At 38.9% G+C, this 144,179-nt stretch overlaps 1 protein-coding gene across 1 annotated transcript; it reads right to left on the reverse strand.

Annotated features, from left to right (window-relative positions):
- Window positions 1–360: 360 nt before the first annotated feature.
- On the reverse strand, window positions 361–106,653 carry Agps (alkylglycerone phosphate synthase). Its single transcript, XM_027420134.2, has 20 exons — window positions 106,328–106,653; window positions 78,555–78,644; window positions 77,401–77,491; window positions 75,181–75,301; window positions 74,971–75,045; window positions 72,593–72,664; window positions 71,055–71,134; window positions 69,091–69,171; window positions 64,186–64,311; window positions 62,116–62,224; window positions 52,009–52,136; window positions 40,042–40,093; window positions 34,705–34,781; window positions 33,440–33,552; window positions 28,506–28,575; window positions 25,764–25,825; window positions 23,796–23,885; window positions 18,918–19,017; window positions 16,898–16,955; window positions 361–4,147 (listed from the first exon to the last, which is right to left on the reverse strand). The coding sequence occupies exons 1-20, from the start codon at window positions 106,621–106,623 to the stop codon at window positions 4,026–4,028; spliced, it is 2,013 nt and encodes a 670-aa protein (XP_027275935.1). The 5' UTR covers window positions 106,624–106,653; the 3' UTR covers window positions 361–4,025.
- Between the last annotated feature and the right edge of the window lie 37,526 nt (window positions 106,654–144,179).

A 144,179-nucleotide genomic window follows, 5' to 3' on the forward strand; every position in this document is an offset into this window, starting at 1 on the left:
TCTTTCCTGTTTCCCTGCTCTCAGGAAGTAAATCCCTAGTTTAAAAAAAAAAAATTGTTGAAACAATGTATTACCTATTCCTTCTTTAAAAATAAAACAATATCCTTTGGGAACAACATCAAAAGGGTCTTTTCATGTTCACAGAATAGAAGTAACTCTGTGAGGGTTCTTTGGCTCGAGTGTGGTCTACATCAGTGATCTTCACTCCCTCTTTTAAGGTACTGACTGTACTCATTTACAGAGTGTGAGAACACTCACTGTGACCGTCCAGGTTTGAAAGGGAATGCTTCAAAGTCACAAAGACTCAACACCACCTAAAAGTTTAATCTTGATTTTAAAATAACTGGAGACACAGATACATTCAGCTATAAAGTCAAAGGGATTTAGTCATAGTTAAGTTTGTCTTGATTATGCTACATTAGCAGACTTATATGCAAACAGAAGAAAAAACAGCTTCACACCTCCTTTTGATTTAAAAAAATCATAGGCCATGTCCATTTTATTAATAATGTTTCTATAATCTGTTAACATTATACAAGCAGTTTTTACAGTTAAGTTTCACACTGAAGACAAACACTATTTGGCTTAAGAACAGAAAGCTGGGTTACATCCTTCATGTCAGACACACACTTCAACAGTTGAAGAAAACTTTTATACTTTCTAGATTTCCCTCTCGTTGTAGAAGTGATTTTCTTTTTTTCAGCAAAGAGAAAGAATTAAATGAATCTGCAGGCAGATGGCTCCTACTGGAGTATAAAGCCCTGAGCCAAGTTAAGCCTCCACAAAGGACAAAGCCAAAGGCAGAAACTCAGACTCTCCAGTCCTAGCCTGCTCCTGTATGCTCCCTGCTGTGCTCCCTGCCACAAGTGGAGCCCAGTTAAAATCAAAATCACTGAAGAAGTGAGGGGGAAAATACCCCTCAAATTTACTAAAGCTATTCATTGGTGTCTCTCAGAGCTCCTCAAACTGGAGATAAACCTTCCATAGGCAGCATCTGTGGCTGCTCAGGCATTGTCACCCACGGTGTGAAGGGTCCCTCTACATCACTGTGTTCTGACAGTGATACCAAACCCAGCTCCATTTGGAGCAGCACACTTCATGTCAGCACTTCAGAGCTTCTCTGATCAGCTATAGTTAGAAGCTGTTGGTACGAAAGAATATGACAAAGGAAAATCTCTGGGACTAACATGCAGAAAGGCTTTTTCAAATATGCAAACTAGTACTTGGTTACAATATTCTGGAGGGGGAAAAAGGGAGGGTTCTTGCATGTGTTTATATCTAATATAATATACACACTGATGGAAGCTTGTCTTTTATTGAACTTTTGTTTTCCAAAATAAACTAATAACACAAATATGAATACTAGAAGGCTTTCAGATTCATAAATAATGTTAGATCAATATTCCTACAATATGTAAGCAGAATTTAATCCTGTATTCTTTGATGAAATACTGGACACAAGAAATATGTGGCCTCACATTCCAGCTAAATAAGAGGCTCAAGGAACATAGCATGAGACTCAATTCACTTATGCACCACTATACATCACACCACACATTAAGGCAACAGTTTCTCCAAGGTCAATAAAGCCTGTCCATTTGAGTCTTTAGGATTTAAATCTCACTAAAGTCCCAACCTACATGTGACATCACCATACTTAAGCAAAATATCACACATATAACTAATCTAAGGATAGGTCAGTGTTAGGTGCTTCTGAATATCAAACAGGCTTTTAAAGAAACTAACCTATGAGTTAAGATGCTTTGGGTAACAATATTCTCCTAGGTTTAGCTTCATGAAGCCACGTGCAGACACTTCTGAAAGAGGCAAGGTTTAATAAGTGCTTTGTGCATATTCATAAACTCATGTTCCTCCAAAGACACAGTCTACCTGGAGGCACCTCCCAGAAGTGGGTGGCAAGGCTTCCTGATTTACAGCCAGAGTGAAACAGTACTAGTGAATGTTCTTGTGTCTCAAAATGATCCCTGTTGAAAAATGTAGTAACCATTATAGAATCAAGGTTGGTCAGGACTGCATACAGAGGAAAAGAGAAAGACATAAACTGCTAACCTCCATAAAGTTCATGTCAGACAGTGAATCCAACTACTTCAGGTGACAGTTACACTTACAGCACAGATTGCCAAGGCTGTGGAAATCTGAACTCCTTGGAGAAAAGGTTTTAACAATCACATGCAAGGAAATGGATATGCTAATAAATTTGTTTATTAAAAATAATTACTTGGAAACATGTATACACTTCCAGTGAGATGTTGGAATCTTACTAAATGTTACATATCAATCACCAATTAGAGAATCACCTTCATGAAGAGATGCATTTTATAAAGAATCTTATAGTTCTAAAGGCTATTTCCTTGAGTGTCCAGCTATTTCAAACCATCAAAATCTTTAATCAAAGATATGGAAATTTTATAATTGAAAATAAATCATCAATAAAGAGGCAGCTTCCAAAAAATAAACATTGAACTAATGCTTAATATTGATTTTTCCTACAGATTTAAATTTGTTAGTTTGAGGCCAATTTTAATAGTTAAAAATTACTTATCATTTTGAAGTCTTAAAAATATCATTTTGTCAATTTTAAATTTTCACTGTTCTGTTTAAGGCTACTTCAGATATAAAAGGTATCAAACTGCCCCAATATATTTGGAGCTGTGGCTACATAGACAAACAATGTGTCCTTTTAAAGGATCGTTTGCAGTTTGACTTACATTATCTGATTAAATATTTAAAAAAATTATCAAAAGTTAGATATTGCATTAAGAAAAGAACCCATCTCACAATGTGAATCAGAAACCTCAACAATGATTTAAAGCAATTGTTCCACTTATTTCAATATCCAGTTGTGAGTGTAAAAATGTCTGCTAAATGTGATTAATAGTCTCTTTTATTTAAGAAATAGGATATTTCAAACTTGTGATTATGGCATATGCAGTAATACATTTTTAAAATTTAGGTTAAACCAGTAATTCAAAAAGTCATTAAACCATTATTAAGAACTGAATTGAAACTAATTTTCCATGAAAATTTATCAGGCTATTTGTGGCTAATTAGAAAAAAAGATTGTTGTCATTGAAATTATAGAGGCTTTCAAATCTAAGAGTCAACTGACGACTGTTTCTTTAGCCAAATAATTCTTTAAACTGGAGACAGCAGGTTCAGGAGCCTTCCTTTTGTCCATGCTGCAGCTGCCTGTGCAGCTTGGCAACAAGCATGAGACAGCATGACATGCGGACTGGGGGACGGACAATAGCCTTCAATTCATGGTAAACCTGCCCATCGCCTGTGCTAAGGCAGCTTTTCTTACAAAGCATGCTACGGATGGTGTAGGACACAACAACAGGTTACTCACAGTGACACAAATACAACTCACACCTACTAGAAACAGACATGAGGACAAAAATGTGTCTGCTCACAGAGTAATTTGTATGTTGGCAATTTAAGTTTGTAATTGTGTATTCACTTCAAGCAAAGCTTAGGCTGAGCACCTTATACAGATGAAGGCATGCTAGTAACAGACTGCTGGCTCTGGCCTGAGTGTCCTCTCCCTCAATGGCCTACTCCCAGGAAAGGACAATTTTAACAACACACAAATATCTCTCCCCAGCAGAATCTTTGCTAGATATCTGCTTTAGAGAAATGTTTAAGAAAGGACACAACAGAGGAGAGGCTAGATGAGCAGCAGATGACACCATCTGCCTCGGCTCACCTAGAGGAGCACATAAAACAGCTGGCAGCATCTTCTTCAGATAACGGACAGCCTTGTGCTGCCTGACTAAAATCTGAAATGACAACCAGTTAGTTGGCTATAAACGGGTACATCTACAATGAGAGAGACCTAGGAACGCCATCTGTCAATCTATAGATGTAGAAACAAAGCACAGAACAAAAACCAACTTATTTGAAACCAACAAACAAATGTACAGTCCTTGATATATTTGATTACTGGTATAACCATAGCTGATGACTTTAAAAAGGTAACATTTTTCATAATGCTATCCATGGAGTTACAAAAGGTTTCTGTTTCCAAAGATGTTACTGGGGTCCACATATTCCTTGACAGACTTTAGCATCCCAAAGCCGACATCAGAGATGCTCTCCTTTAGCCACTGCTTTCGTAACTTGCCCACTGGAAAACAAAATCAAAAAGGCTTCAGTACACACCTTGAATGCTGGAAACCAATCAATCTTGTGACCATGAGTGAGCAAACACTGTGTGATAAATGCTTTTATTCAAAAATGAGAAATGTTTTGCTTTATTTGATTTATTGAGCCCACCAGACTATCAAGCTCATTAAGCCCAATGCATTCCCAGGGGAAGTGTGTGCCCCACAGTGTCTGTCTCCTTTCTCTGTAAACTATGAAATGGAGATTGAGGGAAGTGTGGACTGAGATCACAGTCTATTTTACAAACCACAAGATGAAAAAGATCATGCTTATCCAAAAGCCTACCCCTTGTTATAACTCCTGGCAAGTCAAAATTTTGTAGAAAATGAAGCTTGCTGAAGAAAAATATAGAAAAATAAATCTGTTGGGTAGAATTGACAAACATGACAGGCTATAGCTCTTTGAAGTATTTTAAGGAGTACACTTGAGAGAAATGAGAAAATGACTCAAAAGATGGGGGGTGGGCAGACCTAGTTATGAATTCTTCCAATCAAAAATTCTTTTCCAAGTGCTTTAAATAAATCCATGTACCTCAAATGACAGTTGACATTCTTGCCATTGTCCAGCCAGATCCAAACATTTTTCTTTTTTTGACATACACAAAAGCCTAATCTGTTTTAAACTTAACTTCCTCTTAACTGTCCACTTTATATTTTTCCTTATGTTTTACAAACTTGAGGCAATGAAGTATCACAACAATTAGCCTAGTTAATTATTTTTAAAGGCACTAAATAAAAAACAGCCTTTTCTACCTAAAACTTTTGTGAGGGACAGGCAAAAAGAAATCTGACTTTAACTTGCTTTGGCACTGAAAGCAATGCAGTGTATTCTCTAACATGACAAAATGTGAGTTTTAATCTATGGTAGGGCTATTCACAGTGAGCACTTCTCAAACATATGCATTATTATAGTAACTGGATTCAAATGGCCACTTTGCACAAATGTTCATTAATGATCCAAAGTCATCAACAGAGATTTAATTGGCCAACAGAAATGGGAAGCCTTTCATTAAAGTATTTGTCCTGCCACTCTAAAGTGCACTCCCATTCATCAGGCTGTAGAAATACATCACAGCAAACGCCTTTTGGAACCTTAAATACCACACCAGCTCAGCTCAAAGCAGCTTTCAGGACCACTTTTCTAGGAAACCATAAAACCACCATCCAAATAACAAATGGCACAATGCTTCAGAAAGCCAGATATTTGTGGGTGGCGCAAGAAACAACAAAGCACTGTAGTGCGACAATACAAGAAGCAAGGTCTAATGGGGGGGAAGATCTAAAGTTCACAGTGAAAGTTCTGTCCAGAGATCTCTGTCTGAAAGCAGACCCCTCTGTCTCTCTCTCTCTCTCTCTCTCTCTCTCTCTCTCTCTCTTCTCTCTCTCTCTCTCTCTCTCTCTCTCTCTCTCACACACACACACACACTCACACACACTCACACACACTCACACACACACACAGACTCCTCAAACAGCCTCCACCTGAAGAACTCTAACAGGACCACTATCACCTCGGCACCATGCTGCAACCTGAGCTTTTTCATCTGCGAATGAATTCACTTATTCAATTGTAGCATCCTAAGCAAGTTAAAAGTCCGAATTTCCAGATTTGCTTCGTGAGGCTGACAAGTAAACAAATAAACAAGCAGCAGCAGCTACTCTGAGTTGTGGAAGGTGCTACTCATGCTGCAGCAGCTCAGGAGAAGGATGAAGAGCAGTCAGAGCCAGTCTCCACGGTTATCTGTAATATAGCTTCACCGAATGTGTCCTGTGGTTATGGATGTAATTGTCCTGAAAAGACGGCAAGCAACTGCTCCAACAAGATGGAGCACATTAGAAGCTCAGCAGGATGCCCAACAGCTAGCTTGTCTGCCTGGTTTTACACCTCTAGTAATAATGCAATTCCACAAGGAACTGAACCATTGTCTAAGAAGCCACCCAACAGCCACTGCATACTTAATGAAGTCACTCACCAAGCACTGGAAAACAGAAGGTGCTTGGAGTGCATCATTAGTTCTGTCAGAAGGATAATTTACACATCTATCTTGTCAAATTGTCTATGGTTTATACTTTGACAATAATCAATCTAACATACATTTGATTAGTGAATTAGCAAGCAGCGGGGGAGAAGGCATAGCTTTGGCCCCTCATAAACATGTTTGATGAAAGAATTTAACCCATTGGTGGTACTGGTCTGTGAGTTGCTTCTGCTACTGGTAACAGAAATAGCAAAGCAAGGGGTTGGAGTCATGGATTACCCAAGTAAAGGGACTAGAAATCTTTGCTTTTGCTTAGCAAATTAAGCCAATTACTCTGTAGAGTAAGTGTGCAAGGAGGAAGCATAGTTTAAATATGAGCATCCCGTGAGACTTACTAACCAGACAGTAACTGGAAAACAGTGCTGAGATTCTGGGGAACTATGTATGGCTGCCTGAGATGCATTAAGAAATTAAAACAGCACAGGCCTATGCCTAGAAAAGGAAGTGGCTTGTAAGTACAAGACCTGTCAGCCCCAGTCACCTAATGGATAAGACACTTGCCTCCCAAACACAAGACTTTCTTTCCAGAGCTGGACCATAATGTCCTTCAGAAAATTCTTAGCTTGCTATATATTCATCAATTAGGGTCCACACTCATCTGTACACATGTTATACATGTGCTAGACACTTACATGGTAGCTCCTTAAACATTTACACAGCTTATTGTCTGCAAAGAAACAGTTCTATTTATGTAGCATGTTACATCATATCAAAAAGAAATGAATGAATAGCTACAAACATTTGCTACAATATTTGCTAATATGACAACTTCTACATACCATGTAGCAGTCAGTACTAAGAAGCATTACATGATAAAACTTAAGCTTTCTTTACCACAATTATCCTAAGTGTGGTGTTAATAGCTATTTGAGAATCTAATGGCCAGGGAAATCCTTTTCTGCTTAAACTAAAAATGGATTTCACATTTTAAGTCTGGTTTCCAGTTGTGTCTGTGTGCATTTAATGAACAGACAGGGTCAAGGGTAGACAGGAATCCCAGGGTTGGCTTTTGAAATCACTTAACACAACTTTGGAGAGATTCAGGGAACAGTGTGTTTTGTAGTATGATATATAGCATTAAAAAAATGAACAGAGGCCAGAGCGATGGCTCAGTGAGTAAAGGTTTTGCTCTACAAAAGCATGAGGACCTGAGTGTGGGTCTTCAGTACCCATATAAAAGGCAGGTGGGGACAATTGTCTGTAAACACAGTGTTATGTGTGGGCAAAGATATGCAGGTCCCCGGGGCTTGCAAATCCCATGTTCAGGAGACCAGTAGTTCACACACGTGCACACACGAGTTGAAGACACACATGCACACAGGTAAGGGTAAAGTTAGTGGTGGAGACTTGATGGGTGGCCTGACCCACAAACATTTGGAACTACTCTATGTGGTTTAGGAGACTGAAGACTTAGCAGAAACTGCTGAATAATTCTATCTTAAAGAACTAAATCTGGGCCAGCTGAACACAAGGGTCTCTTATCTAGATATGTGTAACTTGTTAGTCAGTTTGATTATAAGAGCAGAAAGACTTTTACAGATTTATAAAGGAAGAACAAAATGGGAGGATTGGCACAGTGGTAAAGTGCTTGCCTAGCATGCAGCAAGAGTCTCTAGACTCAACTCCAGTACTTGGTGGAGAAGAGTGGAGTTGAAGAGTGGAGAAGACAAAGAATAAAGTTGACCAGAAAGAGGAGAAAAGAACTAACTATAAAATAGACCATTTACTCAGGAGCTTACGAAAGCTGAAGAACAAAGTAGAATTAGCAAAAGCCTAAAGTAGCAGCCATTATCATTGGTTTTTTTTGTTTGTTTGTTTGGTTGGTTTTTGTTTTTGTTTTTTGGGTTTTGTTGTTGTTGTTGTTGTTTGAGACAGGGTTTCTCTGTGGCTGTAGCAGCCATTATCATAACAACCATGTCTTAAGAACTAAGGTTGCTGGAATGTCCAGCATGCACAGGCCTGACCTTAATCTCCATCATCACAAAAAACAAACAAAACAGCACATTAAACACACAATGTACCTATTCAGCCTTAATCTGAAAGTCAGATTTATAAGGAAAAGTGACTCATTTTTATAGGAGTGCTCTGAGGAGTGACTTTTTAAAATCCTTCCTCTCTCCATCTCTTCTTCCCTCCTTCCTTCCATTAGTGTATGTAAATGCTTCTTGGGATTGTGGAGGCCCAAACAAGATGCTGGGTGTCTTCCTCTATTCCTCTGAGTCAGGGCTTCTCACTGAACCTGGTGCTCACATTTTCTCAGCTACAGTGGCAACTAGCAAGCCCTAATTATCCTTCTGTCTCTGTTCCACTCAGAACTGGGGTTATAGGGGTGTACCAGATGGCCAGTTTGCTTTATGGGAGGTGGGATCTGAACTCTGGTCCTTGTGATGTGCAGAAAGTATTCTTGACCACTGAGCCATCTCTCTAGTCCCCATAAGCGTCTTATTTTTCCATTAATTAGCATGATGAAACTATTGTTAGATTATGTATAGAACTATTACTGGATGAAGTTTGGACATTCTGGTACTTGTTAGGTACTAATGAGAACAAAGAAAACCAATGGGCAATCTGACTCTGAATTACTCAGTGGAGCTAACAATGCTTCTTAAAGGGAGATTTAGAGCGATGAGCGTGGTGGAGCCTTTAATCCTAGCACTTGGGAGGCAGAGGCAGGCAGATCTCTGTGAGTTCGAGGCCAGCCTGGTCTCTAGAGCAAGTGCCAGGATAGGCTCCAAAACTACCCAGAGAAACCCTGTCTTGAAAAAAAAAAAGGGGGGGGATTGGAAAGGGCTCTTACTTACATATCTGCTTGTACCATGACACATACATTGTGGTTGGTTGACTGTGGCAAAGCTGTATAAATGACAGTCAACAGACCTCTACCATGAGAAATGATAACATCTAGCCCTTAAGAGAATCTGAGATGGAACTATGACTCTTCCTGACTTCGCAAAAGAAACTGAATGCTCAAAGCCCACAACACTATATATCTGTGTCATCTGCTAATGAAACTTCTGACATTAAGACAAACCGATGAATACCACAGATTTTACAAAAGCAATCAAGATCCTTATTTCAATTTCTCTTACTGCCGATATTAAAAATGCCTGTTTTCTTTCTGTCTTATTGGTTTTCTTGTCCCTGTGATTGCCATGCCTCAGCTGCCCGAGTACTGGAGTTAACAGTCATGTCCACCATCCACCATGCTGACTAGCAATGCCAGGTTTTTTAATGCTAAAGGTTTGTCTACACAGTTTATCTAATAGCTCTGAATGTTTGAATAGCTCTTTTGAGACTAGAAACTGAAAAGAAATTTCAATAATTAGAGTAAGTAGATCACAAGAACTGGATTCAATCTGTCTTTAGCTCCATCAATTAGTTTGGTACACTTGAAATTTAAACCATAGTAGAACTGAGTGTTTATACAACAGAAACCAAAACAAGTGAACAGGTTAAATAAAATGAGACAGATAAAAATAGAAAAGACCTTTTTGTTACTACACAGTATTCCAGAGCATGGGTTAACAAGATTTATTTAGCCAATCACAGCCTAAAAGATATCTAGGCTGTTCCACCTTCATCTTGTTACAGTTGAGCCCAGTTAACCATTTCTTTCTTTTGTGGATTATGCATTTGGATCCAATCCTAAGAATTCCTTGTCTGGTTCTAGACCTGAAGATTTTCTCCTATGCTATTTTCTAATAGTTACAGAGTTTCATGTTTTGCATTTAAAATCATAGCCTATTTGGGGTTAATTTCTATTTAAGTCAATGTTCTTTTGTATGTACAGCTGCATGTGTGTGTGCTTACAAGTGTACAGCTGTCCCAGAATCATTTCCACTGGAGTGTTCCTGTCAAAATAATTTGAGTCCAGGTATGTGGATGAGTTCAGTGTTCTCTATTGTCTTCCATAGATCTAACACTGCAGTCTTGATTGCTGAAGCTATATAATAAGCCTCAAAATCAGGAAGACTTTTTTCCAAAATTATTTTAGTTATATAGTTCTTTTGTCTTATCATATAAAATTTAGAATACAATTTCCAAGATCCATAAAAATAAAATAAAATAAAACCCTGCTAAAAGCCAGGCAGTAGTGGAGCATGCCTTTAATCCCAGCACTTAGGAGGCAGAGGCAGGCAGATCTCTGTGAATTCAAGGCCAGCCTGGTTACAAAGCAAGTTCCAGGACAGCCAGAGCTATACAGAGAAAACCTGTCTCAAACCACTCCTACCCAAAAATACAAAGCAACAACAACAACAAAACCCTGCTAAAATTCTAATAGAAAATGGGTTTAAATGATAAATCAGTTTGGATAGAATTGATATTTTTATCATGTGGTCTTTCCCACCAATGTATGAATATGACTTCCGTTTATTTACATAGGACTTCTTTGGTTTCTTCCACTGGCATTCTGTAACGTCATAGAATATAAAGTCTATGTATACTTTCTTATTTATTTTTTAGTAGGTGTGAATACTGTTATGTTTTAGATTTTTGGTTTCTACATTTGTTGTTAATTTCTATATGGGGTTTTGTATTCTGTATTCTTGCTGTTTTTGAATATCTTCTTCCCTCCCCTTCTTTCCTTTCTTCCCTCCCTCCCTCCCTCCCTATTTCACACTACACGTTTTTAACAGAAGCTTTTCTAAGCCTCTTCTACTTCAAACATTTCTGATACTACTAGTTTCTGCTCTGACCACCAGGGAGAAGAAAGCTAGTAACAGCTTTGATTTGTTTAGATACCAATATTTCAATCAAGATTGGTAAACTCAATCAGGGTATTTTGCTTTCTGACAAAGGACTTGAAGTTAAGTATGTGGCTGACACAAACTGTGCTGTTTAACCTAACCAGCACATCAGCTGCAGACACAAGAGCTACGGAGAGTAAGTGACGCAGACTCCTTATTTCCTTCAGCCTCAAGTCCCAGACTACATCTGCTTTCTCTGATACACAAAACCAGAGTTAAAATAGCTCCATTTATCACAGCATGATTGTAGGCAGACAAACCAGCCTGTCTGTTTCCAGATAGTGAAAGCAACTGTTATTAATCACAATTACAGGCCAAACCCTCCAAGAGAAATTGCATCAATATTCTCCTAGCCCACAGTTCTGCTACTCTGGTACTAAAAACAAAACAAAACAAACAGTACTGGGACTGTCATGACACTGTCTGAAGGTCAATAATGAACTTGCTACTACTGAAGCCAATTTCAATTTTCAGTTCAGGGAGCAAATGAGGAAAATCTTTTATTAAAAATAGCGTCCTCTCGATGGGCGTTGGTGGCGCACGCCTTTAATCCCAGCACTTAGGAGGCAGAGGCAGGCAGATCTCTGTGAGTTTGAGGCCAGCCTGGTCTCCAGAGCAAGTGCCAGGATAGGCTCCAAAGTTACACAGAGAAACCCTGTCTCGAAAAACCAAAAAAAAAAAAAGAAAAAAAGAAAAAAAAAGTGTCCTCTCAAAAGCATTAACAGGAAGACTAGTAGCACAATTAAACATATTATTTACATTTTAGATTAAAAACACTTCTGCTTTATGAAACTATAATAGCAATGGACATTTGAAAATTTCAGATTAAATTATTAACTTCAGAAAAACTACTACAGAAACAGACATTTTCATTGCCAGAATGTGAAACTTATTTTTCTTTCATGCAGATTTTAAGAGACCTACAGAGTAAGACTTTTAATCAATAAATGAAAATGATAGTGTCAGACCCCTTACATGTACACATGTACACATCAAATAAACTACAATCCACTATTCAGCAGAGATCTACCTGGTAATCTCTTACTACTTAAAAATACACACTATAGTATTTCAGCATCCACATGTAGATGCTATACAGCTGTCACAGCTATGTCCTATAATAAGCCTATGAAGTGGTAAACTCTTAGTCTGCACTTGAGGACAACTGCAGCTCAGAGAACCTGCTTTCCTTTGGCATCACCAGTAAATACAGATTTGATTTCAAAGACTATATCCTTTCCTATTTATAGTGCCCTAAACTTGTATGTGCATGTGGGTATTTATCACTCATATGCTGTAATAATTTTGACCATATATTAGGGTGTGTGCATGTGCACACAAGTGGTACTTGGGAATGAACCTAGGACCTTCTGCATGTGAGGTAAGTGTTCACCATCCAATTATATTCAAAACATTTTAATCTTCATCTTGAGACAGGATCTCAATATAAATTGCCAGAAAAGACTTGAACTCCCTCAAGAATGACTTGAGCTTATAATCTTCCTTGAATGTAGGATAATATTAATTATAGACTCAGTTTATTTACAATTCTATGAAAGTATACTAGCAGAGTCACTTATTCAGCAGAATACAGTAAAATGCTTTTCTCTGCATATTATTACATGCTCCTCATATGTGCAATTCATATTTTGTCTTAAAGCCGATGGGCCTGATAGTGCCCTCCTGTAATCCTTGTGCCTCCGGAAGAGTATGTGGAGCAGACCACTCAGGGTTCTGGGGATTGGAGAACAGAATGCTATCAAAGTCAGGACTGTCACTGAACAGAATTCAAAAGAGGAACAGTAGAAACTATACAAGTGAGCAGAGAACACCTCTAGGAAAGTGACAACTTTATTGGAGACCTATATGACCCAAATGGGCATGGTCAGTGCCACAGATGCAGCTGGGTGGATCTCTCACTACAATTCCCCTTTTAGTCTAAAGAAAAAGATTTAGGCTTGATACAAAACTATATACAAAGGTAGCAAATATCAAGTGTGCTCTAGGAGGAAATGTAAGAACATACACACTTAAAACCTGTTGCAGTGAAGCAACAAGAGCAAAATAAGAAGAGCTACAGGGAACAGTAGAAAATGGGAGAACAACATGAGCCATGAGGAAAAAGGGGTTATGTCTGAGGATTGGCAGGGAAAACTGTATCAGAGACGAGGACAGAGAGAGGGATGCACACACCACTGCATCCCTGAAGGCCTGATAAGGGGTTTGGGTTTTGTTCTAAATGTAAGGAGACAACCTGATTTAAAGAAAAGATTACCAGCAGAAAGAGAAGGGAGGAGGGGATCAGAAAAGTTAAGAGGGGACTGTGGTACACCAGCAGGAAACAGAGTTGAACTAAGGTGGTACCAGAAGAGGTGACATCTTTTTGGTTCCTGGAGTGATCGGCATAAATCTTCAGGATAGTTTTAATTGTGGGGCTGAAACTATCACTAAGGAAGTGAGTGAAGAGGGGTATGAAAGGATGGGTTCTCTCCACTCCAGCAGCTGAGCAAGACTGCACCCCTACTTGAGTGCATGTGAAGCGCACTGTGCACCCCTGCAAGCCTAAGTTCCTTTTCTAAGCACAACACAAAATCAGGTAGTTTGGAATTAGTTTCCATGCAGTCATTGTTTCTGATCACATAGAAAATAAGTATGACAAATGGGACAGAAATTTTAAAATTTGTCCCTCAATGCAGCGGCCTCTAAATTTAATATGGAATCAAACCTTGCCATATTATACTAGAAGTCAATAAATGGAATTTTTCAATATGTGAAGTCTGACAAATAAAGATTTTTAAACCTAAAACCTGAAAATATACACAAATTGTACAAGTAGTTTTACTTTGTGTAGTGATAATGTAAAGAGAATGACCCACATAAGCTCATATATTTGAATACTTGGTCCCCAGCTGTTGTAACTGTTTGGCAAGGATTAAGAGGTATGGCCTTGTTGGAGGAGGTGTGTTACTGGTGGTGGGCTTTGAGGTTTCACAAGCCCATGCCATTCCTAACATCTCTGTCTCCTGATTGTGTTTTAAGATATAAGCTGTCAGCTACCGCCATGTCTGTCTACCTGCAGCCATGCTCACTGCTGTGGTAGTCATGGTCTTTAACTCTCTGAAACTATGAGCCCCAAATAAACTCTTTCTTCTACATGTTGCCTTGATCACGGTGTTATCTACAGCAACAGAAATAATAACTAAGACACTGTAACACGAACTGCCCTGCGCTGTTAGAGTACCTGATACTAAAATGTCATATGCCTATAATAAAGAAGTATCAAATACAAGGAAGTAAATGATTCATGGGAAAGAGCTACTAAGAACAAAAAATATCTATAATGAAGAAAGTAAAACTTTGAGTCCCCTCTGGGATACTTAGATAATGTGGAAATTAAAGAAAAGGAGGACTTAAAGTCTTAAAGGAAAACTAATACATAGGATTTCTTTTCAAAGGCAGTCAATTTCAATCTTCTTGTTTTAAATCATTTCAAGTATTTTAGCTTTCTTGGTGTAAGGACAGGGTATTGAAGAATGAAACACATTAGCAACAGCAGCTTATTTTTGAATTCCGTTTGACATGAATAACAGCTACTCGGCAGCATGGTGACGAGGACTAGAGGAAATTATGTTACACACACCCCAGAAAACACTTAGAGCCGTGTAAGTGGCTAATACTTCCTTTAGCCTCTTTTCCCTTCTCACAATCAGGCATTCAGTGTGTCTGTAGTTGCCTGGACAGCACAGTCTGAAGTGAGGGAGACTAATCTAACAGCAGTGGGCATGGCACAATCACACCAATTTTGTAGTTTCTGTATATAATTCACATTCTCCTGTACTTACTGTGTATCACCCTTCAAGAGAAGGAAGCTGTTTTGAAATTCTGTAGCTTAGCTGACCAGTAATGCTCAAATATAGAAACCACATTCTACAAGACTAAAAGGCATTAAGAATACCACACCCCCACCCCCACTCACCCACCCACCCACACACACACCCACACACACCAATAAGGGCTAGAGAGGTTGCTCAGCTGTAAGGGCTGGGGCTCAGTCTCTATCACAAACAAAATTCACAGGGAATATTTACATACTTTGCTTGAGACCAAGAACTGACAAGTCAATATATTACAGGGTAAGAGTTACACTTTTTCCAACTATTGCTTATTGACTTCACTTGTGGTACTGGGTAAAACATATAATATATGATAATATATAACATATACATAACTTTTCTAACTTTCACAAATAAAACCCATCTCAAGTCTCTGTGCAGGGTTTAGTCTGTGCTCTGCAGTCAGTGCTCTAAAGGTGCACTGAGTCAGTACAGTTGTGCACCTTAGAGACAGCAGCCCTCCACATCTATGAAGTAACTGCACCATGCCTCCCTTTGGGTACTGCACACACAACCATTCCCAGGAAGGCCTGGATATCCTCACAGATGTTAAAGAAACAGCTGCTGACCACAGAAAGGCTACCAGCATGACTCTCCTCTGCACTGCTCCAGGTCACTTGGTCACCTTTAATCTTGACAAATTTCTCATACTACAAAACGTGAGTGACCCCATACCATCATTCCACAATTAAGGAAACAGCCATTTAACAACCAACTCTCCAAATGGCAGTTAGCTTCTATCACCCCTTCTTTATAGCCAGCCATCCTCACTCTCTATTCCTTTTGTCATATTTACTCTAATACGAATCTTACAATCCCTAACTTTTAAAGGTGGAAGGCCCAGAGGAATACCTCAGCTTTTAATTCCACTTGACACTTCTAGTGCCCTTTTCTTCTTTCTTCGTCATTCTAACACTCACTAGCACCTCTGGGAGACCCTGCCTCACTGGATGAGGCAGCCAGCAAGGAAGATTCCCACCCAGCCTCAGGCCTCCATATCCAAGGACTCACACATGCATTCAATACACATGCAAGCACACACACACACTTGCACACGTGCATGTGCACAAATATGAAAAAGAGGAAAAAAGAACGAAGGGAAAGAATATATTTAGGAAAAGGAGGCAAAGGAATTTACCCACTCTGATGTTCATTAGACAACCTACTCAAATTATTCTTCCACTCTCTCTCCACACACACAGAAAAAAAATTGTTGCCCTCCCAAACTCCAAGTTTCCAGCAAGCAAATGCAAATGATTTAAACACATATGCACAGCATTTTAGATAATACAGTTATAAGGAAAATCAAAAGGGACAAGAGGCACATGGAGGGTCTAAGAGTTTGAGTCTAGAGACTAAGACTTTGATTTTTAGGTGATTATTGTCCTCATGCATCTCCCTAAATTTTTCTAAAATTTCTATATTTCTATTTTTTCTAAGCATAAAATTACAGAAATATATTGTACAAGTTTCTGTTATAAAGAATCTGTGGATAACCTCAAAAATTAAAATTCTAATAACAGAATGGCTGTTGTTTAACTTATAAAAGAGTCTTATCTTATAACTGAATTCTACTACTTTCCTAAGCTTATTAAAAATCCTAACAATTAATTTGCTGAGTTTGGCTAGGAACAAATACCTTTCAAGGTGTACAACTGTTATTCATCTATACTCCAATAGTGGCTGCAAGAGACTGTATAGGTTTTGGTTTTCTTTCCTTTCTTTAAAGTTTTTAGCTGTTATGGCCCAATATCTCCCAGGTAAGAATCTGCTTTCTAGTAACATGACATCTCTGAGAATTAGGAAAAGCTGATCCGTTCCATGCCAAGGCAGCCTTATCAAATCAAGTACTCATTTGGCTATAACACAATCTACCTACCTTGATCAGTGTTATTCTAAGACATAAAAAATGTTTCCAGAATCACAAGTGCTCTCAAATTATTCATGTGAGGACTCTCCCCTGGATTTTAATGAGTCAAATATCTTTAAAAGCAGGAATATCAGAAATTCTATTATCCCCCCTTTAAAAATACCTCCATGGTGATGTGACAGGCTCCCTCCATTGGCAAGGATTTCATCTCTAGCAGCTGCCTGTAAATGGAAACAACACAAAATGTTGCTGCTACTTGGATTTCACTTTGGAGTAGTTAACATTTACTGACTTCTCCCCAGATACCCAGGAAGGTACCAAGCAATTTGCTTGAATTCTTCATTTATTTCCACTACACAGCCAGAAGCACTTATGGAAGACATCTCTTAGTTCAAGCATATGGGATATGTTATTTGTAGTTCTACACACATATCTAAGAGGAAAAGGGAGGACAGGGGAAGGAGGGAAAAAGGGAGAGAGGAAAAAACAACTCCAAGTTTCCGTTTTGCCCCCTTGTTTAACCTCCTAACATGTTAAGTCCTAACCATCCTTATGGCAAGCACCTGGGTTGAAAGATAAACACAGAACAAAATATAGACAGTATGTACCATGAAAAGCAATGGAACCTGGAGCTGCCTTAGACCTTTCTGCTTCCCTTTTTCCCTACCTAACCCCTGCATGGCCCACTTTTAACTTTTTTTCTTTTAACTGAAAAAATTTTTCAGTTAGTATAAAAAGTGATGGGTTTCATTATGGATTTTTATGCATGTATTTCATTACATTTTCTATTCTTAATGATTTGCTAATATTTAATAGCCACAAGGTGATTACCTCCTGCACCTTTAGCTCCTCAGACATACTCAAGTCTATAAACCATCAGTGGTGGCTGAGGGAGAAGACTGCCCAGGTGGAACAGATGGACCAGACCTCACTGCAAAGTACTCTGAAGGAACCACAGGACTTGGGAGATGAGGTTTCACAGGTAAGCTAGTCTTTGCTTAAGAGCTTAGCATTTCTACTAAATCACTTCAAATAAAACTGCTCCATGAGATCAGAATTTGGAAAATAGAAATAGTTCAATATGTGAACTCCAAGGAAGGAGGTTTTGTTTGTTTTGTGGTGAGATGAGACTATATAAACCCTGGCTGGCCTGGAACTCACTGCACAAACCAGGCTGACCCTCAAACTTGCTACAGTCCTCTTTCCTCTACCTCCCCTGTGCTTGAAAATACAGGTGTGTACCACCGTACCCAGCTAAGCAAAGACTTTCATAGCCGGGACAGAGAGAGACAAATATAGTGGAACCTCAGGGCAGGTAAGATTCCTCAGTGCATAAAGTCGTTTGCTGCCATCCTGAACACGTTGAGTTTTAGCCCTGGGACCCATATGGTGGAGAGAAACAGTCAATTCCTACCAGGTTATGCTCTAACCTCCCTCCACTTGTGTGGTATTGCATATATGTACCTGTACACACACACACACACACACACACACACACACACACACACACACACACACACACGCTAAAAACAAACAAAAACATAAAGAATATACTTAAACTTCTAAGGATGATAGATATCATTGGCAGAAACATCATCAACTTAAAAAACTAGGGCACCTGTGTGTCTAAGTGACACATCTACTATGGCTTCTTCCAGTTTAGTGGAGGAATTCTATGTTGCTTGTAATAAGGAATATAGCTATCAACACCCAAGTCTATAAAAACCAGCAGCTTAAGGCCACTTAAGAAATTCAAACTGCTAGCAAATGAATCCCAAGGATTTTATACACAGTCATATCATGAAAATTTACAAACATGGGAATATATTACGACACAGATCAAGAATACAGGGGCTGTTGACGTCAAGAACAGCTACCACCTGGAGATGTATGGACTGCCAAAGGGACTCAAAGACCCCTACAGTAATTAAGGTTCCTGTTGTTTTTTAATTGGCTATAATGCACTGAAAGTTAAGAGCCAAAGAGACACAGGCTTCAGAAACACCTAACATTAATTTCAGACTGACAATTTGGAAGTCAGCGGACTTAACATATCTTTCATTTCAATGGCTAGCAGCCAGGCAAACCATGTGTTACTAAGGTAACTCAAACTAAAGTTCCTAAGTTGACACTAAAATTTATTTACCTTAATAAAAGAATATAAAAGCTATATGCAAAATTACCTCGGTTTGTTCAAACACAGTCAGTGGGTCACTAATTCCCCTGTAGTTAAAGGCAAAATAGAAGTAGATACATGCACCTGCATCGTACGTCTGTGTCACCCTAAAAGACAAACGGACAAAATCCCCAAAGGGCTTTAAGTTCAGTGAAAACAGATTTAACAGCTAGAAACTTCAAAGATAAGACCACTGGGCAATCTACCCAAGCCACAATCTCATCCTCTATTCAACCTCCCTTTCCCAGAGAAAAGGGCCTACTGGCTCTCTTTGCAGCTGTTGCAAACAGGTAAAATAAGAATACAGTGGGGAACAAAGGATTTTGCTTTCATTTAAATGTGAGGTCAATCAAAATTGCAAATACATGGCTTAGCTATGGTACTAAAACTACAGGGAAATAAAGCAATAATGTTTATAAAATTCAGTATTTTATGAAAAAAACACCATTCAGTGAGCTTATTGAAATTATCTACAAGTAACAGAGCCTTATTTTAAATAGCATATCTGAAAACATTCAAAATATAGTCAGGTAAGTTTTGGCATAACTGCTTTAACATGCACAGTCAAAATAATCTAGCAAAAATGTGACTTAGAAAGTCCTTATCTTGACAATATAAATAACTTAGCTTATCCTGTTACATCCAACTTATGTACAATCAGTTCTTCTTGAAGGTAATAGAGAGCAATATTTGAAGCACAGTGCCATTATTGTTCAAGTCTATACACATGGATACATTTTATATTGCCACAGTAAACAGACACACTACACAAAGTATCTACCACCCATAAAGGCAACATTAGAAACAAGGAACTTGTTCCTTCATTGGTTCATTACTATTTGGAGCAGAAAAATGAACCATATCATGACATGCAGATACCAAGTACTTAAATTAATTTTCATTATTTAAAGAAACTACATTGATGATAAAACACCAACAAGCTATCACACCTGCAAAATACATAAATGCTCTGAAAACAATAGCATTTGATTGGATTCTTGTGGCTCAAGAAATTCTAGGCAGAAAAAAAGTAAATCATTGAAGTGCTAGAAGAAACTCACAGCTCTCTACAGTCAATACAGGATACTTTGTAGACTACAGCAACAGGAGTGAAGAAAGCTGACAATTTTAAGCTCCAGACTTTAAAAGGGCACTTATCTTAAAACACAATTAGTATCATTTTACTATCATTGTTATACTAGAGACACCGGATGAATATGGAGATAGATAAGTAATATCAATGGCTTTATGCAGCTTAAAAACTAGTCAATCAATAGTAGTAAATGCTGGTTTTTAAATTTTAATAAACATACTATGTAACCATGTTGGATATTGATCCTGGGAAAATGAGTGAGATGGTATCTGAAAATGTGATGGTTACTGCTAATTGTCAATCTGACTGAGTCTAGAGGCATCTATGAGGGGATTACTGTGATTATGTCAACTGATACAAGCAAATTCATCTTAATTCAGACAGGACCATTCCCAGGCAGAGGATCCCAGACTATGTAGAGAGTTAGAAGTGAGCAGCAGCAGCATGCAGTTGTCCTGTTTCCTAATTGTGGATAGGATGTGACCAGCTCCTGGAGGCCCCTGCAGCCTTGACTTGCTCACCATGAAGGACTGTATCTCAAATAGTAAGCTAAAACAAAAATCTCCATTCTCAAGTTGTTTTTATCAGAGTATTTTATCACAGCATCAGGAAGAAAACTAACACAACTATACTATTTTGCAACTTTTTGTAAGTCTAGATTATTATCCCTCCAAAGTTAAAAAAAAATTTAAAACAATGCAAATGCTTTTCTAGTTGACCTGAAATGAACAAAACATCTTATTCAGATGTTACAACAAACAATACTTCCCAAACCGACTTTATGGAATGTGGTGATGAGTTACAAGCCTTCCAAACTTCTTAAAGTTAACAGAAAGAAACATGGCTCAGAAGTGGGGGAAATGTTTAAACACCAAATAGGATCAGACTTAAATACAGCCTCTTCACAATAATTAGAAAGGACTTGAAAAACAAATAAAATGATGACCTCAAACACAGTGGCATGACCTTAAAATACTGTCCATGACTCCATGGGTATGCTATATGTGTCTGTACAAAAGATACCAAGGATGTGAAGTTCTTAAATCATCCACGTAATAAATATCTAGGTTTTCAAAATGCAATTAGGAAGCATGTAAAGGGAGTTTAGACAATCACAATCAAATTTCCAAATGTAAGCTATAGAGATACAACAAAGGATTCAATCTAACAGAAGCAACAAATACTTTTTACTACACAGTTCAAACAGAATCTAATCTAAAACTGTAATGGTCTTTTAGGCCAAATGTTAGGTGCCTCAGAACAGAAGAAATGAACTGTTTAACAATGCTATGTCAATTTGCCAGCTGTGTTCTTCTTCTATTGTTAATTCACACTCATAAAAACGATCCCTTGAACATTTACATTTTAAGTTCCAGATTTACAAGTTTAAGAAAATTGGAGAACTATTTTAACTATGAAGTGCTGTGATTAGTTAAAAAAAGCAAACTGAAGGATAGATAAGTAAAGTGTGCTTATAGCAATTAAGAGTATACACTACTCATGAGGGAGTCATTAACATCAATACATAGAATATGTAACCAAATTTTAATAAAAACATTGCCACTGTGCTGGCTAGTTTTATGTCAATGTGACTCTAGTCATTTACAAAGGACAAACCTCAAAATGTCCCCACAAATTGACCTATCACACATTTTCTTTACTGCTGATTGGCATGGGAGAGCAAGCCTACTGTGGGTGGTATCACCCCTGGGTGGTCCTAGGTGCTCTAAGAAAGGAGGCTGAGCAAGCCAGTGAGAGCCCTCCTGAATCAGTCAGCTCCTGTCCTGACTTCACCCAGCAACAAAGTGTGCCCTCAGATTTGTAAGCTGAAATAAAAGCTGCTTTTCCACAGCAGTAGAAACCCTAAGACAGCCACCTTTCAACAAATTCACAATTAATATATTACAGGTTTAGCGTTTGCACATAAGAACACTATTAAAGTCTATAGCAAATATGATGGGCCTAACAGATCTAACCAAACTTGGCCTACCTCAAAGTTTAAATAATGAAAAACTTGGATTAAAAAATAGAACATGAAAAGATTAAACTATTGCTAAAGAGCAGAACAGTGCCTCCACCCTTCAGATGCATTCTGTCTTATACCAAACCTTTTAAAGTGATCTAAACATTGTCATGGTGACAAGACAGTAGACAGGCCGATTCTGGGGATGGAACAAAACCTCAAGTATACTTCCCAGGTTGAGATTAAATAAGATAAATCAGAGAAACAGGCATTGCAAGCAGAAATACAAACAACTCTGAACTTAATGACAGAGATGTGTAAAAAACTCTCCCTGTGAGGTAAAAATGTTGTGCATTGGATATATCTAGATACCAAACATCACCGCTTAGCAGACCTCAACCATGCTCAGTACACCCGCAGCAGCCAACAGCTGGGAAAAAATCACCAAGATGCGAACCTGTTCCATAGTACAAGCTGAGATGCCATGTGTAGTTACTGCATGTTGTACTGAGTGACAGGGAGACAGGTATCATCAAAACTGGTATCATTGCAAAGTCAAGGCACCATAAGCCAGAGACAGGCTTACACAGGAAATGCTTGGTGCTGAAGTATGCTTGTTCCTTAGGTTACCTGTATTCTATTCATTTTACACTCTGAGTAGTTTGTATCTTTAAGACTGGAGATAATGTACTTGAGGTGCCCTCACAGACATAGATGCACACACACAGTAATAATGTGAGGCAGTTGCACACTGTAGAATGGTGACTGGTAACCCTTTCTGAAGGTTCTCTCCTCATGATCTGTTCTGACTGCCATTTATTCTCCGTTTTAAATTACTGTCATACCTTTCTGGAGAGTCAAATGTTCACCTCTGTCTTGACACATTTAACCTGGTGTTTACATAAAATTAACACTGTAAAACTAAATGTGAAGGGTCCCTTCTCAGAAAAGCTTCCTTTGGGGCTGCTGTTATTTAATAAAAAGGATAAGATCAGTTAACCAATCACTGCTCAATATGGAAGATACTGATTACAGGTGGCTTTTTTTAAACTTAAAATCTTTTTTTAAATTTCACAGAAGCAACATTTCAAAATCTTACTAACTATTGTAGCTTGTGTCTACCAAACTTAACAAAAATACAGAATATTTCTATTACCAAAGAAACATCTATCGGAAAGCAACAAGTTAATTATCACTTGAGTCTTTCACTCCTTTTGCTCTTTATTCCATTCCCATGGATATAATCAATAATGAAAACAGTTACACACCCCCTCCAACACACACACACACACAAAGGAAGACACAGGTACACTGACTGTTCCTATAGTTCATGGTTCTGTGCCTCCACCTGTAGTTTGTAGCTCCAGGGAGCAAGAGAGGCTTCTGTTTCCAGGAGCCTGCACACTTGCTTTTCATGGCCATGAGGTCCTGAGAGAACATAAAGCCCACTCATGAGCCAGCGTTCCTTGTCTCCAGGGCTAAGGACTGAGGCACAGTTATGACAGTGTAGTAAGATGTTCAGGGAAGCTTGCCCCATGGAACAGGCCAAACCTACTTCTCAGCTGGAAAACTGTATTTTACATCTGTTTAAAAACAATACTTTGGGGGCACTGGGAAAACTCTATGGGTAAAAGTACTTGCTATGCAAGCCTGAGCACGTGAGTTCAATACCCAGACTCCAGAGTGGAAGAACAGGCCGACTTCCACGTGCACCGTGGCACACGTGCCCATATTCACACACAGTTCATACACACATATTCACCTTCACAGCACTTAAGTTTAAAACAGTACTTTTCAGAATGAGTTTATAAACAACTATGGAAACTCACCTGCATGTAGAAAGAGGTGCAAACTGAACACCCTTTTCTTTGCATTCCCTTCTTATCCTCTCTTTTACATTTCTACACAGATCTATAACCCTAGAAAAGACAGTTGAATACAATATTACTTTTTCTTAAGCTATTTCTTCATCAGTTCATGTATTTACATATTTATTTAGCTGACTGGCCTCCAGTTAGAAGAATAAAAAGATAACAGACATTAGCAGGTAACAAGGAAATTCCTAATGCTAAAGTGGTAACATTCTATTAATCCATTTTCCCAGTGACAAAAGACTGAAAGCCTAAGGCCACCTCAGAATGCACAGACTGAAATCCACACTTCCACACTACCTGATAGGAGGAGTCAGGGTAATCAGGTCATGAGGGTGGAGTCCTAATGGATGGAAGAGGAGGGTGAGGGAGGGAGAGAGGAAGGGAGGGAGGGAGGGAGGGAGGGGGAGAGAGGCTTGCTTTTAGCCACATAAGGACACACAAGAAGAAGGCCTTCCATAAACCAAGAGGACCTTCACCAGCAACCCCACACACAAAGTTCCCTGACACCACACTTCAAGGTGAGGGGGAAAGATCTCAGTTTAAACCATATAAGCCAGCCAGTTTATTAACAACCCATACTAAGACATCAGTAAGGAACAGTATGATGGACTAAAGTCCTCAATGATAGAACGGACATGAGCTTCCTGCCAAATTACTGCTCCAAAGGGATCAATGATGATCAGCTGTCGATTCTTTTTAGTTTTAAGATTTAGTCCCCATGTTAAAGTAGGGGTGTGGTGGTACATAAATATAATCCAAATAGCAGAGGCTGAGGCAAAAAGATGGCACATTCTCTGTCTGGGCTGCATGGCAGGTTCAAAGACAGCCAGAATCATACAGATTGTTTAAAAAAAAAAAAAAAAAGTATGCACTTTTGGAGGAGAGAATAACATAGTGATCTTATAGAGTGGATTCATCTCAAATAATTCTTGGAATTTGACTACCAGTACACCAAATGTCAGAATCCACAGTAGATTAAGACAATGTAGAAAAGACAGAAAAGACAGGTGCTTTCTAGAGGAAAAAATAAGAAATTAGGAGAAGAGGATATTAAATACTTAATGCCTAAATAGTGGTTGAGAAAGATCTGCTGTAGCCTGGTACTTCATTAGTGACTGAAAAAAGTTCATACGTTTTATAAGAAGGAAGGTGAAATGTAGGCATGTTCAAAGAAAATAAAAAATACTGATGATTCCTTAAGAATTTATTGAAAGTTAACTCAAAAAGTCCATGTTTACAAAAGTATTTCACATTTTACTATTGATTCCCTACACTGTGTGAGCATATGAATGTGTATGTTTCCAGTAGAGAAACCCAAATAATACTTGCCATGAATCCTATCCAGGACATTTTATATTGTATCATGTGTTTTAGTACCAAAATTTTGCTTAAATTTAAAAATAAAAATTATCCGTAATATCTTAAACTGGATTCCTTTCAGAAATTATTTAAATGTAAGGAAAATATTGTTAAATGTACACACACACACACACACACACACACACACACACACACACACACACACCAAAACTAAATGACCCATTACAAAAGAAGGCAAAAAGGTTTTATAATGTGGGGTAGGGAAGGAGGCTTTCAAAATAACATTTAAACATAGAAGTCACCTAAGCTAAGCCAAACTACACAGTAGCATTTTGTGTTTGTTCAGTAAGTCTTCAAAATGTTAGCTTCAATATATTTGTTTGTTGAGTTCCAAGCAAATTGACCTTAATCCAGAAAAGAGGTGGGATAAATGTTGAAAGCAATGGTATTCAGATCACAATACTAATTTAAACAAGAGTACCTTCCTTATTTCAAAGTTTCTTATAAAAATTTTAAACTTTCCATATTCACACACAAATTACATAGCCACATACATGCATCAATTATAAAGTATATCAGAGTAAGTCTTTTTATTAGTTTTACCTGTCCCAAGGAGCAGAAGTCTCAAAAGATTCTCCTACTACATAGTATTCTAAACCCAAATCCTGTAAAGATACACAAAAATCATGAAATTACAACTGACACACTAATTGATAAACCATTAGAATTTCTGGAAGTTGTTAGTAGTGCGCCTCTGGTCTAACCTAACCTGCTGTTTATCTCATAAGAACACTGGAAAGTTCCCACATGTGGTGTGACCTCTCTGAGAGCAGGAGATTTGTGTGTGCTGTTCTCCACAGCCTCTGAGGGCAGGAGCCTTTGTGTGCTGCTCTCCACAGCCTCTGAGGGCAGGAGCCTTGTGTGGGTTGTTCTCCACTCCACAGCCTCAGCAGCAGATAAAGCACCTGGCACAGAAAAGGAAATATTTCTCTAATGCATGGAGTCTCTCCAGGAAAAGCTTATGCACATGTGGAAGAGATAAGAGAACAGCTATTTAGTGGCCAAAATAATAAAATAGCCAATATAAAAGTTGAATATCAAGGTGAAAGGAACAAGAGGTAAGGCAGTGGGGGGAGGGGACTTTTTCACATCAACTTTTATTTAGAAACAAATTTAGAAAATATAGCAAGGTATGGTGGCACACACCTTTAATCCCAGCACTCAGGAGGCAGAGGCAGGTGGGTCTGAGTTCAAGGCCGGCCTGGTCTACAAAACAAGTTCCCAAACAGCCAGGACTACACAAAGAAACCCTGTCTAGAAACAGACAACAGAAACCTGAAAAACCAAACCAAACAAACAAACAAATAAATAAAATATAGTAAAAACAATAACTTCAATACCACTAAGTGTTGGAAGGACAGGCCTCCAAATCTACCAATCTAAAATGTATGGTCAGTGGTATATACCCATTTGTCTAGGAATCATTCCTGTGACATGGGAGTATGCACTAGAAAAGGGTTTTAAAGATCAAAGCAAATAGCACTGGCAAGGCAGCTCAGTAGTAAAGGCAGCTGTCGCCACGCCTGAGGTCCTGATTTGATACCCAGGACCCACAGGTAGAAGACAAGAGCTGACTCCTGCAGACTCTCCTTCATACATGCTGTGACATATGCATCTACACACAGCTACATATTCAAACACAAAATAAAGAAATGTATGGGGAAAATGAAAAGATAAAAGCAAATAAATTTAGGGAGAAAGACCCCTAAACTTGTTTTTGCAATGGCCTCAAAATTAACTGGAACCTTAAAAACAGGATATTTCTCCCAAAGTACATCATGCTGTACTTATTACAGTTGCATTAATTTTTTTAGAATTCTGAATTCAGTGTTGCAGAAAATACACCTATCAGTATATATCCTTCAATATACTCAGAGCAAACATCTAATTTTATAAACATTTCCTCTAGAAAGATCCTGGGATAGTGAAAGTCATCTACGCCCTTGCATGATCTGCACATCTCCTGGTCAGGTTCCTAACACAAGGAACAAGCAGTCAGTCTGCTTTCCTGGTAAGAATCCCTGGGGGTGGGATAACTGACTATTCACTACAATATGAAAACAGACCTTAACTAGGACTAAATCATCACAAAATGAGAACATTTCATGCCTTTGAGAAAACAACAACAACAACAAATTATGTGTATTTTTAATAAATGCTTCTCTCGAAACAATTTCCAACTGGAAAATTAGAAAATTTATCACTTGGGAAAGTCAAATTTTCAGTAAGGCAGCTGATGCATTTTTTTTAGGCAAGATCATTAAAACTAACAATTAACCTTTAAGATAAATAAAATAACTAAATAAAAGTAACTTTAGCCAGAAAACAGAGTCTAGTACAGCCAAAATAGGAAAACAAAGCTAAATGAACAAATGAAAAACTGAAACTTCAAAAGGCTGGTTTTATAGTAGTAACTGTAACAGACTTGAGCCTCTAATAAGCAGAGTGCATGGTAAGAGAGGCTGCAGTGTTCACACACAGTTTCTGACTTCTGCAAAAGCATCATCACTTCAGAAAACCAATGACTACTTGGAATCAAGTTTTAATCTTTAAAGAAAGGAAAAAGATTTATAAATCTTTAAGATGGATTATAAATCAAGTGACGACTATTGCCACATAGAACAGCTTCACTCCAACCCAAGTAATGTTAAGAAAGGCACAAAGCGTTTAGGCAGAGGCTGGCTCCATTTTTTTAAAGGCAGGAAGACATTAAATCATCTGTAAGTTCCTCAAAAGCACACACAAAAGTTTTAAAGGGCCTTCTAAAATGTCATAGTAAATCCAGGCTTTCAAGTAAAATGATGCGCTAAATTACAGTAGCTTTATACAGAAAACAATTTATAAAGCAATTTTATCCATTCTAAGCAAGAAAAACTACTATTCATAATCTAAGTCAATGTGGTGGTTTGAATGAGAATGCCCCCATAGGCTCATATATATTTGAATGTTGGGTCCCCAGTTCACAGGACTATTTAGGAAAGATTAGGAAGTGTGACACTGAGGGCAGGGGAGGGAGGGTGGCCTTTTAGATTTCAAAAGTCTACACTATTCCCAGTTAACTCTCTCTACCTCCTACTGTGGATAAAGAGGTGCGCTCTCAGCTACTGCTCCAGTGCCATGCCTGCCTGCCTGCCTGCCTATCTGCTGCCATGTTCCCTGCCATGATGGTCATGGACTATAATCCTCTGCCCCAGATTAAACAGTTTCTTTTATAAGATGCCTTCCTTCACCATGGTGTTTTATCATAGAAATAGGAAAGTAATTAATGACAGAAATACAACTTACACGCATGTATGCAATGACATAAGTCAGCAAATAACCCCTCTGTCCATTATCTTCTCCAGCTGCCAGACCACTGAAAATAAAGAACAAACTGTCAGTATATTTTAACAGAAGAAATAAAAATAAAAAAGCTAAATTGATAACATCTCAAAATCACAGCTCAACAGATTAACATGTTATATTCATTTTTCTCTTAATTTCACGAATCATTAATATACCAGAGTTATCTTGAGAATGAGTTTCAATAACAAATCTGAAGACACTTTTGCTGCTGCTGCTGCTGCTTCTTTTTTTTTTTTTTTTTTTTTTTTTGAGATAGGGCTCCTCTGTATAACAGAGCCCTAGCTATCCTGGAATTCACTTAAGACTTGGGTAAAACAAAGGATATCATTTTATAAACACAATGCCACAAACCAACATGAAACGGCTCAGGTCAAAACACTCAAAGTGAAAAGTTAGTTCTGGGTTGGATGTGAGGTTGAGGCAGAGAGCCAAATAAAGTTCTAAAACCGCCACAGTGCTGATAAGGCACTTAAGGGAGATGCAGATAGGCACTGGCCTTAAGTAGACACAAAACAAAGTCAGGCTCTGCAGCTAAACAAGAAGAAACAGTACAAAGCTACGAAGGAAAGCAGTTCTTACAGGAGCTGGTAGTAGAAAGGAAAGACCTTGAAGCCAAGTACAGGAAACCACTGAGATACAGTATATATGGTGGGAACAATCCTATGTGCTTCACTGGGTGGGATAAGGTCTACTTTTCCTGTCCCAGGGCAAGCCATTTCCTTTCAATCCTTTGCTACCATCTGGTAATAAGGAATACATTCCACACTGGGGTCTGGTGGGCAAACCCTACAGAAACATGTTTTTTGAAAAAATCTCAAGGGGCTGGAGAAACGGCTCAGCAGGTAAAGAGAGCCTGCTGTACTTGGAGAGGACCAAGTTTGATTGCTAGCACCCACACTGGGTGGCTTATTACAGCTTATTAGCTGTAGCTCCAGACAAACTGACATACACACTGGACACACACACACACACACACACACACACACACACACACACACACACACACACACACACAGTAATAAATCTGAAGCAATGAACAACAGTAAAAACCTGCAAATAGACATCCATCCTATATTCATAAGCCATGAAAGAGAATAAACGGCAATTTGGGCTTACATTTTTTAGTCATAGTTTTCTTGCACATTTAGCTTTTGGATCTTCTTTTTTTTTGTTTCAGAACCATCAATTTAGCCAAAATCAAATTAAGATACAATATGCATGCAATCACAAAAACTCAGAAGTGAACTGTTTCTAAAGCTGTCAATTTTGCAGCCTCTCTCTCTCATATATATGTAGTATGTATGTATGTATACACACACACACATATAATCTATGTGTTATTCTCACAAATTTCACACATCAATTCACGAGGTTCTTAAACATATTTAAAGAAGGAGTAGGTAGTTTAATGGAAAGGAAAGCTAGACTCTCATTTTATGTAAAAGGACCATCTGGCCACACTAATCACTCTCATGCTGAATTTTATCAAACAACTTAAGAACACTGCAACAATGATGGTAAGGTATTGTCTTAAGTTCTATGGAGAATGCCAAAGCATCTGTCATCACTACTGACAGGTGATGTTATTCAGCTCTGGCAAGCATAGATAAACAATCAAAATGATTACTTAACATTTGACTATTATGTCCATTGTGTCATGGGTGTTGAGGCATGTTCACTAGTGCTGGAGTAGGGGTAAAAAGAGGGCAAAATGAGTACAAAAACACATAAAAAATTCTACATGAAGGGAGGACTCCATTAAAAATGGTCAATTTTGGCCAGGCATTGGTGGCACACACCTTTAATCCTAGCACTCGGGAGGCAGAGGCAGGCGGATCTCTGTGAGTTCGAGGCCAGCCTGGTCTCCAGAGCAAGTACCAGGATTGGCTCCAAAGCTAAACCTGTCTCAAAAAACCAAACAAAAAAAAAAAAAAAAAAAAGTCAATTTTAGCTAACAAGGCAATAAGAACACAAAAGAAAGGAACAAAAGGAACTCAGAAGTGAAGTTCCTTTTGTCCAGGACAAAAAAAGAAAGGAAATCAAGGATTGATTAGCAATGCCCTAATTAAAAACAAGCTCCACTAACATATACAAACTTTAGCAGGACTTATGGTGGAGCCTCCTTCTCACTGGGATGCACACAGCCGTGACTGGGGACTCAGAGTTGGTACTGCAGCATTCAAACAAGAAACACTCCCAAGTTTTTTTGGAGCAAAAATTCATGTCTACTGAAAACAGAGAAGTCAGAAAGCCAAAAGACAATGTTTCTTTTCTTTTCTTTTCTTTTTTTTTTTTTGGTGTGTATGTATGTGTATATATATATATGAATTACAAACAAGATTGAATGACATGACGACCCCAGTTCCCTTCTCCCTCCCTTTCTTCTCTACCACCCCCCCCCAACTAAAATCCTACCTGTCATATGTCCTTTCTTTTAATCTACACCTGACACAAAATTTCTGCTTCCTCATGACCTCTGCATCCTTCCTTTTCTTCCCTTCTCACTCTTGTAGCTTCCTCCCCCCTCTTCCCATGTTCTCAATTTGCTCAGGGGATGATGACCCTTTCCCCTTCTCCAGGGGACAAAGTTAAGACAATGTATTTCTAAGGATAAAAAGTAAATAAAATAAAAATAGCCCCAAATCATTTTCCTAATAATCTGGATTGTTCAAAACATGGATTTGTATATTTAACGAAGGAAGCCAGACAAAAGTACTAGAAGAATTTAATTTTAAGCAGGGAACAAACCCAGCAAAAGGAAAACAAGTCTCTCTTTGCTTTAAACTGATCTCATTTACATTTTTAATGGATAAATGTGATACACATTTATTTAAAGCAAGCAAAATTAATACAATTATCCAACATTATCTTAGGAAGGTTGGACCATAAATCTCAGAGATGATTTACTTTTCTTTTTGAGTTACGAGCCACCATGTAGTTGCTAGGAATTGAACTCGGGAACTCTTGGAAGAGCAGCCAGCACTCTTAACAGCTAAACCATCTCCCCAGCCCTATTTTCAAGATGAAAATGAAGGTTCTTGTGGGAAAACAAAACTAACATTAGTAACATTTATGACAGTTGGTAAATCAGATAAAATGACTCTGATAAAGCCCTACAGGTTAAAATACAATTAATGAGGAAGAATAGAGCAGGAAAAAAAAATCAGGGAAAAAACATCCTGAGTGTCAATAACTCATTGAACAAGTTTTTAAATCAAACATACTCATGGAGTATGCCCTAAGAAATGACGTAACACATCAGAAGAGACAGGCTAAACTAAGTGTGAGGTAGAAAGAACAGTCATTTATCATCATTAACCTCCTGCATTACAATAGCAAATGTGACCCACTACTAGCTACTAATCATCTTCTAGCTTCTCTGTGAACTGCAATGAAAAACATTATTTCTACAAAGCTGTGGGGGTGCATGTGTCAAGCAATGAGAGAAAAGGCAGAACTATGCAAAATTTAACCACATATTCCAGCAACTCAAACATTATGGCAAAATGTCTTTTTCATTTCCATCTAAATACATCTAAATTTTAGAAATCCCAATTAAATATTTAAATATGTAAGAATCATTTCCCAGGTGTTTGCTAAGACCAAGTGAAAATATGTAAATAAAAAAATTTAAAGCTTCAGTTTCTATATTTCAGGCTAAAGCAGATACAGGGGGAAAATTAACTTAAATCTCCTTTCTGATTAATAAGCTTTTTTACAGAGAAAGAAAAGTCTTAAAATTGTATTTGTATTCCATATATATCAGAAACCAGAAAAAAAAGAACAAAGTATTTCTTCTGCAGAAGAAAATATGTACAATTCAAAAGCTAAAAAAGGAGAGAGAGACTTGAAATCCACTTAGATATTAAGTGTATCTAACTTAGAATTTCAGTAGTTAAAAAAAAATAGAGAAAAAGCGGAGTGAACTTTATCATCTATTAAGGAAATTCTGCTTGTAATTTCAGAATGAACAAAAAATAAAATAAAAGAGGGACTTATTTTCAATGCTCAAAGATAGTACCAAAAAAAAGTAAAAACTGAGTCTAAAATTAGACTGTTTTCACTCTAAGAAGACAATATTTAATAATAATGCAAACAATCCTAGAAATAAAGAGCTAAGTTAGTTAGCACATGCACAGGTGGAACACTGTACGGCACTTATTTACAACTTAAGGGGGTTTCTGAAGACAAGAAGAAAGGGAGATAAATGTTTATAGAGTTCAGGATAAGCTTAATGTTAAGTATGCCCTAAGCCCTGGACAAATGGGAAAGACTAACACAGAAAGACTGCTGGCTTCGGCACCTGAGAAGCAAGGGGAAACAGCCCTGACAAATGGCATATCCAGTAGAGCTCCCACCCATCAGTTTGCTAATCCATCAAGCAGACAGAAACCACCCCATCATTATTCAATTGGTTATAGATGGGACATGTTTTCTGTTTCTTTATACCAACATAAAACAGTAAGTGACAGGAGTATAGATAATTTATCATATACCACAGACTAAACATAATTTCCTTTTAAAAACACACTAGCAGCATGCTTTATACATGAACTAGAAACTTGACAATTTTGTTTCATTCTTATACAACAAATAACACATCACAAAGTTGTCATTCATGCAAAAATCTAGGAAAAGCAAAATGTTTAACATTATATAACATACATACATTGTATGTGTGTGTAAAATTAGGTCAAAATAACAGATCACTCTTCCTATGAACTTTTGGAATAAAAACAGTATTTTAAGCTTACTTTCACAAATCACAATGAATTTAATAGCCAATCAAAATTAGAACTACTGACACATACAGTCTGTATGAAGCCACCACAACTTCAGCATGCTTCCTCTGTGTTATAAATTCAAAGCCATACCCAAATTTTGCAGCAATGTCATATACTTGTTTTTCATGCTGAAGAACCTTCTCACGGTCCCCCTCGAACAGTAATGTGGCTACACTTAGTTGATTCGGATCAAATCCTTTAAACTACAAAATATAAAATAAAATTGTATTATTACCGGGAAGCCTTAATCTATAAAATAGTAAACTGAAATACATTTTGCCCTTTTCCTTCTGACTTGCCTCAATCACAGCAGCCTGTTAGACAGTGAGCTTTGAAGCTTTTACATGTCAATTACAGGAACACCTAATATCTGTACTGACTCTGGGAGTACAGCTCATAGGTGAGTGCCTGCTGGACCTGCGCGCAGTCCTGGGCTTGACGCCCAGCACTGCAAGAACACACACAAGGACTGAGGTGAAAAGAAATATACCATATTTCAAAGTATACCCATAGTGTTATAATCACCTACTGAAATAGTAATACAACAGGTAACTTGCCAGAATTCTAACTGTAATTTAAACACACACACACACACACACACACACACACACACACACACACACACACACACACACACACACACACACACACAAATTACAAAATGATAGAGCAAGCAGCTGGCTGGAGCTAACAACATCTCTACAAAACAACCACAACACATTATATAATATCAACAAAAAAGATCTTGTGCATGTAAAGAACTAAGACTAATTTTAAAAAGAAATATATAAATTCACTAGGGGAAAATTAACATGGATGCTCCTGAATACATAAATTATTTCAAATATAATAAAAATTCCAGTGATCATTTGAAAAGGTCAAGTCTCCAAAATTTTCTAGAATAATGAACATGTGATGGTGGTAACAAAGAAAATTCTAAATAATAAGAGGTAAAACTAGATTATATCTTTTTAACTTTTCAAAAGCAAAACAGAAACTATTACAAAGAATGAGTGGTGTCTATTCTCAGGTAGTACTGTACGTAGTAAGACGTAGGCATCAATGTAAAAAGAAGCAGGCTTTAGTCACAGTCACACAGACACAAGGGTCAGCACAAAAGAGGAGGAGGTAAAGAGCAATCTAGATCTTCAGCTAACAGCAAAAGACTGAACAACAAAAACTCTCACCACAACAAAACCCTTTAACTGTCAATTAAAACAGGGAAGGGATGTGAGACAGCCTTATATATATATAAAAAAAAAAAAACAGTCTTATGAAAGGTGTGTATAGGGAGAAAGCAAGAAGAAAACTCATGTGCTGTACATGTACAATTTTAGATTTTTCTTTATTCTTACCTTTGTAATATAAAACTTTTTTAATCCATCCAAAAATGATGTAAAAATAGAGGAGACCTGAGGTTTAAGAGCATGACCTAGAAAGAGAAAAAGTTAACAGTCTAATTAATAGCAAATTATGTGTTTCTCAGATCAAAAGATGGCTTTAATTTACAATTCTAAGGAAAGCAAGCTTTTACAGTTGTAATTTATATGGACACTTATATTAAAATCTTTTACCTCTACATTCTTTCAAAGGTGACAGTGCTTTACTTATAAAAGCCATGGTTTGTTTTCTAAGCCAAATTACTACATGTAACTAATACTATACATAATTTCAGTTATCTTCCAATGGTATAGTTTACACACAGTAAACCACCTCATTAATTTTTATTTTATTAAGAACACCCAGTGGTAGCTGGTTTTGCTATCATTTTTTTAATTATATAGAAACCACACAGAACTATAATCAAATATGGAGTCCATGTGAGGTTTAAGGTTGTTTCTTAATTAATTCTTAACTCATCCAGAATTCTCAGCATAAAACTAGCAATTGCTTCCTTAATCACACTCATGGAGTTAAAATTGCCAAAATAACACAAACAGCATCTCAGAGTCTGCTAAATTAACATCACTGCCTGCAGATTACGCTTAATTGAGTGAGAACCTTCTACTGTTTTCTCATCGTTTTCAAAGAGTAGAAACTTCTCAGCACTGGGGATGGTTCTAGTTAAGTCCCACATCTGCCTTAGTGCTATGAGCACAGTTCAAAAAATATGCCATCCTGTTTATGCAGAATTTTCAAAAAGAATCTGCAAGTACTTAGCAAACCTAAAACTGTCTTTAAATAAAGGTTTTTTCTAGTCTTTCTGGGTTGAGGATTCTGAAGTATGTAAGAACTTCCTTTAAAAGAAATGCAAATGGTAAACTAACTGCTCCTAAAACAAGCACTGACAGGCTTCTGTTGCATTCCAATATATAATACTTATTCACTACATTTATCCCCAATTGCAATGACAAAACTAGGTTACATAAAAGACTAAGTAAAATAGGTCTTACACAGAGACTAAGAGAACCCGAGCTACAGCTTCAACAGTGAAAAACTGAGAGACAATCAAGTAGCAAACAAAGAAAATGAACCGTGGGGTGGCTAGAGACCATCTGGATCAAACTTTGATTGTGTAGAAATGTTTTTCTTTCCTATAAGACGTCAGAGGTGTTTCTCCAGCGTTAACTATGCTTTAAAAGATAATTTAAGCATTTATAAACTAGAAATAGCACATCATCATAATGCTCACTTCTTTTACCAAACAGGACATAACACACATTAATAACTAAAATTAAACACATAGATGTGTTGAGCTTTGCCTAGGGGATCAGGGCTGTAATCCCAGGTATTCAAGAGGATGAGGCAGGAGAATTGAAAGTTCAAGGCCCACTTGGACTAAGACCGAGTTCAAGGCCAGGCTAGGCATCTTATTGAGACCCTGCCTCAGAAAGTAAAAAGAGGGCTGGGATATCATATCATTTAGTGGTACAATGCTTCCCTAGCATGTCCAAAACCCAGCTTTTAGGCCTAGTACCACCATAAGACTTGAGTATGTCTTGAGTTCTTGCACAAAAGATTTAAATTATGCTTTATACAAAAGTCTTCAAATTCACTTAGCTTTAAACAATGCATAAAAACTCCAAATGTTACTAATCCAGTGTGAAAAATACTTAAGGATACATGATCACCTTAGTGACTCTGACTAAGGTGGGCATTATTCCCATTACATTGGTAGGAATCAGCCACATTCATCCACAATACTGAATTAAATTAACTATTATAAAAGTGATAATGGGCTGGCTGGGCATTGGCGGTGCACACCTTTAATCCCAGCACTCAGGAGGCAAAGGCAGGCGGATCTCTGTGAGTTCGAGGCCAGCCTGGTCTACAGAGGGAGTTCCAGGACAGCCTCCAAAACAATACAGCGAAACCCAGTCTCGAAAAACAAAAAATAAAAATAAATAAATAAAAAGAAAGTAAAAGTGACACTGACTTTAAGTGGGTTGACCATTACTAATAACCTGAAGACATTGGTATGCTTTTTTCTTTCATCAAGTACTGTTGCCTATCAAAACTATTATATATTACATATATTTTGGTTAGTGTGCCTTATTTTTATAGTAAATTAATTTCTAAATCTTTTAGTCAGAAAATATGATTAGCATCAACTAGCATATAGCATCAATTTCATGCTGTATTATTAATTCATCTAAAGGGATTTGTTAACAATGTATTTCTGAAGTGATTAGACACAGTTAAAGCATGGAGCTTTGAAATTAGACAAAGGTAGAGTTCGATCACAACTCTACCACTCACAACTTGTACACTCATCACCTTGAAGATCAGCTGACAGTTGTTATATGAGAAATTGTGATACTAACAATGTGCGCACCATTGTGCTATAAATTGTCTAGGATTTGTTCACTTTCTTTTGCTAGTTCAATGATTAATTCAACCAACACCTAAATGGTAAGTGAAGGAGATATAAAGAGGAAGAAATATTCCTCAAATTTGGAAGCCTCGTTCATATAGTAAATATGCATATCATGTCAATATACTGAAAATTGTTAACTTCAATATATTGTTTTAAGGGTTGTATCAGAAAAATAAAAATATTAAAAAATAGTGTAATAAATAATAAGCCTTGTACCTCATTAACCAGTATGACACAAAACCCTCATCAATCAGTCACATGGCTGGTGCAGTTCGGGATATCATTTGCTGTGTTAAGAACTACTCTTTTCATTGCTGAATCATGAGCCATGAAACTATGACTACATAGATAGAAATTCAATGGAATCTGAGAAATAAAAAATGTTATAACCTAAGGGGGAAAGGGTGACCCAGAGGGGAGGGGTATGTGCATATGGTCAAATATGATATCACTGAAGGACATTCTCTATACGAATAAAGAAAGCTAACAAGAAGTCACAGCCAATAGAGGCGTGGTATTTCAAAATGATCTCTCTGGTAGCTAAGTGAAAGGGAAATGAAAGAGTCAAGACTAGATTTCACGAGGTCCAACTTTGTATGCAAACTTAAAAACTACTAAGAATTAAAATAACTTCTTAGTCTAGAAATAGCATGGGTTGTGTGGGCACATCTCTAAAGAAAGAGAATGAGGAAGAGGATGATGGCACCGAAGACCTTTCCTGGAATGCGCACTGTAAACTGTTACATCCTGCTCAGAAATAAAATCTGCCCAAATTACAGGTGGTTTTACAAAGATGTGCATTCTTGAGACAATTCACTACCTCAGTAACACCTAAAAGACAACACAGTTGGATATGACTCTCTTAATACCTAGATCTCCAGGAGGAAATGAAGGAGCAGAAATATTGAGTTGGGGGAACAACAGAGGAGAGCAGGATGAGAGATACCATATTAGAGGAAGCCATTATAGGTCCGAGGAGAGATCTGGCACTAGGAAGATTTCCAGAGACCTACAAGGATGACAGGAACTGACAATCCAGGAAATGGTGGAGAGGATAACCTAAACGCTCTTCCCCTATGATGAGACTGATGACTACTTTTTATGTCATCCTAGAGCCCTCATCCAGTGGCTGATGGAAGCAGAGGCACACACTCACAGATATGCACTGAACTGAACTCTGGAACTTAGTTGTAGAGAGGGAGGGATGAAGATCAAAGGGGTCGGGACCAGGCTGGTGAAACGCACAGAAACAGCTAGCCCGAACAAGGGGGAGCACATGGACCCCAGACTGCTGTCTGGGAGGCCAGCACGGGACTGATCCAGACCCCTGAACATGGATGTCAATGAGGAGGCCTCTGCACTCTAGGGGGCCCCTGGTAGTGGATTAGTATTTTTCCCTGGTGTAAGAAGGGACTTTGAGAGCCCATCCCACGGAAAGGGATGCTCTTGGCCTGGACACATGGGGGAGGGCCTAGGCCAAGCCCAGGATGATGTGGTGGACTTTGAGGAGCCACCATCGAGGGCCCTACTCTGCCTGGGGAGTGGAGGGTGGATGGGGGGGGTAGGTCACGGGTGGGGGTGAAGGGGAGGGAGAGGGAGAAGGGATTGACATGTGAAACAAGCTTGTTCCTAATTTGAACTAATAAAAAAGAAAAAAACAAAACAAAAAAACCCTAGATCTCCAATTATAGGTCAAAACTAATTCTTGATCAGTTAAGACTCTGGCAAACTTACTTAGGTTACTATATAATGTAATCATTTTTCCCTCCATTAAAATTAGGATGCCCTAAGGCACATAACCAAAAGCCTGCCTATCTTAGCCTTTGGCATTTGCTACTGAAAAATGACAACAATTTCAGGAACTGTTTCTGAGGTATTTAAATTCTTAAAACTAAATCCCAAAGTAAACTTCAGCACATGAAAGGCAAAGTAGCAACAACAACAACAACAACAACAAAAACAAAACAGAAAAGTTTAACGTTTTAGAAAAATGTTTTTAGACAAAGCTGCTTACTATTCTCTACCCCAATACCCTTATTATACTACATGTTCTTCACAACCCCACTGCCAATCAAGTAGTCGGTGTTTTGCGATGTTCTCAGTCTTTCTCCCTTAGCTTGCCACCTGCCGGTAGCTAATGGCTGTCCTGAAAACTTGCCCTCTGGTCCGCTGCTGCCACTCCACTCAGGGTACTCCAAACTTGCCCCTGCATTGCTCACCACATGCAGCTTCATCTCTAGTCCATTCCCACCTCACTCACCCTGAGCAACACTGCCACAAAGAGCTCTCTAAGGCAAAGATGATTGACGCCCCCTCCAAAAAGAAAGACACTGCAGGCAGAATAATATCTACAAAAATATTTGGAGTACTCTAAAACATGCTATTATGCTTTCACAATCAACAAATCTAGGCAGGTAGAAGACTCAAGCAAACCTCCATTTCCCCTTGAAGATTCAGAGCAAGTACCACCTCTTTTTTTTTTTTTTTTTTCAAGACAGGGTTTCTCTGTGGCTTTGGAGGCTGACCTGGCACTCGCTCTTGTAGACCAGGCTGGTCTCGAACTCACAGAGATCCACCTGCCTCTGCCTCCCAAGTGCTGGGATTAAAGGCGTGCGCCACCACCGCCCGGCCAAGTACCACCTCTTCCCCATCTTCCCTCCTCTACCTTGGGAAAGCCCATGAATGAAGCAGCTTCACCAGCAACCCAGCCACCCTGTTCTCCACAGTCCTCCACCACCACTGCACTCTCTTTCATAAGACTGAGATGCCTGATTGGACCAAGAGCTCCATGAAGGGCAGCGAGACGACAATCTTCATTCTCTGAAAATTCTGGAGGTTAACAGAGCACATTTTAAAATTGCCACTCCTTACTCACCAAACTGAAACTGCTGGTTGTCCATGAGGCGGATAGATGCAGGAGCACATCTCTGTTTTAAAAGGAAGAAGTGGGGAATCAGTGCAATAGACTAAAAGTCAGACAGCAGGATCTGTTACTTTATAATGTAAGATTTCAAGGACTTAGCTCCTAAAGATACATGGAAAGAAATCGCAACTTGTTATATAACTTCATGAAGACCAAACATCAATCGTTTATAAAAATATTTGGAGAAATCTACGTATACAAGCAATTCATAATTACTCAAACCTTTAATCTTAGCAATACAATATACTTACTGCCTGGCAATAACTTGTGAGAACAACTTAAAAGAAATTCCACTCCTCAAAATAGACTATTGTACAACAAAGTAGAACATTTTAAGACTAAATACGTGTTTTAAGAATTGTGCATTTTTAAATATTTCACTAGGTTCTTGCATAGTAATTTTCCCTTTCTCCCCCCATACCACCCGCTGTCTCTGTCTCTCTCTATCTCTCTCTCTCTCTCTGTGTGTGTGTGTGTGTGTGTGTGTGTGTGTGTGTGTGTGTGTGTGTGTGTGTGTCTCAGTGATGGAATCAACACTGTGGCCATGTACCTGCTGAATAAATGCTCTACCATTCAGATACATCACTAACCTCTTGCATACTTTTAAAACAAGGAAAGCATTGGTGGAAACTGTTACATGCCCCCCGCCTCAAAAAAAACTTCTAAAATATATCTACAATGTCTTCAAAGACAATGCTAGGAACCTTCCCTTCTTTTGAACCCTTCCTCAAAATTATTTAAATAGAAAATTCGGAAGACACACGAGTGCTAAGTTCTTTCAGGGTTATATGTAATGCAAATAGCAATGAAACTTTGATGGTTACGAATATATATCTAGCCAGGTGGTGGCAGCACATGCTTTTAATTCCAGCACTTGAGAGGCAGAGGCAGGCATATCTCTGTGAGTTCAAGGCTAGCCTGGTCTACAGAGTGAGTTCCAGGACAGCCAGGGCTACACAGAGAAACCGTGTCTTGAAACACCAAAAGAAAAACAAAAAATACAAAAAAAGAAGATGCATGACAGATAGAAAGATAAAGGTAGATAGAGAGATAAATAGGCTATAGAGATGGCACAGAAGTTAAGAGCACTGACTGCTCTTCCCGAGGATCCAGGTTCAATCCCCAGCACCCACATGGCAGCTCACAACTGTCTGTAACTACAGTTCTAGGTGATCTGACAGCCTCATACAAACACATACACACAGGCAAAACACTGATGCCATAAAAAAAATAATTAAAAAGAGGGTATTAAAAAAAAGAATACATATCTAAAGAATAAGTCTGCCCCGGTTGGTTGGTTGGGTGGGTGGTGGTGGGTGGTGTGTGTGTGTGTGTGTGTGTGTGTGTGTGTGTGTGTGTGTGTGTGTGTGTGTGTAAAATAACTAGGAAGAAGGGAAAACAAGACAAAACACAAAGTGAAGACAGCAGGCACTGGTTGAACAAACTTCACCTGTAAATCTGCAATCTAAAGTGCTCTGAAATTCATTTTTTTCAGCAATAACTTTCCATCACCAAGTTTCAGATCTAGATGCACTTGGATATGCAGACTTCAAGTGCCCAACTAGGAAAGTGTATGGAAGTGTGCAAGAGCTGAGTACCAACACTGATCCTGAGAATTCGGACAAGACATTCACCCTGCACTAGCTTTGTGATAATAAAAACTATAAAATGGTCTGATGCCCAAAGAGGGTTATGTTTCTTACACAAGATTTTAGGGCAGCTAAAGTTCTACCAAGGGCTGTTTTTAGAGCAGATATTTTGAAAAATGCTGTAAACATTTTTTGAGACAGAATATTGCTATGTAGCCCAGACTGCCTTCAAACACACGGCACTCCTTCTGTCTCAGTCTACAAAAACTGCCATAAAACTGTAAACATTTTGTCTTCGAAGTATCATTTATCAGTAAAGCTATAAAATTCCAAAACTCCTTAAAAGCTTAAAATGTGAATTAAGACATTTTTGGTACTACTTGCTTTTACTTGAATAAGTATTAATTCTTATTAAAGCATAAAATTTTACCCAATAAAAGGATAGGTAAGATTCTTATTTTAAAGGGTAAGCAATTTATTTATTCATCTAAATACTAAAGATGAGATAATTCAATTGATTTTCAGAGTCACCGGCAGGTGATCTGAAGGAACAAACAGTGGCAAGTGATCTTATACACACGATGGCAACAACCCACCCTTCACACCGTGCTTTCCAACTCGGCCCTGCTCTTATTTCACATAATCAGCAGCACTGTCCCAGGAGCAGAACCTGCACTAACAACTTCTCAGACAGGCACAGAATGGATAAGGTTAAACTGTTTGTCCAAGGTTAGAAGGCTATGAGATACCAAAGAAGGCACCAAGATGTCCTAATTACTGATGAGCAGTTTCAAGCACGACACACAGTCTTGAGTGAGCGCACACACACACAAACACACAATCAATAAACACACAGTGTTTAGCCTCATATTCAAGTCAAAGATTACATCAAAACTACCACATCTGCCATTTTGTGCCTTATTAAAAGCGTAACAGGGGCTGGAGAGATGGCTCAGAGGTTAAGAGCACTGGTTGCTCTACCAGAGGTCCTGAGTTCAATTCCCAGCAACCACATGGTGGCTCACAACCATCCCCTATGAGATCTGGTGCCCTCTTTTGGCGTGGAGGCAGAATGTTGTATACATAATAAATAAATAAATAAATAAATAAATAAATAAATAAATAAATGTGTAACGGTTTAAAAATTACAAAGGGAGATGGGTGGTGGTGATGCACAACTTTAATCCCAGCACTCTGGAGGCAGAGGCAGGTGGATCTCTGTGAGTTAGAAGCCAGCCTGCTTTACAAAGTGAGTTCCAGTACAGCTAGGGCTACCCAGAGAACCCTGTCAGGAAAATTAAAAAAAAAAAAAAAAAAAAAAAAAACCACAAGGGATAATTTCAAATTTTGGTATAAAGGTATTATAGTTTGGTCAGGGATTCCTAAAAGCACTGTCAGTTTCCAATATACTAAAGGAGGATTAATTTTCTTCACATTTATAATTCCAGATGCCTTTAATAAAATGAGTGTAGTGACTTTTAATAAAACATATGAAACCTGATTAGGGCAAATTTTCTTTCTTCATAAAATAAACAGACTATCTATAGGCATACATGAGATAAAATCTGTAATATACATGTTTGTATGTTCTGGCATAAGCACATTATAAAATACTAAAGAATTCAGAACTCCTTTTCGATGGGGTGTTAAATTCCTGATGAGAACTGTAAATTCTACTTGCTGCCACGAGCCAGATTCTACTGCAATTGCCTCAAGAGCGGGTGCTATTAACAAAAACAAGCAACACATGTGTGTTAAGGAAACGGGAGTCAAAGACACCTCTCTCAGTAAAAGCTTATTGTTGGGGGGAAGCTGGACTACTAGGATGCCTTTTTTCTCTCTTACATGACTTAATTATAGGAATGCACAATTTTCCTAAATAGGTGAATAAGATATTTTTTAAAAAGAAACTGCTGTAATTCCTTAGATATGATAATCATATTGTGATTATAAAGAATGTTGTTCTTGAGCTGGAGAGATGGCACAGGGGTTAAGAGCACTGACTATTCTTCCAGAGGTCCTGAGTTCAATTCCCAGCAACCACATGGTAGTTCACAACCATCTGTAGTGGGATCTGATGCCCTCTTCTGGTGTGCACTGTATACATGATAAATAAATAAATCTTTTAAAAAAAAAAAAAGAATGTTGTTGTCTTATTTTTTAGGAGATGACTGCTAAAGTACTTAGGAGTCAAGTGTTAGGGTGTCTGCAACTTCATTGCTAATAGTCCATATACATAAGCGACAAACAGAAAACAGTGGCTCTATGAAGTGAATATGCAGGTGACAGCTATACTATTTATCCCAATGTTCTAGGTATAAATTTTTCAAAATTAAAAAAAAAAAACTAGAAAAATAGGCAAGAAAGCTTTAGAGTACTTGCTAAATCATGCAGCTACCAATATTCACCAAAATTGAATGTGATTTTAACTTGGTGGCTGAGTTACATAACAAATACTACCCCAAAACAAAGCATGAACACTGACTTTTAGAAATAAATTATCTAATTCAAGTCAACAGATTTAATGTTTCATATTTTTTCCAAAGTCAATAAATAGTTTTTCAGTTGCTGTCTTAAGTAAATTCACAGAAGCAAAGAATGCAAATAAAAAATAGTATCTAGTTAGTATGCTGGCCTCTGGCAACTGATAATTTGAAAATTATTACAGATCATTCTAATATACAAAAAATTTACTTAGAATATGAAACAATTAAAAGTTACTACAGCAACTGATTGAAGAGACGTTCATATAATCAAAATATCAAAATCATGTCTCTGGTGCATGTATAGCTCAGATCAAGTTGTCTCCACTGCTTTCAAAACTAAATGGTGAGGTCAAACTAAAAAACTAACTCAATCCTCTTTCAAGGATGGAGAGTATAAACTCTAAGAGCTGAAAGTTCAAATTCAAACCATCCCATCCCAATAAGCAACACTGAGCCCACTATAACAGATAAGGAGGCAAGGAGCCCTGGCTACAGTGACCCCCTGCTGGTAGGTGTCAGAAGTAATCTGGGAGGGCTGTTTCAGGGCAAATAAAAATTGCTTACTCCAACTAAAATTAATGAAATAACTAAGTGTACTTACTAGAATTTCTTGTGCGTCTGCGTGTACAATCTTCTTATAGTTAGTAGCTAACAAAGACAGTATAAAAACTTACTGTGCACTAATTAAAAACTATCAGTTGTTTTATCTTGATGAATAAATAGATAAGCACACAGAACTCAAATACAAGTACAGATTTGATCAAGTCAAAATTCTAACTATTTATTTCCTTTGAGGGCTTTACAAACCAGAAATTTTCTTGAATCTAACCCTAGAAAGTAAAATTTAGAATTACTATCTATGCTAAATTAAAAAGAAACAGTATCTCAATCCAACTATATCTTAGAGATTTCTGAAGAGTGCTTTCCTTACATTATGCCATGGTTACTGTCAGAGAGAGACAGTGTGCGCTTGAGATGGGGCATATGAGTAGAGCTGTCTCTTACGTAAGTAGCTTTTACTAGAGCTTTTAAGTCCCTCCAAGACTGCTACTATTTCAATTTCTTACAGATAAATGCCAAAGCTAGTGAGCCATCTTTAAACTGTAATGGTTTCTTCCATGGGTAAGCCAAACTTCCTGCCCAAATTCCTGATCCTAAAAACTGTCAGAAATAGTCTAGCCTGGCAGTGGTGGCGCATGCCTTTAATCCCAGCACTTGGGAGGCAGAGGCAGGTGGATCTGTGTCCAAGCCAACCTGGGCTGTTACACAGATAAATCCAGTCTCGAAAAAACAAAAATTAAAGAGAAAGAAAATAAATAGTCTAAATGTTTTATCAGAAACAAGTGCTTCAATATTAAACCCTATATGAAATACAATGCAAAAACTAAACTCAGTGAAGTTAGGATACATTGCGTCTTTAATAATTGCCAAAAGACTGAGAGCTTATCTATTTAATTTGCACAGTACCCATTTCATTATGCAGTATAACATTAGGACCACACTGCTCCTACACAAAAGCCAATGTCTAACAAAAAGCTCAAAGGGGGTTGGAAGGCATGAGTTGAATGAAAATTCTTAGAACTATAAATTTTAAATATAGACAGAACTGATATTATAGGTGAAATATATTTAAGGATAATGGTAATATTCACTGGTTTTATTGGAAATGGCTTGCATGTAACTAGGAGTCTATTGTACACAAGAAATTTTGAGAATTTTTTAAGATTAATTTACTTTATGAGTATGAATGCTCCATCTGCATGTATGTCTGCATGCCATAAGAGGGCACCAAATCTCATTAGAGATGGTTGTGAGCCACCACCACATGGTTGCTAGGAACTGAACTGAGAACCACTGGAAGAGCTGCCAGTGCTCTTAACTGATGAGCCATCTCTCCAGCCCTGAAATATCTTCTTAAAAGACAAGTATTTCTGCTTTTTAAAGCATAAATATACATATTACTGGTAAATACTTCCCTCTGCTTGTAAGAGCCACAAGTTTGTATGACTATCCTAATGATAATTTTACTTTTATTTTCAGTTTAATAAAGGCAAAATAATGACTTCTAAGTAACTTCTGGCAATGTGCCATACAATGATCCTCATTTGTCTGGATCACAGCTATAAAGAAACAAATTAACCAAATCACTGACCAAAGTTATTTTCTTTAAAGAAAAAATGACACATATAAAAATGTTAACTTATAATGACAATTCCATTTAATAAATAGCAAGTATACCCAAGAATTATTGCTGAATATACAAAGGGTTTTTTTTTGTAAAGTCCATGTTAAAAACTAATTATTTTCGACTTATCTGAACTCCTGAAGAATTTGCAGAATTCACAAACTATTTCTTCTCTATTCTGATCTAAACTTAACATAAGGAAATACCTGTCAATTTCAAATCACTTAAAATATTGAAAACAAAAATGAGAGAAAGCAGAAAAGACCACCCTCTGTGATCGGATGGCAAGATAAAGGCTGCCTATTAGCTTATGATTCTAAACACCTACTTCTGACGCTGAAAAGGGCAGCTCTCAAGGAACTAATTTAGTCTAGTCAGTTTTCCTCTAATAGAATAAACACCCCCCAACATAAAGGACAGAATCCTAAATTCTTATTGACACTAACCTAAAGGAAGCGGAGTCTGTACTCCCAGCTTGTTTCAAACTCTGTAAAATCATCAGTGCTGCTTGTGGATTGACAAGAGAATAGTAAAATGCTTTATCTGACATAGCTAGTACATCTTAACTGTCACTGGAAATCTATTTTCTAAGAAAGTCTTACAGAATCACTTACCCATCTACTGAGCAAACGTGGAGACTGCACTGCCCTACCACTTAGGAGATCACCTACAAACTCTTCCTTTCTTGCCCCTCAAAGGACAGGGAAAGAGGACAATTCCTTATATAGACAAGATCACATGAGCCCTGAGGGGAGCATCCCATTGCCAGCCGAGGCTGCTTAATGCTCACCCTCAGTCAGAGCAGTAAAAAAACCTCCAGCACCATGCTGCTACTGTGAACAACCACACAAGCCCCTCTCCAGAAGACACTCATCCACCACATAGTTGCAATTCTGAAGGAGACTAGAGGACACACACTGCAAAACTCAAAGTGTGAAATGAGAGTAAAGAAGTACAAACAGCCAACTCATTAGTCAATCAAGAACATGACACAATCATAAAGCATGAACTATTTTAGTCTAATATCCCTGCTATCAACTGAAATTCCAAATCCAAACTGAGCAAAACATGATTTTCTGAGCTTTTCTCTGTCTGAGAATACTATTACAAAAGGAGAATAGAATACAGTACCTACTGTTGGCATGAGGTTTCTATTCAGTAAAATGATAAGGTCAATATCTTTTAAGCCATTAAAAAAAAACTTTTTTGTGTCCACACCAAGCAATGTCTGTACATTTACATTACAAGGCATGCAATATGTGGGTCTCCAAATAATGTGATACTATCAAATTACATTCTTAGCCATGTTTCACAGTGAGGAGCAATGCTTGAGGAACTATTATCTACCTAGATTTTTATAAGGCAAGCTTTCTATTCTAGTCTACATGATTTGTGTGTAAAAGCTATTTATTACAAACTACACAAAAACTCCAGTCTAGAAAGGTACTTTCTCACTGATCTGCTCTGCAACCACATGGTGGCACTATCAATCATTATTATCTCTTTACTCAGTACAGTGAATCCCACTATAGTATCTAACATTCCTAAAACTGTTTACTCAGGGGAAGTTTTGCTGCTTTATGCAAGGAAGGAAGGAAGGAAGAGGAGTCTACCACTGTTCTTCCACAGCACAAGTGGAGTGCATCAAACCATAAAAAACTGCACCAGACTCTTATCAATGACTCATATTCAAGCTCCACTGTGATAACATTATGAACAGGAGTTTTGTAGATTTACACATCAGTTTTCAATAATGAAGCCAAAGGCATTTTCAAGTCAGTATATGCAATGTGGGAGAAGGGATGGCCATTCAGGAAAGCATAAAGTATTTACACCTGAATTATATTACCATACTTGCTGATGAATTCACTAGCCTGAGGAGAGACTAGGAAATGTAACATTAGCCAACACACCTGAATGTGACTCTTCTGAGATCTTGTGTCAAGAAAATATACAAATCCAAAACACTTTTCAACTTTTATGATTTTTTTTTAATCTGATTTGAGCTGACAAAAGATGCAAAGAAGCACAGCCAATCCTGAGCTCCTAAATCTTTTGGGAGGGAAGAAGCATGCCAGAGGCATTCTTGTCTGCCATCTTCATGGCATAAGCTGAACATACTGAAGTATTCTCATCCACCATTTTAACCTTTGCAGCAAGTGCTTCATCGTTAAGCTAAGCATGCCCCTAAGCCTATGCATCTTCCCTTCTTGAACAACCTTAAACTACAAATGCTCAAAATTGTGCCCACCTCTAAAGAGTGTTCCTCTAAGCATATGCATAGGTCTCTTACAGAAAATTTGTGTGCTTCCTTTGTTGGAGGAGCCACCATTTTGGCAAGAACTTGTTCTCTCTTCCTGCTGTAGCTAACAGAAAACTCTCTACTCTTTTAAACAAGAAAAAAATTACTTTGACATTTATGTTTCTTTTGCTATGTAATATTGATTAACGAGAAATACAAGTTCAAAACATGACCTAAAGAAAATAGGGGCTAAAATCTTTAACAAAGCCTGGGCTACATTCTGAGAGCTTGTGTTTATGTTTTGGTTTTTTTCCTTATTTTTTTAATCAAATTAATATGTATTTTGAAATTTTTTTTTATTTTTTAACTAGTGAACTTACAACTACTTTCTTTAAATAAAAAATAAAAAGCTAGCTCTCCCCATTTTTCTAGTTACTAACTCAAAACTATATGGCTCTGTAAAAGCTTCTTACTTAGTCCATCTCCCTTAGGGCTGTGCATCCTTGATCTTTAAGTGGCAGAAGATTTAACAGCATCCTCAAAACACACTTGAACTTCACTTCCCCATTCTCAGTTACCATTATATTAGAACACATATTTACTCCTAAAAAAGTCCCTTAATTACCGTCATGTCTTCATTTTAGCAAGCATGGCATAATACTCTATACTCTAGTTGTCGGTGACTTGAAGCAAAGTTTGGGTAAAATTTATGTTCCTGTATAAGAACGTCAGCCATGCTGGGCGTTGGTGGCACACGCCTTTAATCCCAGCACTCGGGAGGCAGAACCAGGGGGATCTCTGTGAGTTCGAGACCAGCCTGGTCTACAGAGCAAGTTCCAGGACAGCCTCCAAAGCCAAGTCAGCCATCAGCATTCATCTCTGCTTTGGCACCCATCCACACATCCAAACAAGTTCATGCCAGGACCATACTTCTTGAGGTCAACCACAAAAAAAAGCCTGTGCTAAGTCTAACAAGCTATAACAATTGCTAACAATTATAAAAATTATCCTTACCTATCACTAAATTTGGTGATCATACCTCTTGAAAAAGGAAATACATAGAATGTGTATCTCAGAATGCAAAATTAAGTGAAATAACGAACACAAGAAATTTGTGTTGGGGGGGTGTGAGTGTATAATATTTTCCTCATTTTAAGTTCTTTAAAACATTAGCAATTAAAGGGGTCCATACCAGACTGGTGAAAGCCACAGAAACAGCTGACCTGAACAAGGGAGAACTCTTGGTACCCAGACTGATAGATAGCAGGGAAACCAGCAGGGGACTGATCCAGACCCCCTGAATGTAGAGTGAGGAGACTGGGGCCTCTTGTAGTGGATCAGTACTTATCCCTAGCATAGGAATGGACTTTAGGAGCCCATCCCACACAGAGGGATACTCCCTGAGCCTAGACACAAGGGGGTTGGCCTAGGCCCTATCTCAAAGAATATGGCAGACTTTGAAGAATCCCCCCCATGGAAGGCCTCACCTTCCCTGGGGAGCAGAAAGGGTATGGGATAGGTAGGGTGTTAGTTGGGGGTGGGGGGAGAGAGTCCTGGGATTGACATGTAAAATAATTTTCTAATAAAAAAAAAGGAAAAAAAAAAAACATTAGCAATTGCCGGGGATATAGATTGGTAATAGACTGTTTGCCCAGCATGCTCAATGCCAGGGCTTTAATTCCTAGTACCACACACTTCAAAAAAAGAGGCCAGGACTGAAAGATCAAGCAAGAGGATTAAGAGCTCAAGGCCTGCCTGGTCTACAGTGAGTACAGGCTTCCTCAGCAGTTTAGTGACAGCCCATCTTAAAATAAAAAGGGTTTTTTAAGAGCCAGAGATATAGCTCAATGGTAGAGAGCACTGGCCTAACATGCACAAGGCCCTGGGTATGATCAACCCCTAGTACCACAAAACAAAACAAACACTATAGTGGTTGTCTTAGATTGTGGGAAGGTGAGAGAGTCAGCCACTTTGCCTTTCTCTATCCTATAGTCCAACATGAATATGGATAATTGGCTAGATATTTTCCTTGCCTTTATCAGTCTCCCTCCAGTTTTCTCTGAATACTAAGAAGTTGAGCTATACAGATCATACCAAAAAGTCCCCTTCCAGGACCAGGTGTGATGTCCCAGCCTTTAATCCAGCACTCAGGAGGCTAAGCAGGCAGATCTCTACAGGTTTGAGTCCAGCCTGGTCTACCGAGGGAGCTCCAGGCTTGCCAAAAAGAATCTACTTGTGTATTATAGATTACAGAACTCAATGTGTTTACAGAAAGCAAGAAGAGGTGGAATATATTGCCTTACTGCTGAGAAAGGTTGAAAAAAGGAATGACTCATAAACTATTGCAGTTCAAACCATGAATAAAATGTTTCCATACTAAAACATAGAATGAAATAAAAAGATCTGGCACAAGCTAGTCTTTTTTAAAAAAAAAAAAGGGGGGGGGGAATGATAAATTTCTCTTTTTAGGAGGACAGAAGGCAGGAGTTGTACCTTTTTTTTATTTTTTAAGATTACAAAGAAGAAAAAAATAAAAAAATTAAAAAAGATTACAAAGAAGTACTACATTAACTATATTACTTAAACAATAGATAAAATAATATTATAAAACCAAGTAGCACCTAGCATCACATTCTATGCATTAAAAACATTTATCTACATTTTGAACTTCTAAATTTGGGGGTTACTGATATTCATTCATTACTTCTAATTTCTTCCTTATCTTCCTTTTTTTGGGGGGTGGGGGTGGGGGCATTAAGACAGGGTCTATCTACATCGCCATGGCTGTCCTGGGAGTCTGTGTAGACAAGGTCATGAGCTCACTCACAGAGATCTGTCTGCCTCTGCCTCCTAAATGCTGTGATCAAAGGGGTGTACCATCACACCTGGTTACTTCTAATTTCAATAAATGTTTTATTTAAGATAAGTTAAATATCATTTCAATTCATCACAAAATATATTATTCCAAAATAACTTACAAAATACAGCATTCAACACAAAATTTGCTGTTTTTTGTTTGGTTGGTTTTGGTTTTTCAAGACAGGGTTTCTCTGTATTGCTTTGGAGGTTGTCTGGGAACTCGCTCTGTAGACTGGCCTCAAACTCACAGAGATCCACCTGCCTTGCTAGGATTAAGGGCGTGCGCCACCAACGCCTGGCCAAAGCCAAGAATCTAAGCACCTATCTAAGCACCTACACTGGCCACAAATCATGCGGGTCTCCTGAGACAAGAGATAGGTGTAAAAGCAATGTAACTACTGAATGAAATAAGTGTATTTAAAGGAGTAACTTTCCATGTAAAACTTGGTAAAAAATTGCAAACATAACACAAATAAATATAGAGTACTTGAGACATCACAATTACACAGCAGAATTTTAAAAGTATAATTCATATATACTTCTACTTTTTTTAATTACCTGCTTTGCAATTTCTCTTAAACAGGCTACTCCTTGTTCAAAATTAGGGAAAGCTACCGAGCCATACTTTTGGTATTCAGGGGTTGGTCTGATTTTTATTGTAGCTTCTGTTATTACACCAAGAGTTCCTGAAAAAGAAGGGAACAATCCAATGTATCATATAACAATTTTCTAAAACCATATTTAAATCTATTTAATCAACTGATTTTATTGCTTCATTCTGTTATCCATGTTAAATCTATTTAATTCTTCTATTTGGGGAATAATGGCTAATCAAGTCTTTTTAAATGAACAATTAAGCAAATTTTATAGTTTCAAAAATGATTTTAGACTTTCTTTTTTATGTACAAATATTTTAAAACATTTCAAACTTTTTCCAAGAAAGTCAGTTTTAAATGGTTTTAAAGCATAACTTATTAAAAGAAAAGAATGTACTGGCAAAGGTATATTCTGATGTGTCTATATTTACTATGAAAACATTTACTGGAGCAAAAATAAGCTAACTATCTTAAAACTTTAAGACAATTGAAGGATTCTGAGGAGCTATAGCCTTGCCTTGTCTCCTCAGACTTAATACATATAAAGACAAAGGCATTACTAAGAAGCTCTTGTTCAAGAAACAAAAGTATTCAGAAACAAAATAATTAATCACAGTATGAAGCATGAGAAAACCACCAGTAAGACACCATTTACTGCTTGGAGCAGGGAGAAATTAATCTGAAAGAAAAATAGTAAGTTAAATATAAGCATTTGTACCAAAATATTTAAAGAAATATGACTAAAAAGAAATACATTCACAAAACTAATTTTTTAAACCCGTGGTTTCAGATCTACAAATAGAAATTAATTAACACCATTAGCAAATTTTTCATGATCATTTAAAAAAGTATAAAGCGGGATGTGAATACAAAGAAGACTTAGTTACAACACTGGAAATAAAAGTCCAGGAAATGTTTGGCATCCCTGGAATGACTTAACAAGATATAGCATAGGGTTAAAGACTTGTCTGAATCCATAGACTATAAATCAGATTAATTAGATTATTATATATTCATTAGATTGTTATATATTCATATGTTGTGTCTGGTTTATTTAATTGTGAGTCTCTTATAACTTGCATGGCCACAAAATCTCTGTAAGTTTGCCCAATTAACAATTAATATAAAACAAATACAAAAATTAAAATATAACTAAAGTGACTAAATGTTTTTGTTTCCCTCTATCTTTGGGATATAATTTCAACAATAAAATTCATCCATTTAAAATCCTCAAAGCCCTCAAAACAACTTTATGGCCATTGCCATTCTCTTAGTTATCCACAATAACAAGATGCTAAGACCCCACCGTTGAAGACATAATACTCTGGTTCAAGAAAATACAGAAATCATGTTGGAACTAACTTGGAAGCTTTCTCCTGCTGGCTACCTTTTGTACTACTGGACCCTGAATGCTACAGTACCAACCTGCCAGGCAAGATGTATCCATGGATGCAATTGTGGCATGACCATTAAGGAAGCAAACAACTATTTTCTGGTTGGATCTGAAGCCTGGTCCATGGGAGTGTACTAATGCCTAGTATTGTAATGCTGGTCAAAAGCCTATGGCTGGGGAGAGCATAGACCCTGTAAGTGTGTAGAGGGGTTGGCAGGCCACTACTGTTATTTTCTTAAAGAGATATTGTCAAGCCACCTTCTAACTGTTATGTTTATACCCACAGATCAGTGCAGCTCTCAAGACCAAAAAATTCTTTGGGCATCAGGCTTCAGTCTGTGCAAAACTGGTTACAATGCTGAGAATAACAGAATATTGAGTACTCAGCTCTAAATGGGACATCTGGGTCAACCCACAAAGTTCAGGGAACATTGTGGAAAAGAAAGAGAAAGAACATAAGAACCAGAAGTTGGAGTGGAATGCTGTAACATGCTCTCATCTATCTGGACATGGTGTGGCTGCTGCATTCATGAACTCAGAGCAGCTATGGCTACTTGCACAAGATTAAGTTCATCAATAATTCCAGCATAGATGGTGCAAGTGCTCCTAAGGCTCTACCCCTGGCTGAGGAGCTATTGGTCGTTGATGGCTGATACAGGAGGGGAGTCATTTCTCTTTAGAGATGTAGCCACTGATAGATTGTCCTTAGTGCATCACATGTATGCACAATCATTACTATAAACTAAATTTAGACCATTTTAATCTCCACCCAAACTGTACGAATTAAATAGCCATGCTCCATTTCCATACCCGCACCCTAGTCAACTATTCATAAATATATCCTATCGTTATTCATATGCATATTCTGAATATTTTATATGAAAGAAATCTCATAGTATGTGGTCTTGTGGATTTTTTTCATTTGCTATGGTTTCAAGATTCACAATTTTACATTACCTATCATTATAATCAATGAACTACTGAAAACTCTGGGAGCTGAAACATCTAATAACTGCAATGAAAAGTTCACTTAAAGAACCTGCCCAACAACATATGATCTGGCAAAAACCAGAAGAACAAACTTGAAGACAGACTGACAAAGATTGTGAAACATTGTGTTATAAGAAGAATAGAGAGAAAACAAAGAAATAACTCTCAGAAGAAACATGAAAAACCACTAATTACATTATTAGATAAATAATGAAAGTGCTATGAGGGAAGGGGACAGAGCATAGGGCAGAAAACTTATTAAAAAAAATAGGTGAAAACTTCCTCCTAACAGTATCCTATATATCAAATGAATTCAATAAATTCCAAACAGGTCAACACAAAAATATTCATAAACAGAACATGAAAACAATGCTCAAAGTCAAAGACAGTAAAAAGACTTGAAAACTGTAAATGGGAGCTAATTGGTCTAGATAATAAAAACCTGGAGACATATATAGAGGAAAATGCTTACTTCTTTAGCATCTCAGCAGACAAGAGAGCGATTTCTTGTTTCTCCCTGCTTATATCCTGTTTCTGCCCAGATAACACTTCCCATCTGTCTGTACAGACCGCCACACCTCTATGGTTAGCTAGTGGCACACTCTATTCTCTGACCCTCAGACGGCTTTATTTGAACAAGCAATATATCACCACAGAAAACAACATGAATAGATGAACTACAAAGGAAATTTTACAAAATGTACAACTGACTTATCAACAGAAATGATGGAATCTAGAAAATAATGGAATAACATATCCAAAAAACACAAGGAAAAAAGCCTATCAACCATAAATCATGTATCTCACATTCTCTGATCACAAAAGTCAGCTGGCACTTTTTTGCTATAAGACCAGACACTGAATAAATTCTAAAAGTTCTCCAGTTAAAAGATGATGACCTTAAACACCAGAAATTCAAGTTAATACCAGTAAACAAAACAAATAAATTACAACAGAGTGTACCAGTTAAAGAAGTTATATAACACAAAAGAATAAAGAACAAATCCATAAGGCAACATACTATGAGACTCCTTTTATATTAAATGCCCAAAATATATAAATCAATACAGGCAGAAAATATAGATTAATTATAGAGTGTGGTTATGATCATAAAGCCCTACACAATTATAAAAGACAATGTAGATGTGTAATTCTCTCTTCTTATACACTGTTGAAAGACAATGCTATAAAACAATACCATTATAATATGCTTAATTATATAACATTATAATATGCTTAAACAATACCATTATAATATGCTTAAACCTACAGCAGCACAAAGTTGAGTAGAAACAATGGTCTATGCAGGTGGACATGACCACATATAGTAACTTGAGGCATAGGAACAAACACAGGAGAACCAGAAAGAATAAGCAACAAAAGCTCTAGGTGTACACTTGCTCTCCCTTTTTCCAGCAGCTTCATTACAAGTCATACAATTATATAAAGTGTAACTGTACTGTTGGGTTTATAATAGCTATACAGGTATAACAATAATACCATAAAAGAGAGTTTAAAATTACAGAGTTATATAGGAATGCTACTTCTGTGTTATTACATATTAGAATCAAGTTGATTCTGCTTAAGTAAGATGTAGATTTGAAGCCGTAGAGCAACCACTAAGAAACAATTAAAATAGGTATGCTGGAAATGAAAAAAGAAAATAAAATCAGAGAAAAAGTACTGACCAAAAGCAAAGGCAAGCAAAAATAAAAAATAGATGGCTTGAGTAGATGCACCTGTGGCAATGACATAATGTACTAAGCAACCAAAAGACAAGACTTTCCAAATGATTAAAATGTATTGTCACTGCCAGAGACACATTTTAAATTAAGAAATACACCTAAACTCAAGTATAACAAAGGTGTACCATGTGAGCTCAGTACTAATACCAGACAAAACAAACTTTAAATAGAATGTTACTACACAGAGAGGAACATTTTGTAATGACAAATCATTGGGAAGACACACAATTATAAAAAGATGGCACTAATAACAGGACAGGAAAATATATGAAGGAAAATTGATACAAGTGAAATGGATATGAGTACTGGAGAACTCAATACCCCACTGAGCAAAGAGAAGACTGAATAACACTTAAGTGAATTTGACCTAATAGACTAGAACATACAATTCAATAACAGTAGAATGTAAATTCATTTCAGGTACACACAAAACATTCTCCAGGATACACCACAAACTAGGCCATAAAACAAACTTAAACAGATTTCTAAAGACTGAAATAATATAAAATATGTCCCTATTATAGCTGGACATAAACTATCCCCCATGGGCTCATGTATTTGAACACCTGGTCTCTACCTGTGGAGGTGCTATTTTAGAAGGGTATGGAACCTCTAGGAGGAAGGTCCTCACTGAAAGACATGTGTCCCTGGGAGACTGGCAGTGAGAGTTATAGAATGATCCTATTCCTGCCCAAGCCTTCTACTTCTTGGTCAGTAGAGGTATCATTAAGAAGCCTCATGTCATAGCCCCAGGAATGTAAGCCAGTCCAATCATCATACCTTCCCATCTGTGGTCAATACAAATCATTCCTCACTCAAGTGGCTTTGTGCCTAGTAGTCAAACCACTAGAATAGTACCTAAGACACGAATGGGGTCTTTGCTATAAGACACTTGACCATGTAGTTCTTAGGCTTTTGGAACTGGTTTGTGAGAAGAATATAGAAGAGTCTGAAGTGGTAGTTGAAAGAAATCCTAGAATGCCATAAACAGAGATGATGGATGATTCTGGTATGAGTTTGGAAAACCATAATGCTGATAAAAATGTGGACAGTAAAGGCTGGGCTCAGGACATTTCAAAAAGAAGTAACTTCTACTAGCCTCTCTAAGTTAAGATACACTCTTCGTCAATGACTCTTTCCTAGATCCTGGCTTCCAGAGACTTCATTCTTAGAATTGCAAGGAACTGTGAATAGTCAAAAACATTTTTCTTTTTATTTAAAAAAATTATTTTTCATTTTACATACCAACCCCAGTTCCCCCTCCCTCTCCTTCTCCCATCCTCCCCACTTCCCCTCTTCCTACCCCTTCCCTGGGGAGTCAACAAAGTCTGGCATACCAAGTTAAGGAAAGACCAAGCCCCTCACCCCTGTATCAAGGATGAGCAAGATATCCCATGACAGGGAATGGGCTCAAAAAAGCTAGTTCATGTACCTGGGATAGGTCCTGGTTCCAGCCCCCATCCCAACAGATCAAGCCATATAACTGTCACCCTCTTTCAGAGTATCTAGTTTGTTCCCATGCAGGTTCCCCATAGTCCATGAGCTCCCACTAGCTCGGGTCAGCTGTCTCTGTGTTTTTTTTTTTTTTTTTCCCATCAAGCTCTTGACACCCCCTCCCCCCCCCCCCCCGCTTGTTCATATGATCCCTCCTCCCTCTCTTCAATTGAACTCCAGGAACTCAGCCCAGTGCTTGGCTGTGGATCACTGCATTTGCTTCCATCAGTTTCTGGATGTAGGTTCTATGATGATAATTAGGGTAATCACTAATCTGATTAAAGAGGAAACCAGTTCAGACACTCTACAATTGCTAGTAGCTGAGGTCATCCTTGTAGATTGTTAGGAATTTCTTTAGCATCAGGTTTCTCCCTAACCCCATAATGGCTCCCTCTATCAAGATATCTCTTTCATTGTACTTTCCCTCCTCTCTCCCCCAATTTGGACTTCTTGATCCCTCATGTTCCATTCCCCATCCCCCTCCCTTCTACCCGTCCCTCCCAGTTTACCAGGATAGCTTAACTATTTTCCCTTCCTGGGGCCCTCCATGTGTGTCTCTGGTAGGGACCCCTTTTTACCTAGCTTCTGTGGGGTTGTAGATTATGATGGAGAAGATGTGGAGTAAGGGGAGCATTCCTCCACTGCTAGTGGGAGTGCAAACTTGTACAGCCACTCTGAAAATCAGTATGGCCATTTCTCAGAAAACTGGGAACCAATCTACCTCAAGACCCATCAATACCACTCTTGAGCATATACCCAAAGGATGCACATTCATACAACAAGGACATCTGCTCAACTATGTTTGTAACAGCATTATTTGTAATAGCAAGGACCTAGAAACAACTAGATACCCCTCAATGAAAGAACGGATAAAGAAAATGTGTTACATTTACACAATGGAGCAACACTCAGTGGTAAAAAACAATGGCATCTTGAAATTTGCAGGGAAATGGATGGAACTCACTAATAAGTGGATATTAGACATAAAGCAAAGGATAACCAGTTAAAAATATATTTTTAAAAAAGAGAACTCACATCTTAATCTTTAATATACATTTTAACTAAAAATGAGAGTGAGTGTGTATGTGTGTGTGTGTGTGTGTGTGTGTGTGTGTGTGTGATATACAACTTAAGATAATGATTCTCTCTCTCCCAGAATCTATTAATATTCATTAGTTCAGAAGCAAGGGATAGAACACCATGGGTCCCCCCACTCCTGCCAATCATTACTTGATTGTTGACAGGGCCAGTCTTGTACAAGTCCAGTGCTACTAAGTTCATGACTGCAATAACTATGTCATGCCTAGAAGATGGCATTTCACAGCACTTCTTCCTATCTTATGACTCCTACATTATCTTTTATTAAGTTTGTTTTTTGACAATTTCATAAATATATGTAATGTATACAATGCAGTGATTATTCTGACCCTCTCTCTTATCTGATTTTTAAAAAGTGGTACTTAGAAAAATGGAGATTTAAAAAGAAAATCTAAGAGACAGGTGGCTTCATTGTTGAAAACTAGCAAATACTTAAGGGAGTCACACCAATTTTTCACAAATTCTCAAACAGTGACTCACTTTTAGAAGTGACTATTACACTAAGACCATCAAACTAACAAAACAAACTAAATATGAAGTAATGCAGGGTCTTCATCACAAGGAAAAATGATAGGTATGAAAATATGTCTATGAAAACAATCACTTTTATAATCCAAGCTGACTTCACTATAGAAATTAACATTGCATAATTTATGTGGGGTTGTTGGTCACAGAAAACCCAAATATCTCCAGACTAATAGTTCTTTACAGCCCTGATATTTGCTCACTAGAACTAGAAGATAAGAATCTACTGCTAAAGATGACACATACCTTGGAGGATGACCTGCAGGATGTTGGTGGTGCACGCCTTTAATCCCAGCACTCGAGAGGCAGAGGCAGAGGCAGTCAGATCTCTGTGAGTTCAAGGCCAACCTGGTCTACAGAGTGAGTTCCAGGACAGCCAGGGCTGTTACACAGACAAACCCTGTCTCTAAAAAAAAACCCAAAAACAAAACAAACAGAAACCCAAAAATACAACAAAAATCAATGCAACCTTCAAATTACCTCTAAGCAAAGATAAAAAGAAAAGAATTCCCTTAGCCCTCCCATAGTTCCCAAATGCTACATGTTTATAAGTGTGAAAAGGAGTGAAGGGATGCTTAAGCAATCTATCCACGAGAAAGAATTGAGGGTAGCAGGCACAGTGGTTAACACCTCTAATCCCAAGGGAAACTGAGTCAGGAGGACTGCAAGTTTAAGATGAGTCAGAACCATATAGTAAGTGCCAAGCAAGCCTAGCCTAAAGAGTAAGACCCTGCCAAAAAAATCAGGGGGGTGGGGGGAAGAGTGGAGGGAGAAGAGAAAAAAACAGAGTAATTAGGGACTAAAGAAAGTACACACAAAATGATGCCCAGAAGACCTTCATTTAACAGTAATGCCAAAATACTATCTATATAAAGATATACTATCTTTATAGCCATAGTCCTGGCTATATAGAAGTTTGAAAAATGCTAAGAACCAAGCTGGGCATGGTCATACATGCCTTCAATCCCAGCACATAGGAGACAGAGGCAGGTGTATCTCTGTGAGTCTGAGGCCAGCCTGGTCTACATAGCAAGTTCCAAGGCAGTCAGAGCTACAAAATAAAGAGACTTTGTCTCCCCCCCCAAAAAAAAAAGAATCAAGAACAGCAGTTCTGAAAAATCAAGAAGAGTGTACAAACACACACACACACACACACACACACACACACACACACACACACACACACACACAGCTACCACCACCACCATCACAAATAACCAAGCTATCATCATACTTGATATGATCTCTACCCTTTCATTAGGAAACATAGTTATTTGTTCCTTCTTTGCTGTCACTATCAAAGATCAGAACTTGTGCTTGAATAACTAAGTACTTGTTCTTTTGAAGGGACAAGCAAAAGCACCCTGTCCTAAGTGCTGCCAATTTGACTTCAGACTCTATTTTACCTTTAGGGTGAAACAAAGTTCAGGTTCCCAAGCCCTAGGGGAGCTGGGAACTTTCCAATGGCTGACCAACCTCCTTATTAGACAATAGAATCAGTCTGTTACGCCCCTTAATTCTCTAAAACATTATGGTTGTTCCTAAGAACAGAAAGAACAAATGAGTCTGATTGGCTGGAGTAAAAAGGCTACATTCTGTGTTGGTTGCAATGGTGAAACATACAGGGAAAGTCCCTAATCTTTTGACTTCTGATTGGTGAGAATTGTAACTATAACTTGGCAACAAATGTTTATGGTTTTGTGCTTATAAACCCTGCTTCTATTCCTGACCTGGGCTGTCAGGAAAAGAACGCTCCTGAGTCCTTGTCCAGCAGCCCAGTCAATCAACAACTCCACTTATGTGTAATTTATTAAAGTCTATGGAACCCTTAAGTTTTGTCGCTTTCCCTCATGGCAAACAACAGATTTGATAAGACATTTTCATTCTTGAATATAGCTAAATGTTTCCAAACTCTATCTTTTGAAGTAAGCAATGAGTCCCTCAGCCAATTTGGAAACACTCTGCTTTAGTTTATCGTATTTCTCTGAATTTGAGGAACGTCCCTTTCCCATTCCAAAATCTGTAAAACAGGCCCAAGCTTACTTTTCTCACACCATTTACCATTGTGTTTACTCAACAGCTTGCAAAACAGAAGAACTACATATTTTAAAGGATCTGAAAAATGGCATTCTAGTCTATCCAACAGTAAGCAAGCAAGCAATAGATACTACTTGCAAAAAAAAAAAAAAACTTAAATGACAAACAGAAGTTTAAAAGATATTATGAATAAAACCATTTTTTTAAAATATCCATACTAAGTAATAAAACACATGCTTACAGAAAAATAAGATAGAAAAAGAACAATTCATCAGTCCTTTTATCTGGTAACTGTGACAAGATTAAACAGTAACATACAGAATTGAAATATTTAAGCCCTAACTGCTCTTTCCTAAGATTCACTAAAAATTTTGAAGAAACAAAGAACAAGAAGACCACACTCTCTTTAGAAATATAAAGAGTAAAGTGTAGAAGGAAGTTTAGTACAATGTTCTCATTATAAAAAGCTTTATGGAGTAAGCTGGGCTTGGTCGCACATGCCTTTAATCCCAGCACTCAAGGCAGAGGCAGATGATCTCTGTGAGTTTGAGGACAGCCTGGTCTATAGAGTGAGTTTCAGGACAGTCAAGCTATACAGGGAAACCCTGTTTCAAAAACAAAAACAAAAGTATGAATTAAAAAAACAGTACATCATAAAAACTTACTATTCTTTAAAATTACAAAGCTTGACTTTCTTTCAAAGACCTGATATCACAGTACCACAGATTTTCCCAAAATGAAGTCATTAACCTACATATTTTCCTAACAACTTTGCAAATATACCAACCTTCAGATCCCATGATGAAGTGATGGATATCAGGGCCTGTTGACATACGAGGTCCTTGGGAGCTTTTCTCTATTACTCCTCTAGGTGTTACCATTTTCATATGAACCACCTGTTTAATACAATACAGTATAAACTCCAGGCAAATGTTAAATCTGTGTCTGCACTTGCATTTACCTTTTTAATAAAATACCAACCATTAAATAGTTGTAATACCCTTCAGAATTCTCACAACTTTTACTGATTTGTACTCTAAAGATGAATATAATAATTTTCAACATTCTTCCAACAGTTAGACAAGATACTAGTATCACTACTGTATTTTTAAGTCTACACTTTTATTAAAGAATTATCAAGACTTTGAAATGTTTTAAGAGTTCTACTGTAGCCACAAAAACTAAAATACTGGCCTTACTAGAGTTTTCATAAAAGCAATGCAAATTATGAGTTTCAAAAGATACAATATGGCAGGGTGTTGGTGGCGCACACCTTTAATCCCAGCACTCGGGAGGCAGAGGCAGGTGGATCTCTATGAGTTTGAGGCCAGCCTGGTCTCCAGAGCAAGTGCCAGGATAGGCTCCAAAGCTACACAGAGAAACCCTGTCTCGAAAAAAACAAAACAAAACAACAAAAAAAAAAAGATACAATATGTTACAAAGAAATTTAAAAATAAAATATGCTACATAATAACCTAGGTAGTGGGTTAATCATATGCAGAATCTTTTCCCCTTTAAAAAATCTTTAGAAAAAAAGGTTAAACTTATAACAAGTATTTGCCTGACTTATAAAGTTCTTAATAATATAATGGCAACCCAAAATTATTTTTCTCTACAGCTGGATTTAGATTTAATACCAAAAGAAAACTGTAGCTTTTACAGAATAGGAAGCATTTTAAAAAGTGTAAAATACTGGATACTGACTGATAAGAGCTCATGTCTCTCATGAAATGAATCTGATACTCCTTGCAACGGAAGTATTAATAAAAAAAAAACTCTGAGACATTAGGCTTGAAGAACTAAACATAAAGGGTTTATACCCAGCATGGTATTGCCTGTCTGTAACCCTAGCAACTGAAATGGAAATAAGAAAATTTTAAGTTCTAAGCCAGCCTGGACTAAATATAAATAGCAACACAATGTAGGGAAATGTGAAGTTAAATAAATGTTATCAAAATGCTAACACTTTTATGAACCACCTACTATATATGAGACCTGTGAAAATTTCATTTTATGTTTAATTCTAATATAATTATTGCATTTTACAAAAAAGGGACACTGAAGCTGGGAAAGGAAAACCAATTTACACCCAGAACAGTTACAAATGCAACAAATGGTACCCAACACTTAATAAGGCACCCACAATTACAGCACTGTCATGCTCCCAGAAGCCTGGCACACATTAAGACAGCCTATACGACTATTCAATAGAACCATTTCAATGAGGTTCTTCAACTATATACAGAAAAAAGAATTACTTCAGAAAAAGTAAGTGTAAAATCTCCAAAAGCAAGAATAAAATTATATCGCCTAGGGGGAAAAAAAGATGATGATGACTAAACTCTTGGTGGACTTGTAAAATATCTATTTGCATATTTTATAAATTCTATACTATGAAATCACAAATCTTAAATATTAGTCACTTTTAAAAGGACATCCCTAAATATGACAATTGTATCTTTTAATTGCTTCTACTATGCACAATCGGAATTACTATAATCAAAAGGAGTATATTTAGAAAGAATTACCATTTAATCCTTAATATTTATTTATTTATCTATTTATCTATCCAGCCAGCCAGCCAGCCAACCAGCTATATCTATCTATCTATCTATCTATCTATCTATCTATCTATCTATCTATCTATCTAGACAAGGTTTCCCTGTGTAACAGAGCCCTGGCTGTCCTGGAACTCATTTTGTAGACCAGGCTGGCCTTGAACTCAGTGATCCTTCTGCCTCTGCCTCCTGAGTGCTGGCCATCATGCCTGGCCAGATCCTTAATTTTTAAAAGCTTTAAATACTTTATTCTATTTTCTAAATACTAATCATTAGACAGTAACTGGAAATGAATTTACCAGGTCCTCAATATTGCCATAGATATTTTTCTTCATGCCTGATGCTCGAGTCGATATCCATCCTCCCACAGTGCTGAATTCCAGGGAGTCTGGTTCATGACCTGTACAATAACCACTTTCTTTAAGCTGAAAAGCAAAATGTAAAATTTTACTAGCAAAAATTGGTCCCATTTCATACAGCATTCAACACATTACTCCTCCAATTTGTTTCTAGTATTCTTGACACATTAAACCTGTAAAGAAAACTTTTTCCCCCAGTGAAAAACATTCATAAAATTGAAATAGTATAGGTCAAAAAACACTACTCTTCACATTATTTTGTTTTTAAAGCCAGTTGAACATTCCTTGTGCCCCAACCCCTAGAAGAGACACTTTAAATACTTATGGAGATCAGATTATACTCAAATAACTGCCAACTTCACCTAACACTTTCAATAAATAAAGTACTTCATCTTTCTTTCTCTCCTACCCTAATATAATATGCACCAGGCCTCCAGAAAATCTGAGCAAATTGCCTGTACTTAATTCTCTCAAGGAGTCATGTGTTTTAATGTACAGCCATCTGGCTAGGCTTCCCAAATGGAATACCATCATTTACTTGTGATGTGGACCAAGCATTCCTGTACATTAAATAGTCACTTGTTCCTCATTTTTCTATATTAGCTTGGCTTCACCATCTGTACAGCACCTGAGGTTGAATGGATGCCCTTTACGGCAACAACACCAAAGCCATTCCACTGAAATCATTTTAAAGTCTCAGCCATCTCCTGTCAAACGGTACAGACACCACCATCTGTACACTCGCTGCTGCCTGCACTCAAGCCCATCAATCTGTGTTGACCACTTGATAGTCATCCAGTGCAGCAACGGCTTTATTTCTCAAGTAAGTCATGCAGAGATGTAGAGTATGTCAGCCATGTCTGTGGCCATGTATCAAAGTGTAAGTATGGCATGAAAGTTGTAACCCAAACTGTAGAAGCTCACTAGCTTAAAAATAAATTAGGCTTCACATTCCAGCAATGCAAATTATATTTTCTAATTTTGCTTTAGGAAGTCAGAATTGAAAGAACATCACTTGTTACTTTTTTCACTAACTAGTCAATGTCTTTATTTTTAAGAGGTTAATAACCAATCACAAATAAGGTTAAAATGAAAATTATCAGTGCATTAGACTTCCACCATAGCTCCATCTTCAAACCAATCTATATGGACATTATTTTCTCAACTTTATTAAATTAGAAGAAAAAAAATTCATGAATCCCTAAGCAGGGGTTTGTTTTACCACCCTGATAGTGATGATGCTTCAAGGATATCAAGTGTCAAACAGTACATTTTAGATGACTGCAATTTATCCTATGATACCCACACCTCACTGAAACTATTAGAGAAATTAAACAAAAATATATGACTCATAATTCAAAAAGCTTACTGGCTTGCTCTCCATGGCTTGCTCAGCTTGCTCAGCCTGCTTTCATGTAGAACCCTGGACCACCAACCCAAGGATGGTACCACCTACAATGAACTGGCCCTTCCCCATCAATCACTAATTAAGAAAATGACCTGCAGGCTTGCCTACAGCTTGAGCTTACGGAGGCATTTCCTCAATTGAGGCTCTCATCTCTCAAATGACTCTAAGCTGTGACAAGCTGACATAAAAATAGCCAGCACAGGTGGCCAGACACTATTCCTGACAATTTAATGGACATTTAAGTTTATGAAACTTCAGAGTTAAAATTCTCCTCTAATTTGAAAAGATAGGGGTCTAGCCCTATATCATATAACATGGTAGCAGAGTCAGAAAGTAAAGCATGTACAAAAATAATATACAGTATGGCTGAAAATAACAGATTTGCTATTATTTATCACTTATCAATATTCGGTGATGATGAGGGATGTCCTTCTGTGTATATGTCTGCCTTATTGGTTGATATATAAAGTACTGTTGGCCAATAGGGAAGCAAGTTAGGCAGAACTAGGAGTCGAGGAGGATTGTGGGAAATGTAGTAAAGAGAAGTCTTGTGATCCAGGCAGGAAGTGACATAGCAGGCAGACTCAGAATATAAGCAGAGACAAGCAGGAAATCACTCACTTCCTCTTCCTCCTCCTCTCTTCTCTGGAGCCGCCATGTGAGCCCGACAAGACAAGACACATGCAGCCAGTGTTCTCAATCAGATAAGTCTTTATAAAATATATAGATTAATAATTATGGTTGATACTTAAGACAGAGATAGCAGATAAGGATAAGGAATCCTAGTCATTGGCCAGCAGCATTGTACCCAAGTGGGTTACTTGGGACCTTAACATGGCAGCAGGGCTTGGGCGGATTGGCAGAAAAACTTATCATTACATGGTAACATGTAATTAAAGATACCGTGAGGCTGATTCCCCCATAAATTTAGCAGTCATGTTGGAAAGGGAAAGTTTATTAGAAGAATAATTTCCATGCATTGGGCCTTGGATGTAAGTACAAAGTCTGAGGAATGAAATGTGGGGGGTAGTGGGGGAGGCTACAAAAATAAGTAATGTAATATTTGAGAGATGGCTACAAACTTTATCACCACACTTGAGCTTTTATAATGCCAAGTTTGAAATTCCTATTACACAACCAAGGAGAGAGAACAGCCAGGAACTGGATATGTTCATCTACACTTCAAGGCAAAAATTGGCACTGAGGACAAGTTTGGAAATCTTCAGCTATAAAAGGAATAAAGTTCAGTATACCTGAATGATGTAAATAATGTTTGATAAAAATCAATGGAATAAAGTTCTAAATGTGTTACATTATTAACATACTTCATTTTAGTAAAAACTTTGAGAGGTAACATCGCTATTTCATAGATCAAGATTCTGAAGCATAAAGGTGAATAGCTGAGATCGCACATCTAAGATCTACATTTGAGGTTTAAAGGATGCACTGGTAGCTACTTGAAAAAAAAAAACAAGTTATTATGAAATTATTAATGTTATCTCTGGAAACAAAAAACTTAAGCACACATACCCAAGACTATTTGGTAAAATTAAAAAAAAAAAAGTCACCAGAGATTTAGTAAATTCTAAGGAAACCTCATTAAAATCATATTAAAAACCAATGTAATTTGCAAGTTCAAGAAATTAAAATTTGCTATTCAACTTGTGTGTGTACATCATTTTAAACCTTCTCTTAGGAGTGAACAGGACACTTTAAGCTGGTTGTCTCAGCTAAGGTAGGAACTAAGGTACATGGGAATTTAACAAGGAGGGATCTGATGAAGATGGCTACAGGCTCAACTGTGACAGCCACTGCAGGCACAGGAGGGTCTATGTCGCAGTAAGAGAAACAAACTAGCAGGTAAAACCTCAGAAGCACCTACTGGAGAGAAATGTCATTTAAATTTCAAGGAGGTATGCTCCTTGAATTTTAATTTTAACCTTTAAAAAAAAAAGGAAAACTTAGAAATGTTAAAACACTACATCAAATGCTATAATAAAGGATATAAATAAAGGATATAATAAAGGATATAAAACTGGAGGCCTAAAAGGCCATTCTTTGTTGTTAAAGAAAATGGCTGTTGATAATGTCTCTCATTCAAGCAAATGGAGGACTAATCCAGGGCCTTCTAGATGTTTTTCATTGAACATTATCAAAGTTCACTAGAAACTGCAATAATTAATATATCCTTTATCTTTGCTATATAAAGCCTTGGCTTGTTTGAAGATCTCTAACAATATTTCAGACCTTGGAGATAAGCTGCCTCAGCTGGGCAGGTGTTGGTATTTGCTACCTGTTGAATTTCTCCAAATATAATTTCACTATAAACTTTTCATAAGTGAAACTTTTAATACTTCAAAAATCTTTTAGTAACGTAATAAATTTTTCAAGAACTGGTAACAAGTAGACCAAATTTAATCATCTCAAAAAAAGGGGGGGGACAAAATAAAATTAACAACCAGACATTTTCTGTGTCTTATTAAAGGCTCAGGGATAAACTATCATCTAGTCTGAACGAAGTGATTGATGTGTCATCAACAAATCTCAACTCCTAATTTTAATTTAAGAGCTGGGTTACAATCATTTTGACCATATTTGGGCAACTTTAAAGAATTAATTTTTAAATCTGGAGAGGGATCCATTTATTTTTATGTGTGTGGGTGTTTTGTCTGCATATATGCCTGTGTACCACATTCAATGCAATGACCATGTAGACCAGAAAAGGGTGATGGATCCCCTGGCACTGGAGTTGTTGACAGTTGTTAAGCTGCCATGTAGGTGCTGGGAACTGAACCTAGATCCTCTGATGGCAGTCAGTACTATTAAATGCTGAGCCATCTCTCTAGGCCACATGAATCAATTCATTTTAATAATTACCTACTCAGAACCCATAAACAAAAAAATTTTAAATTCATTCAACTACTAAGAGCAGAAAGATTAAGGGTCCTCAAAGAAACGGCTGCCCCTACCACTCCTGCACACACTTCTTTCACAGGGCTGATCTATTCTTCTGGCCTCCTTTCTGCTAACTCTGACTGTTCATTGAGTCTCACTTTATTAATTTTTAAGGTTATCATACCAAGTAATTTCATGATGGCAATTTCCTACATAATTTGTTCTTATTTGTACCCTTCTATTAAGTCTCATTTTAAATGTCAAACCTCTAGGATACATAATTGTCCAATTTCTTCCTACCTAGCACCATTTGACAACACATATTTAGTCTTACTTACCCTGAATCATTCATTGACTATTTCTCCAATCTTCTATCCCAATATAAATCCCCTGAGGGCAGGGGACAGTGTTTCATTTACTACTGTATTCTCAGTTCTAGCTCAACCTACAACAAAAACTGAGCAGATTCACTGAGTGACCAACATATTGTGAAAGGTTCTTCCTTCAGACAGAGAGTATAGCTGTTTGAAGAGATAACATACCTGTCTTTCCAACTCTTGTCCTGTTATCCCAGCCTCTACGTGAGCTGTCAGATTGTTCTCATCAACCCAGAGAATCCGGTTCTGTTATAAAGGAAGAGAGGTCTCATTCCTTTGAGCCATTAACAGTTTCCAAATTCAAAGCTTCAGTGACAAGGTAGTAATCAGGAAGTAAGGAAAGTAAGCCCCCCTTTACTCTACACCATGATGTTGCAACAAGAGCAGTGCGTTTGCAGGAGCTGGAATAGATACACAGGCTCATCTTTGGGCAGACATTAAACTAAATGTGACTGCTGAGCTTAGACAAGCAACTATCTAGTCTTAGTGAGTCCTCAATTGTAAAATGTAGACAGTAGTGATATATTCTAACAGGATTGCCAAAAGAATAAATAGGATAGTTCACATTAAAAAAAAAAAAAAACAGTATATGGGAAACATCTATTTGTGCTGCTGTTAACATAACAATCATATATAAGAATCGGGAAATGGGATGGAAATAACACCTACTAAAATATTTAAATATAATACACAGCATCTCGGCACCTAAAAAAAAATTCTGAGAAAAAAAAAAAACAAGAAACACACATAGGAAACAAAACACATTATTCATGCCTCACGCTCCAAAAAAGGAACCGAGCCAGGACAGTGGTGCATACCTTATTTCCAGAGGTAGACAGAAGGATCAGGAGCTAAAGTCATCTGAAACTACCCAGAAATCTAAGAACATTCTAGAGCCTATTCCAGAATAGGCTATTAAACTAGCTTCAAGAAACTGTCATTTCTTAAACTCCAGAATCAGAAGAAAGGCTGCTGAGAAGTGTTACAATGCAATGAGGTAGTTACTATCAAGTTTAGTCACTATCTCTCCCAATATTATATGATGTTAAAAAGCATACAACAAAGCCATATATGCACTAACTACTGATTTGACCATTACTCAAAGTAAAGTATGTATCAAAATAATCTCAAAGCATGTACATTTATGTGTTAATTTTTAGGTAAAATAACATGTACTTAAAGAATAGATTGCCATTTCTATAAAATAAGTTTTCTGTGAAGGAGGGAGGAATGGAGACAAGAGGAAAGGCGAATGAAATCTAACTACACTAGATTCAGGACCTAAAAGAAAAGTTAAATGACACCAAGGAAGAGAGTAGATGAATTTAAAATGTATCATTCCATACTATAAACAGCCTAGTTTCTTCAAAAGTCAGGAATGTTGGAAAAAGGGAATGTACACTTTCAGATAAAATGATACCTAAAGAAAAACAACCAAAGTTAACAAGGCCCTTTTTAGAGTACCATTAGAACTAATCAACTATCATAAAGACATCTCTAAAAATAGGTGTGAGCTACTGACTTTGACTTGACAAGGGTGATTAAAAAAAAAAAAAAGTAGTTACATGAGAAAAGGGCCTTTTTTAAAGAGACACAACAGACAAAAAAGGAAAGAGCAAATGTAACAATACATTAGTAACTGTTCACTCTGGGCATAGACATTTTGTTCCCTCTACCTTGCTGTTCAAAGAAGATTCAAATTAAAAAGTTCACACAAAGTTGTTACTTAGGACTAATACTGATATATGAAAGTAAAATACAACTTGGATTAAAGCCTTAACACTGTCCAGCTTTCAGACCTTATAAAAACCAGCTCTTCAATTCATTACCAGCAAAGCATTGGGTTAAGTCTGAGAGGCAAGTAAGTATGCATTACTCAAATTACTCATAACTAATAATAGTTTCTTTACAATAACAGACATCAAGTTATCCACTGTCTCAAGCTTCAAAATTATGCCTTATAATGATCAATTTACATGATAATTTGGCAGTACAGTACCAAGATCTGTATCTTAGAACAAGGGAACCTAGTTCTAATTACCCAAACATGAAGCTAAAATACACAGTACTAAGAAAATGATGTTTTAAACAGAAAACAACCCCAAATATTATCTTAGAATATCATATACCATTTGTGAAGTGTCCAAAGAAATTATTGTTCTTGTCTCATCTGCAGGACACATCAAGCCATATGATACACTTGTTCCTCCTGTCAAAACAGGAAACAAAAACTTTATGTTTACATATTTTGCTTCTGCTACATTTCTGGAACAAATCCCTAGTAGTAAGAGAACACAAATGAGCCTGCTAGCACTGACACCTATTTCTATTTTACAAAAGCTAACACCCTGAAAACTAAGCCACCTTTATTTTATGCTAAATGCCAAATGCAGACTACTATGGAACTGAAAGCAATGAGCTATGCCTCCATCCCTGGACATGACACACTCAAGGAAAGTCCTAGCAATTTGTAGGACTCCAAAAACATAATAAGCAAAGATCTAAACTAATAGTCACCAAGGAGAGGTATCTTAAAAGAAAAAAGACAAGTCCTGAACAACTAGAAGCACAATCAACTCCTTACTACCATAACTACATGATTGTCTTTCTGTTAAAATAAGTCTTACACAAAAAGCTTCAATAAATTAAAAGGCTAAATGCCCAGATCATGATATTTAAAAACAAATTTATCATATTCTTTGGTTAAAGTGATGGTAAAATAGGATAAACAATATGTAGAAGTATTTAAACAATGTATTCCTATTTCCTCTTAATATAATTTGTCAAAGGATAAAAGCTTTCTTAACAAAGAATAATACAACATTTTAATTTTTTAACTATATCTGTAACATCCCATATCAAAATAAAATTTTAGTTGATATTTCTATACAGTCTTTGTGGAGAAATCTCTGGAATTCAATTTCCAGAAGAAGTAATATGTACACAGCAGTTTAATTTCACCATGCAAGATTATCAGTCACAAACACATCACCTGTGGTTGGTAACAACCACTTGCTTATAACATCATTTGTAATAAAAGAAAAATTCATAAGTGGCACCATGGTGCCTCTCTGTTCACTAACTAAAGGGACAATATCACCTGTAGAGGGAGTCTGGGGCTCCTAGGGTTGATGAGGTCTGATTTCCATTTGCCAATGCCAATACAGTGAGTGAAGGTCACTTCCTTTGGCTTATTTATTAAAATCATGCAGTCAACAACAATTATAACAAGAACTCAAAGACCAATATATAGTCAGAGGCACTGACTAGCCATCAGTGCACTGATGAACTTTGAATTCCTGGAGTATTCCATGATCACTCTGGTGCTCCAAAGCTGACACTGCACATTTACATTTTGCCTTAGAAAAATATAATGATTCCCCACAGACATACAGGTTAAAAAATAACTAAGCAACATTTTCTTATTTCATATTAAAGTACATCTTCAACTACAATCCATAAAGGAAAAGAACATGAATTACAGGTAAAACCAGCTCAAGCAGTGTAGAGCAGACCTACTTACAACACAAACGATCATTATAAGCCAATTCTTTACAATAACTACATTATAATTATAATGTTCATATTCAAGGGAATACAATTAAAAACAAATATTTTAAATAGAACAAATTTAATCATATTAAAAATAGAAAAACACAATACGTACCACCAATTGGTATGATACAAAGGTTATATTTGCATGCTAGATTCACAATCTTAACTACATCATCATGACACGCTGTTGGAAAAAGAAAGAGGTATTAACTATAGGCACATAAATAAAATCTGCATATTCTTCTTAGCTGGGCAGTAGGAGTGCACACCTTTAACCCCAGCACTTGGCAGATATCAGTGAGTTCGAGGCCAGCCTGGTCTACAGAGTGAGTTTCAGGATGCCAGGACTGTTACACTGAGAAACCCTGTCTTGAAAAACCAAAACATAAATAAAAATTAAAAAATAAAATCTATATATTCTTACAAAACTAAGGGTCAATATATTTACTTATACCATGTTAAATGGCTGTATTAAATGACAGATTCTTTTCAACTGTATTTTTAACAATTTCAGACTTTATAAAATTGTATTAAAAATGTCTTTCATGTCACATTCTCAAACATTAGCATCCCGTACAAGGAAGGTCTATCAAAACCAATCAATTAACATTGACAAAATCAATCTACAGCCCTTCCTCCAATAATCCACTAACATTCCTTTTCGGATCAGGGTCAAACCTAGAATCACATTCTGATTCTAGCTGTGATGTCTTATTAGTCTTCTCTAAATAGACATTTCCTTATCTATCTTTGACTTTCAAGACAATGACACTTCTGAGGAACTTCAGGCAGTTATTTCAAGCAAATCTCTGAGTCTGCATGTTTCCCTAAGATTAAACGGAAATTAAACAGTTGGTGGGCATCTCACAGGAGTGAAGCTATGCCCTTCTCACCATGGTATAACCAAAGACGTGTCTCATTTCTGGTCATCTTAACTTTGATCATTTAGTTAGGTAGGTGCTGTCAGCTGTGTAACCTGACCAGAAGGATGTTTTATTTCCTGTTGAAATCAGTAACTATATTCAGACTATGTAAATAGCGTATTTCTCATATTTTCACCCACTAAATTTAGCACTACTGTTTCTTTATTCCTAAACAAATACTAAAATCTTACACAAAATAGAGTAGCACATTAATTCCTTTCCTTTATATATAACTAAGTTATCTAAATAACAAAAAACTGACATGGGTGACTGTATGCCAAATAAGATGGTACTACTCCAGCTGGAGGGAAGGGGATTTCAAGGCAAAGTGTCTTCTAAGACTGCGACTTATGTAAGAGCCTTCCTCAACTGTGTTGCCCTCGTCCCCCCACCAGCCCTTTCCATGGTACCATTCTTATACTTCTCTCTAACAGGTAGCAACTATAAAAATTGAAGTATATTACATGCTTACTTTCCTCCCTCACCAAATCCACTGCACTTTACTACAGGGATTTTTCTAAGCTCACAATATCGCCAATGACGTGGAACTCCTGATCCTTCTGTCTCTGCCGCCCAAGTGCTGGGATTACAAGTATTTATGATATCTAGCTCAAGTAAGGTTATATTTTTTTTAATTTTCAATTTTATTTCATGTGTATGAGTGTTTTGCCTGTATACATGTCTGTCTATCATGTGTATGCAGCGCCCATAGAGGACAGAGAAGGTGTTTGATCTCCTGAAACTCGGGTTACCAAATGGTTGTGAGCTGCCATATGGATGCTGGGAATAGAGTCTGGGTCCTCTGGAAAAGCAGTCAATGTTTTTAGCAACTGAGCCACCTCTACAGCCTCAATTAAAAAGAAAAATTAATAATTGTTGCTGCTGGTGGTGTTTGTGTGTGTGCATGGTGGGGAGCACGCATGGACAATTAGAGGACAATTCTGTGGAGCTGGTTCTCTCCTTCTACCTTTATGGAGGTTCCAGGGATCAAATACAGGGGATTAAACTTGGGTTGTCATGTTTGTAAGACAAGAACCGTTACCTGCTGAGCCATCTCACTAGCTCCCAAAGTTAATTTTTACTATTGGAAATTTTGGGTTTTACATACATACACACCAGTGGAAACATGGGTTTCAGCAGTGCACTGAAACAAAAGACATCCACACTATTTGATGTTCACAATGGAAAAAGCCCTACCTGAAGGGCCCTTGCTTGATCTCAAATCAGCAAAGTTCCATATAGTATAATTAAGACTCAGATTAAGCAAATTTAAAGACAACTTCAATAGATTTCATAGGTGTGTATGCATGTATGCACATGTATGGAACCCCAAACTACAAAAGGAAACAACTATCTAGACATCTTGGAATAGCCTTAGATTGCCACAACATCTCAAAATGCATCGCTGCAAACTGCAACATTCTCTTAAAACTTGCCCTCATGCAAAGGAAAACTAGGTTTCATTACCAGTAAGAAATTCACATTAAAATTAAATTCCTCAGAGAACTGATAATGTATTTGGAAACAAACTATACCAAAATTATATAAAGAGTTAAAAACAACTTACTTGGCCAAACAACTATATCAGGAATCCGTTCCAACATCCCTTCCCTGAGCAAAAATATCTCATGAAGACAATGACCTGTTTTGTAGTTTAAAAAGAAAAATGCAAAACAATTTAACATACAGGAAGCTTCTAAATAAAGACAGAAACCCAACATGGGCAGCCCCAGTGTGAACAACACCAGTGTGAACAGCCCCAGTGTAAGCAACCTACCGTGAGCTCTGAACACTCGATCATCTGCTTCCTGTGAGTAGGAAATATGCGTTTCTTTAAGTTCCTGAAGGAAATCTTCATTTACAAGAGAAGGAGGTACTTCACTAGGATTTAAGGATGCCTAAAAAATAAAATTGGTTTGACTTATTTCTAAATAATAAACTTTGATTTCCTCACTAGGAGAATGATTGTAAGATGTAGATTTTGGCATTCAATATATGATAAATACATAGGAAAGTATCAGGCAGTAGAGCCCAACTTGGTTACAGCAGCAAAGTACAAATTGGTTAATCATCTCCCATAACATGTGTAACAGGGAGACTATGCTTTCTCTTTGTTTCTATGGCTCCCTTTGTTTCTGACAATGAAGACTGCAATCAACAATAGAGAAGACGGGAAGTCTCAAACCTTCAGCTTAGACTAAATATTATACGAGGTATGTTTTACATCGAAAATTTTCACCTGTAGATAAAAATTTATCACCTCCTGTTCTTCAATGGCCATTTTAAAATGTTGCAGAGAAACTCTTATATTAAGTAATAAAACTATTATTATTGGGCAGTTTAAAAATGCATGACTTGGGCTGTAGAGATGGCTCAGCAGTTAAGAGCAGTTGATTGCTTTTCCAGAGGTCCTGAATTCAGTTCCCGGCAACCACATGGTGGCTCACAACCATCCCTTCAAGAGAAGGGATCAGATTCCTTCTTCTGGTTTGCATGAAGACAAAGCACTCACATACATAAAATGCATGAATTAAAAACACATGACTTAATTATAAAGTTGGTACTCAATTTCAGCTAGTATCTTGAAGCCCAATCTTCAATTGTAAAGTTAAAACCACACTGTGCATGTCATTCAATTTCCATTGTGTCTGTTTCCTCACATGTTAAACAGATTAACAACCAAATGTACACAACTAAACTAAATTTTGTGAAAAGCACCTAAGAGCATGTCAAACATAAAACTGAATATAAACAAAGTTAATACAGTATTTGGAATAAAAAATATATAAGAAAACATAAACAAAAATGTCTGATATTTCTAAGTCTATTAAGGTACTGTGTTTGCTCAGATAAATATTTATTTTTACTACAAAAAGCACTGTGGAAACAGCAATTAAAGTTAATAGGGATGGAGGGATGGGAGGGTATAATCTTGCCTTCATAAAATTTATCCTATAGTTACTAAAAGGAAATAACCAAGAGAATTCCAACAATGCGCTGTCCGGCAGTTTAAATTAATGAAAACAGAAGTGCAGTTACAAACTATTGTGAGTCATCGTATGTGCTCTGGGAACTGAATCCAGGTTCTCTGCGAAAGTATTAAGTGCTCTTAACTACCAAGCCATTGCTCCAACTCCTAGAAGCAATTACATGCTGAACACAGTATAGAAGAAAGTCCATATTTCTGTCCTGAAAAACCAATTGGAGAGATGAGATGACTACTTAATGTCTAGCAAAATAACAATAAGAATAATGACAATATGAAGGAATACCAAATATTTCACTGGTTTCATATGTGTAAAGTTTAAGGGTTTTGGGTTTTTTTTTTTTTTTTTAAGATTGCTTGTTTGGTTTGGTTTTATTCTTTCCTTAAGACAGGACTTCATCATGTAGCTCAGGCTAATCTCAAACTTACAATCCTCCTGCCTCTACCACCCAAGTGTTGGGATTTCAAGCATGGACCACTGACACCATGTCAGTTTAAAAATTTTTAACATCACATTCTGAAAAATGGAACTACAAAAACTAATTAAAATCCTGATTCTTATCTTATTCAAATTTTCACATTTTAGTAATTCTTCAAGTATCCTATTATTCTAAAAATGATATGGAATAATATTAAAATATATTTTCACCTTAAATTAGCACATATTTATCCTAGATTAATATCAGCCTATTATTTTAAAATCAGTCTCTTATGTAAAAATCAACAGCTCTTGAAAAATGAATTAGCTTACATTCACTGCTACCTGTACAAAGTAAACAGTCTTTACACTCATCTTAATTTAGAATCACCCAGGCACAGAAAGGATTAAGTCTGCCTGATAAACCTGTCAAAATCTGAGGTTGGGATCTAGATCTCTAATACTAGAAAACTGAACATGACTAGTATAACAGGCTTCACAAAAAGATAACCGTACCAAACAATGGAACAAGTTATGATAACTAAGTAGGCATTAAAAGCATAACTGAACATTTATAACTATTGTTTACTTACTTTAGAGGTAGTTTTGTGCTCCACACTTACTCCAAGGGTGTTTTGGATCCAGTCTTTCAAAGTCGGTAAAACCAAGCCACTAAGAGGGTACCTAAGGTACAAAGTAGATAAAAAAATGCTGAGAGGTATCTTTATCTAAATGTGAAGTTTATATTCTGCTTCTAGGAATGATCAAGAAGTTTTATTAACAAAACTGCTTGTATACTACATATTTAATTCCAGAGTACCTAGATCCTATTTCCGTGTTTAGGGACTTACTCTTGTATGAGCTTGAGAGAGGGGAAAACTGCCTACCCTTAAAGAGAATATGTCAAGTACCCACCTTCCCCACGCCCACTTTCAAGAGCTTATATAATACACCTTCATTCTTCCTTTCTCTCAACCCATGCTGGTTACAGTGGCAGTAGTGCAATCTTCCAATCTTTAAAACTAGCAGATAAATTTTCGACTGGTGGGTTGCGATCCCTTTAGGAGTTGAACCACCCTTTCACAAGGATTGTCTATCAGACATCCTTCACATCATATATTTATATTATGATTCATAATAGTAGCAAAATTGCAGTTATGAAATAGCAACAAAGATTATTTTATGGCTGGGGTAACCACAACATGAGGAACTATATGAAAGGGTCGTGGCATTAGGAAGGTTAAGAACCAATGCCCAAGATAAAGTCTCTAACAGCACCACCATATCCTCTTTGCTCTTAATTAATGCTGTCCTAATAACCTTAACGGTGTTCTATTTCATTATAATTCAAACACAGATGTAAATTACCATACTTAAATAGAAAGTCACTTCCAATAAATTAAAATCATAGAGGACCAAGGGTGGCATGGGATGTCTCTTTGGATACTGATTCAGAAAACTACCTATAGAAATCATTTATAAGATAACAGGGCAATGAGAATATAGACTAAATAATTAGATATTGTAACAAGCCTTGTTACTTTAGAAGTGTGATAGTATTAATATATGAATTATTATATTAAGACTTATTTTAAAAGATATAAAAGTATAGGTATCATGATGCAAGAATTTAAAATGTAAGATATAAAGGAATTAAAGTAAAATGCTCGTAACTTTTTGCTTAGAGGAGGGGACATCAAATTATCAGGAAAAGAAGGAATAAAATGAACTTTAAAAGCAGGGTTACCTTTTCCCAGTCAGCTCAACCTGGCCCTTCTTATTGAAGAAGAACTTGGAATCATTATAGCCCCATCCATTCCATTTCATAACTTCTTGTCTAATGAAAAGAAAAATATAAACATTTATATATACATACAAGACCTATATTGATGCTAGAGATGGCTCAAAAGTTAAAAGTGTGTGCTGTTCTTACAGAGGATTTGAGTTTGGCAACCAGGATCCACATGTCAGGTAGCTCACAACCACCAGGAGAACAAACACCTGGATTCCACATACATATCACATACCCACATACACCACTCTCATGCACTCTTGCTTTTCTCTCTCTCATATACATATAAATGTATATCTCTCTCTCCTCTATACATAACATCATACTGTCAGCAATCACCACCATTTCCACACTTTAATACTAAGAAAATGTGTGAAATCGCTAAGACAAACCTCAAGATCCACTCACTCACACAGACTTCCACATGCTGACCTCTGAGCACCTCGGCCCTTTTTCTTACTCTCGTATTCTTCCCAAAACACCCAAAGCACCTAATTGGCCTCAACAGGGATCCATGTGCTCACCATTGCTGAAGTAAACTAAAAGACACTGTGAAAGATCGTATTCCCTCTTGTTTCAGTCTTTTCATGTTGAATTTGTCTCTTATAACTAATATAAATATTCTCTCTCACACACACACAAAACTAAAAATAATTTTATCTCTTAAAAAAAATAAACTTTTGCTAAACATTTCAAAACCAAACAATGTATCATTGGCTTTTAATTTTCACAATCATTTAAAAGACCTTATATCCATTACTATTAGTAAAAATAAAAATGAGAACATTAAAATGCCTACATATTAACAATTCTAAATATAAAATCACTGTAATAAGCAGTGGATGCTACCCAATGAGCTACAACCAATAAATTTAATTCATTCAAAGACAGATGAAAAGGAATGTACTTATAAAATAAATGTTTCATTTTGTACACCAAGTTTAATGTATGGGATATAGCCTGACATGCTCAAAATCCTGGGTTAATCCCTAACAGTGTAAGTAAATAAACCATAAGATGGCCTGAATAACTCTGCAGTTAAAACTAGGCACCCACTTGAACAGGAAACAGACTTTTACATCTGTTAGAAAAACATTAGAATTTTTAATTTTCTCCTATGATGAAGACTAATATATATATGGTAGTTCATCTACTAGCAGACATTAATAAAATAAGTTAGATTTAAAATAAAACTGGTACATGTTAGGTCATAAATCAAGGCTTAACATATTAAAAAGAAACTAATCTTTTATATCTTATTAGCTTATAGTGATAACAAGAGAAAACTATAGACACTATACAAACACATAGAGATTGAACAATGTACTCTATGGGTAACTGGAGAAATCAAAGAGGAAATTTAAAAATTCCTAGACTCAAATGAAAAAAAAAAAAAAAAAAAAAAAAAAAAAAAAAAAAAAACCAAACCTTATCGGAACCTCTGGCATAGAGCAAAGACGGTTCCAAGAGCAGTTTAGATGTCTGTGCTTACATCTAAATGGCAGAGCACATTCAGACTTACTGAACTCCTCAGGAAGGAAACAACAGGTCAAGCCTGAAAGCAATAGATGGGAATAATAAGCCTGAAATAATAATAATAAAAGCCTGAAATTAATAAACAGAAACCACAGAACCAAAGTATTGGTACTTTGAAAATACCCAAAGACACAGAGAACTCAGTGTGAGGTTTATAAACTATCTACACTCTTCAGCCTCTACCAATCTAGACCTACAGATAACCACTAATGACTATATCAGCTTTCAATATTTCATTTTACATTTCCAAATGCTAGATCTCATAATTTCAAAGACCACTTTCATCAAAATCAGTAATGTACTTTATACAGGAAATGCACTGGTCTGGGCATGTGCAGAGCCATACTTAAGTATGGTGTCAGTTTTAGTGTTACAAGGGTACCTGGTGTATGTAATCTTTGCTACTGAAATAAATTAGTGGCAAATGTTCCAGCTATGTAGCTTGAAATGAAAATAACTGTAAATGGGGTTCTTAATTGGTTCAGATAAAAAGAAGCAGGAGTCAGATACAAAGGGAAATGCTGAGAGATCAGAGAGAAGGAGCAAGCCACAGCACACTTTACCTCCTTAGCATCTCAGCAGACAAGACAGCAATTTCCTGTTTCTGCCCAGTTAACTAAATGAAAACTGTTTCTATTTAAAAAAGCTATATGCCATATTAATTCAAATAACTTTGCCATTGTACCCAGCTAGAGAACCCACCACTTTGGAAACTATAATGAAAGCAGTAATTCAAAATAAACAAAGATGTTCTTACTAGAAAGTACTCTGCAAATTTTCCATAATTCTCAAGGAAGAAAACAAAAATTGAGAAGTAAAATTTTTAGAGCAATTATTGTCCTAGGCCAAAGGCTTTTCAAACAAATGCAACATAAACATAGTACAATGAATCAGATACAAATAAACAAATATATACAAAACTCTGTAGATGGAAGTTTCTGTCCTGCCCTAGCCTATAGCCCAAATAAACATACAGAGGCTTACATTAATTATAAACTGTTTGGCCGATGGCTTGGGCTTCTTATTGGCTAGCTGTCTCTTAATTATTGGCCCATTTCTAATAAACTGTGTATTTCTACATGGTCTTGACTTACCAGTGATGCCCAAATGGACCTCTTGCTTCCTCAGCAGCTACATGGTATCTCTCTGACTCTGCCTACTACCTTTCTCTATCCCTATCTTGATTTCTGGCTAAATCCTGTCTGTCCATTGGCCAAACAGTTTTATTCATCAACCAATAAGAGAATAATATATTCACAGCATACAGGACATCCCCCATCAAGTCTCAATACATAAAGTTGAGACAAAGAAATTAAGAATTTTCTCTTTGAAATCATGATTTCCTAAAAATAGGGAAGCAGAGGCAAAAGGATCACAAGTTCAAGGCTAGCCTAGGCTACATAGTAAGACCCTATCTCAAAAGGCATAAAAAAAAAAACAGTAAAAATAACAATAAAATCATGGTTTGCTATCAATAAAATACAGTTCCTACAAAAAAAAAAAAAAACTGCTCAAAACATCTCAAAAGCATCAAGCCAAAGACTAGATCTACAAATGGGCCACATTAGTGTCTAATTTTTTTTTTCTATTTTGAAACAGAGTCTCTACATTACCCTGGCTGTCCTGGAACTTGCTATGTAGACCAGGCTAGCCTCAAACTCACAAAGATCTGCCTGTGTTGGGATTAAAGGTGTGGGCCTCACCTGTCTTAAATATTTTCTCCTAACCTACAAGATTTCTACATAATGTAGAAGATGATTTGCCTAGAATTCCTTTACTAAAAAACTTCACAGCTCAGGGCTGGAGAGATGCTCAGCATATAAGAACACTTGATGCATGGGCATGCAGACCTGAGTCCAGAGCCCACAACCACATTAAAAAGCCACCTGGGCCACCCACCTGTAATCCCAGAACTGGGAGGAAGAGGGATTCTAATTGGTTACCAATCTAGCTATGGGTTTAGTGGGAGTCCCCTTCTCAAACAAATAAGGAGATTTGAATGCTAAAGAATATTTGGCCTTACATTTCAAATTAGAAACTATCCTAAAGAATCTCTAAGCTTTTAAATGTAAGCTAACAGGATACTTTCTTTCTCTTTATACTAATCAGGAAATTCTTTTTGCAAAAGTTTGGACTGGAACATTACCCCAAAGCCCTTGTGTTAAAGGCTTAGTCCCCAGGCAATGTGTTATAAAATGATAAAGGTGAGGCCTAGTAGGTGAGTCATTAGGGACATGTCCTAAAAGGGAACTGTGAATCCCTGGTCTGTTTATTATAGCCAAGGCATAGAATGACTAGTCTGTTCTGACACTCGCTGCTTAGTGCAATATGCTGCCTCACCACTGGCCCAAAACAACAGGTATCAGCCACAGAAGGATGCCTCCAAACTGTGAGCCAAAACAGCTTTTATTAAGTGACTGATCCTAATCCTCTTTCTGTGTAGAAGACTGCAAATACCTTGATATCTATTACAGCTTTAACATTTGCAAATGAGAGTAAAATTCCACGTTACAAAATCTAAATCTGATCCTTAGAAACTGCCCTATTCCACCTTTTCCAGATAAAGAAGTTTTACCAAGAGAAGCCATGGTCACAGGGCTGAGTTATGAGTATCCAACTCTGTTTCCCAGTCTTAGACAATATCTGAAACCCACTAAATTATACCCTCTTTTCACCACATGTCCTAACTGTGGTTATTCTGCACTAGGCCTGAAGGAAACATTAAAGAATCAAGGACTGTAGCCATATCAATAAGCCATGTACCTGATACCCTCCCCATCACATAGTAAACTGCTATTTAGAATAACAATCCCAGGGCACCAGGAAAACTGCAATAAAGAATTTTTTAGAACCTCAGCTTTCCCAAATATTCTAATAAAAGAAAGTCATTCACAACTAAACCAGAGGTAAAAGAATATCATCTCCCAATTCCTGGAACTAACTACACCCAATTTGATTTCTTCAAAACCTGACTCTCCCTACTGCCAAAAAGAAGACTGACTTGATTTTACTCTATAAAAAAAAAAAAAAAAAAGTTTTACAAACTTGAGAACCATGTAGTACAAACATGAAAAAGAAAAATTATTTGTTCCAACAAAAGAAAATGAATAGAATTGCATCACATACACACAAGGTGGCAGTATTCTCCTAGGAGAAGTGTGGTTTGCAAACCCCATTTTCCCACTACCCAGGCCTGTTACTGGGTCATTAAGGAAAATGTTTAGACCTAGTACTGTTACTACTAATCCATAGGGAGTTCCTTTATTTAGTCCTAATGGCAGGACTCACTTCTGACTCTGTACCTGAAGACTAATCATCACATCCCCACTCCTCATCAATAGTAAATTACAAGTTTCTGGGTCTAAATGCATGGCTTCTGCCTTTACTTTTTCTAAGCATGGTATTCTCATGCAAAAATTGGGAAAAGAAAAACGTTAGTTAGACTATTTTTACTCTGGGTTAACAACTTTATTTTGTTGTTGTTGTTGTTGTTGTTGTTGTTTTGAGACAGGGTTTCTCTGTGGCTTTGGAGGGTGTCCTGGAACTAGCTCTTGTAGACCAAGCTAGTCTCAAACTCGCAGAGATCCTCCTGCCTCTGCCTCAAGAGTACTGGGACTAAAGTCGTGTGCCACCACTGCCTGGCGTGGGTTAGCAACTTTTTAAAGATCGGTTAGTTAAGAACTTTTAAAGCTTGTCTAATAAAATTCTAATAGAAGATATCTTAATTCTTACTCAGTAAAGATGAAGGTAAACTTTAGTCTATCTGTTCCAGTTTAAAGTGAATAACAGCTTTTGGAAGAGTGAGAAGAGAAGAATGCCAGAAAACTCAGTGCTGGTCAAGCCAACCTCAGTGTCAGTCACTTTCAAACCAATCACACATGCATACATTGTGCAGAAACTCTAACCCTCCTCAAGACTTTCTAGTAAAGATCTTTATTCTCTGTCTTGTGATTAACTGCTTCAAGGCTGGTACAGCCTAAGACAGATCATGGGAAATAAAAAGTGATGAGAGCCAGGCACTCAGGAGGCAGAGGCAGGCAGATTTTGTGAGTTTGAGGTCAGCTTGGTCTTCAGAGTTCCAGGACAGCCAGTGCTACACAGAGAAACCCTGCCTGGGGTGGGGGGTGGGGGGTATGCAAGGAAACAAACAAACAAACAAACAAAAGTGGTGAGAAAGATGGCAACACACACACATACTTCTTGAAAAGATACACTATGAAAAATTGCCATAGACCAAGATAAGGGAGGTGATGGGGAAGGTCCTTCTGTGTATATGATTGTCTTGTTGGTTGATAAATAAAGTACTGTTGGCCAATAGAAAAACAAGATAGGTGGGACTAGGAGTCAAAGAGGATTCTGGGAAAGGTAGGAAAAAGGACAGAGTCACCATGTGAGACCGAGAAGACAGGACACTTCCAATGGCATCTGATAAGTCTTACAAAATATATAGATTTATGATAATTAAGACTGAGCTAGCAGATGAGAAATCCTAGTCATTGGCAAAGCAGCATTGTACCTAATATAAGTCTCTGTGCATTACTTGGGACCTTAATGTGGCAGCACGCAGAACTTGGGCAGCCTGGCAGAAAACGCCCATGTGGCAGCAGGACTCGGGCAGCCTAGCAGAAAGACTTATTGTTACGAGAGTGGGGGCTGTAACTAAGGGAAACCCTACAAATGAAATTCTATTCCTACCAACTTCTTTATTTAAAAAGAAAAATGGAGTCTCACTAGAAATCTAAAGATTGGTAGAGGAGGAAGGTATAATACTATATTCTAAGTTTAACTTTAAAAATATAGGTTTTAGGGCTGGAGAGATGGCTCAGAGGTTAAGAGCCCCAACTGCTCTTTCAGGGGTCCTGAGTTCAATTCCCAGCAACCACATGGTGGCTCACAACCATCCCTTATGAGATCTGGTGCCTTCTTCTAGTGTGCAGATATGCATGGAGGCAGAATGTTGTATACATAATAAATAAATTTAAAAAAATAATATACGTTTTAGCCGGGTAGTGGTGTCCCACGCCTTTAATCCCAGCACTTGGGAGGCAGAGGCAAGTGGATCTCTTCAAGTTTGAGACCAGCCTGGTCTACAAGAGCTAGTTCCAGGACACCCTCCAAAGCCACAGAGAAACCCTGTCTCAAAAAAAAAAAAAAAAAAAAAATAGGTCTTTTGAACTAAATGTAAAGTCATCTTCATATGTAGCCTACCAACCCCACAGTTATTGTCTAAAAACTCAGTAAGAAAGCTTTCAAAAATAATTACAATATACACTGCCTGACAGTGAAACAAATTCTCTTTCAAATAGGGAGTTAATACAAATAGCTTGGTTCTATGTACAATAGTTGGAGTTATTTTAGAGAAAACCTTAACTTAGGTCTATCATGCCTGGTTGTGAGATGTGACATCTGACTTAGGAAATAAACTGAATGTTTTGATCAGCATCTGAATCATATACTATCTCCTGTTGCCTGAAATAAAATTCACCACCCCTACCTTTATCTGATTAGTCTTGTATTTCTACAGAGGGAAGGAACCATGTGAAACAACCTCAAGGTGCAGTACTTTTGCTTTCTGTGCAGTACCAGGGACACTTCTATCTCTGAATATTCCTGAAAACCTTTACTTGTAAAACTATAAGTCTAATTCTAAGTACAAACTGCAGAAAGCATCCAACCAATGAGCTGGGGACACTGGGAGGTGTGGGGCTAACAATTGAACATTACCCAGTACCTGCAGTTTATTCAAGATGGTTGAAAGAATGCAGACACAGTCATCTTTGAAGATTCAGAAAACTTAATGGTTTCACGAAGCCTAAGACTGGCTTCTCCTCCTGCCTTTGTCTTCCAAGTGCTGGGATTACAGACATGTGCCACCATGCCCAAGCAGTTAAGAGTATTTGTTCTTCCAGAGGACCCAGGTTTGATTCCCTGCACCCATATGGAGGCTCATAACCACTGGTAACTCCAGTTTCAAGGGATCTGATCAATACCCTCCTCCAATCTCCGCAGGCATTGCAGGCACATGTTATATAGCCATACACAAAGGCTAAACATCATTTACATGAAATTAAAAAATAAATTTCTTTAAAGGCACACAAAGAGGAACACAAATGTTCCTAGTAATAAACTCTGAAGAAAAATCCTGTGCTAAGTATACACAAGCTATGCCAATTAGAGATCCAACAGTAACTCCTGGACATATGCTACAGACAAAGCCATGCCCTGTTCCACAAGGGAACATGTTTGCTCCATTTCCTGGAAATTTGTTCACTAGAGAATGGAGAAAGTGGAAATGTATTCTGTGAGCTATTACACAATGATCAGAATCATTTAAGTAGATTGGCACACAAACTTTTAGAATAGTGACTTTTTTCTCTATCCAGAATCTAGATTTAAATGAGAGATGAAAGGAAACTATTTGGCAAGAGGAAGAGAGGCCACTGGAGGGTAGGAGGTATATAAAAATATACAATGATATATGTGTGAAAATGTTATGATGAAACCCATTATTTTGTACACTAAAAAATTAATCTAAAAGCAAGAAAAATGAATGAGAAAAAAATAGAAAGATAGTGATGAATACAAAGAAAAAGGAGAAATTAACAGCATTTAAGACAAGAAAAAAACCACTAAGTAACTGTATATTCTACAGAACACATATACAAGAACATCCATGGGTACCCATGGAGAGACAGACAATATATGATCAGGAGTCACACAGAAGAAAATAAAATGAGAAGCTTCTTAGCAAACACCATGAACCAAGTAGTATAATCACAACTCCCTAAACTTGAGGCAAAATGCTCAACCCCTGAACTCCAGTTTCTTTCATTTGCATAAAGGAATTCCATGAGAGTTTGTTACCAGAAAAAAACAAATAAACAAACTGGAGTTTCTAACATCTTTTTAAAGACAGAAGTTTGTTACAATCACAGCTTCAAACATACAACAAACCAAATACAAGTTTAACTCTCTGCAGTCAAAACCTTTTATAGTTTGCAGGGTATTATAGAGAACAATCACTGACCATTCAGGTGGTACAAGAACAGGACACAACAGCTGCTAATCTTCCAAAGACACCAACAGCCCTACCTATAAAAGGGCTGACATAAGAACCTGTATGGGTTGAGTCTTTAACCAAAGAGAAACTGCAGGCTTTAGAAGAGCTGGTTACAGGAGCAACTAAATGCTCAGCATATAGAGGAATCAGCCAGCCCTTGGAATTCTCCTGTATTTGTTATTAAAAAGAAATCAGGAATATGGAAAATGGTAACAGATTTAAGAGCTGTTAATAAGGTGATATAGCCAATGGGCTCTTTACAGTCTAGAATTCCTTTGCCTTCTCTATTGCCTAAAGGATGGCCTCTCATAGTTACTGATTTTAAAGATTGTTTCTTTAATATACCATTACAAGAAAAAGAGAGAGAAAACTTTGTATTCACTGTGCCTACTTATAATAATTCTCAGCCTACTAAGAGATATCAATGGAAGGTTTTCCCACAGGGAATGTTAAATAGCCCCACCCTATGCAAATATTTGTATGGCAGCCATTGGAAATAATATGTAAGCAATTTCCACAATCTATAGTTTAACATTACATGGACAACATTTTACTATCTGATTCAAATGTAGATAATTTAGAAAGAATGTCTGAAAAAGAAGAAAACTTTTCTTTGTTGGGGATTACAAATTGCTCCTGAAAAAAACATAAAGAGGAGATTTATTAATTTTTTTTCAACTTTTTTTATTTGAATTAGAAACAGAATTGTTTTACATGACAATCCCAGTTCCCTTCTCCCACCCGTCCTCTCCTAACCCCCCCCATCTAAAAGCTTATCTGTCACATATCTTTTCTGCTCCCCCTGGAGATTTATTAATTATTTAGGCTATTTAGGTTTACAAAAAAATTAGACCCCAAAAGGTGCAAATTAGGAGAGATAGAGTGCAGACACTTAATGACTTTCAAAGATTGCTAGGAGACATTTCCCATCTATAGCACATTATTGGGATAAAAACTGATGAATTGATTCCTTTAAGCAAAACCTTAGATGGTGACAAGGATTTAAATAGTCCCAAGGAATTAACAGGTAAAGCTGAGAGAGAACTGGCATTGGTGGAAGACAAATTACAGATGACACATTCGGATCATGTGGATTCAAAGCTTAACTACATTCTAGTCATATTACCCTCTAAGCATTCCCCTACATGAATTTTAATGCAGAGGCAAGATATTATTATAGAATGGCTCTTTTATGACATAAACTGAGTAAAAATTAAGAACTTATACAGAAAAGATTTCTGAGTTGGTTCTAAAAGGAAAATTGAGACTTTGTCAATTAGCAGGAATAGATTCAGCAAAAATTGTAGTACCTTTTTACTAATGATGAAATTGACAAAATATGGGTAGAAGGTGAACCCTGGCAAAGAGCTTGTAGTAATTTTTGGGACAGGTCAACAATTACCCCAAAAGAAAGAGATTTCAACTTATAAAGAGAATTGGATCCTTCCTCAAACTGTATGGGAACACCAATAACTGGAGCCCCTAAACTCTATACTGATGCAAATAAATCAGGAAAGGCAGGTTATAAATCAGAAAATTTAAGTAAAGTGTATCTACGTCCTTATAATTCTATCCAAAAGTCAGAATTAGAATTACATGCTATCCTTATGGTGTTGATGGATCATAAAGAACCTCTCAACATAGTTACTGGTTCACAATATTCAGAAAAGAGTTGTTTTACATATTGAAACCACTAAATTTACACCAGATGATATAGAATTGACTTTATTGTTTATTCAGTTACAAGACATAATCAGGGATAGGAATCATCCCATATATATGACACAAATCTGTTCCCATACAGGCCTGCCAGGCCCTTTAGTACAATGTAATGATGAAACTGATCCAACTATTAATAGGAAATGTGCTAAAGGTCTCAGAATTTCATTAAAAACACCATGTCAATAGCAAAGGTTTGAAAAAAGACTTTTCCATACCATGGCAACAAGCCAAGGAAATTATAAAGAAATGTCCTACTTGTTCTTTATACAACCAAACTCCACTACCTGCAGGAAGTAACCCAAAGAGTACTCAAAGGAATAAAATCTGGCAGATGGATGTGCTCCATTTTGTAAAATTTGGAAAATTAAAATATGTACACCACACCACTGATAATTATTCAGGTTTTTAATGGGAAACTGCTTTGAGTTCAGAAAAGGCTGATTTGGTAATTACACATTTACTAGAAGTCATGCCCAGCATGGGTATACCTGTACAAATAAAAACAGACAATGCTCCAGCATATGTCTCTAAGAAAATGAAACAGTTTTTTTGCTTATTATAATATAATATTATATTACAGGTATACCACACAATATCCTACAGGGCAGGCAGTTACAGAAAGGTCAAATCAAACTCTAACAGATATGCTAAATAAACAGAAAGAGATGATAAAGAATCCCAAAAATACATTGCATCGTGCTTTATTAACTTGAGATTTTCTGAATGCTAACAAGAAAGGAACAACAGCTGCAGAGAGACATATAATAGAAAACAACTACAGAATTAAATCAGCCAGTATACTTCAAAGATGTGTTGACCTCCAAATGGAAACCAGGACATGTGTTATGTTGGGAAAGAGGTTTTTCTTTTGTTTCCACAAAGGAAGAAAAGCTATGGATACTATCAAAATTGATAAAGATTTGATTTTAAAAAGACACCTCTTAAGTAGAAGAGATGATAGTTCATCAAGTAGCATGGCTATTAATCTAATCTATAAAACTAACAAATGTTCTTCATTTGATCAAATACAAGTTACCAAAGGATAACCTTCCCAAAATTTAGGGTTGGGGAAGGGTTTTATTTTTGTCTTTTCAGGAGAATATAGTTATCCAGCTAAGGAGTTAGGAAACCAACAGATGATTGAGACATCTGAAGAAAAGGGACAAATAATCCAGAAAATTGTCCCAAGGAAAGGAGTAAACTGACCTATTGGTATATCATATTTCCAACAGGATAGAATTTCATAAATCTTCCCAAGTGTTTCTTTCTGCTTTTCTCTACAAACATAATGCAAATGGTTCTTTTGTAGTCCCAGTCCAACTAAAGATTAAAGTGTGGCTCTCTCCTTCTCTAAACCCAAGCATGCTTATTAAAGAAAACTAAAAGATCTCTGTATCATGTCAGAAGAGCCGCCTGATATGGAACAGAAGAAAAACAAACATTTGAAGTCTATTGTATTGCCACTAACCTCTTAATTCTTTGATTTTATATTGACTTTTAACAAATATTCTTACAGTATGTTTATATAAAAATTTATAAGATTAATATGTATGTATTTTAAAGTTTTTGTCATGATATTAATGATCATATAGAGTACTAAATAACTAGAAAAAGGTTTCATCTACCTCCTGTACATGATTTCAGGTTTGAGTGTCTACCAGTTTTCTACAGTGAACCATGACCACAACTAACAGCAACATTTGAAGTCTCCAAAAAGGAGGATAGGGCCCCACAACAATTTCACCAGGACTATGGTAACACCATTAAGCTTAACAATACCAACTAAAAACCTACTTTGAACTACAAACTGTTCAGAACAATTTTGAGGTGGCCAAGCAGAGATGATCCAGCCTCACAAACACTGCTCAAAACAAATTTGAGGTGGCTAGCCAGAACTTGAGACAAACCCTGTACTTTCCCATTATGCAGACACTGAACAAAACTGCTACAGCTTGACAGTTAATCTAAAATTTTCTTTTCAGGATTCCCTAAAATGCCATGGCTGCCAAACAGCAGGAAGTAATTTTAAGAACATGACGCTCATATTCCCAAGAGGTGGAGTGAGTGGTTTTTGATCACTGATGAGGTTATGAATATTTGCCATTGTTTAGGGGAATTGGTTACAAAATGTTGGTTATGATCAGGAAGAAAGTAGAAGAAAGGGAATTAGATTCAAGGTTTTAGTTTTGGGAAGAAAAGAAGGAATACAGATATGATAGGATAGGATAAAAAGGGTAGATTATTGAATCTACTCTAAAAAGAAAAAAGATACAGATGGCATTTTTAAAAAGGTAGATTACTGAATCTACTCTTAAAAGCAACTACTAGGGTTTTGTTTTTGTTTTTTTTGGTTTTTCAAGACAGGGTTTCTCTGTGTAGCTTTGTACCTATCCTGGCACTAGCTCTGTAGACCAGGCTGGCCTCGGACTCACAGAGACCCACCTGCCTCTGCCTCTCAAGTGCTGGGATTAAAAGTGTGCACCACCAACGCCCAGCCACAACTACTAGTTTTAAATATTTTACATTTGATTGGACTTCTGTATATTGGACAGTCCAGGCAAATATATCAATATACAAATACTGCATATTGATACAAATTTGAAACTCATTGGTTAAAACATACTGTATATACATTTCTAATCTTTTTCAAGGTATTGTACCTATACAGCTCATTTGTCAATGTAATGCAAATTACATTGCATAGTTCTTGAAAATTATTACCAACTATATTAAGATAATAAAGAAATGTACATGAGTAATTAGTCACCTATTACAATCAAACTATAATCACATTAGGTATGTTTTTAAGGTCAAACAGATATATTTTAGATAGACAGGTTGTCTTCAAACACTTTAGAGGTCTACAGAATATGACATTTAAAATGTCTTAATAACATAGGTATTTTTTAATGACAATGAGACGTGTATGCTCCTGGCAGCACCAATATACTTCAGAAAAAGATGATGGGCATCGAAGAAACTCACATGGAATTTACTTTCTTTGTGGCAAAAGTAGCCCCTGGACAAGACAATGCCCTTGCATCAACTGTTGACAGTATGCTGTGCAAAATGGACAAACAGAACACAAATGAGAATGACTGACAACTTTGCCGAGATAAGGCGGTACAGTCCTTCAGAATATCCTGCTTCACAGAAATGTCTGTCAAATATGCTAGTGCTGTGGACCAAAGACAGATGCCCCAACATTGCAGAGGAACCTTGGGTGACAGTCCAGGCAGCCATCTGTTTCTGTCACTTTTCACATTTTTGGAAGTCCCTTGCTTGCACTTCCTGTTTACTCAGTTAATATTATTTCCTTCTCAGGTCTCTGAGGGAGTTGAAGACTAGATATAGTTTTCATTGTTTACCAGATTCAGAAAAGAAATACACTAAAGATATATAAAGTGCAAAAGGCTGAGAGTCATTAAAAGATAATTTGATCATGCATATTAGAATAGAAAGTGAATTAGGTACAAGACTTTGGACTCACCAAGACAGGATAGTTAATGAAGTATTTTCTCTGAATTTGTCAAATGCAAATGGACTAGACATTGTTGATGAACTTATTGCCTGTATATATTGTATACATTTATTGTACTTATTGTATATAGTTTTATAGGGTAGCCTTTTTGTATTAGACAAAAAAAGGAATTGTGATGATATATTATTTATGATTTATTAAAGCTTGCCTGAGGATTCAGAAAGCAAAGCCAGCCTCAAGCCATAGAGCCAGGCAGTGGTGGTGCACACCTTTAATCCCAGGACTCAGGAGAAAGGCAGATGGATCTCTGAGTCCACGATCACCCTGGGCTATGGGAGAGTGAATCAGTACAGGATTTGGGAGGTATAAAAGGTAGAGGAACTCAGTCTGAAAATTAGTCTCAACCACACTGAGGCAAGCATAACAATCTGAGTGGCTCTGAGGAGCAGTGAAGTCGGGAATAGTTTGAGGATCACCCCTTTGGTCTGAGAATAGGTAGAGATAAGAGCTAGTGGCCAGCTGCTTTGGTTTTCTGCTCTTCAGATTGAAGCTTGAATATCAATTTTTCATGCTACAGAGTCATCCATACAAAGTAAACCTACTTTAAGGCATGAGCAGAAGAGTGGAAAGACTCATTATTGAACAAGGAATACAATGAAATCAACTTACTCTCACCAACCTTCTTCTCCAAATCCAGAGATCAGCACTGAAAGAAAAAAAAAAATGAAAGCCCACTGTACTCAGCAGAGAGGTGGGCCTAGGTGGAGTTCAGCAATGAAAGGGGCAACAACAGGGCAGAATGGAGAAGGGAAAGGGTGACAGGGAGTGGAGTGGAGATATGCTTCCCAGACAGGGAGGCTCACAGATCTCTGTCCAAATTTTAAAGGGATTCAGAAAGGCGAATGAGAGCTACCCAAAGGAAATTTTACCTAAATCTTAGTAAATGTTATCTATTATACAACTTTTCCTTGTTTTATACATGTTAGTCTTACAAGCACAAAACTTTAAAAGTTATTTTATCAATTGACACCTCTAACACAAGAGAGTATTTATTCAAAGTCCAATTATGTGTGTTAAACATTACACATGGCAACAATGAGCAATGACTCCTCAGAGCCATCAAGAATTTCTTTTATCACTAGTAAATGTGATGCCCATGATCCTGACAATGGTCTGTGACACAGGAGAAGTGCCAGTGTCTGCTCTTCAGTACTACCCAACCTCCCAGGAGCAGAAGGTGACATCTGTTGGCTGTTTGTTTTCTCTATTGCAAGTATATTGTTGCCACTGAGTATATCTCACTACTTCCTAGCCCAGCACTACTTTCTACCACATTTACTCAATAGTTCCATGGTGTTACACAATACTGTAAAGCTGTGGGTTTACAATCGGGGTCTATTTCCTTCTTACAGTTGTTCTGGAACATAGCTGTCTTTACACCTATTTAATACAAAGGAAGAAGGAAAAAGAAAGAAAGAAAGAAAGAAAGAAAGAAAGAAAGAAAGAAAGAAAGAAAGAAAGAAAGAAAGAGACAAAGAACAGGTCCAGGAATTTTTAGTAACTTGTCCTTCCTTGGTCATTCAAACAGTACCTGATAACACTAGGATCCAGATGTGCCCAACTTGCAGTCCTGGGTCTCATGTCCCCAGGACATCTATGAAAAAGCCCCAACATAAAATGGTAAACTTACTTAAAACATGAGGAGTTTCTTGTTTTAACTCCACTGCACAATTCTCAAACATGAACTTTGTAAGCAAAGTAATCATACGGCAAAGTAAGGAAGTTGGTCACCTGATTCTAGCACTAACTACAGCCATGGGAATACCAACTAATCTAAGGCATTGGACAAGCAGTGCTCCTTTCTAGCTGCAAGTAGATAGATTCACTCTTGGGGCATGCAGACTTCTGTTCTCTGGGAGATGGCAGAGACTGCAGCCACACAGAGGTAGAAAGGCATAGGGATTTCTACCTGACTGAAGCACAAAGCTATGCAGGAAAGGAAAAAAAAGCTACAGGCAACAGCAGAAAACAAGCAGCATCAATGGGAATTCCATCAGGGTAAACAGAATTTTCTATATTTCATGCTGCCAACAAAAGTACAACTCTACATTCTGCTTTTAAACTGTTCACACTTGCCTCTGTGGGCACCCTGCACGTGGTACACAGACATGCATGCAAGCAAAACACCTATACACATAAAATAACTGCTCACTCTCCAGCTATTCCCAGACCCAAAAAACGTTATCACCACTCCTGAGAGTTCATGCCCTTTTATAGCTGCTTATCTGTGTACCTGTTCCATCTCCCTTCTCTGAAATGCCCTCCTCTCCCTAATCCATGGAGCCAGCCCAAGCAAGTATCTCTCCTGAAATGTTTCTCCTGTCTTCCTCAAGGATTTATGACTCCCTCTGTACACAATGATTATAACATTTATTACATCCACGATACCATATCTGTCTAGCTCCTCTAGGCTGCCAAACACTTGTGCAATGTTAGAAGGCAGCACAACACAGCACAGCACAGCATGCAGCACTCAGTTTCCCTGATCAAATACTGGTTTCCTAATGGAATGGAAATCATTTGAAAAAGATATTTTAAAAAATAAAAATCCAGCTACACAGAGACCAATGACAAAGCTCTAGGTTTGACCCCAGCATTGGAAAAATCAAAATTTTATCTGAGTTAGTATCAGTGAAGATAAGCGTCTTGTGAATCACAGCTAAAAAAAATTGTATCTCATCTGTCAGACTGAATAGAGGCTGAGGATGGAGTTCAATGCTGTTAGGAGGCATATTATTGTGTTTAAGCATTCGAATAATAAAAAATGTGAAAAGAAACAGTGGCATTCTGGGAATGGAAACTAATGACCAAACACAGTTCATGTATGGGAGAAATCAACAAGACATTCATTCAGTTAGAATCAGCCAGTAATTATCAATGTTAAAACCTGGAAGCAACCTCAATGTCCCTCAACTGAAGAATGGATTGAGAAAATGTGGTACATTTATACAATGGAGTACTACTCAGCAGGAAAAAAGCAATGGAATCTTGAAATTTGCAGACAAATGGATGGAACTAGAAGAAACCATCCTGAGTGAGGTAACCCAGTCACAAAAAGACAAACATGGTATGTACTCACTCATATATGAATTTTAGACATAGAGCAAAGGATTACCAGCCTAAAATCCTCTTCACCAAAGAAACTAGGAAACATGAAGGACTCTAAGGGATGAATGGTCCCCAGAAATGGAAGTGGCATGAACTCCTGAACTAATTGGGAGCATGAGGGTAGGGTGGGGAGGGAGCTGCTACAATAAGAGCAAGAGAAGAGGAGTAGAGAAGAGAAGAGGAAATGGAGGGGCAGAAATACTGAGTTGGGGGAAGAATAGAGGAGAGAGAGCAGGATGAGAGATACCATATCAGAGGGAGCCACTATAGGTCCGAGAAGAGATCTGGAACCAGGGAGATCTCCAGAGACCTACAAGGATGACACAATCTGACAATCCAGGCAATGGTGGAGAGGATAACCTAAAAGCCCTTCCCCTAAAATGAGATTGATGACTTCTCTTTATGCCATCCTAGAGCCCTCACCCAGTGGCTGATGGAAGCAGAGACAGACATCCATAGATATACACTGAGCTGAAATCGGGAATTTAAGTTGAAGAGAGGGAGGAATGAAGAACAAAGGGTCTGTACCAGGTTGGAGAAACCCACAGGAACAGTTGGCCTGGACAAGGGAGAGCACATCGACCCCAGATGCTGTTGGGGAGGCCAGTACAAGACTGATCCAGACCCCTGAACATGGATGTCAATAAGGAGGCCTCTGCACTCCAGGGAGCCTCTGGTGGTGGATTAGTATTTTTCCCTGGTGCAAGAAGGGACTTTGAGAGCCCATCCCACGTGAAGGGTTACACTCTGGCCCTGGACACATGGGGAAGGGCCCAGGACCAGCACAGGAAGATTTGGTGGACTTTGCAGAGCCCCTGTTGAGGGCCCTACCCTGTCTGAGGAGTGGTGGGGGGATGGGGTGGGGGAGGAGGGATAGGGGTTAGGGGAGGGACAGGGAGAAGGGACTTACATGTGAAACAAGCTTGTTCCCTAACTAGAACTAATAAATAAATTTAAAAAAAAATGTGTCTTGGAAGAAGTATCACCTGAAAATTCCCCTATAAGACTGCTGAAAGCTAATACAGTCTAAGTAGATAAGGTAAAAACAGGATGTGAAGGATGAACTAAGGACTGGGGATATGGTTCAGTGGTGGAGCACTTGTCTAACATGCGTAATATTCTGGCTTCAATTCCCTGTATATGGACTCAAAATATTAAAGACCAATAATTATAAATTCATCTTTTCTGCTTTCATCTAATTCAAATCAATACTTAATCAATACATGTACCTAAACCATAGATTTCCTTTTATTAAGAAGTTACCAGTTATATAAAACCCATGGTGGGCATGACAAAGTAGGTGGTATTTTAATACCCCTGAAGCTGGATTGCAGTAGAGTTCATACCCTGTTAGAAGAAATGCGGATTCTGAGCAGGCACTGTAAAGTCTGGGAATTAGGTAATTCGTATTGCTTTATCCCAAGGTCTTAGAATACATAAACACTGCCTCAGTTGATGGTATGAAGCTTCTAAGGGAGTATTAAAAAAAAGTTGAGAGTTCCAGTAAGAACAGGACTGGTATCCTGATTAACACCCTGATTAGTAAGTTAAAGCATGCTACAAGAACAGTTATCACATGTACTCATCACACAGCAGTTTTCAATGAAGGACAAAATGGTATCTACAGCTCCAAATCTCAACTAGGAAGCAGAACATGCATCAACAATAACTGAGTTACTGGAAAGGTAAGTTTTCCTTAATAAGTAAGCACAATCAACTACTAAAAAGCCAACATTAACTATACAAATGCTTCAGAATCAAAGGAAGATATTAGTGATCTTATTTTAAGAAAACTACACAAAACCTCATCTTTTCTATGCTTATGAAACTTTAAGACTATGACCAATAATGACTTGCTTATAATTCAAGATTAAAATATATAATTGGGAAACAGATTTAGACTTATAATTTTAACTGAAATCTTGTAAGTTCATATATAATACTTAAAACACTGCAAGCATTTTTAAAGTTACTGTTTAAAAAATCAACTCAGCAGTTGACAAGATGGCTCAGAGAGTAAAGACACTTGTCATGCAAGACCTGTGACCTGAGTTCAATCCCTGGACCCAAGTAAATTCAGGAGAGAAATCCACAAAGTTGTCCTCGGGCTTCTACATGTGCATTGTGTCTGGTGCATACACATACACACACACACACACACACACACACACACACACACACACACACACACACACAATACTTTTAAGGTTTCTATGTAATCAGTTTAGAAGAATGATTTAGTGCCTGGTTAAAAGTTATTCTCTAAAATAACAGGCATGGTTAAGGAGACGGCACACACTGCTAAATATACTACATGGTAAACACCACTAAAAACTAAATTCACTAAATGAGACTAATCAGTTTAGCCTCTTCTTTTGCAAATATTATAAAACATTCAATGCTAGAAACTTCCTATTAAAACAAAACTAAAATGAAAAACATTAATTACTCAAATGCTCAAAGTGGACACATGCAATGGAATACTTTTCCACAATCAGGATGAACAAAATAAACAATTACAGGCTGGAGAGTACCCCCATCAATAAAGTGTTTGTTGTGCAAGCATGAGGACCCAAGCGTGGATCCTTGGCACCCATATAAAAAACTAGACACAGTGACATTCGTCTGTGATCCCAACACCAGAAGGATCTCTGGGGCTTCCTGACCTGCCAATCTAGGTAAACCAAGAGAAGCACTGTCTGAAAAAAAATAGAATGTCTGAGGAAGATACTTAATGCTGACCTCTGACCTCTACATCTTTGTACAGCCATATACACATGCACATGTGTATGTAACAGACACACACATACACACAGTCAGTCATAGAGTGGACACCAGGTTGGGGAGACAGTACAGTGGATAAAAGTGCTTGCCATACAAGTGTTAGGATTGGAGTTCAGATCCCAGAACCCACAAAAGAGTTGGGAAAGCAATGATAGTCACCTGTAATCACAGCACTGAGTACACAGAGACAGGGGAACCCAAAACCAAACTGTGTTACGATAAATCTTTCTGCCAAAAGCCGCCAGAGCCCTACTGCCACGTGTGCACTCTATGCCAGCCGCCCGCCTGAGTTAGGGCCCAAATTAATACACAGAAACTTGTATTAGGTTCAAATGCTGCTTGGCCAGTTAGCTCAGTCTTAATTATCATAAACCTATATATTTTATAAGACTTATCTTATAGAGGATGCCTTTCGCTGGCACCCTCTCTTGCCAGTGGCTCACATGGCACCGCTGGAGGAGAAAGGGGAAAAGGGGACACTTCCTATTTCTCCTTGCTTAAATATGAGTCTCCTTGCTATGTCACTTCCTGCCTGGATCACCACTTCTCTACTACATTTCCCAGAATCCTCTTTAACTCCCAGTCCCATCTAACTTGCTGTCTCATTGGCCAAACAAGTACTTTTTTCAATAATCAAGAAGATGAACATACACAGTACATTCCCCATCAAAACTGGGTAGCTAGACTACAGGAATTGACAAGATCCAGATTCAGCATGGCTCAGCAGCTAAGAGCATTTGATGCTCTTGGGGAGGACCTAGGTTCAGTTCCCAGCACCCACACTGGGTGGCTCACAACCATCTGTAACTGTAGCTCTAGGGGGTCCATTGCCCTCTTCTGGCCATGAGTACCTGCACACAAGGTGCACATAAATTTAGGCACATATACCTATAAATAATTTTTTAATATAAATTCACATTTTTAAAAAGGAAATATAGGGTGGGAGAGATAGCTCAGCAGTTACGAGTCTATACTTCACTTATGAAGCACCTAAGTTAGATTCGAAGCACCCATATCAGATGGTTCACAACTGCCTGTAATACCAGCTCCAGGGGTCAGGTACCCTCTTCTAGCCTCCCCCAGGCACTACACTCATGAGCACAAACCCCCACTCAGACATACACATGTACATATAATTACTTTTTTAAATAAAAAAGTAGGGAGCAATCAAGAAGGACACCAAGGTCTGGGCAGTGGTGGTGCACGCCTTTAATTCCAGTACTGGGGAGACAGAGGCAGACAGATCTCTGTGTTCAAAACCAGCCTGATCTACAGAGTGAGTTCCAGGACAGCTAGAGCTACACAGAGAAATCCTGTCTCAAAAAAAGAAAGGAAGGAAGGAAGGAAGGAAGGAAGGAAGGAAGGAAGGAAGGAAGGAAAAAGAAAAGGAAGAAAGACACCAATATCAACAGCAGGCCTCCTGTTATGTACATACACAAGCATAAACATACATGAACACACACGTGTGTATTTATAATAATTCAAATATGCTTCTGATCTATATACCATTCCCATATTACCTGCCTACCAGCAAGCAATATGCATTGTATTTAGAGGAAAACAAACAAGTCGAAGAGTAAAGAAAGGATGATACAGGAATCAAATGTATATGTTATGTAGTGGAGTACATGGTGGTATCAAGGAATAAGGAGCAGACCTAAAAGGATTCTCTGAAGTCATAAGCTGTCCTGTCAAAAGTTTTGTATAACGTATTTCAGTAGCAATGCTGATAGTAAGTAACACATAGCAATGAAAAGTGAAGAATGTTGTTCAGGTTCTGTACAGTTTCAGCCTGTTTCTCTTATTTCTTCAAAAACATTCCTGCCATACTTCCATTCCACAGCTCCAGTTTCTAACACTAGCAGACTTCAGCACAAGTATGGGGTCTGTCTCCAAGCCTCCTGCCCACTCTTTCTCAAGACAGGGATGAATGGGATACTCGGTGACTTCTTAGAGAAAGCATCAATCACGTGGCTTAATCTTTTCTCTCTTTAAAATATTCTCATGTTATCTCTCTGGAGCTAGCTATCTCCCCCCAGAGAAAATCTATTCAATCCAACACTGCCTATTACATGATCTATCCAATTCAAGGTAAATATTAGGTAATCTAGATCTATGTTCTATCTGTAACAATTGACATTCACTTTTCTCTTTAAAATTTTTGTTTTATGTGTATAAATGCTTTTCCTGCATTTATTATGTGTACCACATGCATGCCTGGTCCCCTCAAAAGCCAGAAAAGGGTGTCAAATCCTCTTGACTTGAGTTGTGATAGTTAGAGATAGTTGTGAACCACCATGAGGGTGCTGGGAACCAAAATCAGGACCTCTGCCAGAACAGCAAGTGCTGTTAACCATCCAGTCACTTCTCCAATCAATGTTTTTATTTCTGTTTGTGTCTTGCCATCACTCAGCTGATTCTGAACTCAGACATTGGGAAATACATAATGAACTATTACCCTGAAAATCCAACAAATAAAGGGAAGAGGAAGAGTAATCACTGTGCTGCCAAAGGGTTGATTCCACTCAAGATCCTCAGATTTAGTTTAGGGTTGAAATTTACATACTAATCTCATAAGCAGCAGAAATCTTTTCAATGATGAGAAAGTAAAGGAATAATATCCTTTTTTAAAAAACCTATAAAGTATCTCATGCTACTACAACAGCATTTCATTTCTCTGTAGCCTAAAAGTAGATCACTGAATTTCCTTCCAGATAGTCTTATAAGTGAACTTGAACAGTAACCTCTGGAAACATCAGAGAAGGTATGGTTTATGTCAATGTGCAAACCACAGATGAAGACATCAAGGTTTCTTACTCATAACAGTTTAACCAGGCAAAGTCCTCCGAGACCCCTGTTCTTTTCCTTTAACCTTGATTCTCCCACATTTCTCCCTGTTCTTTTATTTCTAACACAGTCTTCTCCTACAAGGGGAACAACAAAACTCACTCATTAACTTGCAAGCAGCCAGCCTGTCTTTTTAAAGCACACTTTATATTTTCCTAAATTTCGAATTTCACTTTGATGGGATATTTCTAATTTACCACTAAGTACAACATGAACTAACACACACCTTAAGTATAGGAACCAGTACTCAATTATTATCATCACAAATAGTTGAAACTTAGCACACTAAGGAGAGCAACCTGACAACATACCCCAGAGAATAAGTACCATGGTGTAGCAACAAAGAAGCAGCACAGGGAAAGAAACATGGGTGGAGATGAGGCCAGAGTTGAAATACCATTCCGTTCATTTCACAACTGCATATTATTAGTCAAACAAAATTAACTGAGCTTCTACTTCCTCACCTGTAACCAACATACGATACCTCCTGCTTCCCAAAGCTGTTAAAGGAGGTAATATACGTGTGCTTTAGAATGGTGCCTTGGAAGTTAACTTACTCAAAACTCGAATTAGCACCATCTCTAGAATTCCCAGCTCAGAACTCATACTATTTCACATGGTATAACTACCAAAATAAGCTTCACTTTTTCCAAATAATGTTGCCTTAAGTCACTTGTCCAAATAACCTTTGCTACAGAAAATGAAGCTGCAGGCTGCCTTCCTAAAAATCATTTGCAAGAAGTTAACTCAGCTTCTGGAGAACATCCACTCAAGTTGTGACATGCGTTAAATAATACCTTCAAGGTTGGTCTTCAGAACTATTCACCTTTTTTTCTCCTCAAACAGCATTATTCATTTTCCTGGAACTCGGGCCAGCAAGCTACTGGAAACCACCTGTTTCCACCTCCCTAGCAATGGAATTATACACACATCACATCTGACTTTTTTTTACGTGGATGCTGTGGCTCAAACACATATCTTCATGCTTGTGGGGCAAACATTTTACCAACTGAGCTGCATCCCCTGCTCCTAAATAATATATTTTTAAAGAATGACATATGAAGATTGGGATTGTAGCTCAGGAATGGTGTCCTGGCCTTGCTTGCAAGATGCCGTGTCCTCACTGTAACTCATTCTTAGTGCCAGCAACTAATGACCAAACTCCACCCAATCAGTCACTGCCCAGCTTATCTTGCATTCACCAGCCCCTCAGCTGTTTATTAAGTCTACCACCTCACATGCTATTATTATTTGTCCATGGTCTCTACTCCAACTTGAAGCTAAGTTCCATAAGGGCACAGCTTTGTGTACTGCTGTATGCTACTTTCATGAATGAATGGACTGATTATCTATAAGCCAAAGTCTTCAGGGCCTGCCATCGCCTTTCTTTTTTCACTTACTCCCATCTGTACCAACACTCGACTGTCACCTGAATACAACATGTATTACCACGGGCCCCTGCTTTTCCATAACAAACTTTCCTCATCATCCAAATCAACCCACCAAAATATCAATAATATTTTTCAAACCTGCTTCAGGAAGCTTCTAACCTCAGAGTATGCAGTATGCCTCTTTCTTTCCTTTGTGCTGCATCCATACTTTTGTCTACACTAGCACTAATTAAATTACTGGACTTTATAATCTTCCTAGATTTCGAGTTCTTAAAGACCGGGGCTGTATAGCCAACTTAGCACAGCTCCTGTCATAAAGCAACTTATCTACAAATATTCACTAAGTTAACATATGACTATTCTGCAAGAGGAATGAAAGCATGGTGTATTAAGAAGTCATTACTTGCCAGGTGTTGGTGGTGCATGCCTATAATCCCAGCACTTGGGAGGCAGAGGCAGGCGATCTCCGTGAATTTGAGACCAGCCTGGTCTCCAGAGCATACGCCAGGATAGACGCCAAAGCTACACAGAGAAACCCTGTCTCAAAAAAACAGAAAAAGAAGTAGTCACTACTCAACTTGGTGGCACAGGCCTCTGATCCCAGGACTCGGGAGGCAGAGGCAGGTGGATCTCTGTGAGTTCGAGGCCAGCCTGGTCTACAAAGCTACACAGCGAAACCTTGTCTCGAAAAACCAAATAATTAAAAAAAAAAAGTCACTACTCCAAACTTATAATAAGCAGCCATGAAATAAAACAATTGTCATAAAACAATGACAACCAATACCACCATCCAGAGTAAGGAAAGAGGAGTAATATGCAAGTCACTGAAGATTCCAAAATCACCCAGCACAGCTGTAATCACGCCTTTCTGAATATATACTTTAGTTCCTACTTGCTCCAAAATTTGTCTTCCCTCTAGGCTCAGTTCTTGTTGCTGCAGATGCTGAGATCCAGCTAAGGAACAGGAAGTGGAAAGAAGACCTGGGTTTCCCAATGAACAATAATCAAGTAGAATGATCATGCTCTGAAAAAGTTTCTGATGTTTCATCTAATACACGGTTTTATGTTTCCCTCAATAAAAGGTAATGTGTTATTCATGGAGTAAAAAAAAAAAAAAAGGCATTTTGATTAAACTTCAGAGTAGATCTACAAGTATAGATGTTACCACTACCCAACTAACCCTGAGCTCCTTACAGCTACACCCTATGCTGTAAATGGGCTGCAGTTATGCCTAGGCTACCAGCAAGTCTTTAACATCCATACAAGAACTACACCCATCCAGAGCAGTTACCCTCAGGCATAAGACATCTCATCCATTACCTCAAGAGCATTGCTATTTCTTCTTCAAATGCCTAATGCAAAGGCCACTAAATCCAGCCCTACTGAAACCTGCCCTGCCTACTTAATTTAATAATGTAAGTGCATATATAAATGTTTTATCACACACTCATGAAAATGAGAAAATATCTATGAATATGAAGTCATTGGGAAAAAATGAAGAAACTTAAACCCTGTAAAGCTAATATAACATCAGGGAAACCAGACATTACATGTGACCCTCCATTTTACCCCCTTCTACCACCAAGTAACCAAATTCTGGAAAATGTACCTCTTCGTATTTTCTAGATTCATAACTGCTGTCTTCTGACACAAGGACAGCCAAAGCTATTTGTTGAGAGCTTGTGTAACAGGCAGTACACTAAGCATTCCATCTTTTAGATGCATTTTTCTGTTTCCAAAGCAAAAATGCAAGGCAGGGATTAGTTCTTTGTGTTTTGGGTTTAACTTTTTTTTTTTTTTTTTCCTGAGACAGGGTTTCTCTGTATTGCTTTGGAGATCGTACTGGAACTCGATCTGTAGACCAGACTGGCCACGAACTCACAGAGATCCGCCTGCCTCTGCCTCCCGAGTGCTGGTATTTAAGGAGTGCAACACCAACACCCTGCCCTGGGTTTAACATTTTTTAATGATTTATTTATCCTTATTTTCTGTGTGTTAGTGTTTTGCCCGCATGTATACTTCTGTGTGAGGATGTCAGATCTCCTGAACTGGAGTTACAGACTGTTGTGAACTGCCAAGTGGGTGCTGGGAATTGAACCTGGGCCCTCTAGAAGAGCAGCCAGTGCTGTTATTGACAGAGTGATCTCTCCAACCCCTTTGGTATCTTTTCTGAGTCAGGGTCTCTCTATGTAGCCGTGGCTGGCCTCGAACTCACAGAGATCCGACTGCCTCTGCCTCCCGAGTGATAGGGGACAAAGGTCTGAGAGAGACTGACAGTTTACAAGTAAAAAGTCCTATTGGAATTCAAACCTAGGTCTGCTTCTGGCCATTCATTATACGGCCAAACTAATCTTTAATTCCATTGCTGTGTGCCCTTTCTGAAGAGCAGATCTAATGCTTTGCCCCGCATATCCAGAAACGTTTCCCCTCTCAAAACTTCATCCCTTTCCATTCCACCACATGTAACTCCAGAAGTTCCCTATTCTCTTCCTTCCTTTTCCTGACCATTCCATTTGTCTACCATTAACACTGTTCCCCTCTGGTAAGCTTTTTGCAACACAAAGATATTTACACACACACACACACACACACACAGAAGAAAAAAAAAAAGAAAAAAAAAAAAAAAAAAACCTGGCTCAGGGAAGTCTTTTTTTCTTCTAAGAAATACTCAAAACTGGGTTAAAAAGCCACATGTTTCAATTATCAGCTAAATTTCTAATACTACATTACTTTAGTGCCTTATAGTGAACAGTGCATTTCGGAATCTCCGCATTGCTGGTACAGTGTGTATGCTGTAAGGACTTACTCCGGGTGAATTAATGAAGCAGTTGATTTGATTTGCCTTTGATGTCTAACCTGTCACCCAGGGACCTGCTACCTGCAGCAGACTTATTTCTTCATCTGTAAAATGGGAGACTGCAGTACTACCCTAAAAGCTTAGAAACAAGTAATGGATTTAGCACCATCTCCAGTACTTTGAAAGTACACATTAAAGTTAGCAAAACCTTTTCTCATTCTCCAAGTTCTTCCAAACTGATCATCTCAGAAAACACCACCTTGCAACATCTTTCATCAGAGAAAGAGATTTCCTCCAAAGGTCTTAAGATTTTATAAACATTCCTCATCCAGACGCTCGTCTTTTAGTTTCTTACAGAGATCAGTAGCTAGACTATCAAACTCTTAAGTCACTAATGTTTGCAGTCCACTGCATCTTACTCATTCACCGGTTTCCTCCCTAAAGTCAGAACCTATGCCCATAAGGAAGTGGTAGCCTCCGCCACAGAAACCACTCAGCACCCTTCCCCAGAGTATCACTGGTCCCCACCCCACCCCACTTCATCCCGCACCCAGGCTTTTGAGAAATAGCAGAAATCTGATCATCTAGTGCAAATGTGAACCTCCTCCTCTTGATTAAGAAAGATCTTTGGAGACAGAGAATGAGTTTCTACCACCAAAATCCAAGAACTGGGATTCCTTTAAACCCTTCTCCATGCGAGGTCATGAAATGCGCTACCTTCAAAGGGACCAAAATCAGCCAACCCATCCCAGCCCCTTCCAGATAGAATCCTGTATCTGGTCCACTCTCACTCAGTCCGCGAGCTTGATGCACTCGCAGGGACCAGGATGCCTTCCGCCCACCGGGTCAACTCCTTGCCCACTCCCGTGCCCTCCTCCCCCTCACCCAGGCCGCGCGCATGTGGCCTCCCGCCGTCAGCTCCTTCCCCGGCCCGCTACTCACCGCTTCTTGGGGATGGTGCCCGACTCTGGCGCGACCGGAGTAGCGGCGGGCGACGCCCCGGCCGCCGACGCGGCTCTCCGCGCTTTGCACTCATTGGTACTCGGAGCCTCCCGGGGCCGGCCCAGCAGATGGCCCGACAGAACCCGCAGCCGCCGGCGCGCGCGGACCGCGTCTGGGTCCCGCTCGCTCGCGCCCGCCTCGCCCGCCGCCTCCGCCATGGCTTCCGCCTTATGCCGCCGCCCGAGGCCTCTGGGCGCGGGTGAAAGGTCACTCACAGCGGCGCCCCGCGCGACCATTCGCTGCGGCGCATCCCGGCAGCCACTGCGGCGACTGGCGGCAGGGGCCTTGCGCCTGGAGCTTCACGGGCTCTGTCCCCGCCCACCGCGGCCTAGCCCCTCCCCTCCCCGCCTCGGCCACGCCCGCCGCCGTGCCACGCCACGCCTCGGCTGGGCGCACCTGCAGAGCAGGTGAGTTCCAGCGAACCCGGGATTGGCCCAAAGGGGCAGGATGAGAGCCAAACCACACAGCACTCCTGCAGCGGGACATACCTGTGGGTGTGGCGCCCTGGATGTAGCCCTAGCGCCTGAAGGATCATTTCCTGGGACTGATGCCTAGGAGCTTGTACAGTGGGCCACCGCTGGTGCTGCTGGCCAGGCAATGGAACCAGGCCTGCCTTTCCTGGTAAACCACTCTATTTCTCCTGCTAGGTCAAAACTTAGAATCAGTGTCTCTATCGTCTCATTTCTCATCACCTACTTAGTACCTAGCACTGCGCTCAGCACTCATGTGGAGGTCAGAGAACAACTTCCTGTAGTTTCCTTCCACCATGTGAGTCCTGGGCATCAAACTTGGATCGTCAAACTTGGTGGAAGTGCCTTTACCCCACAGGGCCATATTGCCCACCCTGAGATGTCGTTTTATACAGCCCTCGAGCTAATGGTTTTTATACTTGAAATGGTGTAATCTGCAAAAATACCATTGAGTTTGTTTTGTGTTGGCCAGCTACTCCTAGGCATGGGGCCTACCCTGAAGTGTGGTTAATATACCCAGTGAGACTCTACTGGAGGAAACTAATTTTTCCTTTGCAAGTAGGTACAAGTTTCAGATAGCTTCTTAGTAAGGAATGGGAGCCAGTGTCCACTTGGCTCTCTCAGCTCCGGGACTCCATCTGGTTTGAACCTCTGCATGTCCTGTGTGTGCTTTCAGTCTCCGAGTACATGTGTGAATCAGTCCTGTTGTATCAGGAAGACAGGGTTTCTTTGGAGTCATCCATCACCTCTGGCTCTTACTATTCTTCCTTCTCTTCTGTATAGAACTCTGAGCCCTGAAGGGAGGAGTTTGATGAAGGCATCCTATTTGGGTAGCTTGGCATTTTTTTTTTTTTTTGAAATTTGACAATTAGGAGTCATTTTATTGCTACATTTCTTTTTTTCCAACTTTTTTATTTGAATTAGAAACAGAATCATTTTACATGACAATCCCAGTTCCCTTCTCCCACCCGTCCTTCCCTACCCCAACCAACTAAAACCTTATCTGTCACATGTATCTTTTCTGCTCCCCCTGGAAGGTGAGGCCTTCCATGGGTGTCATCAGAGTCTTTCGTATCCTTTGGGATAGGGCCTAGGCCCACCACCGTGTGTCTTGGCTCAGGGAGTATTCCTCTATATGGAATGGGCTCCCAAAGTCCACACCTATGCTAGGGATAAATACTGGGCTTCTTCAGGAGGTCCCATAGATTTCTGAGGTTTCCTCACAGAAACCCATGTTCCCGGGGTCTGGATCAGTCCCATGCTGGTATTCCAGCTATCAGACTGGTGAGCAAGAGTTCCTGGATGTTCAGGTCAGCTGTTTCTGTGTGTTTCACCAGCCTGGTCTGGACATCTGTACTCTTCACTGGTCCTTCTTTGCATCTGGGTTCCAGTTCATTTTGGTGACTAGTTATGGGTGTCTGCTTCTACTTCCACCAGCTGCTGGATGAAGGCTATAGGATGGCATATAAGTCAATCATCAATCTCATAATCAGGGGAGAGGGAGCTAGGAGAATGAGAAGGGGAGAAGAGGGATGCTGAGGACATGAGGGAGCAGAAAGTATGAGTCAGGGGAAGAATACAAGATAACAAGAATGGAGATATCATAATAGAGGAAGACACTTTTGGTTTACAGAGAAATCAGGCACTAGGGAAATGTCTGGAGATATACAAAGATGACACCAGCTAACTATCTCAGCAACCGAGGAGAGGCTACCTTGGCATCTTTTTATACTTGATCTTCAGATGATATAAAAAGCTCTAAACGACTAGTAACATCTATTTTGTAGAACTACTTAAAGTCTATTGAATTTCCTGTGCCCTTCTTCTGACTTTTAAATTCATGGACCCTATTCTGGTGTACACCCTCACACCACAGCAAACCCACTCCTGCTGGGCGCGTTTAGGATTCAGTGAATGACCAAGAAAGTAGATATACATTCCTGAACATTTGATAACAGAAGAAAGAGATCCTTTGCTGTGTTATCTATTGCAGTAGTGCCTTACTTAAAAAAAAAGTAAACCTCATTCTACCTTTCAGTAGCATGCTCATAATCATGACCTTTTGTCTTGTGCAATCTAAAGAAAGACACATTCATATCTATTAGCCTGATAAAAGTCACCTGGGTAGGTGGAGGTGACTCAGTTCAACAATTAATGGGCTAAGAGTTATTCCTAAATGATGTCCCCTCCATTCATCTGGCATTGCTTCCATTTCCTCTTATTTTGCTTCCTTTATCTTCATCAAGCAAACTCGGGTGTCACTGGTGACATTGCTTCAGAGAAAAATAACAATGCTGCTTTAGACTAATCAGCTATTGAGTCAAGATGCCCTACAGCCTACAATATAGATTATTCTTGCTCTTGCAAGAGTGTATTGATTCACTTGTGCTTTCTTGAATGAAACAGAAACTGGTCTCATCTCCTTCTTGTCATGCTTTTTTTTCCCTGGTGGTGTTACTGACATCCTGTTCTACCAACCTCACAGTTACTGTTACTGCCTTTTTACCTTTATACAGCTGGTGTTTCACCAGTACTTTTCTCTGTGTGTGCATTATTTCCCCAAAAAAGAGTGTCTGTTTTTCCTTTATCATACTTTAAATTTTTATTTACATGTTTCACTTCCTCCAGAAAGGTCAAAAACTTCATGAAGACAGAGGTCATATTGTAGCTGAGACTTACACTCAATTTACAAGGGGCTCAAAAATTTGAATCTGGGGAGAGGGACTAGAGCCATAAATGAAAATGTCTAACTAAATAATTAATGTTCAGTTGCCTCCTAGACTAGTATAGCAGTGGTCAGTGGAGACCATCTTGTCTTCATCCTGGCTCTTTTCCACTTCAAGGTTGGCATTCACAGACATCAAAAATACAAACAGGGGTTATGTTTTTATCAATCTGTGATTAACAACTTTAAACAGGGTAGAAACAACTTGAATATTACTCCACAAGATATAAATAAAACAGATTTGAACTCTTGTTAGCAGTGGGATGCTTTCTGGGAGCCATGAAAGCTCTGAGAGATGTTTGCTCTGAGAAATGTTTTGTGATTTGTTTGAAGTTTTTGTTAGATTGTTGTCTGCTTGCTTGTTTGTTTTGACATAGGGGTCTTACTATGTACAGCTGGCTGGCCTACAACTCACTATCAGATGAGGATGTCCTCCAATTCATAAATCCATCTGCCTCTGCCTCTGCTCTCTGCTCTCTGCCCTCTGCCCTCTGCCCTCTGCCCTCTGCCCTCTGCCCTCTGCCTCTACCCAGTGTTGGAATTAAAGGCACATGCCATTTCTCCAGGCAACCTTGGGGAATGTTATCACTTTTGGAGGCTGGAAGCAGCTGCTGGAGTTAATTCCTGTCTGCAGCTGAAGCAGAAGTTTTGTGTCTCAGATGCTGAGGATGACTGAGACTACCCCTCACCCCCCCCCACTTCCTGTAGCCATTGGTTGAGTCCTAGGGACTGACGGTCCAGGGCAGAAGCGTTGGTTGCCAGGGACCAGCATTTCCCGTGAGGCTTAAAGGTAACATAGCATTTCTTCTCTGCTGAGTGAGCTGACTGGGAACTGGATCCTGAAGTCTTCTTTCAGGCCTCTTCCCCTGAGGCCAGGTTCAGCTGGAGCTGGGAACCAGGCTCTGGAATCTTTTGGCTCCTGAGGTGGTTCTACTGTCTTCTATGGGCTTTAGCCAGAATTTATAGAGAACCAACTGGACTCAATTTGACTGAAGAGATGAAATCAATCAGGGAAGAGTTGTCAGGCCTGGTTGGAAAATAGAAGAACCCTGAATCAACCAAAAGTTTCTCAAAGTTCACAGTCAAATCTCCAGGTCCCTCATTGTGCCAAGAACTGTGAACTGTGGGGAAGTATGTAAGGAAAATGTTTTTGTTTTTGCATACTAACCCAATGCTGTACATGTATTTTAACCCCCCAAATGCTGTGTGTGGTTAGATGTAGACAAATCAATACAACTTCTGGCATATTATAGATTAGATCGACTTTTGTAAGCCACCTTGCTTCTAACCATTAGAAAATCCTCTTGTATGATGTGCATTTGGAAGGTGTCTTGAGAATGGTAAGAATCGGGTTATGGTAAAAATTCTAGCCCTACTGAAACCCCACAACCTTTCTGAGAAACCATTTCCTTACCCTAAGGGGGGGAGAGTTGACTACCTTTTATTGTGTTTGTGTGCTCCTGTGACAATGGTTTTCTCCTTCTACCATGTGGGTTCCAGGAATTAAACCCAGGTCTTCAGGTTTGACAGCAGTTACCTTCCCTGTTAAGCCATCATCTCCTCATCTCAGAACCATTTCCTTTTAAACAAAGGCTCTGTGAAGGAGCTAAGATATTTCAAAAGTTACTTGACTACTGGAAACAAAAAATGGAAAAACTGCATAGTGGCTGCAAAGAAGTTCATAAGATAATCAATGCTGATGTTATTTCTCTGTCTTGTGAGTTCAGCTATCCAGCTCATCTCCAGAGTCCCTGAAACATTTATATAAAAAAAGTGTTTATTGTTGCTACTGAAACTATTGTGCTTTTCCCAGGGGAAGCCTTTAGCATTTTCACTCTAAGAGTGACAAAAAGGGACAAGAGGACTAGTAAATTACTGAGAACACATGGGGTGCTTATGCTTGACATTTTAGCAATCCTGATCTTTAAGTTTCTCAAAACCTTCCCAAATATTACTAGAATTATGCTGAAATACCACCTACCATGTTTGTTTACAACCATGTAAATAATCTTGTGTTTTACTCTATAATCTGCCTTGTCCTCGGAGTCATTTTTGAATGGGCTGTTTTGAGATGGCTGGGGAGAGTTCAATCTAACACTACCAGCATGCTTTAAGTAAAAACAAAGTTAATTCTTGTCCAAGTTGAAGTCTGAATCCCTCAGTTTGCCAATGCTTTTCAAATGTATAAATTATTTAACATCAGTAGAGTAACACAGTCTTTATCCTGGATGATTAAAATGTTGATGTAAACTAAAATTATGGGCTACTAGAAAAACCACTTAACATGTATTTGAGTATGTATACTCTAATGAAAACATATATATAGCCAAGCAGTTATGGAACTGTTATGTACCTAATTCACTGTAGGAAGCCGGTTCCTGCATTATCCATTACAATAATAGGTGCCTGAAGACACCAAGATGTAAATTACTTCACAGGCGCTGGGTAATCTCCATTCCTTTGATCTCTGCCTATCCCGTGGCTCATTTTGGCCTGAGGAGCTAAAGCCATTCATAGGGTAACATGTCCCAGGCGGCTGGTCAGCCTTTATAAGGGATGGTTTTCTTGGTTTTGGGTCTCCACTCTGGTAAGATGTATTAAAGCTTGTCTGCAGAAGGATCCAAGTGTCCCGTGTATGATTTCTTGCTGGCGAGAAATACAGAGCGCGCGGGACATATGGTGCCGAAACCCGGGAACATATGAACATCTCCAGCACCGCGGAGACCCCTTGGCTACAAGGCGGATTCAGAACTGCAGGATGGTAAATTCGGAGAGGTATGATTTTTCTGGACTTTGGCTTGGGAATGTTGCTATTGTGGGAGGTTAATATAGAGGCTTCTATGCTTTTACTAGGAGCTATTTTGACTTTTCTCATTGTTGTAGCAATCTTAAAGAAGTCCAGAATTACATATCAGAAACCGAATATGGTGAGAGATGGGGCGCGCCTAATAATAAAATATAAGAAAAAAGGACCTCCCGGGATGTCTAGTGACAAGGGAGTAAATAATTTGTTAAGAAAAACAACAATAAATAAGAAAAAAGGACCTCCCGGGATGTCTAGTTACAAGGGAGTGAATAATTTGTTAGATGATTCTGTAAATAAGTTTAAAGCTTTAAATCTTGATAGCTCTGATGACTCTAAAAGCTCAAGAGATAAAGTTTTAGAGAAAACAGCTCAGCTAGGTGACTCGAAACCTAGCCTCTGCCCTGCAACGAAACTGAAAGCCTTGGAGCTGAGCAGCTCAGACTCTGAGATTTTAGACTCTAGCAAGGAAGCAGAGCTAGAGAAAGAAGCAGCACGATACCACCCCGATAGATATCGGCTGCCAAAAATGCCAGCGGGTGTGCTTCCATCAGCACCCCCACTATTTGGTACTGACTCCTTCTTACCATCAGAGGAGCGGAGAAAATTGCAGATGGCTTTCCCAGTCTTTGATAGGGGAAAAGGCCATGCCTGCTATTCAACACTTCTTAAAGGCCTGGAATGCCTGGGGCTTTAAAGCCTCATAAACATTGACGCTCGGGCCAAGCGTCTCACCTCAAAACCTAAAAGGCCAAAAGGAAATGGTAAAATGGAAAGATATCTTAACTGATCTTTGGAGAGGCCCGGATCCTATTCTCATAAGATCCAGGGGAGCGATATTGTGTTTTCCCACAGGATGAAGAGAATCCCATGTGGATCCCAGAAAGACTCAACCTGAAGAGCCTCTTCGGACCTTCAAAAGTCGGAACTCCACCCTCTCCCCCGGGAGTTGAGAGCCGCTATTGTTATCCAGATTAACTCCTGTCCTTGGCGGAGAGATGGCCACTGCTTAAGGGGTGGGGGTGGGATTGTTTGATGCAGCCGTTTGCGGATTGCTGTTATTTTTGGCTGGTCTGTGAGAAAAGGGGTGGGGGTGAAATTGTTTGATGCAGCCGCTTGCGGATTGCTGTTACTTTTGACTGGCATGTAAGCTCCAGGGCTCAAACCAAGAGACCGCCCAAGCGCTTATATTTTGGCTAACTATGCTTTAGCAATAGGCCGCCGGCCAGACAGCTCTTGCACACCCGGAGCCTAGGCTCATTGTACAGGGTAGAGTGTCTGGTCTGGGCAGCCCAAAGAGGGATGCTGAGCAAAGGCATCGCACAGAGTTGCCTATTATGCAGGCTTCTCTGGGAGGTACGTTGACCTGCATAAGGGTTACCTGCCCCGAGAATCCCTTTCCCAGAAAAACGGCAGAGGACAGGTCGAGAGTACTTCGGGTCAAGCTAACAGCCTGATGGTGACTCCCGTACACAGTCTTAATGTTTGATTTTTGGGAAGGTTCAACCTCTACCTCTATCCCTCAACATATGGGTGACCTATTTGCTTGTAATAATATAAAGCCTTTTCATTAATTAATAAAAAAGGGGGGATATGTAGGAAGCCGGTTCCTGCATTATCCATTACAATAATAGGTGCCTGAAGACACCAAGATGTAAATTACTTCACAGGCGCTGGGTAATCTCCATTCCTTTGATCTCTGCCTATCCCGTGGCTCATTTTGGCCTGAGGAGCTAAAACCATTCATAGGGTAACATGTCCCAGGCGGCTGGTCAGCCTTTATAAGGGATGGTTTTCTTGGTTTTGGGTCTCCACTCTGGTAAGATGTATTAAAGCTTGTCTGCAGAAGGATCCGAGTGTCCCGTGTATGATTTCTTGCTGGCGAGAAATACAGAGCGCGCGGGACAATTCACTACAAAGGGCTGTGACATACAAATATTTGAGCCAGTAGCTCTCCTGTATAGTACAATCAGGTTTAGAGTCAGGATCTGTGTGGAGAATAAAATCACTGTGATATTGTTGGATGCAGGTGACCTTAATGATGAGTTTCCTACTTCCTCCCCTTACAAGAGCAGATTTTAAGCATAGTGCCCTGAAATTTATGTCATGCTTCAAAGAGGAATGGGTGTTTCACATGAAGCCTGGTCCACTAAGACACTTCTGACACCCGTGAAAAACAAAGCCTCACATTTATGCAAACCATCTCATCTAACCCATTCCTTTGGGTCCTGGGACATCCAGCCTCGATGATTACTGGAACCCAGTAGAGAGAAACCAACATGTACAGAAACAATGGTAGACCCCTGATGTGTGTAAGTAGAGCTCCTGTCCTTGTGTGCATGGAGAAGCCAGGGCAAGAACTCAAGCAGAAACCTGGAGACAGGAGCCAAAGCTGAGACCATGAAAGAGTACTGCTTATTGGTTTGCTCCTGTAGCTTGCTTAGTTTGCCTTCTTATACACCTCAGGGCCGTCTGCCCGGAGATGGCACCACCCACAGTAAGCTGGGCTCTCCCACATCAATCATCAATTAAGAAAATGCTTGACAGGATTGCCCACAGGCTAATCTGATCCAGTCATTTCCTCCGCTGAGGTAACCTCTTCACAAATGACTCAAGCTTGTGTCAAACTGACAAAAAAGAAAGAATAAAAACTAGCCATCACAAATCTCAAAGAGCTTCTATTTGTGGCCTTTTCTCCCTAATAGCTTTCTGTATAGTGTATAATAAATTAAAACTGGAAAGTATTTAGAATATTTTTCTTTGTACATATACTAAGGAACATAAAGATAAAGTTTATTTTCCAGAGTAAAAGAAGAATGCTCTTTTGCGTGTGTTTCTGCATGTCTTGTCAATATTTTACTTATAGAAGACAACAGAGTTCGAACATCTGCTTCTGAATTCTGTCTGTGGAGAGGTTTCATGGTTTGTGTCCTCTAGGAAACTTCCCTTTGTGTTCACGAGAGAATAGCAGTTAAAAAAGGCAAATAACTTCTCAGCTGACCCCCTCAAAAGATTTCTAGAGCCCCGAGGGGCTACAGCTCTAAAGAGTTCCTCGGGTGTCTGCTAAGTATTCACTGAGGGAGGGCTATACAGCTGCATTCCAAAAGCAGTTAAAGAAGTAGTATGTAAGAATCTCATTCTCCCTGCCTTGAACTTGTAACAAATTTCATGTGTTCTTTTCAATATATATATATATATATATATATATATATATATATATATATTGAATATATATATGTATATATATAATGCCACTATTAATAAAACAAATTTGTAAAAATATTTAATGCATAATATGTTTTGATACAAGTAGGTTTTTTTTTCAATTTCATATAATCAAATCTTGAAACTTATTCCTACACTTTAAAAATCAGATTTTGAAATCCAGTCTGTGGATAACCAGGAACATAATTGCTGTCAGTGAGACAGCTGAACTCAGTGTGACTTTTGTGATAAAACCGGATTTGTTACCTTGTATGATCAGACTCACTTCCACTTTATAGACTCATAAAGTTCTTTTTATTGTTACATTTGGATCAGTGGTAAATATTTTAAAGGATCAGTTACTATAAAAGCAGTCTTTAATGCTGTGGACATCATGGCTTAGAAATTCTTTATTCACACATCACAACTTTTGACCTTCATACTTCCTGGTCCTCAGGTGTCTTCACCTGGTCGTCTTTATGTGTTGTGGCCAACAGCATTCAAGTACCAGGGACAAGTGATATTCTCAAAGATTAGCCTACTACGTCTTTATTTCAGTGGGAATTGTTTTCCCATTGATTAAAACCTCTTCTCAAACAAAGAGGTGAGTCAATTCATTGTGTGATAGGAGGGCCCTAACAGAATCCATGGTTGCCAGGAGCCTGACATTGACAAAACTGTGGTCATGCATGCGTTAAGCCTGAAGACTCTCTGAAATTCTTACTGTAAATTCAGGAGAAGTTTCAGAGGAAGGAATCTGCTTGCTTCATTCCCACAAACAGCCACTGGCTCACTCTCTGTCATTTCCAATCATTTCTCTCCTGAAAGGGATGCTGTCTTTGCTTCCAAAAGACTCGGGCTATGCTGTAAGATAACTACTTTGAGCATATTGGGGGACATGTGCCCTTCATGTCCCTCTCATATTTACCCTAAGAAATTTCCTCTTCAGTGTAACTACTCCAACCACTAACAATTAGACCCTTCAAAGCTCAGTTGTGAAAGCTGCTTAAATCAGTTGTTGGAAATGACCTTCGACCCACCGATGCCACCTTCCCACTCTACTCCAGCATCTGCTACTTGAAAAGAACAAATGACTGCTTTTGAAATACATTTTTTAAAAAATATTGATACTTTATATGACTTGCTGTTGTTTTAATCAAAGATGTATGCTAACTTCTTCCTGGTCTTGATTTCTACCCTCATTTTTAATGCCCTGTTGCTTAATTTTTTTCTTCCTGTTAGAATCATCATTTTTCTTTTCTGTTTTTCAGAGAGCTCATAAGAAATATGAGGTGAAGGGTCAGTACAGTGAGCCAAGTGACAGCATCATGGGGAAAACAAAGACCAATCCCAGAAGGTATCTCTAGGAGCCAAAGCAGGAAACCCTGCTTTGCCTGTGTCCCCAAATAGAGCCCTTCATAGAAAGGACCATAGAGATCCAGATTGCAAGGCAAGAATATGAGAGTGGGTATTGGGAAGCCAACAAATCCTAACCTCGAGAGTCTTTTATTTAATATACTCTTTGAGGACACCATCTGCCCTTCTGAGTACAGTCTTGAATATATTCCTTGATCTGGCATCTTTTATACAAAAACTAGAGAGTTTAAAAGTGTTGAATATCATTTTTTTTGAGACAGGGTTTCTCTGTGTAGCTTTGTAGAGCAGGCTGGCCTCAAACTCACAGAGATTCACCTGCCTCTGCCTCCTGAATGCTGGGATTAAAGGTGTGCACCACCACTGCCCTGCTTGAATATCAACTTCTATTCTCTGGTCCAAGACAGTCAATTACCATGGCCTATCATCACACTCATTCATTATTTTCTTTAATATGAATTCTGCATCTGTGGAGTGAAAAGTAAATATTCTGTTTTCCATATGTGCTGCATTAAAGAGGACAGTTGAAATTCATGTAACAGAAATTTTCATTGTAATTACTGCTAATGCTCTGTTTTTATGATGAGCATTTGCTTTTTTAAAACTTGAACTACTAGGCACCCTGGAGAAACCAGCCAACCTGAGTGATCAGGAGAATAGACACAAGACTGGACAGCAGGCTAGAAGAAACTGTAAAAGCAAAGCTGCTGTGGGATTTGCATCCACTGAAAAAGACCAAAAACTTAGACTCAGTTCAAACTTAGATTAAATGAATGTATTTCTACTAAGAACAGAAAGATAACAGCCTTAGAGCCAAACAGCATGCCAAGCCAAAGGGAGCTAAGGGAAGTGTTTATAAACATGGCTATCAAAGATGTATATTACCATTATTTTTGGAATCCACAGGTGGTTGAGAAAGTTGTTTTGCTCCTCTCTGTTGTTTCTCTTTCTTGTTGTATAATAATAATAAAAAGGCCACTTCATCCCAGTCACACAGCGATAAGCAAGTTTATAAAAGGAGAAAGCAAGCAGTTAAACACCTCACAACAGGAACATCATTATCCTGTTTTGTTTGGGGGGTGGTATTTTTAGTTTTCGTAGATAAGGTTTCTCCATATAACAGTCCTGATTGGAACTCACTCTGTAGACCGACCTTGAACTCACAGAGATCCATCTGCCTCTGCCTCCCAAGTGGTGTGCCACCTCTGCCCAGCTTATTATCCTATTCCTCTCTGACCTGCAAGCCACTAGGATCTCACAGGCATTCCAGGGCAAAGGTCAACAGCCCTTGAGGGATGCCTGGTACCATATTAAGTTTCTTTAGCCATCCCAGGAAGTTATGTATAAATTATTACACAGGTTTGAGCTCTCTGGGGGAAGTGTCATTAATTGACTTGGATAGAGTGATCAAATAACACAGTGTCATCAGGTTGGTACTGCCCATCACAAAACAAGCAACAAAAAGAGTTGTCTGAGTTTATCCAAGACAATGGGCACATGAAGAAATTGTCACTATCTTCAAAGGGGAGTTTGCACCTTCAGCTGAAGAGCAAGACTCCTACAGTCATGGAGAGAACCACCCCCTAAGCCAAGAAGGTTGAAGAGAAATAGAGCTGGCTCTGAAGCAGGAGGAGGCAGCAGTCCAGTAGAGACCTGTGGTGGTGAGCCCTGCCAGTGACTTCAAGGACAAATATACCCATCTTATTGGCTGGAGAGCAGCCAAAGACTAAGCCTACATGCCACAGGCCAAGAAAGATTGGCTGTGTGCCTGCGGCCAACGAGCAGGACACACACCATAGAGGAGGCCATGAATGAAATCTAAGCCAATGAATTCTGTGGCAGAGTGGGAAAGAGTTACCAGCTACCCCCTCGGCATCCCACCTGACTCCCTTTGACCTCCAGTAAGCTGGAGGCATGGAAGGACAAAGATGCTGCTATAAAGACCCATCCTGTAGCCCCATTTCCAAACTGAGGTCCTACCAGCTGTCACTCAGGCTGGGGGAGAAGTGGCTGTCACTGTTGCAGCTTGGGTGTGTGTGTGTGTGTGTGTAAGAGTGTAAATGTGTGGGTGGGTGTTTAATCTATATTACTCCCTACAGTCTTTGGAGCATTTTCCCCCATGGAGCTGGGGTTATTTGACATTGATCCTGGGGAGGGAGAACTCATCCATTTAACCACAGCAGAAGTTCAGAAAGGTTGTCTGTGTAGAGAAGGGTCACCGTCCCAGGATGCACCTCCTGAGAGTAGGGAACAGGTTGGTAGGAGGTGAACATCCAGAAGTTCCCAACAGAGAGAAGCTGAACACCAGCTGGAAAAACATGACGAAGATGTGATAAGGGCCATGAAGAGGTCTAGGCACGACTGCAACTAGGGGTGCTGGAAAAGCAAAGGAAAGCCATGTGAATAAAGGGGTGTCGATTCTATTTGACCCTTATAATGCACACAGTCTTCTGGAAAGTCAGGCTTTGATGGCTACCCACTGACCTGCCCATTTGTCGCTTAACTACCTTTGTAGTGGTGGGAAGCAATATCACAGGGGCTAACTATAATATTTCTAGAGACAACACCATCATTTGGTGGGTTGGCTCAGTCTGTAGATCCTAAAATACCCAGCATAGTTTTGCCCTTACTTTCCAATCCAGATTTTAGAATATAAATTTATGATGTTGCTATGAAAGTGTGTAGGGGAAGCTGTAGTTGTATCTTCTTATATTTTACCTTTATGATTGTTAATTTTGGATACTTTACACTGTTAAGTTTTAATCCTCTTTTAGACTAAAAGGGGAATTGTAGGGGAAGCTTGAAGCTGTAGCCAGCCCCTAAGTAGGCATGGCTACAGCTTCCCCTACAAAAGTGTTTGAAAATTAAGTTTTATCTTAGAGAAAATCATAACATACAATATAAGTTGATGGCCAGTTATGTAACTTGCCTAAAATCCAAATGTATTTCAGCTAAATCACATCTCCTCAGGACCAATCAGTGAAGAGACAGGTAAGCTCCTCCTTCCTAATCTTCCAATAAGATTGTTAAGATTACTTTGTCCTGGGGCTAGAGAGATAGCTCAGTAGATAAAGCACTAACCATACAAGCACAAGGACCAAAGTGCATATCCTCAGACCTAAACAAAGCCTGAAACAGAAGCATTTACTTGTAACCCCAATACAGGTAAGTGGACACAGGAGAATCACTAGAAGCTCATAGGCCAGCTACCTACATGCACAGTTATGAACCATAGGAGATACTGCCTTAAACAAGGAAGATGGAAAAGACATGCACCACACGTTAATATGTGACCATCACACATAGGCCATGCATGGGCCACACTTACATGCATATGTTCATCAAACATGCTACACATGCACACACGTGCTCACGAGCACACACACACACACAAAAAAAAAACAAAACACCTTGTCCTATGGAAGAATAGGATTATTTGGACTAATACAGTTGATCTAATGTAGAAGGAAAGCATGGGGCATATGTGGATTTGAGAATATATAAAACAAGGCTGGCCATGTTAAAGTGGGGTTATGATTATACAAACAAGGAGATTCATATACTCACTCCTTTTGTATACATGTCAAAATTTCCATAATAAAAATTTGAAGATAAAATAAAAAATTTTATTTAATGACCAGGCAAGATGGCTCAATGGGTGACCTGCAACAAAACCTAATGACCTGAGTTCAATCCCTAGGATTCATATGATGGAAAGAGAGAACCAACTCCCACAAGGTGCTCCCTGACTTCCACACCCATGCTGTGGCATGTGCGTGTCCACAGACACACAATAAATAAATGAATGAATGTAATTCATTATTTTATTTAAATTTTCAGTATAGCCTGTATCTTTATTTTTAAAGCAATCCTTATTGTGAAAAAAAATCTAGAAAAGATAAAGTATAAAGTATAAAGGAGTAAAAATGTCCCTGTGCTTGGTATTTCCTGAAATTAGATATAAAATAAGCAATGTTACCACTCTGGCAATGGAAAGGGATCCGTATTTGTAGCATCAACCAGTCACTAACTTTAATACCGCAGTTTCTTCTGTGTTATAGAGACTGACATCACTCTGTGTTTTGGTGAGAGATGAGAAAAAAATATTAAAAAAAAAAAACCAAACCACTGTACTATTTAACCACTATCAGTTGTGTTGATTTCAAGGTCAGATCCAGCAGTGAACTGAGGTAAGTAAACACCTTAGAGCCATGTCATCACCCTATGCACTGAAGGAACTCTGTGAGAGAACTAAGATATCTGGTCAACCACTGTCCACAGAGTTTGGTAAAACGTCTTGACAAAACACTGAGAGCAACTGACACCTGCAGAAAATCAAGAAAGGATTTCTTCATCCTAACCAGAAAGAGTATTTCATGCTTCATTACAGTTGTGTATGTTGGCTAACTATCGCTGGGTAACAAAGCCCTGCAAAACGGAGAAGCTTAGAAACAACAAAAGGATTGCCACATTTGACAACCGTTTATCTAGATTCATTCCCGAGGGTGATGAACACTCAGGCAACGTAGGTGAGTAGTTCTGGCTCAGGATCTCTTAAGAAGTTGCAGCCAGGCTGTGAGCCAAGGCTTAACTGCTAAAATAATCCACTTCCAGGTTCATTCTCAAGATTGTTAGTTGACCTCAGTTCCTTGCTACAACAGCTATCCAGAGGCTGCCTGAGTGTCTTAATGACACGGCTGATGTTTCCCATAAATTGATCAGACAGAGAGAAATGAGAGAGAAAAGGCAATTAAGAGAACACCCAAACGAGAGAGTGTCTGTGATAGGATCTGCATCATCTGTAATCTGGTGGTGTAGAAAGTGATGTGCCATCATCCTGCCTTATCCTGTTGATCATCACTGTGGAACAAAACAACACAAGGATATGAATACTGAGAAGTGTGGATCGCTACGTACATTTTAGAGGCTGGCTACCTCATGTAGGATGAAAAGAAAAAGATAACACCCCTAAGCACTAGAGATAACATATATGAAAATTGATCTGCGAAAGAAATATAGTTGAACTCCAATCTAGCTAGGTTTTTTTGTTGTTGTTGTTATTGTTGTTGTTTTACTAAAGTCGAAGAAAGGGAGCCATACAGTGACTACTGACTTTTTAAAATACTGACTTTTTTTATATTACAGATCTCTGTGTTTAAGAACAGAGCAACACTCAGGAGGCAGAGGCAGGCGGATCTCTGTGAGTTTAAGGCCAGTCTGGTGTATATAGTGAGTTCCAAGACAACCTCCAAAGCAATACAGAGAAACCCTGTTGAAAAAAAAAAAAAAAAAAAAGAGCAGCACTATCAGTTCAGGAGCTTCCTGACTTACTATATTCTTAGCTGTAGAGAACAGCAGTAGCAATGACTGCTAAGTTCTGTGTTCTCCCTACCATTCTCAGATGGAGCTGTGTGTGCCTTGCCCAAGCTAAGCTCCTGGCTTTTAGTCCCACCCCTCTCTCTTGATAAAGCTGCTCTACTTCGGTTTTTTTGCTGATTCAGAAATGTGAACACCATGATCAAAGAGCTGTGGTGGTTTCTGACTGCTACAAACCTAAAATTGCAAGTTTTGGGAGGCAGAGACAAGCAGATCTCTGTGAGTTTGAGGCCAACCAGACCTCCTGGAACTGGAATTACAGACGGCTAACAGCCATCATGTCGGTTCTGGGAATTAAACTGATCTTCTGGAAGAGAAACCAGTGCTCTCAACCACTAAGCCATATTTTCCAGCCCCCACTACTAGTGATTTTGTATTTTTAATGTCCTACCTCCTCTGAGAATGCAAGAAATCAGCACAATACAGATCTGCTCTTGCTTCCTACCTTGATCCAGTAGCTTCACCACAATGATGTGGGTGAGCCCTCAGAGTGGGTAACTTCCAGCCTACCATTTTCTCATCTATGACATCGATCGGGTTGTGGTAATAAAGCAGTCTTTTGACAAATAGATAGCATCCCATCAAAACAGAAACAAATCCATACTCAAGAGTAGCCTGAAACCTGGCTAACTATGTAAACTAATGAATGGTCACCGAGGCCTGAGAAGAAAGAAAAGGCTTCTCGTTACTTCCATAACAGCCATTGTGGAAGACATAGTCTATAATGATTTTATTTATTGCTAAAAGAGAAATTGAATCATTCATTTCTACAATCCATGGGATAATAAATTGATTCTGTTTAGTGGAAAGAGTTTGATGCATATGACCATCCTTCCGAGTCTAATAGTCACTATCAATCATACCTCCTCCCAACAGCACCCTCAGTGGCCTACAATTCTGAATTTTTCTGAGTCCCCTTGATGTTATCAGAACATAGGGAATTAGAGTCTTCAGGTGTTTCTTCCTGTCAGGATAATTCACTGGTATCTCTTCAAGGGATGGGGTTTTTTGTTTGTTTGTTTGTTTGTTTGTGTGTTTTGTTTTGTTTTTGGTACTACTTTGAAAATAAAACATTTATTCCCAGCAAAGGTAAAACATAAGTTTTTGATCCTATAAGGAAGAATTAACTAGGAACAATAGTATCTCTCTTCTAGCTCATTCTTTGTAAGTCATTATGTTTATACCCAAATATGAAGGTTTTCTTTCTAGGTTCACTTCGGTAGACAGTTTCCCCCAGGAAAGACATTGCTGCTGATCATGGCAGTGGGTCCAGTTCCTGTCTCATGTTTATTTTTCAAGAACTCCCACAGACTGGCCTGGCTTTAACTACAGATAGATGTTTGTTCTGTGCAGTTTGGGAGGTGTTAGGGAGAGGGCAGGGATAGGAAGGTGGGGAAAAAAATCTCGTTTCATGTAAACATAATAGCAACCTGAAATACACTCACTGGACTGTATGTCATCAAAGAATCAATGGTTGACATAAGATACTTTGTTAATAGAAAGTTCTGATGGGCCAGGAACGGAGATACCATGAGAGCACCAAAGTCCCTAAAAATAGGGGTCAGGAAAGGTCAGGTGGAACAGTCTGCATCCAGAAACCAGTTATGTGTCTTTCCATCCAAGTTCTAGCTAAAGGCAGGCTGACCCCTGTGACTCCCAAAGGTGCTTAAAATGAACATTTTTAAATACTCCTTCAGATTATGACTTCAAAGCGCTATCATCCCAGTCAGTAAAACCCCTTACCTAACCTTTTCATTAAAAGTACCAGTTTTATAAGTAATTACTCAAAGTTCCAGGAAATTTCTCTACTCCCTAAAGAAGGTTCTTCTATGTTTTTCTCTTCCAACCCATCCTACTAGTTCCTGCCACACCAAATCCCATAGTCCTTCTCTGCACACATCATTGCTCTGCTGATGTTTTAAAACACACAATCTTTCACCATTGTCTGCTGGGATTTGGCCCCAAAGTACCTTTCATGATTTATCCTGCACCACTCTAATAAAATTGGTTCACCCCAACACTCCACTGTGTAGAAAAGATCCCTTCTTCATCATGTTTCCTCTTCCATGTGTCACTCCTTCCTTCTGGTATTCTTAATAATATGTCATCGGGTTCATTTGTTTGGTTCAGACACCCGTGGCTTGCGTGGGCTTTACAGTTTATTATATTGTGTCTGCTTATGTGGATGGCGGATGGCCGTGTCTTCTCTATGCTATGGTGAAGCTCCCCATCTTCATCAGCCCTCATTCCCTTGGTCTTGCCTGATGCTTTCCCCACTAGAGATACTGAATATCTATAAAAAGAAAGGGAGTTTTTAAAATACAATTTTAAATCACATTTATTGTGTTTCTATGTGTGTGAGGGGTGGCATTCTATGCTGCATATGGAAGTCAGAAAATAGCTTTGTGGAGGTCAGAGGACAACTTTCAGGAGTCAGTGCTCTCCTTCCACCATGTGGGTCCCAGGGGCCAAACTCCTTGACCTGCTGATCTATCACACTAGCCAGAGGGGAAGAATGTAAGGAGAATGTAAGGATGTAAGAAAGAAGAGGAGGCAGGGAGGCAGGCCATAGGTACTATATACATTTTTTATTTAATTTTGTTCTAGATCAATGGTTTTCAATATTGGTTATTTATTTGAACAACTAGGTAATTATTTTCAAATAACAAGGCCATACCTAGTAACCATTACACTCAAATATTTAGAGAGTAGAACCCTAACATCAGTATACTATTATAAAAGTTCCCCCCAAGTGATCCAAGAAGTTGTTGCCTGAAAGGAAGCACCAGGAGCTTTAGGAATTTATTAGTATCTGCTGGGACTGGGGAGATGGGAAATGCCTTTGTTGTTAAGTGCTTGCCTTGACCTAAGCTCAGATCCCAAGCACTCAAATAAAAAGGCAGGTTTGGCACACATGCCTGCAATCTCAATGAGACAGGAGGATCCCTGGAGCCACTGGCCAGCCAGATGAGCCAAATCAGTAAGCTCTAGGTTCATGGAGGTGATGCCTTCTCTCAAAAACTAAAGTGAAGAACGAATGGGATCACCCAGTGGCAACATCTGACCACATATGAGCACACACATATTCACACAGAGAGAGAAGTATTATTTCTCAGGCTCCATTCCAGATCCACTAAATCAAAATCTGTGTTCAAACAGTCTAGATCACTTTGGTGAACATTAAAGTCTGAGAGCTGTTCTGGAATAGTAATAAATACAGGACAGGAGCCAGCACATCCTTTAAGTAAAAAGAATGGAATGAATTTGATGTTTTGTGGTGGCAAGAGGCAGAAGCATTGCCAAGACAAATAAAAAGTTAGAGCTGTACTAATGAAAGATAATCAAAAGAAAACTTGGTATCACACTTATTTACTGCTGAATAACATGAAGAACGGTCTTTGTTTTATAAGAACAATATAAGAGAAAGACAAATAATAAGATGTAATCTAAAGTGACTATAAGGCCATCAGAAAACATTCCTCACTTATGCATACTAAATACTTTTTTAAAAAAAAACACAGTTCAACAGTCAGCACTATATAGACCAGTCATGGTGATACATATCTGTAATCTGGGAAGTGGGGAAGAAAGCCTTTTACCATGTGTGAAACTTGGTTTCACTTTTGAAACTTTCTGAATTTAGCTTGTTTACTTTATAAGAAGAGTTCTTTACCTCTTTCACCTTTGGGGGTTTGCGTTATGAAATAAATACAAAAAATAATGCATATAAAAATGTTCCTCAGGCATTGTGGAACATGCCTGTCATCTCAACCCTTGGAAGTCTGGAGTGGAACGGCAAGCCCAGACATGAGATACATAGCAGGTCTCTATCTAAAAAGAAAAAAATCTAAGAATATTATAAAAATACTTCTGAGCATGTGCCATTGTTTGTTCATTTGTCATTCCTTTTAAATTAAATATGTGTTTTTAATAAATTAATTTAAATTTTAATTAAATTTATTAGCAGAAAATCATCCTGTTTATTACTTGGAAGATAAAATTTCCCAAAAAGTAGTAAAAGGATATATCTAATCCCCAATGCTAGAAATATAGTATTAAGGAGCTACAATTTGTCTTAATTTTGATGCATAAAGGTACTTGAGGTAGTAATATAATTAATTCTCACCAAATACCAGTGGGTGGATCAGATATTAATTAATATAGCTGCTGCTTTTTAAAAGATATTTTAATGTATTTTTTACAGTTGATTGTGTGTACGTGTGTGTGTGTAAAGGTATTTTAATGTATTTTTTACAGTTGATTGTGTGTACATGTGTGTGTGTGTAAAGGTATTTTAATGTATTTTTTACAGTTGATTGTGTGTGTGTGTGTGTGTGTGTGTGTGTGTGTGTGTACATGCCACAGGCCTCTATCGAGGTCCATAAATACAACCTGTGGAAATCTCTTCTCTCCTTCTGTCATGTGGCACTGGGGCTCAAACTTGGGTTACCAAACTCAGTGGCAAACACCTCTATCCACTGGACCACATCACCAGCCCCTTTTTGATTTTTTGAAACAGCTCAGTCTGGCCTTGAATGCATGACCCACCTTCCTCTGTCAGCCAAATGCTAGGATTCCAGGTATGCACCATGGCAAACAGCCAACAGAACCTGTTAAAGAGTAATGACACCAGGGCCTGCAAGATGACTTCCAAGTGTGATGACCTGAATTCAATCCCTGGAACCCACATGGTGGGAAGAGAGAAAGACTCCCTCATGTTATCCTGTGACCTCCAGGCACACACACACACACACACACACACACACACACACACACACACACACAGAGTCCCACACAAAATAAATAAATAAATAAATAAATGTAAAACAAGAAGAACACTAGAGAAATTCATTTCATAACATGACAATAGATTGCTCACATAATTAAAGGAAAACTAGCAAGTAAGTTTGCTTCTGTATTGTTAGCTGAAATGCTAACAAATACTTTAAAGATTAGAGAAAAAAAAGAAAGGAAAAAACAACTTTACTCTGGTTCACATACATTCTCCTATTTAGTCTATGACTAATTGTCTGTTTAAGCAAAGTTTTTAGCTTTAGCATTAATTGAGCTAGACTATTAAGGTATTTATATATAAATAGTGATGATGAAAAGTTAAATATAAATGATTTTTAAAGTTGAAAATAGCATTGTGAAGTAGTATATCTACACGAACACACACTCAAAGAAACCAAGCATAATGTACTAGAGAAAACGCTTTACATTAGGACTTAATATTCTGCTTTCCACCCTAGAACCCAGACTCCTCTTTGGCAGTTGTACATCTGCTTCTGGTACCCTACTGAGAGGTGATCCAAATCTAAAAAAATAGGTGGTCGATTCTCAGAAGACTGGAGAGTATCCTGAACTTTCTAAAACTTTCTAATGGGAGAAAAGCAAAGCTGCTTCTTTGGGTGCCTAATTCAATTACGATTTCCCAGGGCAAATTCTGTATACCAGAACTGGATACCAGTTCTTCTGGGGATGGCACATGTGTCTGTGGTACCACTGACACAATTTCGGACACTTCCCGCTCTAACAGCCTCCCTTTGAAAAGTCGCACATCCAGTTTCTCAAAGATATGAAAAATCTTCATAACCTTATACAATACAGTAGATTTAGCCACTGGATGACACTAACATATATTTCTACATCTTTGGGTTCATTGGCTTACATTATAAAGTCTTGTGGAACAGATGCTCACGATATGAAGAGCCAAGGCCAGCACCTCTGAAGGACAATGGTCTCTGGTGTGTTCTCTATAAATGGTGACTAAAAGTGGTCAATCTGAAATTGGGGTCCTAATTGTCTTTTTTAAGATCCTAGATGGAGAAAGTTCTTGACATTTGAAGATAATGATAAGCAAAATCTATATTAGCTTATTATTAATTGTCTATAAAGAAAAATCAACCAATAGTCTTTATTTTAAAATGTAGGCCCTGAAAGCTGACTGCCCACACCATTCATGAACTCACACATACATTCATTATTTTCATAGATGGGACCCATAGTTGAAATGAATAATTGCTGTGGTTTGGACACCAGACTGCCCTGAGGATGTATTTAGGAAGTCCACAAGAGCCCAGAATAAAGGGAATTCAGCTGTTTATTGGAGAATCATTCCCAAACGACAAAGCAAGGTAGAGAACCACAGTCTTCTGTCCTTAGCTGCTGGATGCTGCCATCCACCTTCTGACCACAACCCAAGAAAACCCAGCGCTTGCTCCCAGCCCACACATAGTCTCTGATCCCACCCCGAAGGGGCCAGTCTCTCAAAGAATATTGGCTGAAAGAATTCCCAAAACAAAGCCACACAAAAGGCTCATGAAAGCAATGTTCAGACCTGGGATTTGGGGAGAAAGTAAGCCGATCATAAGGTTTCTGTCTTCGCCGATGGCTTACAAGTGATGCCTCTGAATAGACTGCTGAGAGGTGATGGAACTGTGGAAGTTGGGGCCTAATTAAAGGGAGTGGGTCCCTGAGGGTATGCCCAAGAAAGGTACCTTGTTCCATGCCCCTTCTTTCACATGCAGTAAGGAACACAGCTTTGCACATGAGCCTGTTGCTATGATGTTCTCACCAGAGGTCCTCAGCAGTAGAGCCAGCTGACTATCCCCTGCAACCCCTCAAGCCAGGAGCCGGAAACGCTTCCTCCTTTAGGTTGAATCATTGAATTACAATGATTCAAAGGTTGGCTAACATGGTAACTGTAATTTATACCTTGAGTGATTCAAGAAGAATGATTCAAAATTTTCCTGTCTTTGTGTCAAAATACTCAACAGAAGCCATCAATGGAGGACACATTTGTCCTGGTTTATGGTTCAGTGCACAGTGTTGCAGAATATTTGTTTACACTGTGTGAAGATGTTTAATAAAGAGCTGAATGGCCAATAGCTAGGAGGGAGAGAATGGGTGGGGCTTCTAGGTGGAGAGAAGTCAGAGGGATGAATGCAGGCACATAGGAGATGCCAACAGACAGGGAACAAGTTGGACATACCAGACAGTGGAAAGGTAACCATGCGATAGACCATAGATTAATAGAAACAGGTTAATTAAATTATAAGAACTAGCTAGAAAAAAAAGCATATGCTGAGGCCAAGCCTTCGTAATTAATAATAAGTCTCTAAGTTATTATTTGTGAGTTGGTGGTCCAAGGAAAGTCTGACTACAGCACACAACCTACCATCATAAGGAAGGTCTGGCCTCTGAGGCAGCTTATTTATATCTCAGTATGTCAGGAAACTGTAAGTGCTCAGGTCAGAAGTGGGGCCAGGCTGTAATAACCCTCAAAGGCTTGTCCCCAGGAGTCCACCTCCAACAGACATGTCTCCTGCCCCAAAGGTTCCACAGTCTTTCAAAATAGTACTACCAGCTGGGGACCACATGTTCAAACAGACGAGCCTGTGGGAACACTTTACATCCAATGCCAGCAAATCTCATTGTCCAGAATTATTAAAGACTATCAAAGGTTTTTAAGACATGTGCAATCTTTAAAACACATTTAGTTCTATTTGTTCTCCCTTGACTGCAGAAGTCCTGCAGCAAATAGTGGGATTCATGGGTTGCAAAGGAACAACTCACCATGAGAAATCATGACCTTCTCTACATCTTCATGATTTATTGTGCTCTGTGTTTGGCAAAGATGGTCTGGGATGTATAGAGGAATTAGTCATTATCTACAGACTTTACTTAGTCAGAGGGGTCATCTCATTTCTAGGATATATTCTTCCCATTTGTAATCAGAATTTCTGTGAAGTCTACCACTTGCACAGTAATTATTTACACGCTCTTCTCCATATATTCTTAGATTGGCTTCATGTACAAATAGCCAATTTCCCCCAAAGTTACCAATGCTACTACTATTCAAACCTGAAAACTTTCCATATGTGCCTATTTTCCTTCCCGATTCTATTCCAGCCATCACCATGTTTTACCAGAAATGGAATCACCTTTTCCTCACAATTTTCACTATCACAGCCTACATCAGGTTGTACCTCCTCATTCCTGCTCAATATAATCTTCTTGGGGGTCTTTGGTTTTGAATTTATCTGTACACTCCCACTAGAATCATCTTGCTAATACACATCATTTATGACATTCTCTAAGCAAATCTAATTGCTCCAGACCCTAGCAATTTCTTCAAACCAAGATTACCCCCAAGTACCTATAGTTATATCCATATAGCTTAACAGTCAAGTATTTTCAGACAATTCCATTCAGTTCATTCTGTCTTCCTTGAAGAGGAAGAAATTCATATTTCTTTGAAGCTACTATGCAAGATTTTTACAATACCTTTCAGATTCAAATAGTATTCAATAGGTTCTGGGACCATAGCTGTGTTGTAGAGTGCTCGTCTAGCATGTGCAAGGCTATGGGTTCAATCTCCAGGACCACAGACAACAAAACTAAACAAAACCAAATACTCTCCAATTATGACTACTTTAAGCATGTCATAGAATGTTCTATACTATGCCAGTTAGAGGGAGATTACCATTCATTTTTCTTTCCAATCATTTGTCAGACATTTTGAAGCTATCTCTCTATTCCAAATATGATGCAAAGTAATAAATACAAAGAGATGTAACCCTGGCCTTCAGAGGGTTTGTGGGAGCATCCCACAAGTACATTGCAGTGAGAAGGTTCTTGAGACCACCCAGAGAGAAACTTGAAGCCTGACTGAGTATTAGTATCCTACTAGATTTTACAATCTAGTGGTTATTAAGAACATTAGTAAGAATGCTACCAGAAGAACTCTGGGAAGAGATTGCAGTGGACTGGTGTTTTTTCATGAGACAGTCAGTAGGTATGATGACTAGCGCAGACTGGCCTTTTGAGAAACTTGACTAGGAATGGATCGGTGGCAGGACAAGAGATATCAACAGGATAGGACATGAGAGATGAAGTGTTTTGAAGGAGTGTTACTTATAAGAAAGACTATTGAACTTCTTTATATACTGGAAAAAACATAGTCAAATAGATATTAAAGATTAGGATGAATCCGAGGAACAGGTGCTTGAGAATAGATAATTGAGCAGGCAGGTAGAAGAAGATAGATGAGTGATAAACATGGTGAGGTAGAATTAACCAGAGAAAGGAGGAGACTTTGTGATGGGCAGGAAAAAAGAGAAAGAGAAGACAAGTAAGACAGAAAGTTGTAGGTGATGAAAAAGTTATTAACAATAACATTAAATTAATATTCTTTTGGGTCCACTTTCTGTGCCAGCACTGCCCTCAAGCAATTTATATCATGTTGGGAGGTTTAGCCTCTTGCACAGTCTCAGAACTTAAAGCCTCTACACTCCACAAAGTTTCTAATGAAATGCATTCAAATTAAACATATTCCTTTCAAAAGACATCAACAATTTGAACCTCTCAGTTATTATATATATATTTGTATTATGTAATTATGCATGGACACACACACACACACACACACACACACACACACACACACACACACAAATTTTGAGACAGGGATGTGGGGAGAGATTCCTGAAGAATGAAATGCTCACAACTGGAATAGCTTCTGAGAGAAGTAAGCGACTAGTTAAAAGTTCACTTGAAAAGGCTGGAAAACAAGATAAAACCCATCCATACGTGACACTTCATGGATGACCAAGAACCTGAGACTAGATAGCCCAGGAACCTAGGGTAAAACCAAGTAATACTGGTCTGGAAAAAGAAAAGAAAATGTAGTGATAAAATGACTTCTAATGACATTCTGCTATTCTCATAGATCAGTATCATGTTATACCATCATCACAAAAGCTTCCTCTTGCAATAGATGGAAACAAATATAAAGACCCACAACTGGACAATGTGCAGAGAGTGAGAACACCCAGTCCTAAATGAAGTGTCTGCACCAAATCCCTGCCTTTGGAGCTCAGGGAGCCCCCCTGGAAGAGGAGGCAGAAAGAGTGTAAGAGCCCGAGGGGGTGGAGGACACCAGGAAAACAAGACTTTCTAATCCAACATGAACAAACCTTGTATGAACTCACAGAGACTGAGGCAGCAAGCACAGAGCCTACACCAGATCCTCTGCATATAGATTATGGCTTCCAGTTTAGTGTTTCGTGGGATTCATGACTGTGCAAATGAGTGGGTCTCTGATTTTTGTTTTGTTTTGGTGTTTTGAGACAGGGTTTCTCTGTGTGTAGCCCTAGCTGTCCTGGAACTCACTCTGTAGACCAGGCTGGCCTCAAAATCACAGGGATCTCCCTGCCTCTGCCTCCTGAGTGCTGGGATTAAAGGCGGGACCCACTGCCCAGCAAGTCCCTGATTCTTGTGCCTTTTCTTGGGCTCTTTTCCTTCTGTTGTTTGTCTTGTCCAACTTCGATGTGATAGGCTTTTTTGTTTGATTGTTGGGGGGTGGGGGCTTGTTTGTTTGTTTGAGAAAAGTTTTCTCTATGTAATTGTCCTGGCTGTCTTGGAACTCTCTCTGTAGACCAGGCAGGCCTTGAACTTAAAGAGATTTGCCTGCCTCTGCCTCCCAAGTACTGAGTGCTATGCCCAAAGTCCAGAACCTGAATCACCTTGAGACTGATTCCAATGCAATTCCAACCTAGCATAGCTACAGACTTGGGATTGGCTCAAACCCTGACTAAGGGTATCTGGCCTGAGCTGATCGGCTGCCTTGGGGGGATTGCTACATTGTTGTCTCAGCATAGGACACCTGGAGTTGTTTACTAGTTTCTGATTGGCCCCTCCCTGTGGGCTAAGGTCAGAGGAAGGTCAGGGACAGTCATGCCTAGCGGACTGGAAGAGGCTGCCCCCTGCTAAGGTCATGGTATGTGTCTAGGCGTGGGGTTACTACTTTCCCTGGGTTTAGGATCTATGGGGAGGCGAGCCTCTAGACTAGAGGTTACTACTTCACTATTTCCCTGGGCTAGAAAGTTCACACCTCTAGGCTGGAGTGTACTACTTTACTGCTCAGGGATTGGTCAGTTTTCCCAGTTTAGGAATTGGCTGGTTTTGTGTCAGAGGCAAAGATGGCTCCAGTTTCAGGGCCAAACTGTGTTTCTTTCTGTGGTTCTTTTTAGCTTTTAGGCTCCAATTTCAAGGCCTTGGCGAATTTCTTTTACGGGTTCCGATTCTAAGGGCAAAGTCTGTTCTTTTGGTACTAGGTTTGAAGTTGGGGTGTTTTTTCCTGGCTCTAGGTTTAGGGATACAGTGTCTCTTCCATTTGCTCGGGTTCCGAATCCAGGATTTGTTCTTTCACTGGGGTTGGAGCTTCAGGGACTGTGTAGGGATTTGCTGGGGCCTGGGTCTCTCACTGAGATTAAAAGATCTGGGTTCAGCTCCTAGAACCTTCATTGTGGTTCACAACCATCTGTAACTCCAGTTCCAAGAAATACAACTCTTTCTTCTGAACTCCATGGGCACCAGACACGCATGTGGCGTACATGCATACATGCAGGCAAGACACTCATGCATGTAATATAAAGGTAAGTAAATCTCTCTTTATAATTTAAAGACACGCATTTGGTAGCCTAGTTAAGAATGACGTTCATCTGGGTGTGGTGACTCATGCCTGCAATGCAGCACTTATGTTAAGCTAGGAAGACTACCGCAAGTTCCAGGCAAACCTGGACTGCTGGGACGGCAACAACAGGTGTTAAGTGAATACTGCAGCATAAACTTCGCTGTTATAGGGATGATGTTTAGTCCCCCAGCCAGGATCTAAATGGGAGAACACGGAAAGAAAAGTTCGGACTTGCCAGCCCTTGGAGAAGAGGCACACAAATCCTCAGAAATAGCCACCATTCTCTACAAGTTGGTTCATCCCTATTGCTCCCCTGCAGGAACAAGCAAAGGGCTCCCTGTATTCACACAGCAAGACAAGATTCATCCTGGTTGGAGGTATGGGGAACTTTAAACCATCCCATGAACACATCTCCAGGTCCCACCTACAGAGAAGCAAATTAAGAGAGCACGAAACAAAAAAGCCTGTTTTTATATAGAAGTCCTAAGTTAATTTTCAGACATGTCAGTTTTGAGATGCTTACACTTGGAAGTTACCACCTATAGGTAACTGGCAGGCATGCACAGAGAGAAAAAGATACTAGCCACCTATCTGACAGTTTATCACAGAACATGAAGACCATCTGACTACCTGATGCATATAATCGGGTAATCACAGTAGCGCTACTTGGCACAGGTGGAACAGAAACAAAGCCTGGGGTGATTTCAGGGCATAGAGTGGCAGAATGCAGGAAGCCCTAGGGATGGCGAGAGGATTGCAAGGGGGACCTGTGAAGGGTTTAAGATTAAGCAAAGGACTGGCAAGCCCCAGGAGGAATTGCAAAATCAGTTCACCTTTGCTTCATCTTTCACAAACTGGCCTCAGCCCAGACTTTAATTAAATTGTAGCAAAAATACTCTGGGTTCAACAGCCAGGTCAAGGTTTCAGAACATCAACCTAGAACACCGGATGCTAACTTCTCACTTTTTTTCTTTAACCTGCCTGTTACCTTCATTATACTTTGTCATAAGTGCTCTCACTCCCATCAGTATTGCTTCTTACCCCCTCTTTGCCCAAATATATATATATATGTATGTGTATACGTATATGTATATATAATATATATATTACACTTAATATATATTAAGTGTAATGAAACCCCAAGAGTACAAGTTTCTGCAAAAAATTTATTGATCCACCAGATAGTGGAGATACACACCTTTAATCCCAGCAGAGGCAGGAGGATTTCTGAGTTCAAGACCAGCCTGATCCACAGAGTTCCAGACTGCGTTCTAGGACAGCCAAGGATATACAGAGGAAACATTGTCTCAAAAAAAAGTGGGGGTGGGAGGGTTGTACCATTTAGTAGCAAGTTACAAAGTCTCTGTATATTTATTTCTGGTTCCATCCCGGACTTGCTGTTATATTTTTTTTCAAGCATGAGAATGTGGCCAAAAAACATATCAGGAACAGCCCATGTAAGTGCCCTAGAGAGAGCCACCTCAGTCATGTCTGCCACGTAGGTGAAGAATCACTTGTGGGCACCACAGTGCCTACACATAGTACTCACAAGCACAGATCTTTTTCAGTGGACACCGCTATACCAGAACTCTTATGTGTTGGTGTAAGGCTCATCTGTTGTTATTAATGATGCATGTCCAACTCTCAAAGCCTTATTTTTTTTATTAATCACAAAAATAAAAGTAGCATCTATCCTGTACTTCACACAGTGACACTAATTACTTAATATAGGTTATTGTCTTGGGGCTGGAAAGAGGCTCAGTGGTTCAGAGCTTGTACTCATCTTGTGAAGGACCTGGGTTGAGTTCCCAGCAGCTCACAACCATCTGTAACTCCAGTTTCAGGAAACCTGATGTGTTATTCTGGTACACAGATATACATGCAGGCAAAACACTCATACACATAAAAATAGTAATAATTACTTTTAGGGTTCCAGTGAGGAGACCTCAGAAATCTACAGGACCTCCTGTAGTAGTTCAGTACTTATCCCTAGCATAGGTGTAGACTTTGGGAGCCCATTCCACATAGAGGGATACTCCCTGAGCCAAGACACATGGGAGTGGGCCTAGGCCCTATCCCAAAGAATATGATAGAGTCTGATGACCCTCCTATGGAAGGCCTCACCCTCCCTGGGGAGCAGGGATTCCCAGGGAGGGAAAAGGATTCCTCTTAGGTAGGGTTTTAGTTGAAGGGGAGGGTTGCAGGGGAGGAGGGGAGGGAGAGGGAACTGGGATTGACATGTAAAACAATCTTGTTTCTAATTCAAATAAAAAAGGAAGAAAAAAATAATTATTTTTACTAAAAGCTCTTGATCTGATTGTTTTCATAACAGAATCTGCTTGTTCCTTCTCTTCTTTTTACTCCCTGTTCACAACACTCCAATCTCTTACTAGCTAGCACTCTCTTAGGTCTGCAGTTGGGCTCAGCTATTCTCCTTTGTAGGTTACAGAGGATGTGGATCAGTTCACAGCATGGCAGCTGACAACCATCTGTAGCTCCAGCTCTAGGGGCTCTGATGCCCTCTTCTGGCCTCTGAAGGAACCAGGAATGAACTTGGTGCACAGACAAACACCCTGTAACAATAAGTCTTTCCGCCAAGCCACCGGAGTCCTGCAACCATGTCGGTGCTTTTGCCAGGCCGCCCAAGTTCCACCTGCTGCCACATTAAGGTCCCAAGTAACACACAGAGACTTATATTAGGTACAATTGCTGCTTGGCCAATGACTAGGATTTCTCACCTGCTAACTTAGTCTTAATTATCATAAATCTATATATTTTATAAGACTTATTGGACGCCAGTGGAAGCGCCCTGTCTTCCCAGGCTCACATGGTGACTCTTCGCTTCCTCCTACCTTTCCCAGAATCCTCCTTGACTCCTCGTCCCACCTATCTTGTTTTCCTATTGGCCAACAGTACTTTATCTATCAACCAATAAGACAGTCATATACACAGAAGGACCTCCCCCATCAACACCCATCTACATAAATAGCATAATATAAAAAGGAAAATTTAAGTTCTGTTTCCAGCAAAGAGAAGGAAAGGGGTAGAGGAAGCAAGAAGGGAAGGGGTGACAGAGGCAGGCCCCAAATGTGGTGCTAGCAATTGAGAAACTAGATTTTTAATTTTTATTTTCTACAAATTTAATAATCACCACCTATAGGTAATGGGCTCATAATAGACAGCACAATTCTAGATGACTCTTTCTGGAGGTTGGCTAAGGCACCACATATACTGTTCTGACCCTAACAAGGGACACGTATCCAAGTTGGGTAATTATGTCACTATAATCCCCAACACAATGTAGTGATATTATTTACCAAAAGAAAGACAGTTGCTATGAGCAAAGCAGGAAATCTGCACCACCAAGGAAGCAGGGAACAGACGCATTCTTTTTCTTTCTCTCCCCCCCCCCCCCCGGCCTTAGTTTTGTTTGAGATGGTGTCTCTCTATAGAGCTCTGGCAGTCCTGGAATTCCCTGTGTAGACCAGGCTGACCTTAAACTCACAGAGATCTGCTTCCTGGAGCCTGAGATTAAAGGCCTGGACCACCACACCCAGCCTTCAATTTAACATTTTTTCATGCTTGCCCAAATGTATGCTTACAAGGTGAGTTTTATGTTTCTATGCCAACCCTTGCTATAGGGTACTTCCCCAAATCCCCCAGGAGCAAGACCTCTGAAACCATTAAATAAATAAATAAATAAATAAATAAATAAATCTTACTGGAATTAGGAGACTATTGTCCATTGTTCTGTAGCAAGGCCCCTGGGGGCCTTCCAAAAAGTAACTCATTCATCTCTTATAAGAAAAGAGAACTATACAGTATCTAAAGGCTCTTTGTTGAAAATTTGCCTTTTGACAAATATGGTTTATCTGAAGGCTCTTTGTTGAAATATGGCTCTGAGACTGTGTTTATTCTGATTGTGCTCTTCTACTCAAAAAGAAATAAGGTAAGAAGCTTATGATATGAGGATCCAGCCATTGCACTGGCCTCTTTTGAAATAGTTCTGATTGCCACAGCCCAGTTTCCTGTTCTTTCTACCCCAGATCCAATGAACTCATGTAGCAAAGAGACCACTGTTTGTAGAAGTCAACAGTCTGGAAGGCTCCTGGCTGGCACCCTTATGTACATCCCCTGCCACATGGAGAGAATATGGCTCATTTAAAGTTATAAGAATTGTAATTATTTCCTTTATTATAGAAGATTGAGCAGCCTGGAAGAGAAGCCTGGAGCTGGGCTGTCTGGGGAAGGGTCTGAGGAGGCTGAGTTGAAGAAACTCCAAAGGGCCCAATTCTCGGCTTCCTGAATTTTCAGGAAAAATTGTTGAGAAACTGAGGACTGCATTAAAGACAGAATTACTTAGACACTAAAAATGCCTAGGCTATGTGAGACGTGTCCTAAAAAAAAAAAAAATTAAAAGAAAAAAGAGAAAAAGGAAATTAAAACAATCTGACCAGCCACTTGTTTTCATTTTTATATCTTGTCCTTTCTCCTTACACCTTTTCCCCCATTGCCACTGTTATTCAGGGCCACACCATTTTGTAAAGCTCCTCCATTTTGGTTGAACAATGACAGCTCCTTAAACAAAAGTAATCGGGTTCCCTGAATTGAAGTAACTTGTTTACAAAATTCTTGCCCTCCCCATCCTATTAACCACCAGTAATTGCCAACCACAAGAGATGACTAGTGGTCACCTGACTTCCTTAACTGGCTCACTACTTACCCCTGGCAGTGGTCAGCTTGGAGTCAAAAAAGAGACAATGGTCAATCTCCCTGTCCCTTTTTTCTGCCCTGTAACTCCTCCAATCTGTAAGCAGTCAGGGGGTTCTGAATCTATCCCAGAGACTCTACAGGTCTATCTCCCAAACAAATGCTTGTAAACGGTTGCAGAGAAGCTCATTCCTTTCTTTCCTTGTCTGTCTTTCCTTATCTCTGATCTTATACTCGATCCCCCCCCCCCAGGTCCACACACAAAGAGGCTTTCCCTCACCTCCTCAGCTTCTGCAGCTCTTTGTGGGCCACCCACAGGAATGCTACCTCTGGCCTGCTTCCCACAGCCTTTGACCCTCCTGTAACCCTGCTTCCTCTACCCTCTCTCCAGTGCCCAGCTCAAATGCAACTTCTTTAAGGAAGACTTCCCCCACGCCCAGACAGCTGTTAGATGTCTCCCTAGCTTCTCCCCTCAGTGCCTATTACAGGTGTAATTGTGTAATTAATTGTTGCTTTCCACAGACAAACTTGTGAATTCTTATTCTCTGCTCTATTCCCAGCATCTATGCCAGGCCAGCGTGAGATAGGACTCATTAAATATCCGTTCGATGAATGGCAGAGACCCACATGCCTCTTCCTTGACACAAGAGTTCTAAAGCAGAACGAAGTTTTCTGGTTTGCTTTCTGTTTCTCTGTGAGTTTTTTTTTCTCTTTTTATATATTTTTGGGGGTCTGTGGAGAAGGGGACATGCATACAGTGTCATGTATGTGGAGCTCAGAGGACAACTCCCAGGAGTTGGTTCGCTTTTCCCATCACGTGACTTCCAGGGATCAAACCTTCGTCATGAGAAATCACCTTTATCCACCGAGCCATCTCACAAGCCCTGGTGTTTTGATTCAGTGGAACAAGGTCTCATTGTGTAACTTTGGCTGGATTGGAACTCACGATGTGGAGCAGGCTGGCTCCACGTTCTCAGTAAACTGTGTGCCTCAGCTTCCCAAGTGCTGAGATTACAGGCATGCACAGTCACATTTTACTTCCTAAGGTGAGCACAAACTCTCAGACAGAACCATGAATGGCAATTGAAGCCCCACCAGTGCTCTCAGATATGTCCTATCTTTCTCTGTTTCCTTCCATTGTGTGGGGAACAGCAAGAGTCTTGGAGTGTCAAGGCAAACGGATTGTAGCTGCTGAAGTCAATTCCTCAAGGCTCCAGCTGCATGCCACGTTCTCTGTAGAGACTGTCTCTTTTTGTCAGACTTTCTCACTTCCAAAGCGTTTCCCTTTGCCTGTGTAGCAGCTGTGTTCTCTAGCTTTTTGTTGTGGTCATTTTGATACCTACCTGCCAAACCTACTAATCAGTCTCCCTCCCTCTCTCTCCCAGATGTGCCAAGCTTGTGGGGGTCTGTATCACCTTTGTATCTTCAGCCTCCAGCACACTGTAGGATGTTAATTACCAAAAATTGGCTTTCTTCAAGGCACAGGAGCAGAGTGAGCAGGGAAAAGTCTTATAGACTTATTATTTTCATCCAGCAATTCCATCACATGCCTCCCTCATTTCCAACAAGAAGTACAAAGGACTGAAACATCCTGTGTCTCTGCCCTTTCTAGGAAAGGTTTCCAGAATGACTGACAAAGAGGGAAGAAGTAAAGATGCTTATAAAAATGGAAAACAAACTGAAAAACACCGAGAAATGCATGTATTTGGCATAGTACGCATTTAAAGCCCCAAAGCTCTTCCTCAAGTCAGAAGAATTTAAAGGTGCCAGAGACATCAGGCAATGATGTGCATCTGCAACTGATGGCCAAAGAGGTAAATGATAAAAGCAGGGAAAGGGTAGTCCTGGTGATGAGCATGCATTTTTGTTGGGTATGTAGAAGGACAGTATTGTTCGCTGTATATGCTGTAGTGAAAATTATCTTGTCCAATGTATATATTTCTGAAAGTAAAGATTCCTGAAACCAAACATACAGCCCTGGATGTTTCTGGCCCTGGTCTAGAAGAGTGACTCTGAGCAGGACAGAGTACTGTGAGCTCTAAGTTATGTTGTATGTGGGACCTTTTGTTTCAGGTTTAAAAAACAAAACTTCTCACAGAGACTTCATTAATCCCGCCTCAACCACTCTGTATGGATCCAGCTGTGGCAGAGGGAAGACTATCAGGTCAGGACTCAAGTGAGAAACTAGGTTGATGCCATCATTAATGACAGATCCATCTAGGAAAGCAAATCATAGATGAAACCACACCTTACTTGTTACCAAATGACTCCTAGTCATGCCTTCCCTTCCTCTCAAGTTGGACATATGCTGGTTGCCCGAAGAAAGAACAGAGCAATTGAACATTGGTAACCCGTGCACTGGGCCACTATCAGCTATGTGTTTTTAGATACCTAAAGAGCCTGGATGTACTATACGATCCACATATGCTCTCATAAAAGCCTCCATGACTAGCACTGTTGGTCATTATAGCCATAGCTAAAATGAGTCTCAGAGAAGTGAAGTAATTTGCATTGGTCACATAGCGAGTACTGAAACTACAAAGTCATTTTTTTAATGACTTACTCCATTATACCTTAATTCTTTTCCTAATGTAAAATTAAGAAATTTAATTATGGGGCCTCAAGGGAAGAAAACAAATAAAAATCTTTAATTCTCCCTCTTACACTCTTTAATGTTTTGATCTACTGTAATAGTAAACTTGAAAGCAGTGCAACTGTAAAGAACTGTGCCTACACATGGGACAGCTCTGAAGACCTGTGCCTACACAGGGAACAGCTCTGAAGACCTGTGCCAACAAGGGGGGGGGGCAGCACTGAAGACCTGTGCCTACAAGGGGGGCAGCACTGAAGACCTGTGTCTACATATGGGACAGCTCTGAAGACCTGTGCCTACACAGGGGACAGCTCTGAAGACCTGTGCCTACATGAGGGACATGACTGAAGACCTGTGCCTACACAGGGGACAGCTCTGAACACCTGTGCCTACATGAGGGACATGACTGAAGACCTGTGCCTGCACATGGGACAGCTCTGAACACCTGTGCCTGTACATGGGACAGCTCTGAAGACCTGTGCCTGCACATGGGACAGCTCTGAAGACCTCTGCCTACACAGGGGACAGCACTCAAGAGCACAGTAGACAGACTGAGCAAGTGATTTTTTTTTTTTTTTTGGTTTAAAGAAGAAAACAAAAGTCACTAACACGGTTTAACTGCTGTTGATAAGAAGTGTGCCTGTTTGTGTTTAAATCTGAATGTTGGCATTATCTAAAAGCTTTTAACAAGTTTATCCATAGCTGTTATGACGTCAAGAAACTGGATGACTGAAACATTTCTGACTTGTATTGATGCTTCATGACCCTGAATTTATTCAAGATGTTCACACACAAATGACCTTGGGAACTCTGGCACTATCTGAGTTGTGTTCCTTTTCCTTTTCATGGTCATAAACTTAGGTGCCTTTCAATCCCATAGGGGGAATATCTAAGCTGAACTGTCAGTGTCAGGACAAAGAGAAAATATTAGGATGAAATTCTTCCCATCATGACAGATTTGTAAGCAGACTCTGGATGTATGCAGCTGGATTTTTGCATAATTATTATACGTTCAGCATGCAGAGAGCCCAGAAAGGCTAGCCAGAGAGGATTTACTGGCCTCTGAGAAGCGCCAACACTTGTGCTTCAAGAAGCCCGAGTCCGGTCTAAAACCCTGAGCAATTTCTTGCACCAAACCCAGGAAGAGGAGCATGTTAATGAGTTCCTAGATTTCTGTTGACTTCTAATCTTATATGATGCCATAGGACCAGGTCTGGAAGGATGAGGTTTTCTCACTCCTCCTGCAGCATGTGCGCTCTGAGGAATTCTGCTGTAGCCATTCATCTCCTAGGGCCACTATGGGCTGTGATCTGAACATACCATGGTAGAGAGGCCTCCTCAGCTCCCCTACTTCATGTTACAAAATTATAGGTCATCTCTCTTCCCCCCTCCCCTCCCCCTCTCTTTCCCTCCCATCATCCCTTCCCTTCCTCACACCTTCCTTTCTCTCTCTCCCTCCTCCCTCCCCCTCGCTGTCCCTCCCCCTCCCCCTTACCCTCCTCCTTTTCCTCTTTCTCCCTGCCATTGGCTTATTTAAGTCAGAAACCAAACAAAGATGGTATCTGTTAAGTTCTTTTTAATCTGTGCATGCCTCTCCTCCTCCTCATTCTTTCCCTTAGTGGGCGTGCCCAGCCTTTGGACACTGTGATGTTTGGTTATCCCATACTAATTCATACTCCAGAACCTCTCTCTCAAATTATCAAAAAAGAAAACTCTTCATGTTTTAAGTAAGTTTGTGATTTTTGTACTACACTGCATGGGCAGCTATCCTGAGCTGAACATAGTCCACAGACTGGTTCTCGGGTTGGACATGCCTGTAGGGTATTCACAAAAGAAACCAGTCGTTCATCCTCAAGTTTCCCATTTCACTTCCTATTTGTGGGTTGTGCTGATCACCTTCTGTGACATCAGACCATACATGTTTCCGATAAACTGTTAGTTCTAGTTAGATGCTTATTCTTATTCTGGCTTGATTCTGTACTTTTTTTTGCAAGAATACCTCCTAAATGGCAATTGGCACTTTCACTGGGAGACATGATGTTTGACAGTCTTTTTATAATGTGAGCAGTACTTATGACAATGCCAGCTCTGATATTACATCATTACTGCTCTATGAATTTTTACCAATAATTTGATCATAAAGATAAATTGATATTTTTTGCAGTGTGTGTGTGTGTGTGTGTGTGTGTGTGTGTGTGTGTGTGTGTGTCTGCAAATTCACATTGCACAGATCTGTGGAGGCCATGGGTTGATGTCAAGTATCATTTCCAATTACCCATCTCCTTACATTTTGAGGCAAGGTTTCCCACTGAAGACTGCTGCCTCAGCAAGTCTAGCTAGCCAGCAAGCTCCAGGAATATCCAGTCTCCACCTCTTGAGACTAAAATTAATGGCAGGCCACCATGTGCCTAGCTTTCATATTGGAATCTGAATACCAGTCTTCTCACACATAGGAAATACCACCAACTCATTCTGCCTTTACCTGTCGTCACTGTTACAAATAGAAGAGTTGAAGTTTTATGTCAGAATAAAATTGGAAAAGAAACAATAAACTGATGTGATCACACTCAGTTTCAAAATGAATCTCAGATTCGTGTGTGTGTGTGTGTGTGTGTGTGTGTGTGTGTGTGTGTGTGAGAGAGAGAGAGAGAGAGAGAGAGAGAGAAAGAGAATCACACTTTCCAAAGTAAATATTACTGCATTCAAAGAAACTCATCAGAAGGCCCATGTGTCCTTTCCTGTGAAAGTAACCAGAAGGTCCTTACTCATCAGACTTTGAAAGTGAAATTATCAAACATCAACAGCATAACCTGTCTGTGAGTAACTCTGGACCCAAAAGTCCATCAGCCTACAACAGAGAAAAGGACAATTATTCCCAGCTTCTCACATTTTTTATAAGTTTTTTTTAAAGATTTTATTATGTATACATGTTCTGCCTGCATATATGCCTGCAGGCCAGAAGAGGGCACCAGATCTCATTATAGATGGTTGTGAGCCACCATGTAGTTGCTGGGAATTGAACTCAGGACCCCTGGAAGAGCAGTCAGTGCTCCTAACC

This window comes from Cricetulus griseus, chromosome 6, assembly GCF_003668045.3.
Source record: "Cricetulus griseus strain 17A/GY chromosome 6, alternate assembly CriGri-PICRH-1.0, whole genome shotgun sequence".
NCBI classification, from domain to species: Eukaryota; Metazoa; Chordata; class Mammalia; order Rodentia; family Cricetidae; genus Cricetulus; species Cricetulus griseus.

Excerpts from the sequence above, each read along its gene's own strand:
- Agps (XM_027420134.2), bottom strand. The coding sequence starts at position 106,623 with ATGGTCGCGCGGGGCGCCGCTGTGAGTGACCTTTCACCCGCGCCCAGA. Across the intron at positions 77,492-78,554 it reads GTTGAGCTGACTGGGAAAAG|GTACCCTCTTAGTGGCTTGG; the intron begins GTAACCCTGCTT and ends TTTGTACCTTAG. Across the intron at positions 16,956-18,917 it reads CTGTGTTTGAACAAACCGAG|GCAGCTGCTAGAGATGAAAT; the intron begins GTAATTTTGCAT and ends TTCCATTTACAG.